This window comes from Ictalurus furcatus, chromosome 3, assembly GCF_023375685.1.
Source record: "Ictalurus furcatus strain D&B chromosome 3, Billie_1.0, whole genome shotgun sequence".
NCBI classification, from domain to species: domain Eukaryota; kingdom Metazoa; phylum Chordata; class Actinopteri; order Siluriformes; family Ictaluridae; genus Ictalurus; species Ictalurus furcatus.
The window spans coordinates 17,393,924-17,508,664 of record NC_071257.1 but is presented as its reverse complement, the minus strand read 5'-3'; the positions used below and the strand labels follow the sequence as shown (position 1 = coordinate 17,508,664).

Below are 114,741 nucleotides of genomic sequence, written 5' to 3'. Positions count from 1 at the left end.
TGACTGGAATGAAGCCAGAGTGTGCAGCCTCTGTACCCATGAACCCATGCTATGTAATGAACTACTTCTTCAAAACCTTAACAAAATATTTTCCCTGATTTCATTCATCTTCAATAAGTGTTTTATCCTGGTCAGGGTTGAGGTGGATCCAAGGTCTATCCCAGAAACTGGATGTGAAGCAGGTTTACAACCTGGATGGGGCACCAGTCCATTACAGGGCATCATGCACACATACAGTACATTCATTCACACTTAGGGGGTTTATCAGAGGTCAGAGGAAACCATAGAACTAAGAGGAAACCCACAGTGACAAAAGGATACGTGCACAGCAACTCCACACACAGTAACCTGAGTCCAGGATTGAACCACAGACCCTCAGTCTTTTACACTACCCACTGAGTGTAGTGTAATTTTTATATATATATATATATATATATAATTTTATTTTATTTATTTTTTTACACTATATGGCCAAAAGTATGTGGACACTGGACTATCACACCCATATGTGCCCATTCTAAAACCATGGACATTAACACGGAGTTGGTCCCTTTGTTGTTATTACAGCCTCCACTCTTCAGGGAAGGCTTAACACTCGATTTTGGAAAATGGGTGTGGAGGTTTTATGCTCATTTAGCCAGTATTAGTATTCAAGTCGAAGTCGTTTATTGTCATGTACCGTGTACAAAGTATAATGAAAAACTTTCTTGAATGATGCTCCACAGACTTATTAGTTAGTATTAGTGAGGTCAGGTACTGATGTCAAGCGAGAAGGCCTGGTGAGCAGTCAGCGTTACAATTCATCCCAAAAGTTCAATACTGTTGAGGTCAAAGGTCGGGTGACTCAAATTCTACCACCTCTATCAACCCTGGCAAACCATGTCTTTATAGACCTCACTTTGTGCACAAGGGCATTGTCAGGATGAAACATGTGTGGTCCCTTTAGTTCCAGTGAAGGGAAATCTTAATGCTACAGCATACAAAGACACTCTAGACAGTTGTGTTCTTACAACTTTGTGGCAACAGTTTGGGGAAGGCCCACATATGGGTCTGATGGTCAGGTGTCCACATACTTTTGACCATATAGTGTATACTCTTAGGTTTGAGCATGTGGACTGCCTTCTTAAATTCAGACCACAAAATATTGATTTTGATAGTGGGAACCTGCATGCTTGTAGTCAGTTTTCTGCTAAAGTACCCGTCTATGGCTGATCAATCAATCCTAACTTTCTGACAGAGGCAATCAGGTTTGGGGATAAAATATCCTGGTAGTGAGCGAAAAGCTGCCTAGCACATGACCTCCTTGAATACTGGCAATAACAGTCCCCAAACAACAATATTGTAGCGTAGTCATCATAGTTTTTGGTGAGTGTCAGGTGATTTTTCAGCAAAAACGTCAGTTTTTTTTACATTCTGCCAGGAACATCACTAGGCCTATTTACATGCATGTTAAAAGTTCATCGCTAGCACGTTTACATGCACGTTAAAAGTCTGATTTCAATCGAGCTAAAAATTCATCTTTTTAAAATGTCATATAAACACTTTAATCAACTGAAATCGTACTGAAATCAAACTGCCAAAATGGGACTTGTAGCTTGACTTCGTCCAGCATGTATACACTTTAATCAAGCTGTTCTGTTGGTTAGTGAAGGATCCACACACAACACAGTTTACTGTTTTTTGGCTACATAGCACAGCCATTTTTGCCTTTTGTTGGTGTTGGATGGATGGGGACAAAGTGGACTTTAATTTTTTATTTTGATATAATTTAAGTAAGTCATATTAGATCAGTCTCTAACACAAATTATAAGACAGGTATACCTTGACCAAAAATAACCTTATTTCTATACATTTTACACCTAATGTTATTCTAAAATATACATGACTAGAAAGATGTTTTGGTGGCTTTAAAAAAAAAATTCATAAATCTCCAGTGACGCCCTTGCTTTCTGCATAGCCAAGAAGGCTTTTCTGAATTTAACTGACCACAACACACAGTTCAAATTGTAATTTATTAATCTTTTAGTAAAGTATTTTTGCAGGCCAAACCAAACTAAAAAAAAATGAATGCCAGAGTTACAAATGTTTTGGTAATGCTGATTTTCTTAATACTCATGTGCATGTGCTGATGAATGTCAATCACATCTATATTACGAAGAAAATTCAAGGCACAGATTATTTATATTTAGCCAACAAATCTCCATAAAAGGCAACACTTAGAGAGAACTGAAAATTACTAAATGACTTCTCAGCAGTGAAAGAGCACGTCCTAAGTGTGGAGGGCACTTAATGCATTAATGCAGCCAAGCCATTGCAGTGCATCCATAGATGCTACCATAGTTACAGCCTAACTCTTCCTCCTTTTATAGGTGCATTTGTGGGGTTGTTTTGCTTTGCTTTCTATCAAATGATTTATAGAAAATGACAGAGTTTCACAAAATGTGCATTAAATGTATTAAGTGTGTGTAAATTAAATAACCTATTTAAATTTGACACAGTCTGTATATATTTGCAGCATATATGCTTAGGAACACATGCTTGCAGGTATGCATTCAGTCAGTCATGCATCAGCAGATTCAGGTCAAGAGATTCAATTAAGGTTCACATCAAACATCAGATTTGGGGAAAATGTGATCTCAGTGACTTTGACCCTGGCATGGTTGCTGGTGGCAGACAGACTGGTTTGAGTATTTCAGAACCTGCTGATCTCCTGGGATTTTCACACACAACCATGTATAGTGTTTACACAGAATGGTGAGAAAAACAAAAAACATGTAGTGAGCAGCAGTTCTGTGGGTAGAAATGCTTTGTTGATAAGAGAGGTTAGACGAAAATTGCCAGACTGATTTGAGCTGACAGGAAGGATATAGTAACTCAAATAACCACTCTTTACAACCATGGTGAGCAGAAAAGAATCTCAGAAAACACAACGCATCAAATCTTGATCCAGATGGGCTACAACAGCAGAAGACCACATCAGGTTCCACTCCTTTCAGCCAAGATGAGAAATCTGAGGTTATGGTGGACACTGGTGCAATGAGTCTGGACAGCTGAAGATAAGAAAAAGACCAGGCGATGTTTTTCCATTCAGCAGGTATAAAGATGTCCCTAATAATGTGGACATTGGGTGTATATAATTGCAGTAACTAACCTGAATAATATGATTTAAAGCCTATCAATCAAGGGTCACATTAAGGAGTTCCCTTACAAGGAAATTTACACAGACTCAAAAACAGTCATAGGATAAAAACTTTTTTTTTTTTTTTCAAAACTAGCTAGATTGTCATAAATACCACATTTCTTGTGTAAATGCTCCTGCGAACAATTTATGAGAAAAAATTGCTAGTATCCAGCTTGATAACTGATGAAGTTCAGCCTACATTTTATTAGGGAACATATCTTATTTGCAGTAGGACTTATCTCTTGAATTTACCGTATTTAAACTAGAAGAAATTCAAATCTGAGATGTTCAATATGTCAAAGGTAAGTATTCCTCAACAATATTTTTTTTTTAAAAAAAGGCCTAATGTGAACCAATTTGGGAAAAGCACATTTTTGCAAACAGGACAACCTGTAGTTCCATTTTGAAGATACGGATGCAAGGAATTACCTCACATGGTCTGTTTCAGTGCTTTAAAATTGAAAACATTAGTCCTAATGAACACTGTTCTGTGAAATATAAGGCCTCTCACAAATTATTAGTGAGACTATCATGCACTGTTTGGGGGAAAAAAATACATACAATTCTCAAAATGGCTTCCACGTTAGAATAAAATGGAAATGAGGATTTGCATGGAAGACTCACATGAAGGCCATGCCCTTAATAATCCCTGCGATAATTACTGAGCACCATTCACTGCACAGTATGTGTGAGAACTGTCTTTTATAACAGAAGCATAGTCCTGGAGGCTTTCCTGGTCTGAAGATTACTACTTGTTCCTGCATGTTCAGACTACACATAGAGTCTTACATTCTACATAGACTATTTTTACAAATGGGCCTTTTATATAGTCTCAAGTAATTCATTACATTATAGTGAAAGGACACACAAGCTGTACTCAAGAAGGCTTTGAAAATCAAAGGTTTTCAATTGTTGGGCCTTCAAAAAACGAACAAGATTGTGTGTAAAACGCCTTGTATGTCCTATGAGCGCTCCTATTGTGTGGGCTACCTCAGAGTTCTGGCTAAAAACTAGGACTTCTGGAGAGGAGAATCATCTGAATTACTAAGTAACCCTTTGCAAAAGAGTGTGACGGGTGGCTGAATGTGTGGAGTGTGCATGTTTTATTTCTTAATAGGGATCAAATAACTTCAAAATGATAGGAATATGTGACAGTTTTGACCCTGTTGGTACATTTGGTTGGAAAATTGCTGGGTTTTTTATTTTTATTTTAATTTTATTTATTTTTTATTTTTTTTTACTTTTTTCTTTTCTTTGACAAACACTGCAGGTTTTGTTTTGAAAAAAAGAGATAAAAGATTTCTTCTGAGTTACTAAAATTAGGGTTAAGGGTAAGTATAGGCATAGCATAAATTTAGCTACTGTAACACACAAGCGAGTGGAAATACCCTACAAAGAAATTACAAACGTCTTTGTGTATGTGTGTGTGTGTGTGTGTGTGTGAGAGAGAGAGAGAGAGAGAGAGAGAGAGAGAGAGGTCTCTGTGGTCTCTGTGAGAGAGAGAGGTCTGTGTGTGTGTGTGTGTGAGAGAGAGAGAGAGAGAGAGAGGGGCAGTCCTTTCTGCCGCGGACCTGTCGCACAAGGTTTAGCATAAAGTCAGTTCCTCTCTGCGTGTGGGGATCGAGCCTTCACTTTTTCCGGCACACTTCATGACAGACACATGTCAGATAAGGAAACGTGAGCTTTCTCATCTTTTGTGCAGTCCAGGGAACTTTCTACATGACGGTTGATCGGTACATCATTTCAGGACAGCAGCTCAGCCACAGCAAAGTTGTATTTTTCGGGGATTACTTCAACCAAAGAGGTATTTAACGTAAGTCAAAGCTACATTCTCCATAAAAGTGTGCAGGGGTAGACAGTGAAAGCTTTTAAACCCGCAGTGAGGAGCGCTGTTCTGTATGATCAAACCTTGAAATCTAGCCTGCGTGTGATGTGGAGCTTCGCTTGTATGACTGGAAACCGGGAGCTAAACAGCATGCCTTCGTCATCACAGTGAAGCAGGAATGATCATCTCTAGGGCCTGATGAAATGCACAAATTCTGGAGTGATACATGCTCGCTACAGTAAATTTAATTTCAGCCTAACTTTAATGAGCACAAATTGTAGAGCGCTTAAACCAAGACTCCGGCTATATCCAAACTTGTTCAGATGTTATAACATCCTATAGGATGCTACTGAATTTATCATCAAAAAGAATTTCATTTAAATGCGTCAAGATAACAGTCGGGGTGACTTGAATTTGCATCACAAACTTTAAAACACTAATAAATACATATTTGTGTATAGACCATCTTTTACAGTTTGTGCGGGCTCAATCATGAGTACTAGCCTATACTTTGAACATTTATTCTGGGATTTCCCCGGTAATTATAGTTATGGGCCTAGCTAGACAACACATGAGGGATGGACTAGTCTACCGGCCCAGGTTCCACTTTAATCTGGCTCACATAGTACTGTATGGTCACTGTATCCGGATCTTCCTGTCAGGATACAGCCATAACCTCCCTTTGAAGAAACCGTGTCTTAGGCATGATATGGACCCAAACTTAATACGAGCCACTTTCGGCCCAGAGTTAAAATGCACACATCATTAAACTGGTTGCATTTGGACCATTTTTATTTATTTATTTATGTATTTTTTGCACAAGCTTCAGTAACACGAAGACCTTAAATTGTGACTGCTACAGGTCGTCATACTGACATTTTCATAATTTACCCTTATACGCCTAAATTCAACCATGTTCGTGCCTGAATCGTGTGCTCTTTGGGTCATTTGAAATGACTAATCAGCTTCGATTAGAGACCTATTATCTTGTCTAGTCAGGCTGTATTTTATCTTGGGGTTTTTTCCCCCTCCGTGTATGTATATCATACTTTCAACTCTTAAAGATAGATTTATAGGCTACAATAATCTGATATCAAACTTATGCTATAGGTCTTATTTCCGTGTAGACTACCTAAAATATTAGAGCAACATATAGGCCATAACAATAGATCTGTTTTTTTTTACGTAGGCTACATTATATTTATATTATACAACAGAGTTGTATAATAGATTTTTGCGGATTAGTCTATAGCTGTACACACAAAGACCCAATAATACTTCAACACATCTGTTTTATTGTTTCTATTATTTATATTATTTCTGTTGTATAGGTATTTATAGGTATTTTTTCTTCCTTCCTTCATTTCTTTCTTTCTTTCTTTCTTTCCTTCTTTGATGTTACTCATCCTACTTGTGCTGTTGTGTCGATCTGAAATTCCCTGTCGATCTGAAAACATCTTATCTTATCTTATCACATGGGAAAAAATATATAGACTACAATAGAATTACATTAGTGTGTATATATATATATATATATATATATATATATATATATATATATATATAAATATATATATATATATATATATATATATATATATATATACACACACACACACACACACACACACACACACACACACACAACAGCTTATTTAAAATGCCATTTAGTATTTTGTTGTACTTAAATAAATGATGTTAATTGGGCCAAATCCACTGATATTTAGAACCTCCTGTTTTATGAAACAGGATATTAGAAATAAAAATAATAATAATTTCATTTGTAAATTATTTGATACTTTATATACCGAGGACTCTATCAATTGAATGAATCTGTTGAGTTTGTTTTAGGCAAGGATTAATCTTGTAACGAAGAGCAATCTTTATTGTCTATTTAGCGAATTTGCAGAGTCTCATTAATATTATAAAATACTCTAATACTCCTATTTGATGGCCGCAAACTAAGCAAATGATGCATAAAATGCGCAGTGATCTAGATTGTGAAAGCGATTAATTTTTCTAAATGAACCTTTAGTAGAAGTCACATCTGGCTGAGTTTAAATGGAGAGTTGGGGTAGGCTGGACATAGTACAGGTCGGGCCTGTTTAAGCTTTCACGCGAGGGTTAAGCGTCCTCATGGACGTTATCATGTGTGACGTAATGAATAAATCCCTGTCAGCTCGAGCTCAGCTGTGGCCCATCAGTTTCCCTGGACTGCGGATGGGCTTCTCACTGGGCTACAGCACGCTTAGCATTGTCAACTCTCAAATTTAGATTACACTATGTATGAATAAATTCACAGCTATAGCACATTCACAACTAGGCTATCATGGCCTTTTCACCAAGATAGTTAGAAGCAATGCACAGTTTATAACATAAACTTATAAGCCTAAATTAGGCTAGAAAACTTCAAGTAAACTGGACTGAGTTATGAGTTCAGATTCAACAGAAAGCTCAGATAGGATGCAATAAAGCAAGAGTTTAGTGTAGATTATATTTCACTAGCACTCAATCATTTTCCCATTAAAAAAAACGAATCCGCATTTGCAATGTTTTGATATGTTTTGTTTTTTTGGGATGTGGTGTTTAACGTCCCTACAGCAAAAACATCTGTATCCCAGCACCAAGATTAAAACTGCCTGAATAAACATTGGCAGTGTTATATTGCTAGCTGTGCATCTCCCAGTTCACAGATATGTAGAGCTGCAGCTTTAACACACACAGGCAAATGCAAATGGATGTTAGGAGGGTGGAAATTAACATCTACAAACATTGGGTAGAAATTCCATCTGCCGCCGGCTCGAGTGGGCCCGTAATAAGTTCTCAGACAGCAAAGTGACACACATCTTAATCAACTCTTAATCCAGGGAATTAATTCTGGACGCGTTTATGAATAATTCCCAGCCTAATAACGCTGCCAATGGAAATGTGCTTAGTCTGCCTTGGTCGAACCAACAGATGGACTCAACAATCTCCAGAAAAATTAGAGGATTTCCCAATCTATTATATTCTCAGCTCTTATATATATATATATTTTAACGAGATCGCAATATAGATTTCGCCTATGTAAACTTCTCAATTAATACGTGGCACCACTATCCCGCGCTGAGATGCATGTTTTAAACTATATTAAGAGCCCGACGGCTGGACGATCTTGGGCTAAGCTACTTGTATAGTTTCCATTTCTGTATACACATGCTGCTTTTTAACCTATGCGAGTAAATCGGTGCTTTGCTTATGCAAATTATTGTCAAAATACGCGCTGAAAAATCTGGAGAGAAAAGCACGAGTGCCTCATGTGAAGTCTTAGAATATTTGTCCCTCTTTCGGAACCCTTGATTATAAACCTATAGGAAGTGTAGTTACTGCCTGTATTACTGGCAAGTTGTAAAATCAAGTGTGAAACGTGCTCAAGGCCAGCTCAGTGGAAACTATTACAATTATCCTAATAAAAGTGGCCGGCTACTGAATACCAAATGGCGATGCTGACCGTAATACCGCCTATAAAATGCTTGGAGGTCGGAGTGTCCTAACATCTTAATCAGGATATTTGCTCCGTATGAATGTTAGAGACACGGTGTAATGATTTAAGTTATAAAACTGGATTTAACAGAGAAAGCGTAAGGCTTTATTTTTTAATTCTCTTATTATTATTATTATTATTATTATTATTATTATTATTATTATTATTATTATCATTATGGTACACATATTCTTCCCAAATGGTCATATTAACTTGATAGTTTATTTAACAGTTAAAATAAATAAATAAATAAATAAATAAAATAAACTAGTCTATAACATGTTCAGTGTGTGGAGTTGAATGTGAATGTTATGTCTTCACCCGAGGAAGTCCGTGACATCTTGTTCCGTCAAAATAACTAAAGTAATCAAAAAATAATAACTGACATGACATCCAGTAACCCTAGCTCAGCGTTTGAACAAATTCCTATTCATTCTGGCCAGTCATCGAAATGCATGTTTTGTATTTGTATGTCGTGTTGAAATTAAGCATTTTTAATATTTTACCGACAAAAAAACAGTCCTTTATCTTTTGTCTTTTATGTTGTCTTCACAGTGGGTTTTTAATAAAGTCTCAAAACCGTAGTGACTGATTGTGCTAGGGTCGTTCCTGTTAGAGGTTTAGAGGCTTAGAGGTTTCACTGTTAGAGGTAATAGTTGGTACTTGTTTCAATAGATTTTTTCTCGGTTTACACACACATCAGTCAGGACATATTCTATTATAATGGCAGCACAGAATGAGATCAGAACACACTATCCGTACACACCTTTTAAATAAATAGTAGATTTATGACTACAGTTGAACACATGGTATATACAATAACGGAGCGATTACCAGCATCTGTGTGTTGTGTATTCCAGGACTGGTCTTAGCACCACAAATCTCCTAAATCAATAGTAAAAAAAAAAAGGGAAAAGAAAAGAAAATTGTCAGCATATATTTTTCACTGTTGTATTGAACATCAGACATCAGATGGGCATCAGACATGAACTGCATATTTAAGAATGAAAAAAAAATAAAGAAAGAATTATATAATTAAATAAATACTAACGATTGGATAATTATATGTTAATTAACTTTATTTGTTGAATTTGCAAATTAATCCCAAGCTTGGAAAATGCGCTATGCTCTATAATAATAATAATAATAATAATAATAATAATAATAATAATAATAATCGTATATAGTTTTCTTGTCTATCACGTGTCATCACTGGTTGTTTCTGTCCCGCTGATCCACCGTTCTCATTAAAATAATCGTGATCATAGTAATACAATCGATATGATTTTATGGGGAAATTCACGTAATTTAGTTTACATTTTGCATTTGCTGATGCTTGTCTGACGAGAAGGTATTTAATGGGGAGGGGGTATGTTAAATATGTTTGTTATAATAGGTATAATATGTTTCGTTTTGTATTGCTATTTGTACACAAGGATACTGACTTTCTCTTCAGAAGAACACACGTGTAAGGGATCATATTTTATATGCATCATGATCATTATATTCTTTATATATATATTTTTTATGTGCATCTTATCTTGAAGTCTACTTCATTGGAACCAATGTTTTCATTTATGAAAGATATTAATTTGAATATTACAATTTTTTCCAGATGAATAGCTATTTTGTACAGCTCCACAATTAAAAGACAAATCAGAATAATCTTGATTCTGGCATATAAATCCTTGGGCACTCTCCTGCTCTTTTCCAGGCAGATGGAAGGACTGCACTTATAGATGAATATTGTCTTCCAGTCTCGCTTTTTGGCAGCCTATAGGCGACACTGAAATATTATAGCACTTCAGAGGTTATGGCAGTCCACGCGTTAAGGGAGTGACTCTCTGATATGTAAGGTGTTAACTGCTGTTGTATAAATAAACGAGCTGTTATTTTATTCCATTCTATTACGATGTGATGGATTTGCGCTTCGCCTTACAGATGTGTTTTTTTTGACACAGCAAGTAGACAATCCTTTCTCTTATAAATATAAAGATTAATTGTGTTTATAGTTTTGTTGGTGTTGCTTGATCATGGCTGGGTTTCCTTAAAAGGATTGCAGCTTGTTAAATGGTAGAGTGAGCATCACATTTAACTCTCTCTCTCTCTCTCTCTCTCTCTCTCTCTCTCTCTATCTATCTATCTATATCTATATCTATCTATCTATCTATCTATATATATATACATATATATATATATATATATATATATATATATATATATATATATATATATATATATATATATAGTGAGAGAGAGAGAGACAGAGAGAGAGTTTTTTGGGAAACGGGCCTCGTTTGTAGATGTCTCTGAGGGTGTTTTGTTATTGTTGTTGTTGTTGTTGTTGTTGTTGTTGTTGTTTTACAAAAGTATATTCTCTAGGCATATTAACTGATTAAATTTTCCACTTTTTGATATTGTCGATTTGTCTTTAATCATGATAAACATATTTCGCACAGGCTGTTCACACTGATATTATCAAATCCACAGTCGAGAGTAAACTTCCTAACATTTCTGCACACTGTTTTGCGGCTTGCTTTTAACCTACATATTTTACAGGCATAATCACAGCCAAGGCTATATGATATTAAAAATGCACACGATTTTCATTTTACAATATTAGCGAAAGGAAAATCTGCATTTGGGGAGCACAGGCTGAATATATATATATATATATATATATATATATATATATATATATATATATATATAATTTTTTTTAAAGGAAGGAGAAATAGGCTACTTGGAACTTCAGGGCTTTTTTCAGATTGAAATTCTGACACGCTTATTAGTAGGACATCGAATAAAAATAACACTCGCTCGTTTAATAATAGGCCTACTTCTTATTATTAATATGATTAGGATTATTATTATGGTGATGATTATTATTATTAGCAGGTTATTTAATGCCGTGAATTCATTGCGCATATTGCGTTGGGGAATAGTTTATTGATGTCCTTTCATATTCTTTAAAAAAAATTGCATGCTATTTTGTTTTATTTACTGTAAAGTCCTGATAGTCATTGAAAGTCCGTGTGTTTTGTGGTGTTTTGCAGAGCCTGTGGGTCGGGGGGATGGAGTTTAATCTGCTGGCGGACGCCGAGGCCCGCAGCCCCGCATTGTCTCTTTCCGACTCCGGCACACCGCAACACGACGCGGCGTGTAAAGGCCAGGACAACAGCGGTCAGTCTACTCAAGATAAACTATCCACACAAACACTGGATCTAAAGGCAAAGTTATGCTTCGAAAGTCAAATGCATTAATCCAGGATGTTTACCGGCTGTGCGAGCAAAACATATACTAAAGTACCGCAATAAATAGAATAACAAATTAATGAAGAATATTTCACACACACACACACACACACACACACACACACACACACACACACACACACACACTGTTGTTAAATCAGGATTCTTTATACTCTACATCCCCAATTCCCCAATAAAATCACAGAAATAGTCTTAGCTAAATAAATCAGGCCGCTAAATGGCATGATGTTAATGCACGACAGGTGTAAATAACCTAAAGTTTCGGATGGTTTCTTCTAAATGAATACCACAATCTATAGGATTTTGTTTAAGATAGCCTAAGCTGTTGTTTTTTCTCTCTAGGAGGCTCGGACAACAACAGGGATATATATTGTACATTTATGCAAATTAACTTTCTGACTTTTATTTACTTTTTTGTTATGTTTATTACAACAGATTACCTTTCTAAACCATGTGCAGCAAATATAATCGGAAGCCTCTGATCAGACTGAACACGTCAACTTAAAATATAGCCTGTTCATTTTCACTAGCAGTTTTAAGTCAGTTGTTGAGTGGGGATTTGTGTCCCATGCGGTAATGTTCTGAGGTTGGGTCTAAATGGTGTACTGTAAATCCCTAAAGTAGCCATTTTCCACATCATCTGTGAAATTTAGTGGTTTATATCTGAAAGCCCGTGACTGCAGGATAGCAAAACAAAACTGGCAGCATTTTAGCGCAGAGAGCTTAATTTTATTTTTATTTTAGATCTCTGAATTTTACCCCCCAAAAAAAGGTTTTTAAAAATTGTTGCTTATAACTTTGCATCAATACATATGATTTAATAACGACTAAACAGCATGTTATCGTTTATTATTTCCACTCATTTCCAAAAAGAGATGGAAGAAGCATAGGCCTACATACAGTATTTTCTGAAGTCTCTACATCACCGACAGACCAAATGGGTTGAAAATGTTATTAAGCAAAAGCATTGCAGGTTAATGTCTAAAGGGAAACATAAAATAGGCTACATGAGAGTTAATGTAGTTAACTGTCAGTTAAAAGTAAACAGTAAATAGTAAAGAGACAGTTAATGGTAAAAATACTCACAGTTAATGTGATTAATGTTTTCAAGCAAAAGTATAAAGCTCAAGCAGGTGAACTGATATGAAGTTGAAAAGTGGAAGTCGGGTGTATTCGAGTTTATGGAACAAGCAAGCAAAGGAAGCTTTGGAATTCAATGTTGAAATTGCACTTTACCAGTGGACACATTTTTCACATTTATTAAAAAAACAAACAAATAAAAAATACAAAATATTGTAATTTAACTAATCTCATCTTGTTGTTCTGTATTTATTTTATTTATTTATTTATTTATTTACCAGAGATAACCATATTTGTTGTATTATTTGTAAGAATATGTGTGAAAGTTCAAAAGATATTACACTTCATGAATAAATAATCACTGTAAATACACCTGGAAATATTTTGATTATCCCCTCTACTCATTCTCAAGACTTTTTCATTGACTTGCTTTAAAACAGGTCATACATACAGTACATTTGCATCCCACAGTGCACATACAAAGCCACTTAGGATGTTTTTGAGGGTTGTGTTTCTTGTTTTGTCATTATATAGGTCAACTGAGAGTTTCAAACCTGCCCTTATGAGACTTATATTCACTTATGCTGTAATCTGAAGGACAGCCAAGTGGCTGCAGATAAATGTATATTTAATTGGAGCCAAATGTGACAAGGGATGAGGCAGACACATAAATCAATTTATAACAAGGCTTCAGGCCCCAGAGTAAGCCAACAGCCTTCCAATGAAGTGGTCGGTGGTTTTTCCTCCTGACAAAGTGAAATCAGTGTGGAAGAACATGTCATAATCTTAGCAATGTACTGTAAGAGCTGATTGTTATCAGAAGCCAAAATTTGAATGTGTGTGTGTGTGTGTGTGTGTGTGTGTGTGTGTGTGTGTAGGACCTTACATATGTTAAAACAATTATTAAAATTGCTGTAACAGTTTTTTTTTCTAAATATATAAATAAAATTATATATATATAAAAATATATTTCTATTTACAGTAATGTACATTAATGGGCTGAAAAAAATCCTACTGATGTATGGAGAATTGTGATGTGTTGGAAAGCTGGCTGGTTTAGAAATGCTCCTGCAGTTAAGCCCATGCCAAACAGCTCCAAACCTGCCCTGTCACTAATGCCTGATCCAGGGATTATGTGGCCAACTAATTTAGCTCCTTCTGTGAGGTCTTCAATTTGCAGAACTGCTCTGGTGAGGGAGGATTTTCCCCAGACATAACAAATGCTGTTTGGTCTTACTGTTTACTTTGTTTTGTGGCACTCTTTATTTCTTGGTGTTCATGAAAAGGCAATTTTCCCCTGCATCTTTTTTTCTTGAAAAAATGAATTTGTCTCTGAGCATTTATAAAAAATAATTTGTAATATGCAAATGGTGCACAAGTAATCTGAATTTCAATTAAATATTTCTTCTTTTTTTTTCTTTTTTTTTTTTTACTGCAGACACAGAGAAGTCCCATCAGAATCAGACAGATGAATCAAACCCTGAGGATGGGTCTCTGAAGAAGAAGCAGCGCAGGCAGAGGACACATTTCACTAGCCAGCAACTACAAGAACTGGAGGCCACCTTCCAGAGAAACCGCTACCCAGACATGAGCACGCGAGAGGAAATCGCCGTATGGACAAATCTCACAGAAGCACGAGTGAGGGTATGTGTCTAGTAGACACTCTGAGCTGCAGAAACTGAGCATCACTCAACAACAATTACAGCTGTTTAATGATGTCATTTTAAAGAGATAATTTTTTGTGCTTTGTGATCAGAAATGTAGTGAAAATCTACTACATATATCAGCAACTACTTTATCACTGTGAGAAGATTTGGAGGATTTTACTCAAAACGCTTACTCTCAATTTGTCTTATAGAGACACTGATATGGTAACCCTACTGTTTCACAATTTAGAATTTGTTAATCATCACTTTCGAAATTTTGCAACATTAAATTTTAAGTCATATACATTTACACATAATTATAAAATGATAAAATACTAAAGTGATCAAATATCAGTTCAGACACCATTTCAGCTGATCAGAAATCACTTTAGTATAACACAAAATGTGATCTAATACAAATGCCATACAGCATACGGCAGACACGTTTATTAGACACGTATTACTCATATGCAAATTCAGTGCTATTCCTCTCAAATCTCAGCCAGGACATTTAGTTATCACAGCGTAGTAGAGAATAAAGCAGGTGGGCTGCTAGCCTGATGGATGACAGCACATTTACTGGCTTCATGCCTGCCCGACATCTAAAGGATCAAATTCATGCTGGACAGAGGAAAGGTCACATAGCATGCAGTCTTGGCTATTTTGAAAGAACAACAGGGCTGGCGCTGTCCCTGTCCTAATGTCTATCAGTGGCCTCCTGAACCCTGTATGTATCCCACTAATCCTAGCAGAACATTCGCTCCTGCAACATATTCTGAATGCTTCTTCTGTCATGTTGATTTATGCAATTGAATGACTATGTGTTCCTAATACACTCTCCAAGCCTAAATCATGACCCTGACCTGAAGCCAAGCTGACCTGGGCTACATTTAAAGCCACGCTGGACAAAGATGGAATTTTTTTTTTTCAGGAAAATCTTTGTCATGTCACTATTACTGTTCACTGGCTATTTTATGGAAGGCTTCATCATCATATATTAAAAATAGCTGAATTGTACTGTATAAAGTTTTTTTTTCACAATCTTGCAGTTTTTATGCTATGTTTTAGGCTCCTGGGAATAAGAATATAGACATTTATTGTTATTACAAGTAACTTTATGCAAATATAGTGTTGATTCAGTGAATCATGAAACAGCTGAGAACCTAAATTAAGACCAGAGAAACCCTGGCAATCCAGATAGCATTCAGTTACAGATAGATATTCAGTTATTTCTGTGAAGCCTTAAACACCATTGATATCATTGCAAACATGTTTCAAAGAGTGGGGGATTCCACATCCCTTAAAATAAACTAGTGGCATAATGCCACTGTGTGGTATATTACACTATTTGCTGTCCAAATGAGCTTCTCATTACTATAGCAAGACTTAATGTCACTCAGACAAGTATTAAAGGATGACAGATTTCAATCATAGGCAACAGTTAACTTTTCTACTTGCTCCTTTTAGTATCTGAAAGATCAAAGATCAACCTGTAATGTCATCAAGAGGCAATCTATTAGTGAGAATTAGAAGGATTTCCAAATATTCACTGTTTTATTATGAATAACAAATGGGGTTTTACCCATTAAATTTCCTCTGCAATTCAGCTCAATGTATGCTTAAGAAAACAGATTTTGAGGAGCTAGATTCAATATTATCCTTTAAAATTAGCAATTAAAACGTTAATCCACCTACAACCTCTAAAAATAGGACTTTAAATTTGACTAATGTGCAGAGAGATCTCTCTCAACATTTCTGCCAGACGTAGCTCATAGTAGGGGGATAATTTAGTTTAATTAATCAGGCCTAATGTAATGCCTACAGAACTTGTCTTTCATTTACTTTTGTAATTTTCTCATGAAATATTAAAAAAAAGAAAATATTTTATCTTTGATATACTTGCCAAATCTACAGTTTTACTGTGGAATTGGGAGATTTCTGTCTTTATTTTTTGTGTCCATGGTATAGGAGTAGGACATTTTACATACATTAATTATATTAATGTAGTTAAAAGTGAAATAAACAAGGTGGGGGTGTTTTAATGCAATGCATAAATACTTGGGCTGTTACACTTGTGTGTGTATGTATGACTATAGTACAGTGAATTAACAGATGAAAATGTATATCACTATACTTTGATAAATTACAACCATGGTCATATGAAAGTAAAACAGGAGGCTGCTTTTTTAGTGAGTGTGCTTGTTGTGTGAAGGAGAATTGGTTTAGTCACTCTGGTGTTCTTTATTCTTTCACTCTGGTGTTCACATATTGACATATGTGACAATATAAGATCATTTTAGGGCCTTCATTAAAAAAAAAAAAAACAGGATGTAATACTGTTTCATTGAAAAAAAGAAGTTAAACAAAAGTAACATATTATGTTACATATAAGATGTAAATGCATTATATTTGTCAGTGGTAATAATGATTATAATACAGGATCAGGGCTGGTTTGGGGGCTGGTTTTTGGTTTTGTTACATATACTTTGTAAGAAAAAAATACATGTTACATAAAAATCTAATTACTGATTTTGTGTATAACTGATATTGTGAAACTAAAAACATACTGTATGTAGCCTGTAGTTTTGACATTTTTTTCCTTTCTTTGTCTCTTGATCCAGGTATGGTTTAAAAACCGTCGTGCCAAGTGGAGAAAGAGAGAAAGGAACCAGCAGGCTGAGCTGTGTAAGAATGGCTTTGGTGCCCAGTTTAACGGACTCATGCAGCCATATGATGATATGTACTCTGGCTATTCATACAACAACTGGGCCACCAAGAGCTTGGCTAGCAGCCCCCTATCAGCCAAAAGCTTCCCTTTCTTTAACTCTATGAATGTTAGCCCCCTGTCGTCGCAGCCCATGTTCTCCCCACCTAACTCCATCCCCTCCATGAACATGGCTTCCTCCATGGTGCCCTCAGCAGTGACAGGGGTGCCGGGATCAGGCCTGAATAACCTGGGCAACTTGAACAATCTGAACAGCCCTACGCTCAACACAGTGGCAGTGTCAGCGGCCACCTGCCCCTACGCCACTTCGGCCAGCCCCTACATGTACAGAGACACTTGTAACTCCAGCCTGGCTAGTCTACGGCTGAAAGCCAAACAACACACCAACTTTGCATACCCGGCTGTGCAAAACCCTGTATCTAACTTAAGCCCCTGCCAGTATGCAGTAGATCGGCCTGTATGAATCTCTTCTGCTCATGTGAGAAAATCCCCATCCTGTCCTTAAACCCACTACTGATCTAATCTGCCATTTCATTCTAAGGCATCAACCAGCAATATGGACTGGCTGCAAACATGCAACTTTTGAAAATGACTGAAACCATAGGAATAAGATTCATGAGGAAATAAAAGAAAAATTAACTCAAAATGGACCATGACTCAAAAGGACTTGATCATGACACTTGGCTTTTGAACTGACCAAGTGGATTTCTAAACTTTTCTCTCCAGCATGACTAGAGTGAATTACGAAGACGAGGATTGAATGCTTTTTACTGCATTGGTAGCAAAGCCTTGCAAGGAAAAGTGTCCAAAATATATTCGCTACGAGCCCACAATGAGGCACATGTGTCTGCAATACAGGCAAAAGTATGTACATAATGGCTTTCTGTTTTGTATGTGACAAAAATATCTATGAAATGTAGTATTTTAAAGAATGATTTAAGCATGTTCCTCAAGAGCAGAACCTGGATAAATATGGATTTTAAAGGAATTTTAATCTTTGTTGTGAATTCCATTCACCTAGGGTAAGAGGTCATGTCAAAGGTTGCTGTCAGACGAAGAATTAGCATTGAGTAGTTTGAGAGAAAGACAAATAAGTTCAAGCGTAAAAATAAGTTCCAGCTCTGCTGAAACATAGAACATTCAAGGTTAAAAAAAAAAAGTAACTAAAAAGCCATTGAATATAGTTTTGTGTGGTGTTCTAAAAAGGGAGTCTATGACTGTAAAATAATGTATGTAAGAGTGCAGTTGTTGAAAAAAACTTTTCTGGTGTAGCCTGATTTGTCTCATTAAAATGAAAATAAAGAATTATTTGTTTTAATGAGTAACACCCTGAACAAATATAGAGTTCAGTGAACCTATTAGCCCTCTAAATGATTATTGTCACATCAGGACAAAATCTGAGAGAGTGTTCTCTCCTTGTACTTGTCAGTCAATAGCAATGTTCCTTAAGTTCCATTACAACATCATACAGAGGGAACAAGGGTGAACTAGAGTGGGAGATGGAAAGATATAGATGTTCCTGGTGACTCGTCACTGATCTGTTTGACCTACACGCTTGTAGAGTCCTCCCCTAGCTGCAAGCGGCACTTTATCGTGAATACCCTGTAATGAGAGGGTGGAGGGGATTCTTGGTGCTGCGCCTTGTCTATTAGCGGGAACGTGGCCAACATTACGTAAGCACATAAAAGGCATCACTCCAGAGTGCCACAGTGACCAATCATCCAGTCACAGCCTAAACTAAACCTGAGAACCTTCAGCTGTCCACAAAAACAGTCTACCATTTCAGACCTTTCAATTCAGTTTCTCCACTTGTTTACAGAGAAAAGTTTCACAGAGAATACTTATACAGCGTACACATTTTGGGGGGAAAATTTTAGCTATATTATTTTATTGAACTGGAATATTGTTAATCATCAAACAAGATCTGTAATTATGCTCTGTGGATATATTTACTACAACTACAACAATTACTCCTTACAAAGCACTACAAACTTACTCTGGATCGGATAGAGTGGATGTCAATTTATGTGTTTCTTTTAGCCATTTGATGTGTTATTTCTCACAAAAGGTGTCTTACATTTAAAACAAAAATACACACCACACAACAATATTAGCACAGTATTAGCTCATCTTTAAACTTTTCTGCATGTTGATTCATACTAAAGTCACCATTCCCACAAAATAATACTTTTACCAGCATCAGAACGGAATAACACAGAAGACAGGGTCAGAAGACAATGGAGCTCAATGTAATTAACAGTGTATAGAGAGTGCAGTTGATAACACACTGACTAGTGGAAATAAAATGACGAAATTAAGCTCTTTGTAGTACCAAGAAGTCAAACTCATTTGTAGAAAATAAATAGTTGCAGTGGTTACAGATAGTGTGTGTGTGTGTGTGTGTGTGTGTGTGTGTGTGTGTGACACTGATGATCCTCTCTCAGCACTCTGAATCAATATCTCACTGAAGTATAATTAAGCTCTTTGTAGTATTGGTAGATCAAGAAGTTAAACTCATTTGTAGAAAATAAATAGTTGCAGTGGTTACAGATAGTGTGTGCATGCATGTGTGTGTGTGTGTGTGTGTGTGTGTGTGTGTGTATGTGTGTGTGTGATCTGTATTCTCAGACAAGGCTTGGTCACACTGATGATCCTCTCTCAGCACTCTGAATCAATATCTCAGTGAAGTGTAAATATCCTCTCATCTTCGATGTTTACTTCACACAGCAGACTGTGAACTAGAAAGAAAATGCATTTACAGTAGTTTTGACCCCTGGCCCAAAAAACCTAAGAAGAGTAACGATCACCTCAGAGATTTGAGTCACCTGTACAGCTATTTTTATTTTCAAATTTGAGCCAATAAGTAGTACTTGTTTGGTAAGTTAACCTTGGTAATTAACAGACTCATATTGTATAGAGATAGTATATAATTTAAAAGTTATCTTAGGAATTATTCTAATTATTTTATAAACAAAATTGCAAAAGAATATATATAATTATACAACATTATATCCAATCAGGCCCTCCACTAATGTTTATTGTTTATCCTCTATCCTTGTTTCACATGGTTATCTTTATTTGGTTAGCTTGTTTGTCTGAAAGAAGCAGATTAGGAGGGATACCATTAAAACTAACCCAAGGCCAATTTACTTTAATTATAATAACACAAGCTTTTTTCTCTCTCTTTTTTTCTTTTTAAATATATTGTCCTTTTACTGCCCATTAAGAGACAAAAAGTAGACAAACTATAACATTAAATAAGGCTAAATCCTGTTTTAAATAATAGTATTTCCATTTTATATATATATGTATATAGCGGCTGTGGCTCAGGTGGTAGAGCGGGTTGTCCACTAATCGTAGGGTTGGCGGTTCGATTCCCGGCCCACATGACTCCACATGCCGAAGTGTCCTTGGGCAAGACACTGAACCCCAAGTTGCTCCCGATGGCAAGTTAGCGCCTTGCATGGCAGCTCTGCTACCATTGGTGTGTAAGTGTGTGTGTGTGTGAATGGGTGAATGAGACACAATGTAAAGCGCTATATAAGTGTGCCATTTACCATATATATATATGCACACACACACACACACATAATCATATAATAAGTGTTAGTAAGCAATATTATATATGAATAATATAGAAATTATTCTTCAGTATACGCAAAGTGTAGTGTCAAGCAATAACACAGAAACGAACGTTTTTCTGTGATTACAAACTTGACATTTCTAACTTTAGCTGTTAGTAATAATATTTATCTGACATATAACTAGCTCCAAAAGACTACAAGAAGAGAATATTATGAAACTTGTCAGATGAAGGCTTGCAATCATGGAATAATGAAAGCCTTTTATCAAAAAACTCATAATCAAAAGTCATATCTTACATAACACACTCAAAAAGATATGGGTGCTTCATATGAAGAGCTAGTGCCCTAATTCACTAATTGCATACATAGTTGAAGGTCTCAGCCTAATTACATTTTTTTAATCAATGCTACAGTGAAATCATGTCATGGGCCAGGCACTAAGACAAAATTAATATGAAAATTTAGATAAAAGTTATTGAAGCCTGAACAGAGTGTCTTAATCATGATAATTAGTACTGAAAATAAAAAAGAAACACTGTGGAGAAATGTAATTTCTTTTCATACTAAGTTCTAAATGAGGATTAAAGAAATGAAAGTCTGTCAGGATGGTTCTCCAGAATTATTAACAAGACAAATTGATCAGAAACAGATGAAACTTCACATTCGGTTCCATCTGTCTTTGATCAGTCACATTTGTGCAAACAGTTCATAAAACACCTATTATACTGATACATTGCTGTGTGTTTCCATCGATTTTTTATCAGTTTGTCTTGTTAATAATTCTAGAGAGACACTTTGGCTGACTTTAATTATATATAAACCTCATTTAGAACATTATATTTCTTGCACAGTGTTTTACCATTTTTATTTTTTGCAATAAGTAACATAATTAAGACACCATATGTCACAATGAATATAATTCAAATGTCATGTCTGGATTGTGCACATAGTCTAGAATTTCTTCTATGTAAATCTGTCTTGCTCGCATTACCTCTAGTCATCTTCAAGTTAGCTCATTCTCCTCTCGTGGCCTTGGTCAGATCTCCTGGGACCATCTTCTGATTGTAATGCACTGGCAGGATTAAAATTCCAGAGGCAAAATCCCGAGACAGAACGGATCCGTTTGAGCCCACACCCTGCTCTGTAATTTTATTTTATATTATTATTGGCTACACTGCTGAATAAATAACCAAAGGCAGGCCTACAGTGGCATTCATAATATACAGTATAAATATAATACAAATTTATAAAACATACTTGTGTTTGCCTTGCTTGTTAATCTTTAACACTTATAGACTATAGTTCAAATTAAAGATGCAAGATAAATAAAAGATAAAGATTGATATAAACTCCCAGTGTTAAATAAGACACATAGGTTAAATGTTACAGCACATACCATAAGCATAAATAAGAGTAAATAAACCAGTCAAGAGAGTGCAAAACAGACCAACCATATTAAATATTATAAATTATACTGCTTTCTGTGTATTTAAACCTCTTGATGGTGTGCATCATTCCGTTCACAGTTTCATAACTAGTGATACTCATCACTGTGTTTTATATAGAAAGGTGAGGTGGCTTTTTCCCAGTGTAAGAAGAGATGTCCATGGGTACCTGTTTATTTATAAAGCCATTCTGCATAAATTGCCTCCATACAGTATATCACCTCAGTGTTACAGTGAAAGGTCAGTAATGCCTATAATACCCCATACAAGACCTAATGCTCAGTGTAGCTTGATGAAGTTTATCCTGACCTGGGGAGAGGTCTGTTCCCAAAGTGGAGCCTGAGGACCCCCAGGGGTCTGTGAAGCATAATCAGGGATTTTTTTTTTAGTTTAGTTACAGAGGTGGAAATCACAAATGACAATAATAACAATAATAATAATAATAATAATTATATATATATATATATATATATATATATATATATATATATATATATATATATATATGTAATAATATATAGCTATTATACTTATTGAGTTTTTATAGTTACAAGCCCATTTGACTGGTCCCTTGAATTGAATACCTTAATAACTCAAAAACAAGTAAGCCTATAAATAATGTTCATTTGTAAAACATCCAACTGAACACTGTAATTCCATATTTGGATAAAATCTATTCACACATATCAACTGTACACCTGTACCAACATGACAGATCAGGGTTCTTCAAATCTGTCCCTCAAGGTCCTAGGCTCATCATAAGTAGAGATATTGAGGTTTCCGTAAACAGCTGTATAGCCAAATTTTGTTATGTGCCATGACACAAAAAAGGACATTATAATTAAGTTAAAAAAAAAAAAATACATAGAGGTAATCACTCAAAATTTTTTATTAGGTCAAGCAACCTATATTGGAGGTTGAGATGGAATGACCCATAAATCTGTGGATAGGGGGTCTGTGGAATATATATTTTACTGTTAAAGGTGTACCTAGGTACAAGTTTAATATTTAATTACAAACTTACAGTAGTGTGCATGTACCTCATTCTAAATGAAAGCACTCTCCACGTGTTTCCATAGATTTAAATCTGTACAGGCATTTCCACACTCATGCTATTTTCAACCAGGATTAGCCTGAACTTTAAATGTCCCCACTGACCGGGCTCAGCCTTCCATGGCAGCGTATGTAAAATGCAACTAAATAGAAGTTTATTTATATTTATTTCCATGTTTTAATCATATTAATGATTAACTCAATGTTATGATAGACAGCCTCATAAGAAATGGCTACCCGGTTCAAAACGCCCGTGTGCACTGATCTAAAACTCTTTGCTGCCATCTTCTGGAGATAAAGTGTACTGCGGTTAAAACAATGCTGGGTGTGTTGGTCCTTTCCTGCAAGTCTGTCTGTCGGTATATCTATCTAGCTAGATATCTAACAGACTTGCAGGAACCACACAAAATTAGATAGCTAGCTATCTAATTTTGTGTGGTGAGAATATGATCACCTGTAGTTTCACAGCACAAACGTATGACATACCTTGTTACTGTCAATATGTTAAGGAATAGCCTACTGTGTACTTTAAGATCCAGCTAAAGTCGACACTCTAAAAAAATCTGGGTTATGGGAATATGTCAAACTAGCGATCAGAGACTTCAGATTTCTTTCCTAGGATTATAGGAATATTTTAGGATTCTCAAAATTTGAGAATCGTGGCCAAAATCATACAGCGTGAACCGGAAGATGTTCAGTTTTAATTCTTACATTTAATTATTACGTCAAATATTTAAATGATTTTAATAAATGTCACCTTGAATTGCAGTTGTCTGTTTATTTTGTGAGCATTTTATCAGGCAAACAAATAGCATTTTAGGATAATTGTAGGGAAAAAAGTATAAACAACACGTCTGTGTTATTTTTGTGTTATTATTTAACCCACATTTGGGTGGAAATATTTAACACATAGCATGTGTTAAATGTACTAACACACTGATTGTGTTAAAAGCAATACAAAATGTGTTGTCCTTAACTAGACACACAAGTGTGTTAAAAATGAACACGTGATTGAGTGAAGGTTCGAATCAATATATTTATCCCCAAACCCATTACTGTACAATAGAAAAAGCAAAAATGTGCGATAACAGTCCAGTTTACGTGACATTAAATGCACCGCTGTCTTCGTTCACGTTGGCTTACTTGTTTGTAATGCTCACTGGATTGTAAGTTGGTTACACGTGGGTTTTTTTTTAGGATGTTTTAAACGTCTCCTTTGATCAAAATCTGACGTTTTCACCCTAAATATGACTTATTTGAGTCATTTACTTCAAAGTCTATATATAAACACCATTTTAGCAGCTCTAGCAATACATTTCTGAACCCCTTCTTGTGTATAAATAAAGGAGATACCATGGTGACATATTTGTTTATAATGTGATATATTAAATGTGATATATTATATTTGGTATTTTCAAAGGGTAAAATTAACCCTGAAAATATTAAAACATTTATGAAATAAAATTAACCCAGCATTTTTGTAAAAATGAAACCATCCATTGGGTTAAAAAAAACCCAACCCATTTACAACCCATCTTGATGGGTTAGTTTAACCCAAAATGCGTTCTGTCCTATATTTACCCAGCCGTTGGGTTAAGAATAACCCAATTTGGGTTGTTTTTAACCCAGTGTTTTTTTTTAAGAGTGTATCTAGAGCACGAGCCTCTTTTATGGCATGCCAGTTTCCGAACAGCTCGAGGACAATCAAACAAGCCTGCTGTAAATCATTAGCCCATCAGGTGATTACTGCTTAGGTGATGTGAAAACATAACACATGGTTCCATAAGCAAAAGAAAAGGCAATACCCTTTCTGATAAGATATCAGTGGGCACCAACATTAGTAAAAACATTACATTTTTACTTGATCTTTATATAGATCTTTATACATAAATAATAATAATAAAACTTCATCTTTTTCTTCTTCTGCTTCTTCTTCTTCTTCTTCTTCTTATTATTATTATCCTATTACCCTATTATTTTAATATAATAAGAGCAAACAACATTTGCAGATTATTATAAGTCATAATATTTACACCATAAACTATTTAAAGAATCCCTGACTATTATGTATATTATCTCCATGTGAATGATCTTAAACTATTTTAAAATGACATTTAGCGGACAGAACAAGCAATTGCTTGCCTACTTCTACATTTGCAACCAAATGTGATTATGAAATGTGAAATGTGAGTTTACAAAAAAAAGTGTATTCATTTTATTCAATAGCACTAAATCAGCCTCATAACCTGAGATAAATGTTAGTCATTGCATTAAATCATGAGCTTCATCTTTGCCTCTTTGCTCGCCTGTTCGTCCTTCCACTAATTAATTCTTTGGCTAAATTTCCCATGTTTTCATTAGGGTACTCAATCAAGTTTTCTTTACAGAGGGTGTAAGCACTCTTCTCTGATCGGATGATGGTGTGACGGTGCAGCAGCATTGCAGACAATCTGATTACAAACTGAGTTGTTCAGGCTTATGTTTCATTTCATTATTGCACTTTGATCAAAGTCTAAAATTCACAGCTTGAGGAAACCACAATAAATTAGCTAGCTTTTACTACACTATTATTACCCAACATTATCTCTGCAGGCAGACAGCTTAAGAAATTTTTGAGAAATATATAGGTTGTGATATTGATTTAGGGGTGGATGCAAATGCAGAATACAACTTTAATAAGGTGCAAATAAAACACAAAACAAGACTTACATGAAACCAGGACTAAAATACTGATGGACATACCAAACAACGCAAGACAACCCATGCAGTGCAGAATATGCAATTTATACACAAGTGCTAATGAGCCAAATGTGAATAAATGTGAATAAGGTGAAACAGACATGTGTCTAGGTACAGTCACTGATGGGAATTGTAGTCTTAGTCTTTCTCTGCTATTTACATGACAGACGCCCCCCACCCCACCCCCCCAACACGAGTCTTCCGAAGCACTTAATCAGTTCGGGAGGGGGTCCAGGACCCCCAGACCAGATGTCCCTAAGCACTTCGAAGTTCCACTGTCTCTCATCCCTTGTGGGGCTGGACAGAGGATGCTTGACATGTTCTCTGAGGTTCAGGTGTGGGGTGGTCACTTCCACACCGCAGACAGATGATGTGATATCCCTGGCCTGGCTTGAGTGCAGCGACAGCTACTGAGCAGCCAGCGGGAGGAACAAAGCTCAAGGCAGAGCCCAAGGGGGGAGTGAAGTTCTCCACGAGGCCAGAGGGGGTAGCGAAGTTTTCCGCAAGGCCAGGGGGGGGAAGCGAAGTTCTCCACGAGGCCAGAGGGGGTAGTGATACTCTTCACGAGGCATGAGGGGGGGAGTGATGTCCTTTGTGGAGCAGGAAGAGGGAGCAACATAAGGCGCGAAGAGAAAATGAGCAACGTCTTCAGCTGAGCAGGGAGGCAGAACCACATCGTCAGTCAAGCAGGGAGGCTATTCTCCGTTGACTTGGCAGGCTGAAAGACATCCACAGTAGGGGAGGAAGGGTGGGAGATGACTTCAGCCTGGTTGGAAGGCTCCTTCTTGATATGAGCCCTGATGAAGTACATCACATCAAGCCATTCTCAATTGGCTTTGATTAGGGAGAATCTCTCTTCCTTCTCCCAGCTTGGTTTTTCCCTTTCATAAAGGGCCTCTTGGACTCTGAAAAATTCTGCTGCATCCATTGTTTTCGGTTTTTTGTTCTGTCACAATATTGATTTAGAGGCGGATGCAAATGCAGAATACAATTGAAATGTTTTATTAAGGTGCAAACAGAACAAGATTTACATGAAACCAGGACTAGAATAACATGATACAGATGGACATACCAAACAATGCAAGACAACTCCTGCAGTGCAGAACGTGACTATTTATACACAAGTGCTAAAGAGCCATACGTGAATCAAGTGAAACAGACATGTGACTAGGTGCAGCGGCTGATGGGAATCATAGTCTTAGTCTTTCTCTGCTATTTACATGACAATATATGTATATAATTTCATAAAGTAGAGAGTTCAACATTTAGACAGAAAAACCCAGGTTTGCCATACAAAACAAATGAATATTATTTCAAGAATCTTTCAGACAGTCAGTACCTCAAAACCGGACTTTGATCACATTCAGAGTCCATCTGGTGACCCTAAGTGACCCTACAAATTCAGCTAGAATGTTATGTAAAATCTTTTCTCTTGAGCATTCTGTAAATTGCTCTGTACATAATAAAGATCACAACGGAAAGCTCAGAGGAGGTGTTTATTTATGCAGCAACTTGTGCCAGTTCTTCACCTGTACTTTTCCCACTTTCACATCTGATAACACAGACACATAGGGTATATAGGGAGCTGGGGAATATATCTCAGTTTGCTGTCACCATTAAAGTATGTATTTGTATAGTTTAGATGCTTAACAGATAGGGTTTGATTTGTATTCTGCTGAAGTATGTTTTGTTTTATGATTTCAGATGTGGATTTTATGGATTGGAGGACTTTTAAACTGCCTTGTTGGGGCGGTATATGGTAAGAACCAAACCAATTTAACTGACTTTCAGTAAAGAATTGACACATTGTTACAAAATAAAAAAACAGTATATGCCTATAAATATTTCACAAAAGAGACACTAACTTTATGAACCATAAAAACAGGTATTAATCTTCGGCACACTGAAGCAACATCTTTAGTTTTCATTTGTATGAATTGACTGGCAGGTGCGGAGGTATGCTTTGACAAGCTGGGATGCTTTTCTGATGAGATTCCATGGAGTGGCACTACTGAAAGACCCATCGCACGCCTACCATGGAGTCCTGAGAAGAACAATGCCCACTTTCTTCTTTTCACACGACAGAACACTGATTCCTACCAGGTAAGTCTAGACTTCTAGGCAAATACGCATTGTGCCCTTCTGTATTCTACTCAAAGTCTAAACAGGGCTTAAAAGGTGCAAAATCATATTTGGTGCATAAGCACAAATTTGTTGGGATGTCTAGAGCACAGTAACAGTCCGTTCTGAGTTGAAGTGGGTGTGTTAAAGCAGGGAAAACACTAGCATGTGTAGGATATTGGATAGTCCAGGACGAGGACTGGGAACCTGTGGTGTAGAATATGAACTTGTTAATACATCATCACATCACTGATAAATATCCTTTATGTTTGAATACTAAAGTGAAGTGATTTAAATTAATTATCTCCCAATGCTTATATGAGACCAACAGGGTATGAAAAATGAGTTTCTTAATGTGACATAGCCTCCCTAAAGTATTATTTAAGGAGTAACATCAAAATGATATCTCTTTTGAGATAATATAAACATTTTGTTAATTGTTTTTTTCTTCTTCAGGAAATCAGTACAAATGCAAATGTCATTGCAGGGTCTACATATCGACCAAGCAGAAAGACCCGTTTTATAACCCATGGATTTATTGACAAAGGGGATGAAAATTGGCTTCTTGACATGTGTAAGGTAAAACCAAAGCAGTATTTAGTGTACTAAAGTTTGATGCTTATTATTTTTATCTCAGTATATTCTTAAAGGTACTTTAGCAATGCTTTGTTTCTTTTATTTAAAGTCTATGCTTTCATCATCTCTATGTATAATATCTGTCTCTTAGCTTATGCTGAGCCTGGAGGATATAAACTGTATTTGTGTAGACTGGAAATCTGGTTCAAGGACACTGTACACACAGGCAGCGAATAACATTCGAGTGATCGGAGCTCAGATAGCTTATATGATTTCCATCTTTAAGGTAAGTTGGATAGAAATAACTCATAGATGCCTTATGTATGTCTGTGGTGTTAATAGTTTATTTATTTTTTTCAAAACATATAAAAAATAATTATTCATTATATAACAACTTTATAATGCCCTAAACCCTGTGCTGTATGTAACTGGTTCGGCTTCTAACTGAACACCTGCACTCACAGCCATTTAAAACAGGAATCATCACACGTCAGGAGCACGAACAACAAAAACATAAGTTTCACACATAAATTTAATTGTTCCATGAGAAATAAGAAATTAAATGGATTGCCTTTAAAACATGTTTTTACAGTACTCTAATTCTTTTGAGTGGCACATACTATTATTATTATTATTATTATTATTATTATTATTATTATTACTGTTATATTTGTCATTTTATAGGTTTAATAAAATGTTTATAAAATGTTTGCCATATTTGTTGACTTTTTTCTTGAGTATTGTGTCCTGTGTTTTAATTATGCATTTATGGCTATTTGGTCAACCTCAGCTGGTTTATATATATATATATATATATATATATATATATATATATATATATATATATATATATATATATATATCCATCCCATCTAAATATACTGACATGACTGCAGGAAAGTTTCCAGCAGAATCCTGAAAATGTGCACATTATTGGGCACAGCCTGGGTGCACACATGGCTGCAGAGGCTGGTCGAAGGACACCGGGGCTGGGAAGAATTACAGGTATTACCATTGGGCTGCACTGAATGCAGAAATGATAAGAAATTACTTAATTGTGAACAGTGTGTATCATATCTACACATTTTGTAAATACAGCCAAGAGTAACTGTGAAGATACAAAAAAGTTGTGTAATGTGTCTTTCCAGAAATCTTTTCAAATACTTTTGTTTCATTTTAAGGTTTGGACCCGGCTGAACCTTATTTCCAGGGCTGTCCTCCTCTGGTAAGACTGGACCCCAGCGATGCCCTGTTTGTTGATGTCATTCACTCAGATGCGCTTCCTGTGATCCCCTACCTGGGTGAGATTTTGGACAGGATTCTGTTTACTTACTGCTTGTAACAGATTTGTTGACAAGTCTGGTGTTTAAGTGCTTTAGCTCACAGTAATAAAAAGTGACCAAATTAATATAAAGTATATACATATAATGCAGTCTGCACTCATATTGTTAAATATTCCATTTCCTTTTAGGATTTGGAATGTCTCAAGCTGTTGGACACCTTGACTTTTACCCAAACGGAGGAGAAAGCATGCCTGGTTGTGAAAAGAATATAATCTCACAAATTGTTGACATTGATGGCATTTGGGAAGGTGAGGCACCATATTAATAATATTCCAGGCTTCTAATATGCATAATCAACCTGATCTCATTGATAATTGTGATTATTGATGTAATTATTATTAGTGAGTTTCTTTTCTGCTCCTTTGTTAGGTACCCGTGACTTTGTTGCCTGCAATCATCTGAGAGCCTACAAGTACTACAGTGATAGCATCCTAAACCCCAAAGGCTTTCTAGGATACCCCTGTTCTAACCAGAACATGTTTGAGTCTGTAAGTACGCAGTCTGAGTAAGATGAACAATTGCAAGAATAAGTAGAATTAGACATATTTATCATTCCTGATTTAATAAAATAAGTGGTCAAGGAGTTAATGTCTGTACTTGTGACTGAAGGGCTGTACATGTAAATCCCAGGGCTGCCAATGTTGGGCTTTTGAGCAAGGACCTTAAACTGCTTAGCTACTGTATATCTTTGATGTTATTGTGCCTCAATTTTATGTCACTTAAAAGTGCTAATCTAGAGAACACCTGTAAATATTCCTGGTTTTAGACTGGCTTTAGACTTTTTAAAGTGGTAGTAAAAGGTGCAGAACCTGTCACCACACATGCCATTGATATGGTTTTGAACTGTTTCTATTTAGAAGTCGATTTGGGCAGAGCTTCAATTGATGAACTTGTTTTTATGAACTTTCTTTCTGCAGCGGTCCTTGCTAATAACATTTTCTCTAAGGTTGGGTTAAGCAAAACAGTCTAGCAGACGTAGGACAGGATCTCATATGATTGTATCTCCTGAGGGACTGCTGGTTGTTGTTCACCTGACTTCTTCTGTTTTTGTGTATATCTCATACTAAATAGTTTTAGCCCGTCAAACGAAATACAACATAAAACAAAGGCAACCTGAGTAAACACACAATATATATTTATTATTTTTTTATTGAAGCAAAAAAGAGTTATCTAATATCTATCACCCATGTGAAAAACTAACTGCCCCCTTAAACTTAAAATCTGGTTGTTCCACCTTTAGCAGCAATAACTGCAACCAAATGCTTCTGATAACTGGAGATCAGTCTTTCACTTACTTCTAGGACTAGGACTTACTCCTGTGATTTGGATCATTGTCTCGCTGCATAATCCAGTTGTGCTTGAGTGTCAACTTACGGACTGAAGACCGGATATTCTCCTGTAGGATTTTCTTGTAGAGAGCAGAATTCATATTTCTTTCAATTATTGCAAGTTTCTTAGGTCCTGAAGCAGCAAAGCACCCCGACACCCTCGTACTTCCAGCACCATGCTTGACCGTAGGCATGATGTTCTTTTTGTGGAAATCTGTGTTTGGTTTACGCCAAATGTAACGGGACCCGTTTTCCAAACGGTTCTACTTTTGACTCATCAATCCACAGAACATTCTCCCAAAAGGTTTGAGGATCATCAAGGTGTGTTTTGGCAAAATTCAGACGAGCCTTAATGTTCTTCTGGGTTAGCAGTGGTTTTCGCCTCGCCACTCTTCCATGGATGCCATTTTTGCCCAGTGTCTTTCTGATAGTGGAGTCATGAACAGTGACCTTTATTGATGCAAGACAGGCCTGTAGCTCTTTTGATATTGTCCTTGGCTCTTTTGTGACTTGCTGGATGAGTCATTGCTGTGCTCTGGGAAGAATTTTGGAAGGTTGGCCACTTCTGGGAAGGTTTACTACTGTGCCGAGTTTTTCCATTTGGAGACAATGGCTCTCACTGTGGTTCTTTGGAGTCCCAGAGCCTTTGAAATAGCTGGGTAACCCTTCCCAGACTGATGTATTTCAATCACCTTCTTCCTCATCATTTCTGGAATTTCTTTCCATTTTGGCATAGTGTGTTACTGGGTAAGACTGGGTAAGTTTCATAGATTTGGGGAATTAGTAACTATGGGGGCCAATACATTTTCACACAGACCCAGTTGGTATTGAATAACAATTTAGTATGAGATATACACAAAAACAGAAGAAATCAGAGCACTGTATGTAAAAAGAAACAAAAAATAAAACCTTGAACATTTTTTTTCAATAGAACAGAGAAAAGATTCCTGCTAAGGAGTGAAATCAGAAATTAGTTCTATATAAAATATAAAGAGCAGGTACTTCTTGAAGATAAATGGTTTTTGCTAAATTTCTCTTTTAGGGGCATTGCTTCCCATGTGCTTCCGACAGTTCATGTCCTTTCATGGGACACCATGCTGACCAATTTAAAGTGCCAAATGGAGTGGATAAGATGAAGTTCCAACTGAACACAGGCGATGCTCGGCCCTTCTCACGTACATATTTGCATTTCCCACCCTCACTATACAGCTGCTTACATGTGAAACTAAATGCATGTCTCATAGCTAACCATTTTTACAGACTACCAACTGTAGATTTTTGGGAGTTTTTAGCCCAGTGACAGGTCAATATTTGCATTAGGTCTATGTTGTCTGTTTATTTTGAAATATGAAACCTACCTAACTTCATGTGCCTTTGTGCTAACAAACTAGGCACTTATTTATTGCAATGTAATTCAAAAATATGAGCTTATGAAACAGATTTGGCCTGCTAGCCAGTTTTCACAAAAGCAAATGAATCCGTGTTCTCAATTTGCTATTTCCCACCTTGGATGCTGCTCTGTATATTTTGTCAATTTCATTATTCTTACTGTTAGATGGAAGACAAGGTGAACTAGTGTCAACACTACTTTTAAACCATCATGTAAAATGCATCCAACTAATATTATTATTTACTTTACTATAAATGCACTCTATAATGGATGTAACCAGTTATTCCTGTAGGACTGCATATGAAGAACAATACTTGACAGATGTCTGTTGATGATAAAATCCTTTTCCCTTTTAGGTTATCGCTATAAGGTGACCGTCACTATTGATGGCTCTCGAACTAATGTAGGATACTTCAAAGTGGCTTTATATGGTGTTGATGGAAATACTCGCCAGTATCAGATTCACAAGTATGCATCATACACTCTGTAACATGCTCCATTATATTTTATATTGTGTGTAAAACAAATTATAACATTTACAGAACTAACATTGCCATATAAACCACCATTTTGAATCTTTGAGATAATTTTTAAGAAATAACAGTTAAAGACAGCTCTGACTTATTTCTTTCAGTGGCATGCTGTCACCTGGTAGTACCTATGAGCTCCTCATCGATGTTGAAAAGGACGTTGATGAATTGACTCGTGTAAAGTTTATATGGAACAACGATGTATTAAACCCTTTGCTGCCTAAGTTTGGTGCCACTCAAATCATAGTGCAGAGAGGCCGGGACCGGAAAACGTGAGTCCTTTTCTATCTTTTGATCTGGTTAGCCAACACAGGACAGGGGTTTCCAGTAAAGCAATGGCAAGAATAAATAGTAATTGATGATATCTGATGGGCATGATGTATGGTTAAAAATGAGCAGAGAGGACCAAGCTCAATAAATGCCCAGCAAATTAATAGTACTAAAGGAAATTCTTACAGCACTCAAACCCTGTCAAATACAGCAGAACTGGGTAATTGATTTCTGAGAACAATCAAAGGCAACACCGAACTCTCATATCTTTGTTTCTCTGTGACAGGTTCAAGTTCTGTGGAAGTGAGCAGGTGCGAGAGAATGTCCTTCAGACCCTGTCTCCCTGCCAGTGATGTAAATTCAGATAATCGCAAATTTAAGGTTTGAATATAACATCTCAATAAAGCATCTACCATATTATGGCCTTGTATTCATTTTTTTAAGTTCATTTTAATAAAGTAGGACTTTATACACAATTAAAGTGGGTGGCATGGTGGTGGTGCATTGCTACCTCGAAGTCCCAGGGTTCACAGTTAAATCCTGAGCTCAGGTTACTGTCTGTAACCTAGGTTCACTCCAGGTTCCCCAATTTCCTCCAACCGCTAGGTATGTGCAGGTAGGTGGATCGGTGACTCTAAATTGCCTATTGGTGTATTGGAGTGTATGAATGTCTGTGCATGGTGCCTTGTGATGGTCTGGTGTCTCATTGCACTATTTTCTTAGTTAACAAAATCAAAATTTCACTCTTTCTCCACCAGTGACAAAGTTTTGGTACCCACAATGTCCCCACCTCCTCCTTACTATTCAACAACTCCTATCCAAGAGCAGACTCCAGCACAATTTCTCAGCATTCTGAGTGTCCCCAGCTTTTTAAAAATGAGTTCCACAATTACTCTTCATGTCATTTAGTTGAGGATGTGGTCTGCACTCACACATACAATAGTGTACATTAAATAGTGTTCAAATTCAGCCCCAGTATAGCAATTAATGATATTATTTAATAAATGTTGCGTCAATCGGTTGGCAATATACAGTATATCAGTGTGGATATGGTTGAAGGCATATTTAAAACTGATTTTGCAATTCTTGTGGCAGAATGTTTCTAAGAGCAAAGAAGTCACTAACACATTTTGACATCTATTAATTCTCTCAGCTAACAAACTCCATTTACAAAATTCCATCAAAACATGACTAGCTCCTAGTTTAATTAGATGTTTATTGTGGTTATATTTAGATTGCATTTCAAATTCTTATGTTTAATGTTAGAAATTAAGTATACTTTGTTAGATTTTCTGATACAAATTTATTTATTTCTTTGTTTTGTTTTCAATACAAGTGTAAAAATAATTCTAAATAAAGCCGAAATGATTATTGGAAATCCAGTGGTTTTCTTAACTTGGAATTAGCAGCTATGCCTATTTAAGTAAGGAATTCAAAGAATAAAAATTTGGTTCAGTGGGTAGCATTGCTGCCTCACAGCTCCAGGGTCCCTGGTTCCATCCTGAGCCCAAAGGTTTAGAATTTTACATGTTTTCCCTGTATCCATGTGGGTTTGCTCCAGGTTTCTTCACTCCTCCCAAAAACATGCACATGGGTGGGTTGGCTAAGCTAAATTAACTACAGGTGTGAATGATGTGTTAACTATAGATGTGCTTGATGCCCTCTGATTGACCGTTCATGTTGTTTTACCACTCTGTGCCCATTGTTCCTAGGATAGGCTCCAGCTCCATCACAATACTGTCCAGGATAAAGTGTTTCTTGAAGATGAATAAATGATTGATTGACTGACTGACTGAATGGATAAATGAATGTGTGTGATATTTAACCTTGACTTAAGTCTTCATTACAGATATTTATTTTGATTGCTTTTTCTTTGTTACCAGCCATTTATATTGTATCTGTTGAACTTTTTAGTTTATTTAAAAATTAAATTAAAAAAAACCCCAAATCTTTACATTTTGTTTACTGCACTAATAATATATATATATATATATATATATATATATATATATATATATATATATATATATATATATAGTCAGCCTAGTGCATACTATACATGCATCTTGCACCTTAAGTCTGAGAGAAATGTTATTTCACGTCACTGTGTACTGGATAATATGACTGTGATGACAATAAAGTAGGCTTGCCTGGTATACTGGTACTATGATAGTATTGCAATATCAAAGCTTCAAAATACCGCAGTGCCACTGTATTTTTCAAACAGTAGTATCATCAATATAGTAGTACTGTAAGTAATGTTGTATGTGCAGCAGTTAATACTATTTTTCGATAAAACAAAACATCTCACTGCTTTTGCAGAATACACAAAGGTTAATGACATTCATTTAACCTAAATTCTTTACCTTAAGCTTTAAAGATTTCCTGTTTACTAGTAAGCAAGCTTACACTAAGCTAACCATTTACTGTGTAAATACTAAAATTAGCCATGTTTGATAATAAGCAAGCTAACGTTATGCTAACTGCTGAGTGTATATAATAAAATTAGCCATATTTGCTAGTGAGCTAACATTGTGCTAACTGCTGTGTGTAAATACTAAAATTAGTTGTGTTTGTGAGTAAGCAAGCTAACGTTATGCAAACTTCTGTGCGTAAGTAATAAAATTAGCCGTGTTTGATAGTAAGCAAGCTAATGTTCCCAATTTTATGATTTTGTAATCAATCATCATCACTTTTATGATGAGATCATTTCCAAATTCAGTTATTTATTCCTAATGATGTGTCAATCTTAGTACTCTGAAGACAATTTAAATTTGCATAATTTCATAGTTCTAAGGAATAATAGATGAAATATGTGGCACATTGAATTAGCTGCTTGCCAATTGTACATATGGTTATTCTTTAGTTTTTCCAAAATTCTCAAAATTATATTTCATTCTCAATAATAAAGTATTCAGAGGAAAATTCAGTTAGTCTGTTTTCATTCGTATCTATGTATTTCTGGAGGTTTGGTTCATTTTGTAGATTTGAATTATGAATGAACACAATATTGCATGGTATCATGATATTACTTGGTACAATGATACTTCAGCTTGGTATAATATCAAAGATATGTTTATGGTATTGTGAAAACCCTACATTAAATATCTACTTGATTTGACTTTAACAATGGAGAAAGAAAGAAGTGAATGTGCAGTATAGCAGACTTAAAAAAGGACATTCCTCTGGACTACATTGTGCAACACTTACAAAAGCTTTTATTTAAGGATTTTTAAAATGATATGATGGGTTAGAATTTTTGCTTTTCAATTAAGCACTGTTGCACAAGCAAGTGTGATGTTGTATTGAATACCACCAAGGCTGTTTTCATGGCTGACTGTGAATGTGATATTGATTTTATACAACAGTGCTATAAACAAGAAATTACTATGGAGTAACTGAAATTTCAGACACAACATGGCTAATATTTTGGTTATTTTTGCTCCATCAACGAAAATCCTTCTTAAAGAAGCCACAGCTTTCAATGTAATGGACTACTGTTAGAATAGGACCGTTGTGTAAAAAAAATCAAAATTAAGTCTGACATCCTGACATCCTCTTCCAGAACCGCAAACTGTATGTGTTGCCACTCAATATTTTTTAAAAGTTTTTACGTGTATTGAAAAAGGCGGTCACTAATAAGTTGCTAAATGTGACTACAGAGGTTGTCGGGGAAGTTAAACATCATCACGCCAAACAGGAAAAAAACTTTAGAGATAAACTGGTTCAGGAATGCTGTGCAGAGTTTCCAAAAAATGTGGATTAAGATTCATCCACAGAGTAAATCTGAATTATGGAAAATGTTTTAAAATAAAGTTTGGAAAAGTTGTCGGAAGCTTGGTGATCGTGACATTGAAGTCGAGCGACCGTGGTGTAGTTCTCTTATAGAGTACTGTTAGATTTTTATTTCTGGCGATTGTATTTAGGCTTCAAACTTCATAAAAGTTGTTAACTTTGTTAAAGTGTGTTAATTTGTGAAAATTATCTTAATAGACAAAACGTGTTAGTATTGTAAACTTTTGTTGGTCACAGAGCTTATTTTTTGTGATAATCCAAAAGCCAATGGGAAAATCCTACTGGGTATTTTGTCGAGGGAACCATTGTGATGCCTATTTCCGGGTTCCTGGACAAAATGACGTCATCCCTGCATCACCCTATTGGCAGACTGTTCAATATGGTATGGAATACAGGAAAGATTCCACTAACATGGAAACAGGCAGTTATAGTTCCAATACTCAAACCTGGAAAAGACCCATCAGATCCAGCAACCTATAGACCCATAGCATTAAAGTCACAGTTAGGCAAAACTATGGAGAGGATGGTAACAGATAGATTAGATCACTATATAGAAGGTAAAGGGCTCCTTTCACCTTATCGGTCAGGATTTAGGTAGGCAGTGGAAAATGGTACCCCACAAGGCAGTGTATGTAGCCCAATACTGTTTAATATTATGATTAATGACATATTTGATCAGGTTGGAGAAAATATAGGAAAGTCGCTTTATGCGGATGATGGGGCACTCTGGGTTAGGATCGAAATATAGAATATTTAAGAAAGAAAATGTAACATGCAATAGGGAAAGTAGAACAGTGGGTAAATGAATGGGGATTTAAACGATCAATTTCAAAATCACAAGGTATATGTTTCTCTAAACATCATAAAATAGTACCACTTAAATTATATGGGCTAGATCTTGAACAGGTCAAGGCTTATTAGGAATGCTTTTTGATGAGAAGCTGACCTGGGGTCCGCATATTGATAAAATTAAAAACAAATGTAAACAGATTAATAATGGCCTGAGATGTCTGTCAGGGCGAGACTGGGGAGCAAGTAGGGCATCGCTCATAAATATATATCAGGCTCTTATGAGGGCCGCCTTTGATTATGGCTGCCTAGCATATATGTCGGCATCACAATCAAATCTTAAAAAGCTTGATGTGGAACAGGCACAAGCACTCCGGATATGTTCTAGTGCATTTAAATCATCACCAGTGACTGCATTACAGGTTGAGACAGGAGAGATGCCGTTGTATATCAGGAGGGTTAAGATCATGCTGGCATATTTGGTAAATCTAAAAGGGCATAGCAGTGTGCACCCCACGAAAGCCATCTTACAAGAATGCTCAGAGTTTTATAGGACTAACTTTAATAGCTTGGGATGGTTAGGAAATGCAAAGGCACAAAATGCAGGTCTCAGTCAGCTATAAGTAAGCCCCATTGTGGTGATATCAATTTTACCACCATTGAGATTCATAAAACCATCTGTAGATACATGATTACAACAAATATTAAAAGAGAATTCTAAAATAGCACCACAAGGGATAATAACTCAAAACTATATGGACCAATATCAGGATAAGTTACTCATATATACAGATGGGTCAAAACAGCCTGAGACAGGCCGCACTGGTGCGGCTTTTTTCATTCCCCGGTATGAAGTAGCAGTCAAAAAAAGGGAGACTGATCATTTATCAGTGTACACTGTAGAATTATTAGGAGTCCTTTGGCACTTGCAGTGGTTGAAAAAAAATCATGAGAGCCAAGATGTTGCTATAGCTTCTGACAGTCTATCAGCACTATCAAGCATACAGTCTGGGAAAACATCATGCAGACAAGACATTGTTTACCAAATACTTTATCTGCTTCTCATACTTCATGCTAAGGGGCTGAGTGTTTCCTTCTTCTGGGTTCCTGCACATGTAGGGATAGAAGGGAATGACATTGTGGATGTACTGGCAAAAAGATCGATAAAACATGAAACAGTTGTTATACAAGTACCATTAAGTAGAGCAGAGATCAAAACCATTATAAAGGGACACGCGCATAAAATATGGCAGGAATACTGGGACACAGCTGACACCGGACGACACCTATATACTATACAAAAACAAGTAGGCATGAGTGTGAGGCAGGGCAGAAACCCAAAGGAAGAGATGATAATTATGCGTCTTAGAATAGGTCATGCTGGCTTAAATCTAGCATTAAACAGAATAGGAAAACACCCCAGTGGTCTCTGCACACACTGTAGTACACAAGAGATGGTAAAACACATTCTGTTAGACTGCAAAAGGTATGAGGAGGAAAGAACTGAGCTAGAGATGCAGATTGGAAAACAAAACATGACACTAGTGAACTTGCTGGGGAAAACATCTGGGAAAATGCACCAACCCCTGATAGACTATCTAAAAAATACTGGGATAAGTGAGAGACTTTAGTAATCTGGTAGGAATATCTAGTATATCGTTATTTATCTCTTTATTTTCTTTTATTTATGTATTATTATTATTAGTTATTTTTATTTTATTTTTTTTTTCCTGCCAATCTACCGCCCACACTCCAGTCCAGTAGGTGGCGGTAATGCACCTTTAGTGGTTTGCCATTAAAACAAAAAGTAGAAGATCGCCCTATTGGCTGTTTGCTGCAAACGATATGGCTTTTGTGTGCACGCTGAGTAAACCTTGATCCAATGTTAAATCCGGGTTGACTAAGAAAGTTGATAACCAACGTTATGAAATCTGTTAACCCGGGTTGGATTTGTTTGGTTTTGTTAACTCAAAACTTACTCTGCAACTCTGAGTTTGTTCAGCTCGCTTGGTGAAACAGGTCTGCGGTCAGCTGTGTTTGCTTTATCCCGCTAGGCTTTCCGTACTTCTACGGTCACGTGGTGCAAACAACACATTCTGCCGCGAAAACTGGCTCTTCTCGTGCGCTCGCTGTACGTGTACTAATACGAGGTTTTATAACAAGAAAACATAACAGCACATCAGAGAACATATTTATTTGCTTGTTTTTTAGTGGATAAATTCGGCAAAGAGCTGCTTAATAATGTTTTGCGAAAAGGCAGTTGAACTTGTAAGGGAACTTCACCGGATGAGTGATGGCCAGTTACCTGCTTTTAACGTATGTACCTCGCTGTTATTATTTAACCTTTAGCTTCCTAACATCACCGCTGGCTTAGCAGGCATGACTGAGCACATGTTAACTAAATACGGACTTATCAACTACTAATGCAGCTACAACGTTTGTTTGTTTTTCAAGTTTTGCCCTAGCACATTACATTTCACCATGTAATTTCAAAAAGTGTGCAGCTCTAGTTTAAGGACTCATCGCAACCAAAAACTTCTAACCATTTCTCACTGGTAGCTAACAGTCCGCACAAGCCTTAGAGTTGCTGATGGCACCAAGTGTGTAACTCGCAGTGTGTCCCAAATTACATGCTATATACTTATAATATACATTCTACCGCAGTGTATGAGTTTTAAAAGGGTTGTGTTGTACTAACCGGAAGTATATACCGTTTCCCGGCCGAGGACAAATTTCGTGAAACACACGTAATGCGATGGCGCCAGCATGAGAGAAATTAACAAGCAGATTAAAAAAAAAAAAATGAACTGGTACATTTTACTGTTTACGATGATGTTTCCTTTTATGCACTCATCCACCGTCAGACGGAGGCGGATTTTGCTTTGCACATTTTAAAATCAACATTGTGGTTGTAGCTATGGATATAGCCCCTCCCCATCCTCTACATAAGGGAAGCTGCGACCGTTGAGCTCGGGAAGTGTCCATCATTCCACGCTTCGTTTTTTCGGTTGAATGAGTGCATCATCCGGGAACTTAAAGTGCACTTTGTTTTTCAGTGTGAACACACTAATCACACTATTCATACTACAAAATGGCGTAGAATAGTACAGTGGTTTTCAAAGTGGGGGCCGCCAGGGGGCGCCCGGGGGCCTCAACAATTTGGTGTGGAAAAAATATATATTTCATATATATATTTATATATTTCATATATATATATATATATATATATATATATATATATATATATATATATATATGAAAATTCTTCGCCGAAGCCCGAAACCGAATATAATGAAAAACTTGGCCGAAGACCGAACACGTTTTTTTCCCGCATTTTTTCCATTTATTTTGCCCTTTTTTTTCACCATTGCATAAAATAAATAGTCAAAATGTGCTTTTTACTATTTTGTCTTGCTTTTCAAAGAAAAAGTCAATTACAAAAACTACAGTTTCAAAATATTTATTTAACACCAACATTTTTTTTTTTCATTCCAGCAGGCGTAGGCTACCATCAATGCACAATATAACTTTAAATAAATAAATTAGTAAAATAAAAATATTTTGATGTGGTCATCTTTGAACCCCCCCTTGAATAGCCTATGTTAGGCCTATAACTGACTGCTGAAAGAATGTAACACTCTGTAGCCTACAACTAAAAAAGTGCATTAAAAAGTGCATTGAAGAGTGCAAAAAATGGTTCTAATCGGTTGTATACGGCTGATTATATTGGGGATATATACCGCTCGCGTCCCTGTACACCTCGCGGAGTATTATAGTAGATATAGTATAGTTAGATACGTTGTTAATGTTATGTTCCTTGATAGATTTAGTTAGTTTAAACTATAGATTAGTTAATTTAGTCCCTGCTGGTTTTTCCGCTCCCAGTCCATAGTACTAGTTCATGTTTCTTGTTTTGTGTTTCGACCCTGTTTTCTGTGACCGCGACTTTGATTCCTGCTTTGCCCTGTTTATGCCTGTTTGCCGATCGCCCGACCCTTTGCCTGTCTTGACTACGTTTTTTGGATTACAATTTGGATTTGTCTGCCTGCCCTTAAATAAATACGTCTTTACCTGCTTCCGTACTCTATTCCCTTACATTTCGCGACGTCACAGAATACTCCGGAACAGAAACAAACGCACGTGTCCAGAGAAAACAATGTCAAGGTTGTCAACATCCGAAGAGCATGCGCTCGCTGAGCACTCATGCACGCGCGTGCCCGCACCCTCTCATCTCTCGGTGCGCGCTGCCGGAAGTGGAGGTCGTGACATTCGCGCGTCTCACTCTGGTTGCTAGGCTATTTGGTCGCGTCATCAAACATGTCATTGTTCGGTCAAATTTATTCGGCCTTTTCGCTTATTTGGCCGAACACCGAAAGGGCTTTTTTGCTAATTTCGGCCGCCGAACATTCGGTGCATCCCTAATAAATAAATAAATAAATAAATAAATAAATATATAAATTCCCAATGTAATGTAAAGATGTAAGTGTAATTATTAATACAAAAAGGCGGATATATTCAGAAGTCTGTATTTTTAATGTGTTTTAAAGACATCTTGCAAGAAGGGGGCCTTGGTCTAATGTTAATGCCATTTGGGGGCATTTCAGTGGAAAGTAGCTACTGCATTCAATCTGCCTGAAGCCACACACTAATTTACATATTTATTGAATCATCATGATTGTCACTTTATGAAACTCGGTATGGAGTTTCTTTGTGATTGATGCTGTTAAAAAAAATCTTGATTTTGCTGCAGCTTTTCCCCCCTACAATTTGCCATACAATTTGCTGAGTCTTTTTGTAGAAAACTACTTGAATTAGCAAAATTGCAGTGATTGTTGGTAAATGACAGCTGTATTCATGTTCGACACAAATCAAAGAAGGCTTTGGCTGAATGTGAGTGATGACATTACATGATGTGTCTTTTTGTATGAATAATTGCCAGCTCCTCTGAATATTAAGGCATTTGCTTGATTTTGCGTTCATTTCTGTGATCGCAAAATCCTGGAGGGACTGACTACCCAGTCATGGGTATCTATAAGCTCAAAATTTTGTGACAAACGTTTCTTGACTCAAACAACTGTGGGACAAACAGTGTTAATCAGTGACTATGTTTACATGGACAGCAATAATCTAATTATTGACCTTATTCTGAAGAAGACAATATTGTGATTAAGGTGTTTACATGAGTCGCTTTTAGAATATTCCTTTCATGCTCCTGTTTTACATGTTATAGAACATAGATCAATTAACGGCACACGTCATTACGTCCCCACGCCACGCCGTCCAACGTTACCTCCAGAATTTCACGTATCGACATACAGTTCGTCTTCGTTATGGTACCATATATAGTTTTGGGTGTTTTTATTTTTAATTTCAGAAAAGCTTCAAGTGCAGTTAATTATTTCTCATGCTATACGTGAAAATAGACGACTGCTTGTAGCCGTGGGCTGCGTCCGAAACCACATACTTACCTACTTTATATTGTTTATAAAGACATGTATTTAACCTAATTATATAGTAGGTAAGTACATGGTTTCGGACGCAGCCGTGTTCTCTTGTTTGTCGTCAAACGGTTGAGCACTGCCGTGTGTGTATGTGTCCTGTCGCAAAATGCGGTAAAAAATCCCACACAACGTTAATAGTGTGATTGTTAAATTTCCAAGTATCTCAGGAATCTCACATTATGTCTTCAGATCTCCGTCAGCCCTTTCAGCCTGTTTTACAATTACTTCTATTAACTTTTAGTTTTGTGCTTAGAAAGCGTGGTTTTCCTCAGAGCGTTTCAGATCGATCTGGGGAGTATAAGATGAACACACACTGACACATGCATGCTCACAGAGACATTCCATTTTATTCATGTAAAACAGAAGTATTTATACACGTTGATAACAACAGTGCATGGACGGTTTCTACTGGTGCAGGTGCCAGACAGTTAGACAAAACACACAGCACACAGGGTCCTACTACAAAATAAGTCTACTACAATAAAGATGGCAGGTGTTCAGCTTATTCAAAGAGGTAATTAAATGTGTACATTCATCATAGTTTTTTGATAGCACAGAGACACACAAACAGAAACTATAACCCAGTATTCCCCGTATCCAAGGTGTCTTAGTTGCAGTTTATAATATAAGAGTACATTATATAAGAGAATTTCCTTTCAGTGATTAAGGTGTGTACATGTCTGTAATGCACAATGATAACGCGACTAAAACAGAAATACTCCACATGTCTTAATTCGATTTGGGTTTACTTTGAGTATGACTTTAGTCGAATTAAGGTCATCAAAATTGCTGTTTACATGGTAGTTTCTTAAACAGAGTATTGTCTTAATCGGGTTAATATTGGATTATTGTTGTCCATGTAAACGCACTGAGTGATTGGACGTTGGGAACAATGGGTCTTGAAGTGCAACTCAGTTAGTTGAGGAAACCTGCTCTCTTAACTCATGTAACCAGCTCTGATGTGCAGCTGTGCTGTGAGCTGGAGAGCCCTATCCAGTTCAGGACAGTGATGAATTCACAAAGTTAAAGTGGTAACACTGAATGCGATTAAGTCTTTAGGACTGACCCAAATTAGCGCACCTTGTGGAATAAATTGTGGTTTAAGCTTGTCTCAATGCACACTTAATCAACTCAAGAGTCATGTCTCAACAGGAGGATGGAATTCGACAAGTGCTTGAAGAAATGAAAGCTTTATACGAGCAAAACCAAAGTGATGTGTAAGAATTTAACCATATTCTCATATTATAGCAACTATTCATAGCTCTCCAACAAACAGTTTCTCATGATCTAAAATAGCACCACAGTCTTGCGTTTGACGTTGCTTCTCTTCTTAATTTTTATTGAAAGGAATGAAGCCAAGACTGAGGGCAAAACTGAACTAATACCAACCATCAAGTTTCGTCACTGCTGCTTGTTGAGGAACCAGCGCTGTACTGCAGCCTACCTGTAAGTCATTTACCTTAACATCCTGTATATCCAAACTCATGATTTCCTCTTACCCACCTCTCCTGTTTCTGCAGTTATGACCGGCTCCTGCGAATCCGTGCTCTCAGATGGGAGTATGGAAGTGTGTTGCCCACAACAATTCGGTTCCACATGTGTGCAGAGGAGGTGTGATACATTTTTAATACTAGTAGTATCAGGGTTGTATCCCAGTACTTTAGTCAATGTCTCCTACATCTGTTAACTCACGTTCCCAACCCTGGTCCTGGTGTACCCCCTGTCCTACTCATATTAGTGTTTTCTCTGCTCCCAACACACCTGATCCAATTAATCAGGTGATGACCTTGATGAGTTAGTATGGATGACTTGGAGCAAGGAAAACATAAACATGCTGGACAGGGAATAGTCCAGGACCAGGGTTGGGAACCTGTGTGTTAACTCATTAGCTGAAAATTGATCTAATGCATCAATTCTTCAAATGTGATCAGAGGAATAAAAATAAAGGTAGGCTGGTTGGTGGGAGGTAAAGAGTACTGTACTGGGGGATGGAGAAGTATTGTACTGGAAAAAAAGAATACTAAGTGTATAATATGAAATTAAAAAACAAGGGCTATAAACGAAAACTCTTGGCTCTCAGATGTGCTTGTATATTAATAAAATATGCTCAGGTGTGTAGAGTGGTGTAAATGCTAGAACATCAACTTAAACATTGATTTAGTCATAGGATGTACAAGTACATTAATGTTCTGATTGAAGTTAATTTGGTCATCACACTGTGTATATTCAGATCCATTATGGCCAGTGACTGGCAATACAGTTGTGAAACAAGTCATCAATAATCGACATCACTTTAAAGTAGGGATGTCTCATTTGGCAAATATGTTTACTGCTGAATCTTCTCATCACCCCATTATTGCATTCCTCACATCCTAAGTGAAAACATAAGGTAGAGATGCAAGGAGGACGAAGAGGCACAATTAAAGAAATCAGGAACACCCCGGGTTTGTTCCTGATTTTCCTGTTTTGAACTTTGGATAATTGCTTTTTTCAATCACCTGCTAGTTGGAGTGGTTTAATCAGTACAAGAAGTCACTGGCCACATATATGAGGTCACTTGGAGGAGAGGAGGGTCTGGACATAACACAAGACATGAAACCCCCTAAGAGCCTGTATATTGAGGTGAGTTATGTAAGGGATCATCCACAGCTAAAAGTGTACATTACACGATGCTGGAGGCAACCAGCTGATGCAAAGCGGAGCGTTAAAATAGTGTAACGCACACCTAGCCTTGGATGATCCCGCTTATACCAGATAAATCTGTCATTGATGTTTACAGTGCAAAATTTGACTGATAGGATAAAATTATTAGTTTCTTTATATATGGGTCATTAAATCTAGAATTCTGCCTGCTCTAAATCATACACAGAGACAAAGTAGTATGATAAGATTAGATTTATTTGAATGAATTATAATAAATAGTTATTAGAGAGAGAGAGAGAGAGAGCGATTGTGTGTGTGTGTGAATTGACCCGTGTTTGTACCGCATCTCTATTAATGAAGAGCTGTGAGTTGAACTACTGTATGCAACTGTAACTGCATGTTACTATGGTTACAATTGTTTATAGGCAGCACATTAACTTAGAGAGGTGATTAAACTGACTGGAACTATCTGTGCATTCAGTGGTTTTAACACACACCTTCCAGCCAATCAGGATGGAGTATTTAGATAGAACATGGTAGAAGTATCAAATAAATGTGAGTCATGGCTGTAATAAACATGTTTCAGATCATGCCTTCATAATTACTACACACTGCTGGTGTTGATCCACCTTTCTCCTCTTCCCTGTCTCTTTTCAGGTGCGCTGCTTGAAAGATCACGGGGAGTTTGAAATCGATGATGGAACAGTTATTCTCTTAAAGAAGAATAGCCAGGTATTAAGACTGATCTTACATTTGTTAATTCATATATCTTTAAAAAGTCAGATTACGTGTTTCCCGTTGCATTTACACACCACTCTTGTCTTCACAGCATTTTCTGCCCCGATGGAAGTGTGAGCAGCTGATTCGGCAGGGAGTACTGGAGCACGTCATTTCTTAACATGACCTTTTTGTGGGTTTTGATAGTTAATAACTATAAATTAACATTTGTGTCTGTCAATTACATGAATTTCAATAATTCAAAGAATTTATCAAAGCAGTGTCCAGGTGTTTTGCTGCATGAAATTTTACTGTCAAACTGTACAGTGATTTCATGTGTACATCATCTATATCACACTGCTGCTATGGCTTAAGCAGGTCCATTTTTCTTTTTTGAATAAATGCTGTGAAGGTGATGATACAGTTGAGAATAATCAATAAAATTACAGCTTTTGCAAAACTGTCAGCACAATTTATGAACATCACAGTGGATTGAACAGTAGTGCAGCATGATTGTGCAAATTTAAGGACAGCCTGTGTATCAAAAAATGTACATGTGAAGAATACTGTGCTTTGAATTGATACTTCTAAATAGTCAAACACCTTTCAAATGTTTTTTTCTATTTAGAATGAATATTTACCATATACAGTCCATAATGTTTAGACATTAGTCCATAATTTGGACATTTTCACTTAGGGGTGTACTCACTTTTGTTGCTAGCGGTTTAGACATTAATGGCTGTGTGTTGAGTTATTTTGAGGGGACAGCAAATTTACACTGTTACACAAGCTGTACACTCACTACTTTACATTGTAGCAAAGTGTCATTTCTTCAGTCTTGTCACATAAAAAGATATAATCAAATATGTGAGGGGTGTACTCACTTTTGTGCGATACTGTGTATTATTATGGGCTACACTGGTGAATAAATAACCAAAGGCAGGCCTACAGTGGCATTCATAATATACAGTATAAATATTATACAAATTTATAAAACATACTTGTGTTTGCCTTGCTTGTTAATGTTTAATACTTATAGACTATAGCTCAAATTAAAGATGCAAGATAAATAAAGGATAAAGATTGATATAAACTCCCAGTGTTAAATAAGACACATAGGTTAAATGTTACAGCACATACCATAAGCATAAATAAGAGTAAATAAACCAGTCAAGAGAGTGCAAAACAGACCAACCATATTAAATATTATAAATTATACTGCTTTCTGTGTATTTAAAACTCTTGATGGTGTGCATCATTCCGTTCACAGTTTCATAACTAGTGATACTCATCACTGTGTTTTATATAGAAAGGTGAGGTGGCTTTTTCCCAGTGTAAGAAGAGATGTCCATGGGTACCTGTTTATTTATAAAGCCATTCTGCATAAATTGCCTCCATACAGTATATCACCTCAGTGTTACAGTGAAAGGTCAGTAATGCCTATTATACCCCATACAAGACCTAATGCTCAGTGTAGCTTGATGAAGTTTATCCTGACCTGGGGAGAGGTCTGTTGTCAGCAGTGGTTCCCAAAGTGGAGCCTGAGGATCCCCAGGGGTCTGTGAAGCATAATCAGGGATTTTTTTTTTTAGTTTAGTTTAGTTTAGTTACAGAGGTGGAAATCACAAATCACTATAATAATAATAATAATAATAATAATAATAATAATAATATATGTAGTAATGTATAGCTATTATATTTATTATTGAGTTTTTATAGTTACAAGCCCATTTGGCTGGTCCCTTGAATTGAATACCTCAGTTACTCAAAAACAAGTAGGCCTATAAATAATGTTCATTTGTAAAACATCCAATTGAACATTGTAATTCCATATTTGGATAAAATCTATTCACACATATCAGCTGTACACCTGTACCAACATGACAGATCAGCGTTCTTCAAATCTGTCCCTCAAGGTCCTAGGCTCATCATAAGTAGAGATATTGAGGTTTCCGTAAACAGCTGTATAGCCAAATTTTGTTATGTGCCATGACACAAAGAAGGCCATTATAATTAAGTTAAAAAAATACATAGAGGTAATCACTCAAAAAATTTAATTAGGTCAAGCAACCTGTATTGGACAACTTGAGATGGAATGACCCATAAATCTGTGGATAGGAGGTCTGTGGAATATATATTTTTTCTGTTAAATGTGTACCTAGGTACAAGTTTAATATTTAATTACAAACTTACAGTGGTGTGCATGTACCTCATTCTAAATGAAAGCACTCTCCACATGTTTCCATAGATTTAAATCTGTACAGGCATTTCCACACTCATGCTATTTTCAACCAGGATTAGCCTGAACTTTAAATGTCCCCACTGACCGGGATCAGCATTCCATGGCAGTGTATGTAAAATGCAACTAAATAGAAGTTTATTTATATTTAATAAATGTCACCTTGAATTGCAGTTGTTTGTTTATTTTGTGAGCATTTTAGTAGCATTTTAGCAGGCAAACAAATAGCATTTTAGGATAATTGTAGGGAAAAAAGTATAAACAAGACATCTGTGTTATTTTTGTGTTATTATTTAACCCACATTTGGGTGGAAATATTTAACACATAGCATGTGTTAAATGTACTAACACACTGATTGTGTTAAAAGCAATACAAAATGTGTTGTCCTTAACTAGACACACAGGTGTGTTAAAAATGAACACATGATTGAGTGAAGGTTCGTATCAATATATTTATCCCCAAACCCATTACTGTACAATAGAAAAAGCAAAAATGTGCGATAACAGTCCAGGTTACGTGACATTAAATGCACCGCTGTCTTCGTTCACATTGGCTTAATTGTGTGTAATGCTCACTGGATTGTAAGTTGGTTACACGTGTTTTTTTTTTTAGGATGTTTTAAACGTCTCCTTTGATCAAAATCTGACGTTCTCACCTTAAATATGACTTATTTGAGTCATTTACTTAAAAGTCTATATATAAACACCACTTTAGCAGCTCTAGCAATACATTTCTGAGCCCCTTCTTGTGTATAAATAAAGGAGATACTGAAAGGAAATTCTCTTATATCATGTACTCTCTTATATTATGAACTTACTATCAAATACCTATGATGATTGTATTCATTTAATTACCTCTTTGAATAAGCTGATCAACTGCTATCCTTAATTATATTATTATGTATTTCCGTGTCAACATGACACAGGACTTATTTTGTATTATGACTATGTACTATTGTGGGAAACACTGCTGTCTCATATTTTTTTTATGGAGATTTTGTGTGTGTGTGTGTGTGTGTGTGTGTGTGTGTGTTTGGGGGATTGTGAGAGTAAACAAAACATGCCAATGCTTTGAAGGATGTGAACTGGAACGGAGTAATGTTAGTCAATTGCGAATCTGTTTTTAGAGGATTTAAACCTAACATGGTGAACAAATTATATTATAGAATTCAGGCAATTTTACTGGGGTTATCTCATACAGTGTGGCAAGTGATAATCTGGAAAGACCTTTGTATCACAGTCTAAATGATATTTTATATCACAGTCTAAAACTGGATTTAAAGAGAAGCAAATCAGTAAATGAATCACATGTAAATGAATCACAAGAATATAAATAACATGAAAATGAATCACACGTAAATGAATCACACGTAAATGAATCACATGTAAATGAATCATATGAAAATGAATAAATAAATTAAAAGTAGAAACCATCCACGCACTGCTTCTCATCAATGTGTATAAATACTCTTGTTTTGCATGAAATAAACGGGAAGTCTCAGTGAACATTCATTTGTGTCAGTGTGTGTGTGTTCATTCAGACTCTCCAGGCCGCCTGACTCTCTGTGGTAAACCACACTTTCTAAGCACAGAACTAAAAGTTAATATTTAATAATTGTAGAATAGGCTGAAAGGGCATTTAATCTGAAGATATAAATATGAGATTCCTGAGATACTTGGAAATCTAACAGATACCATGGTGACATATTTGTTTATAATGTGATATATTAAATGTGATATATTATATTTGGTATTTTCAAAGGGTAAAATTAACCCTGAAAATATTAATCCATTTATGAAATAAAATTAACCCAGCATTTTTGTAAAAATGAAACCATCCATTGGGTTAAAAAAAAACAACCCATTTACAACCCATCTTGATGGGTTAGTTTAACTCAAAATGTGTTCTGTCCTATATTTACCCAGCCGTTGGGTTAAGAACAACCCAATTTGGGTTGTTTTTAACCCAGTGTTTTTTTTAAGAGTGTATCTAGAGCACGAGCCTCTTTTATGGCATGCCAGTTTCCGAACAGCTCGAGGACAATCAAACAAGCCTGCTGTAAATCATTAGCCCATCAGGTGATTACTGCTTAGGTGATGTGGGAACATAACACATGGTTCCATAAGCAAAAGAAAGGGCAATACCCTTTCTGATAAGATATCAGTGGGCACCAAAATTAGTAAAAACATTACATTTTTACTTGATCTTTATATAGATCTTTATACATAAATAATAAGTATTATCCTATTATTTTAATATAATAAGAGCAAACAACATTTGCAGATTATTATAAGTCATAATAGTTACACCATAAACCATTTAAAGAATCCCTGACTATTATGTATATTATCTCTATGTGAATGATCTTAAACTATTTTAAAATGACCTTTAGCGGACAGAACAAGCAATTGCTTGCCTACCTCTACATTTGTAACCAAATGTGATTATGGCAAAGCACACATTAGTGACACTTTATCAAAGAATTGGGAGTTTACAAAAAAAAGTGTATTAATTTTATTCAATAGCATTAAATAAGCCTCATAACCTGAGATAAAAGTTAATTATTGCATTAAATCATGAGCTTCATCGTTGTCTCTTCACTCGCCTGTTCATCCTTCCACTAATTAATTCTTTGGCTAAATTTCCCATGTTTTCATTAGGGTACCCAATCAAGTTTTCTTTACATAGGGTGTAAGCACTCTTCTCTGATTGGATGATGGTGTGACGGTGCAGGAGCATTGCAGACAATTTGATTACAAACTGAGTTGATCAGGCTTATGTTTCATTTCATTATTGCACTTTGATCAAAGTTTAAAATTCACATCTTGACGAAACCACAATAAACTAGCTAGCTTTTACTACACTATTATTACCCAACATTATCTCTGCAGGCAGACAGCCTAGGTGTTACGAAACAGGACTCAAACAGGAAGTAAGCGCAGGAGAAAAAGTCTTTATTTACACTTAAACATGAAACACTCGTTTAACTAGAGCTTAGAGCTTGGAACTAGGAACAGGAAACTAGACAGAGCATGGATACATTACACATTACACATTACATCTATTATTCTCTTCTCTATTACTACCCAACATGCGCAGCAACGCGAGGAGTTTAAATAACCAGTCATAATTACCTTAATTGCTGAAAGCAGGCAACACTTCACAACACACCCTCGCACCTCCGCCAATAACTGAACCGGGCGGGGACAGAACAGTAACCAAAACAAGTGCACATGCCCATTGTAAACAAAGTCTTAGCGTCCATGTGCACTTCAAGCACGTGCATGCAATCTCCAGCAGACTGTGCACGTCATCGCCACAGCGCCATCTGCCGGCGAGATCGTGACACTAGGAAATTTTTGAGAAATATATAGGTCATGATATTGATTTCGGGCGGATGCAAATGCAGAATACAACTTTAATAAGGTGCAAATAAAACACAAAACAAAACTTACATGAAACCAGGACTAAAATACAGATGGACATACCAAACAACGCAAGACAACCCATGCTGTTCTTAACGTGCAATTTATACACAGTGCTAATGACCCAAATGTGAATAAATGTGAATAAGATGAAACAGACATGTGACTAGGTGCAGTCACTGATGGGAATTGTAGTCTTAGTCTTTCTCTGCTGACAGACCCCCCCCCCCCCCCCGTGAGTCTTCCGAGGCACGTAATCAGTTCAGGAGGGGATCCAGGATCCCCAGACCAGATGTCCCTAAGCACTTCAGAGTTCCATTGTCTCTCATCCCTTGCAGGGCTGGACAGAGGACGCTTGACATGTTCTCTGAGGTTCAGATGTGGGGTGGTCACTTCCACACCGCAGACAGATGATGTGATATCCCTGGCCTGGCTTGAGCACAGCGACGGCTACTGAGCAGCCAGTGGGAGGAACAAAGCTCAAGACAGAGCCTAAGGGGGGAGCGAAGTTCTCCGCGAGGCCAGAGGGGGTAGTGATGCTCTTCGCGAAGCATGATGGGGGAGAGATGTCCTTTGTGGAGCAGGAAGAGGAAGCAACATAAGGCGTGAAGCAGAGAAAATGAGCGACATCTTCAGCTGAGCAGGGAGGCAGAACAACGTCGTCAGTCAAGCAAGGAGGCTATTCTCCATTGACTTGGCGGGCTGAAAGAGATCCACAGTAGGGGAGGAAGGGTGGGAGATGACTTCAGCCTGGTTGGAAGGCTCCTTCTTGATATGAGCCCTGATGAAGTACATCACATCAAGCCATAAGGTGCATAAGGTGCAAACAGAACAAGATTTACATGAAACCAGGACTAGAATAACATGATACAGATGGACATACCAAACAATGCAAGACAACTCCTGCAGTGCAGAACGTGACTATTTATACACAAGTGCTAAAGAGCCATACGTGAATCAAGTGAAACAGACATGTGACTAGGTGCAGTGGCTGATGGGAATCATAGTCTTAGTCTTTCTCTGCTATTTACATGACAATATATGTATATAGTTTCATAAAGTAGAGAGTTCAACATTTAGACAGAAAAACCCAGTTTTGCCATTCAAAACGAATGAATATTATTTCAAGAATCTTTCAGACAGTCAGTACCTGAAAACCGGACTTTGATCACATTCAGAGTCCATCTGGTGACCCTAAGTGACCCTACAAATTCAGCTAGAATGTTATGTTATGTTAAATCTTTTGCTCTGTATATAATAAAGATCACAACGGAAAGCTCAGAGGAGGTGTTTATTTGTGCAGCAACTTGTGCCAGTTCTTCACCTGGACTTTTCCCTTTCACAGACACATAACACAGACACATAGGGTATATAGGGAGCTGGTGAATATATCTCAGGTTGCTTTCACCATTAAAGTATGTATTTGTTCCCTGACTACACAGCCAAGACAGCCCGGGCCCGGGCCGTGTTTAACGAGGTTCGGCGTCAACTTCGTGGTATTGAGGGTGCTCGCTATGGAATACTTCACCCAGCTTGGCTTCGCATTACATATAACGGTGTTCAGAAGGACTTTATTTCAGCGGAGGAAGCAGGAGACTATGTTAAACTCTTGATATCGGGGTGAACTGCCTCACCTACACAGCGGAGTCTTTTTTGCTCTTTTATTATTTTTATTTTTTGCACTCGGCCTTCCAGCTGTACAGAATTCTGATTTTTATTGAAGATATTGTCGTTGCATTACTTCACCTAGATTTTGTGGACTCACTCCTCTTAAATTTACTTCTGTATTAATGTGCTTGTCTGTTTTGATGCTCTGACTGGGTTAGAGTTTCTGTTTATTTAATTTTATTAGTGTTATCTCCTCGGCTTTACGTGCTACACTGTTATATTATTTGTTACAAGTCTTTAAAAGGTAAGGACATTATATTTATTATTGTGTGCAGACTGTTTATCAGTCTTGGTAATTTTGTTGGTTAGTCCAGTTTACTCTCCGAGTTGTTTTCACATTGTGGACAATGTTTGGTTTTTGTAGGATACATTGCTGTCTCATTTGTTTATGGAGACTTTGGGTGTGGGTGTTTGGAGGATTGTGAGAGTAAGCAGAACATGCCAATGCTTTGAAGGATGTAATGTTATTTAATTGCGAATCTGTTTTTAGAGGATTTAAACCTAACATGGTGAACAAATTATATTATAGAATTCAGGCAATTTTACTGGGGTTATCTCATACAGTGTAGCAAGTAATAATCTGGAAAAACCTTTGTAATATCACAGTCTAAAACTGGATTTAAAGAGAAGCAAATTAGTAAATGAATCATATGTAAATGAATCATACGTAAATGAATCACATGAAAATGTATCACTTGAATATGAATCACATGAAAATGAGTCATATGTAAAGGAATCATACGTAAATGAATCACATGAAAATGTATCACTTGAACATGAATCTCATGAAAATGAATCACATGTAAATGAATCATACGTAAATGAATCACATGTAAATGAACCATATGAAAATGAATAAATAAATTAAAGACAAAGTATGTATTTGTATAGTTTAGATGCTTAACAGATAGGGTTTGATTTGTATTCTGCTGAAGTATGTTTTGTTTTATGATTTCAGATGTGGATTTTATGGAATGGAGGACTTTTAAACTGCCTTGTTGGGGCGGTATATGGTAAGTACCAAACCAATTCAATTGACTTTCAGTAAAGAATTGCCACATTGTTGCTAAATAAAAAAACAGTATGTGCCTATAAATATTTCACAAAAGAGACACTAACCTTAGGAACCATTAAAACTGGTATTAATCTTCTGCACACTGAAGCAACATCTTTAGATTTCACTTGTATGAAATGACTGGCAGGTGCGGAGGTATGCTTTGACAAGCTGGGATGCTTTTCTGATGAGTTTCCATGGATTGGCAGTATTGAAAGACCCATCGCACGCCTACCATGGAGTCCTGAGAAGAACAATGCCCGCTTTCTTCTTTTCACACGACAGAACACTGATTGCTACGAGGTAAGTCTAGACTTCTATGCAAATACGCATTGTGCCCTTCTGTATTCTACTCAAAGTCTAAACAGGGCTTAAAAGGTGCAAAATCATATTTGGTGCATAAGCACAAATTTGTTGGGATGTCTAGAGCACAGTAACAGTCCGTTCTGAGTTGAAGTGGGTGTTAAAGCAGGGAAAACACTAGCATGTGCAGGATATTGGATAGTCTAGGACAAGGATTGGGAACCTGTGGTGTAGAATATGAACTTGTCAATACATCATCCCATCACTGATAAATATCCTTTATGTTTGAATGCTAAAGTGAAGTGACTTTAATTAATTATCTCCCAATGCTTATATGAGACCAACAGGGTATGAAAAATGAGTTTCTTAATGTGACATAGCCTCCTTAAAGTATTATTGTCACGTCTCGAGACGTAACGCAGATAGGTCGGATGCAAGTGCAGTTCAACAGTTTTATTAAAGAGAGACACAGGCATGTAAATCCAAATCGTAATCCATAAACGTAATCCAAAACATGCAAAAGGTCAGGCGATTGGCAAACAGGCACAAACGGGGCAAAGCAGGAATCAAGGTCGCGGTCACGGAAAACGGGGTCGAGAAACAAAACAAGAAACATGAACAATAGCGAGGGACTGGGAGCGGAGAAACCAGCCTGGACTAAATTCAATGTTTAACCTAAAGGAATCTTAACTATGGAAAGGACTGTAAACTAATCTACTTTACTATATCTATACTATATTTTATCTAATATTCCACGCGCGGTATATATACAAACACAATCAGCATCTTAATTGCTGATGGCTGACAGCACTTCAGACACACGTGAAATAACAGCCAATGACAGAACAGGGAGGAGACATAACAGAAACATAACTAAAGCACGTGTCCAAATGTCACGGTCGTCAACAAAGGAAAAGCAGGTGCTCGCGCACCTTGCTCGTGCACGCGCACCCACATGCTCCACAGCGCGCTGCATAAAGGGGAAACCGTGACAATTATTTCAGGAGTAGCATCAAAATTATATCTCTTTTGAGATAATATAAACATTTTGTTAATTGTTGTTGTTCCCCCCTCCCCCAGGTAATCAGTACAAATACAACTGTCATTGCAGACTCTACATATCGACCAAGCAGAAAGACCCATTTTATAACCCATGGATTTTTCAGCAAAGGGGATGAAAATTGACTTCTTCTTACATGTGTAAGGTAAAACCAGAGCAGTATCTAGTGTATTAAAGTTTGATGCTTATTATTTTTATCTCAGTATATTCTTAAAGGTACTTTAGCAATGCTTTGTTTCTTTTATTTCAAGTCTATGCTTTCATCATCTTTATGTATAATATCTGTCTTTTAGCTTATGCTGAGCCTGGAGGATATAAACTGTATTTGTGTAGACTGGAAATCTGGTTCAAAGACTGGTTCAGGTAAGTTGGATAAAAATAACTCATAGATGCCTTGTGTATGTCTGTGATGCTAATACTTTTTTTTTTTGTTTTCAAAACATATAAAAAATAATTATTCATTATATAACAACTTTATAATGACCTAAACCCTGTGCTGTATGTCACTGGTTCGGCTTCTAACTGAACACCTGCACTCACAGCCATTTAAAACAGGAATCATCACACGTCAGGAGCACGAACAACAAAAACATAAGTTTCACTCATATAAATTTAATTGTTCGGTGAGAAATAAAAGATTAAATGGATTGCCTTTAAAACATGTTTTTACAGTACTCTAATTCTTTTGAGTGCCACATACTACTACTATTATTATTATTATCATTACTACTGTTATATTTGTCATTTTCTAGTTTTTATAAAACGTTTGCCCTATTTGTTGACTTTTTTCTTGGGTATTGTGTCCTGTGTTTTATTTATGCATTTATGGCAATTTGGTCAACCTCTGCTGGTATATATATATATATATATATATATCCCATCTAAATATACTGACATGACTGCAGGAAAGTTTCCAGCAGAATCCTGAAAATGTGCACATTATTGGCACAGCCTGGGTGCACACATGGCTGCATAGGCTGGTCAAAGGACACCGGGGCTGGGAAGAATTACAGGTATTACCATTGGGCTGCACTGATACATAAATATTTAAGAGAAATGATAAGAAATTACTTAATTGTAAACAGTGTGTATCATATCTACACATTTTGTAAATACAGCCAAGAATAACTGTGAAGGGACAAAAAAGTTGTATAATGTGTCTTTCCAGAAATCTTTTCAAATACTTTTGTTTCATTTTAAGGTTTGGACCCGGCTGAACCTTATTTCCAGGGATGTCCTCCTCTGGTAAGACTGGACCCCAGCGATGCCCTGTTTGTTGACGTCATTCACACAGATGCGCTTCCTATGATCCCCTGCCTTGGTGAGATTTTGGACAGGATTCTGTTTACTTACTGTTTGTAACAGATTTGTTGGCAAGTCTGGTGTTTAAGTGCTTTAGCTCACAGTAAGAAAAAGTGACCAAATTAATATAAAGTATATACATATAATGCAGTCTGCACTCATATTGTTAAATATTCCATTTCCTTTTAGGATTGGAATGTCTCAAGCTATTGGACACCTTGACTTTTACCCAAATGGAGGAGAAAGCATGCCTGGTTGTGGAAAGAATAAAAACTCAGAAACTGTTGACATTGATGGCATTTGGGAAGGTGAGGCACCATATTAATAATATTCCAGGCTTCTAATATGCATAATCAACCTGATCTCATTGATAATTGTGATTATTGATGTAATTATTATTAGTGAGTTTCTTTTCTGCTCCTTTGTTAGGTACCCGTGACTTTGTTTCCTGCAATCATCTGAGAGCCTACAAGTACTACAGTGATAGCATCCTAAACCCCAAAGGCTTTCTAGGATACCCCTGTTCTAACAAGACCATGTTTGAGTCTGTAAGTAAGCAGTCTGAGTAAGATGAACAATTGCAAGAATAAGTAGAATTAGACATATTTATCATTCCTGATTTAATAAAATAAGTGGTCAAGGAGTTAATGTCTGTACTTGTGACTGAAGGGCTGTACATGTAAATCCCAGGGCTGCCAATGTTGGGCTTTTGAGCAAGGACCTTAAACTGCTTAGCTACTGTATATCTTTGATGTTATTGTGCCTCAATTTTATGTCACTTAAAAGTGCTAATCTAGAGAACACCTGTAAATATTCCTGGTTTTAGACTGGCTTTAGACTTTTTAAAGTGGTAGTGAAAAGGTGCAGAACCTGTCACCACACATGCCACTGATATGGTTGTGAACTGTTTCTATTTAGAAGTCGATTTGGGCAGAGCTTCAATTGATGAACTTGTTTTTATGAACTTTCTTTCTGCAGCAGTCCTTGCTAATAACATTTTCTCTAAGGTTGGGATAAGCAAAACAGTCCAGCAGACATAGGACAGGATCTCGTACGACTGTATCTCCTGAGGGACTGCTGGTTGTTCACTTACTTGTTGTTCACCTGACTTCTTCTGTTTTTGTGTATATCTCATACTAAATAGTTTTAGCCCGTCAAACGAAATACAACATAAAACAAAGGCAACCTGAGTAAACACACAATATATATTTATTATTTTTTTATTGAAGCAAAAAAGTTATCTAACATCTATCACCCATGTGAAAAACTAATTGCCCCCTTAAACTTAAAATCTGGTTGTTCCACCTTTAGCAGCAATAACTGCACCAAATGCTTCCGATAACTGGAGATCAGTCTTTCACTTACATCTAGGACTAGGACTTACTCCTGTGATTTGGATCATTGTCTCGCTGCATAATCCAGCTGTGCTTGAGTGTCAATTTACGGACTGAAGACCGGATATTCTCCTGTAGGATTTTCTGGTAGAGAGCAGAATTCGTATTACCTTCAATTATTGCAAGTTTCTTAGGCCCTGAAGCAGCAAAGCACCCCGACACCCTCACACTTCCACCACCATGCTTGACCGTAGGCATGATGTTCTTTTTGTGGAAATCTGTGTTTGGTTTACGCCAAATGGAACGGGACCCCTGTTTTCCAAACAGTTTAACTTTCGACTCATCAATCCACAGAACATTCTCCCAAAAGGTTTGAGGATCATCAAGGTGTGTTTTGGCAACATTCAGACGAGCCTTAATGTTCTTCTGGGTTAGCAGTGGTTTTCGCCTCGCCACTCTTCTATGGATGCCATTTTTGCCCAGTGTCTTTCTGATAGTGGAGTCATGAACAGTGACCTTTACTGATGCAAGAGAGGCCTGTAGCTCTTTTGATATTGTCCTTGGCTCTTTTGTGACTTGCTGGATGAGTCATTGCTGTGCTCTGGGAAGAATTTTGGAAGGTTGGCCACTTCTGGGAAGGTTTACTACTGTGCCGAGTTTTTCCATTTGGAGACAGTGGCTCTCACTGTGGTTCTTTGGAGTCCCAGAGCCTTTGAAATAGCTTTGTAACTCTTCCCAGACTGATGTATTTCAATCACCTTCTTCCTCATCATTTCTGGAATTTCTTTCAATTTTGGCATAGTGTGTTACTGGGTAAGACTGGGTAAGTTTCATAGATTTGGGGAATTAGTAACTATGGGGGCCAATACATTTTCACACAGATCCAATTGGTATTGAATAACAATTTAGTATGAGATATACATAAAAACAAAAGAAATCAGAGCACTGTATGTAAAAAAACAAACAAACAAAAAAAAAAAACCTTGAACATTTTTTTTCAATAGAACAGAGAAAAGATTCCTGCTAAGGAGTGAAATCAGAAATTAGTTCTATATAAAATATAAAGAGCAGGTACTTCTTGAAGATAAATGGTTTTTGCTAAATTTCTCTTTTAGGGGCATTGCTTCCCATGTGCTTCCAACAGTTCATGTCCTTTCATGGGACACCATGCTGACCAATTTAAAGTGCCCAATGGAGTGGATAAGATGAAGTTCCAACTGAACACAGGCGATGCTCGGCCCTTCTCACGTACATATTTGCATTTCCCACCCTCACTATACAGCTGCTTACATGTGAAACTAAATGCATGTCTCATAGCTAACCATTTTTACAGACTACCAACTGTAGATTTTTGGGAGTTTTTTAGCCCACTGACAGGTCAATATTTGCATTAGGTCTATGTTGTCTGTTTATTTTGAAATATGAAACCTAGCTAACTTCATGTGCCTTTGTGCTAACAAACTAGGCACTTAATTATTGCAATGTAATTCAAACACATGAGCTTATGAAACAGATTTGGCCTGCTAGCCAGTTTTCACAAAAGCAAATGAATCCGTGTTCACAATTTGATATTTCCCACCTTGCATGCTGCTCTGTATATTTTGTCAATTTCATTATTCTTACTGTTAGATGGAAGACAAGGTGAACTAGTGTCAACACTACTTTTAAACCATCATGTAAAATGCATCCAACTAATATTATTATTTACTTTACTATAAAGGCACTCTATAATGGATATAACCAGTTATTCCTGTAGGACTGCATATGAAGAACAATACTTGACAGATGTCTGTTGATGATAAAATCCTTTTCCCTTTAAGGTTATCGCTATAAGGTGACCGTCACTATTGATGGCTCTCGAACTAATGTAGGATACTTCAAAGTGGCTTTATATGGTGTGGATGGAAATACTCGCCAGTATCAGATTCACAAGTATGCATCATACACCCTGTAACATGCTCCATTATGTTTTATATTGTATGTAAAACAAATTATAACATTTACAGAACTAACATTGCCATATAAACCACCGTTTTGAATCTTTGAGATAATTTTTAAGAAATAACAGTTAAAGACAGCTCTGACTTATTTGTTTCAGTGGCATGCTGTCACCTGGTAGTACCTATGAGCTCCTCATCGCTGTTGAAAAGGACGTTGATGAATTGACTCATGTAAAGTTTACATGGAACAACGATGTATTAAACCCTTTGCTGCCTAAGTTTGGTGCCACTCAAATCATAGTGCAGAGAGGCCGGGACCGGAAAACGTGAGTCCTTTTCTATCTTCTGATCTGGTTAGCCAACACAGGACAGGGGTTTACAGTAAAGCAATGGCAAGAATAAATAGTAATTGATGATATCTGATGGGCATGATGTATGGTTAAAAATGAGCAGAGAGGACCAAGCTCAATAAATGCCCAGCACATTAATAGTAATAAAGGAAATTCTTACAGCACTCAAACTCTGTCAAATCCAGCAGAAGTGGGTAATTGAGCTCTGAGGACAGTCAAAGGCAACACCGAACTCTCATATCTTTGTTTCTCTGTGACAGGTTCAAGTTCTGTGGAAGTGAGCAGGTGCGAGAGAATGTCCTTCAGACCCTGTCTCCCTGCCAGTGATGTAAATTCAGAAAATCACAAATTTAAGGTTTGAATATAACATCTCAATAAAGCATCTACCATATTATGGCCTTGTATTCATTTTTTTAAGTTCATTTTAATAAAGTAGGACTTTATACACAGTTAAAGTGGGTGGCATGGTGGTGGTGCATTGCTACCTTGAAGTTCAGCTCGCTTGGTGAAACAGGTCTGCGGTCAGCTGTGTTTGCTTTATCCCTCTAGGCTTTCCGTACTTCTACGGTCACGTGGTGCAAACAACACATTCTGCCAGACAAACTGGCTCTTGTCGCGCGCTCGCTGTATGTGTACTAATACGAGGTTTTATAACAAGAAAACGTAACAGCACATCAGAGAACATATTTATTTGCTTGTTTTTTAGTGGATAAATTCGGTAAAGAGCTGCTTAATAATGTTTTGCGAAAAGGCAGTTGAACTTGTAAGAGAACTTCACCAGATGAGTGATGGCCAGTTACCTGCTTTTAACGTATGTACCTCACTGTTATTATTTAACCTTTAGCTTCCTAACATCACAGCTGGCTTAGCAGGCATGACTGAGCACATGTTAACTAAATACGGACTTATCAACTACTAATGCAGCTACAACGTTTGTTTGTTTTTTAAGTTTTGCCCTAGCACATTACATTTCACCATGTAATTTCAAAAATTGTGCAGCTCTAGTTTAAGGACTCATCGCAACCAAAAACTTCTAACCATTTCTCATTCGTAGCTAACAGTCCGCACAAGCCTTAGAGTTGATGATGGCACCGAGTGTGTAACTCGCAGTGTGTCCCAAATTACATGCTATATACTTATAATATACACTCTACCGTAGTGTATGAGTTTTAAAAGGGTTGTATTGTACTAACCGGAAGTATATACTGTTTCCCGGCCGAGGACAAATTACGTGAAACACACGTAATGCGATGGCGCTAGCATGAGAGAAATCGGCAAACATTAAAAAAATGAACTGGTACATTTTACTGTTTATGATGATGTTTCCTTTTATGCACACAGTCACCGTCAGACGGAGGCGAATTTTGCTTGTAAAATTTAAAATCAACATTGTGGTTGTAGCTATGGATATAGCCCCTCCCCATCCTCTATGTAAAGGAAGCTGCGTTGAGCTCAGGAAGTGTCCATCATTCCACGCTTTGTTTTTTCGGTTGAATGAGTGCATCATCCGGGAACTTAAAGTGCACTTTGTTTTTCAGTGTGAACACACTAATCACACTATTCATACTACAAAATGGCGTAGAATAGTACAGTGGTTTTCAAAGTGGGGGCTGCCAGGGGGCGCCCGGGGGCCTCAACAATTTGGTGAAAAATAAATAAATACATGATTTTATATATATATATATATATATATATATAAAACTTGGCCGAATACCGAACACGTTTTTTCGTGGTTTTTCCATTCATTTTGCCATTTTTTTTTACCACTGCATAAATTAAATAGTCAAAATGTGCTTTTTACTATTTTGTCTTGCTTTTCAAAGAAAAAATCAATTACAAAAACTACATTTTCAAAATATTTATTTAACACTGAACATTTTTTTTCATTCCAGCAGGCATAGGCTACCAACAAGGCACAATATAATTTTACATAAATAAATTAGTAAAATAAAAATATTTTGATGTGATCATCTTTGAGCCCCCCTTGAATAGCCTATGTTAGGTGTATAACTGACTGCTGAAAGAATGGAACACTCTGTAGCCTACAACTAAAATGTGCATTAAAAGTGCATTGACAAGAGTGCAAAAAATGGTTCTAATCGGTTATATACGGCTGATTATATTGGGGATATATACCGCTCGTGTCCCTGTACACCTCGCGGAGTATTATAGTAGATATAGTATAGTTAGATATGTTGTTATTGTTATGTTCTTTGATAGATTTAGTTAGATTAGTAATAGATTAGTTAATTTAGTCCCTGCTGGTTTTTCCGCTCCCAGTCCATAGTACTAGTTCATGTTTCTTGTTTTGTGTTTCAACCCTGTCTTCTGTGACCGCGACTTTTCCTGATTTGCCCCGTTTATGCCTGTTTGCCGATCGCCTGACCCTTTGCCTGTCTTGACTACGTTTTTTGGATTACAATTTGGATTTGTCTGCCTGCCCTTAAATAAATACGTCTTTACCTGCTTCCGTACTCTACTCCCTTACATCTCGCGACGTGACAGAGTACTCCGGAACAGAAACAAAACAAACGCACGTGTCCAGAGTAAACAATGTCAAGGTTGTCAACATCCAAAGAGCATGCGCTCGCTGAGCACTCATGCACGCGCGCGCCCTCTCATCTCCCAGCCGGAAGTGGAGGTCGTGACATTCGCACGTCTCACTCTGGTTGCTAGGCTATTTGGTTGCGTCTTCAAACACGTCATTGTTCGGTCAAATTTATTCTGCCTTTTCGCTTATAAGGCCAAACACCAAAAGGGCTTTTTTTTTTTGCTAATTTCAGCCGCCGAACATTCGGTGCATCCCTAATAAATAAATATATATATATATATATATATATATATATATATATATATATATATATGTGTGTGTGTGTGTGTGTGTATATATATATATATATATATATATACACACACACATATATCTGTGTGTATATATAATTCCCAATGTAATGTAAAGATGTAAGTGTAATTATTAATATAAAAAGGGGGAGATATTCAGAAGTCTGTATTTTTAATGTGTTTTAAAGACATCTTGCAAAAAGGGGGCCTTGGTCAAATGTTAATGCCATTTGGGGGCATTTCAGTGGAAAGATGCTACTGCATTCAATCCGCCTTGTTGCGACGGACCGACACTGAAAGGTATTAAAATCGCTCCTTCCCCGACTACTGCGCAGGCACGGAAGGGCGACCAGAAAACACTTGATGGTAGGGTGGAGCCGCCGACACACCTCCGGCCGGTGATTGGTGCGCTGATCGGAGAAAATCCACCATCCAGCTGACGAGGGAAGAGTATAAGAGGCCACTCTTCCGCTCGTCCAGAGAGAAGTATCTCGTGTGTTATGTGCGCGTCACTTCTCCCCAATACCCGTCATTTGTTTGACTTTTGGCATTTTCTAATCGCCCTGTCTCTCGCTCTCTCTCTCTCTCTTTCTCTCTCTGTGCGTGTGTTCTCTCTTACAGATGATTCGGACCCAAATGAGGCCGCTGCTTGCTGAACACGCACACGGCATTGCCTGACGGCACGAGAAAGCCCACATGCCCCCAGAAGAACTCTGCAACGCCAGCCGCACGCAAACCCACACACACACACATACACACACACACCTCCTCACCCCTAAAACAAAAAAACAAAGAAAATAAAGCAAAGCAAACTTCCCTTATCACCTGACATACGGCCTACTGTGTGTTTGTGCTCCACCCCTCATGGGCTATTTCCCTACACTGGTGGAGGATGCGGGCATGAGCACAGATCCGCCCACCTAAAAAAAAAAAAAGGGGGGAGACTTTTACTGGTTGTTTTTTCCCTTTTTTTCCCCCCTGTTCCTCCATTTTTCCGTTCCACTTATAGTCATTGGGGAAACATGGATCTCGCGCTACAACGCCTACTGGAGGTCAGCATCCAGCAACAGACTGTCACGCAGCAGCTCGCCCAAAGCTTACAAGCTGCAACCGAGGAGCTAGTGGCCCTGAGGACAGCGACTCCCGCCGCCGCCATGCCTCTCCCAGATCTGGGCCGCGAGATCCGCCACCTGCTTCCCCCTCTAACCCCCGAGGAAGATCTCGAGGCCTACTTCGAGACCTTTGAATGTATCGCCCGCCGCGAAGAATGGGACCATGAAGATTGGCCCCGCATCCTTGGCCCACTGCTTTCGGGGGAGGCACGTACGGCCTATTACGCCCTCACGCCGGAGGAAGCAGCTGATTACGGAGAAATGAAAAAGGGAGTCCTGGCGTGGTGTGGGCGAACTCCCCACCAGGCCACGGCGGAATTCCATTGATGGGCTTATCGGCTGGGGGCCAGACCACGCGGACAGCTGAACACCCTCATCCGCACAACCAAGAGGTGGCTCCAGCCGGACATACACACCGCCACTGAGATGGTGGAAAAGGTGGCCATAGACCGGTTCCTGAGGGCTTTACCACCCACGGAGCGCCAGGTTGAGGGTGTGCATGCGCCAGAGACGCCCCAGGAGCTCCTAACTACCCGCACCCCGCCCCTAGGGGTCTTGGCCCACCGGTCCGACCGCCAGCACTGTCCAGGCACCTGGAGGAACCTCCGGAGTTCACCTGTCCATGAGACACCCGTGGATGAACCCATGCCCACGGAGCCGGAACTAGAGCCCACCAAGAAGGTCCGAAAGCCGTGGTTGGCGGGGGTGCCCTCCATTCGCCGCACCGGCCAAAAGCCCCTACCCTGACGGTGTGGGTCGAGGGGAACCCGGTCACCGCCCTGCTGGACACCGGGAGCACCGTGACCCTCGACCCACCGACGATCTTGCCCAAAGAACTTGGCCGGAGCGGGGCCATCACCATAACCTGCATCCATGGGGATACCTGGGAAGTCCCTGCAGCCGAGGTCCAGATCCAGATTAAAACTGGGGTCTGGTCCCTCCAAGTTGGCGTTATTCCCAATCTCCCCGTGCCCCTGCTCCTTGGAAGAGACTGGCCAGGGTTCCCGACTGGCCCAGCGCTAGGATCCGGCAAGACACCTCAGCGCACGAGGGAGAGCCGAGCCCGACAGGCCTACTTGGCACAGGATGATAGGGACGCCACCGCGGAAGGTAAGCCGCACACACACACTAACCCAATGTCATCTGTATTTCACCAGGTGAACCGGCAGGGGAATTTTGGACAGGAGCAGAAGGAGGACGACCGCCTGAAACACTGCTGGGCCCAGGTGTGAGTGATAGAGGGAATCGACCAGGACCCTAACCTGAGGCTTCCCTCCTCCTACTTCCTCGTCCGGGGTGGCCTCCTCTACCAACGGGCCTGCCGCCGAGGGGAGCAGGTGGATCTCCTCGTAGTGCCCAAATCAAAGACCCAAACACTGATGCACCTGGCCCACACCCACCCACTCGGCGGCCACTTGGGGGTGCGAAACACCCTGGAAAAACTGAGGGATCGTTTTGTTTGGCCAGGAATGGACGCGGAGGTCCGGGGCTTCTGTCAGCAATGCCCTCAGTGCCAGTGTACCGCCCCACGAAGGCCCCCGCTGGCCCAGGTGTGATTCATTTTTAATGCTAGTAGTGTCAGGGTTGTATCCCACTACTTTAATCAATACCTCCTACATCTGTTAACTCACGTTCCCAACCCTGGTCCTGGTGTACCCCCTGCCGTACTCATATTAGTGTTTTCTCTGCTCCCAACACACCTGATCCAATTAATCAGGTGATGACCTTGATGAGTTAGTATGGATGACTTGGAGCAAGGAAAACATAAACATGCTGGACAGGGAATAGTCCAGGACCAGGGTTGGGAACCTGTGCATTAACTCATTAGCTGAAAATTGATCTAAGGATGTATCAATTCTTCAAATGTTATCAGAGGAATAAAAATAAAGGTAGGCTGGTGGGTGGGAGGTAAAGAGTACTGTACTGGGGGCTGGGGAAGTATTGTACTGGAAAAAAAAGAATACTAAGTGTATAATATGAAATTAAAAAACAAGGGCTATAAATGAAAACTCTTGGCTCTCAGATGTGCTTGTATATTAATAAAATATGCTCAGGTGTGTAGAGTGGTGTAAATGCTAGAACATCAACTTAAACATTGATTTAGTCATAGGATGTACAAGTACAATAATGTTCTGATTGAAGTTAATTTAAACACCCCGGGTTTGTTGCTGATTTTCCTGTTTTGAACTTTGGATAATTGCTTTTTTCAGTCACCTGCTAGTTGGAGTGGTTTAATCAGTACAAGAAGTCACTGGCCACATATATGAGGTCACTTGGAGGAGAGGAGGGTTTGGACATAACACCAGGCATGAAACCCCATAAGAGCCTGTATACTGAGGTGAGTTATGTAAGGGATCATCCACGGCTAAAAGTGTACATTACACGATGCTGGAGGCAAAGAACCACCTGATGCGAAGTGGAGCGTTAAAATAGTGTAACACACACCTAGCCTTGGATGATCCCACTTATACCAGTTAAATCTGTCATTGATGTTTACAGTGCAAAATTTGACTGATAGGATAAAATTATTAGTTACTTTATATATGGGTCATTAGATCTAGAATTCTGCCTTCTCTAAATCATACACAGAGATAAAGTAGTATGATAAGGTTAGATTTATTTGAATTAATTATAATAAATAGTTATTAGAGAGAGAGCGATTGTGTGTGTGTGAATTGACCCGTGTTTGTACCGTATCTCTAGTAATGAAGAGCTGTGAGTTGAATTACTGTATGCAACTGTAACTGCATGTTACTATGGTTACAATTGTTTATAGGCAGCGCATTAACTTAGAACGGTGATTAAACTGACTGGAACTACCTGTGCATTCATAACACACACCTTCCAGCCAATCAGGATCAAGTATTTAGATAGAACATGGTAGAAGAATCAAATAAATGTGAGTCATGGCTTTAATAAACATGTTTCAGATAATGCCTTAATAATTACTACACACTGCTGGTGTCGATCCACCTTTCTCCTCTTCCCTGTCTCTTTTCAGGTGCGCTGCTTGAAAGATCACAGGGAGTTTGAAATCGATGATGGAACAGTTATTCTCTTAAAGAAGAATAGCCAGGTATTAAGACTGATCTTACATTTGTTCATTCATATATCTTTAAAAAAGTCAGATTACGTGTTGCCCATTGCATTTACACACCACTCTTTTGTCTACACAGCATTTTCTGCCCCGATGGAAGTGTGAGCAGCTGATTCGGCAGGGAGTACTGGAGCACGTCATTTCTTAACATGACCTTTTTAGCTGGTTTTGATAGTTAATAACTATAAATTAACATTTGTGTCTGTCAATTACATGAATTTCACTAATTCAAAGAATTTATCAAAGCAGTGTCCAGGTGTTTTGCTGCATGAAATTTTACTGTCAAACTGTACAGTGATTCATGTGTACATCATCTATATCACACTGCTGCTATGGCTTAAGCAGGTCCATTTTTCTTTTTTGAATAAATGCTGTGAAGGTGATGATATAGTTGAGAATAATCAATAAAATTACAGCTTTTGCAAGACTGTCAACACTATTTATGAACATCACAGTGGATTGAACAGTAGTGCAGCATGATTGTGCAAATTTAAGGACAGCCTGTTTATCAAAAAATGTACATGTGAAGAATACTGTGCTTTGAGTTGAAACTTCTAAACTGTCAACTTTTTTTTTGTATTTAGAATGCATATTTACCATATACAGTCCATAATGTTTAAATTACTAATGAATAGGCCAACTAAAAGGAATCCCATTTGCATGATGCCATTATATTTGACCTTTTACATTTCAAACTTCCCCTTAATATTTTACTCACTCAGACACGATTGTCTCAGAAGAGACATAATAAAATTTCTATGGCCTTTTACAAAACTGTCACATTTACGTAGTCATACAAACTTGTATATCACAATTAATAGCAAAATACCCCGTCAGTATTATGCCTGTGCTGTTAGTTTTAAGTCTAGGCTTGAATCACCAATGATTGTTCTTTAAAGTGTCACACCAGGAGTTTTCACTCTCTTACTGTGAACCTGGTCCCCTTTATAGATCATACATTACATCTGTAACGAAAAACTTAAGTAGATCACATTTCATTACTGTTAAAGGACATTTGTGGCTGACGCATTCTAAGCAGGAAGGGAGGCAGGAACAATTTTATGCAGGAGTTTGTTGAGAGCGGTCACCTTCTCCTCCAAGAGAAATGACTTCTTCTCTGCACTTTTCTGATGCTGCTCAGTTATCTGTAGAGCCTTCATGAGCTCCGCGTTCTCTATGTAGAGGTCCTTTAGCAGCAGATCTGACTTAACATTCTTAGACAGTTAATAAGTAGAAATATTGAACAGAGCGTCAGACAATTTCACCCCCACAGCCAAGTAGTAAGAATCTCACATAGTATACAGTACTTGGTGTTAATATTATGGACCCACCTGCTCCTTCAGCTGGTTAACCTTCTCCTGCAGCATCAGACGTACCGCCTTTAGCTTCACTTCCACGTCGTCCATCCGCTCCTGCATGTTCTCCATCACTTTCTCATACTGCTCCTCTTATATAATATATGTATTAAAAAAGTGAAGTGATAATCGCTAATGATGATCATGTCTCACAGCTCAAGAATCATCTTTTCTAGGCAGAACCTATGAGAACATGTTACCAGTCATTTATTTACTTGGCAAAGGAATAGTACATTTACAACAGTATGACTAAACATATGCAGATTCATTTTTATTCTATACTGTATTCATGTTACTTCAGTGTACCCTTTTAGATTAACTACTGTGGTACATACACACAGTATTCTACGGAGTTACACCACCATAATCATCCCAAACGTCTGAACTTTAATAGCCAGTTTTAAAAGCAATAATACGGAAAATGACACATTTTGTAATTCCATAATAGCAATATAACATGATCTGATTTAGAAGGGTGCCGTCATCATAACCAGTGATACAAGTTACAATATCATAAGACTCTTCATCAGACTTCAAACTCTAAAAATATGGTTCAGCAAAAATCCTTTCATACTAAAGCTTATCAAAATCGTCACTGCTGTATTAAACCTTTGTTTTTGATGCCACTGCATCTATTTGTGGATCTTCTGAGTATAAAGAGTTAAGATGTATTTCGATGATATAAAAATGGGAAAGATAGTAGTAGCGTTGAGTAATCCACTAATGGCAGAGTGAAATATGGCCTTGAGGAATTCCAAACTGCCAACACAATGAGCAGGAATAAGTCTGAGACAGCAGACTAGAGAGGTGTCTCTTGTCTTTATCATGCGGTCCCTGCAGCCTAATTTATAGTTTCGTTCCTGACTGTGGATTCAGTGGAATTGGTGGATTCAGGTGCAAATAATGTAGGCCTTTCTATTAACATGTAGAACATTTCAAAAAGGGAGATTAGGACAGATGCAAGTGCAGTTAACAGTTTTATTAAAGGAGACAAAAGCAGATAAATCCAAATCGTAATCCAAAACATAGTCAAGACAGGCAAAGGGTCAGGCGATCGGCAAACAGGCATAAACGGGGCAAAGCAAGAATCAAAGTTGCGGACACAGAAAACAGGGTCGAGACACAAAACAAGAAACATGAACTATGACGTGAACTGGGAGCGGAAAAACCAGTGTGGACTAAATGTACTAATCTGAAACAAACTATATAACTATATCTAACAAGGACCATGACCTGAACAATGACTAATTCTATCTAATACTCTGCGCCGTGTACTGGGAGGCGAGCAGTATATAAGCAAACATAATCAATATTAATTGCTGACGGCTGACACCAATCTAGTCACCTGCTCGAACAACAGCCAATGACAGAACAGAAACATAACAAATGCACGTGTCCATGGTAAATAATGTCACAGTTGTCAACATTCGAAGAGCGGGCGCTCGCGCACCTTGCTCGTGCATGCGTGCGCCCTCATGCTCTCCAGCGTGCTGCCTAAAGGGGAAACCGTGACACTTTGCTGCTCTTTTGGGAAGGCTTTCCACTAGATTTTGGAGTGTGGCTGTGGGGACATCACTTATCTGAGAAATATATTACCAACAAAAATATTACAGTCACAAACAAGGCAAACTAATATATATTACACAGGAAAAATGTACAGTGCTTTTCAAAAGTATTTGCAGTGGTTTTCGCCTCGCCACTCTTCCATGAATGCCATTTTGCCCCATGTCTTTCTGATCGTGGAGTCATGAACAGTGACCTTTATTGATGCAAGAGAGGCCTGTAGGTCCTTTGATGTTGTCCTTGGCTCTTTTGTGACTTGCTGGATGAGTAGTTTGCTGTGCTCTTAGAGGAATTTTGGAAGGTCAGCTACTTCTGGGAAGGTTCACTACTGTGCCGAGTTTTTCCATTTGGAGATAATGGCTCTCACTGTGGTCCTTTGGAGTCCCAGAGCCTTTGAAATAGCTTTGTAACCCTTCCCAGACTGATGTATTTCAATCACCTTCTTCCTCATCATTTCTGGAGTTTCTTTCATTTTTGGCATAGTGTGTTACTGGGTAAGACCTTTTAACCAACTTCATGCTGTTGAAAAAGTTCTATTTAAGTGTTGATCTGATTGAACAGGGTTTGCAGTAATCAGGCCTGGTTGTGTCTAGTCCAGCTGAACCCCATTATGAATGCTGTTTCATAGATTTGGGGAATTAGTAACTATGGGAGCAAATACATTTTCACACAGGCCCAGTTGGTACTGGATAACTTTTTTCTTCAATCAATAAAATTATCATTTAAAAACTGTATTTTGTGTTTACTCAGGTTGCCTTTGTTTTATCTTAGATTTAGTTTTAATCTCTGAAACAATTTAGTATGAGATATACACAAAAACAGAAGAAATCACAACATTATATCTATCTATCTATCTGTCTGTCTCTGTGTATCCAGATATGTGAGGAACTAAATTGTCTTTTGATCTTGGTGGTCCTATACACTGTACTCTGTTTAGGTACAAGCGCTTTGAATTAAACAAGAATTTGATACTTTGCATGTTTGCATGTTCTCCCCGTGCTGCGGGGGTTTCCTCCGGGTACTCCGGTTTCCTCCCCCAGTCCAAAGACATGTATGGTAAGATGATTGGCATGTCTAAAGTGTCCGTAGTGTATGAATGGTGTGTGAGTATGTATGTGATTGTGCCCTGTGATGGACTGTAACCCTGTCCAGGGTGTACCCCGCCTTGTGCCCGATGCTCCCTGGGATAGGCTCCAGGTTCCCCGTGACCCTGAAAAGGAGTAAGCGGTAGAAGATGGATGGATGGATGGATGGATGCCGTTACTTTCCATACAACCCCCTCTGTTTTGTCCCACCGCATCACCGCATGGATTAAAGAACTAAAGTGACAAACTCCCCATTTAATCCACAGGAAAACGGAGCAGGAGTGTGTTTGAGGTACCGGTACAGACACACACACACACACACTGTACCGATGCACTCTCACCGTTAGTTAGTTATTGCTCATTCACTGATGCTGTGCGTGTGTGTGTGTAAAGCGCACAGAAAATACACACGCCGCTCAGCAGCCCCTGCCGGCCAGGCGGATGATAACGTGGACTGCCTGTAATCACTGACTACATGGAGCAATGCTTATCTTTTCTTAACAGAGGCCAAAAAAGGCCTGTTTTCAGCATTGAATTTTTGTCACTCTCCATAGTAGTTAATGGCAAATGGCTCATATGACCCCTGCTGAAAAAACAAACAAACAAACAATAGAAACCCTCACAGAACTTGTAATGGTTTTAATGGTTATAATAGAAATTATTGGTTTTAATGGAAACTGTAAGTCTCTACTGGTAATTTGTTGCCTTCTATTGGTGGCATGTTATGTTTAGTGGATACAATTATGGACCAATAATGGTATTGGTAATGGTTTTAATGGTTAGCTGATGGTTTGTAATGGTATTTGTAGTGGAAACCATTTTTTTCCAGCTGGGAAAGTAGACACTCTTGGCTTTAAGAATTTGTAAGCATTTTTAAAATAGTTTTTTTACCTAGCCTATTAGGTTTAAATTGTATAATTTTTGTTGCAGTAGTTGTATACTATCTGTTTTACTATCAAAAAAGCTTTAGTTGCGCTGTCTGTTTTATCTTTGTACCACTGTTATTGTGGAAAGGTGTGAATTGTTTGCCCAGCAGAGGGCTCACACCCCTCCCCTTTGCCATGGCACTGCTCACCAGCAGCTAAACCCAGAGTCACAATACTCTACACACAGAAACCCAACAGTGTCCTGACTCATCTTATAACAGACTTGTGGTGATAAAATAATTAATTTGTTTATACTGATTGAAGATGTTCGATAAGTCGATTTCCAGTCTGCTGGTGGAAAGGAAGGGCAGTGTACTGCTAGAAAGGGTTAAAAATGTATGAATGTGCAAGCAGTTTTATACACCAGGACTGATACTCTGGCACTAATGCATCAAAATAGATACAATGAAATATCATTCATGTACTTTCATACATTTACAAGCATTACTGACTATGACATCATGTCAGGCTGCTAATATTGCTCTATATCACTTGCACTATATTACTCTGATAACATATCTCATGAATCTTATTCGTCTATAAAACAAAACTGTCCACAAAGTGGTGGGAATGATAAATTACACCCCATTTCACAGTTTATCATGTTATTTTAATGATGCTTTCTTATTGAAAACATGACATACAAGTTACATCAATTGAGCCTGAGCCAACAGTTTTATTAACTAGCCTAAATGTTTGGATCCCTTCTGACATGGTCTAGATAATTTACCTGAATGACTTATTAAGGTGTCTAAAGATTAAAACAGTGAACACATACTATTTAAGGAATATAAGGCTATTTAAGAAATGTAAGGCTAGGTTTGCTGTGAGCAGTCAGAAAAAGAGTTAAGATTATTAATAACTGTGTCATGAATGGTGTTACAACACTGCTGAATTCTCAAATCTGATTGATTAGAAGGTATAAGAACCATATAAAATTTGGTTTGGCTTAATTGATTTGGTGGATGGAAGGTTCATATTAGAAGATTTAATGGCTTCGGTAACTAAAAACGATAGCTTGTATGGGTTGTATTACTTAAAAATCATAAGAAATCATTGTAATTTTTCACTAGAATAGTCCTTGGCTGCTAAAAGTTAGAGAATCCTAACTTTTACATGTACTTTTTACATGTAACAATTGCATGTAAGCTTAACTTCCAGGGCAGGAAATATTTCACTGAGAGATAGACTGTCTCTCCTATCTGGTTCTCTGATTTTTATTGCTGTTGTTTTTTTTATGATGATGATGGTGATGATGATTATTGTTGTTGTTGTTGTTGTTGTTGTTGTTGTTATTATCCCCCCATTTTCCTTTCCTTATTACTTCTTATTTCTCCCTTATCTTACTGTTGTAATGACTGGATAGAGAAGGTGGCAGGCAGGGGTATGTGCTCACGGACTCAGTAATGCCGCAACTTAACAGTCTATACTTACTTGCAATGTAAAATAAAATTATAAATAAGGTAGGTGTGATGACCCTGAAAGGGGGAGGCAACACTGAGGAAGACTGAGATCTCCACAGACTGAGGAAGTTCAGATTGCCCTCTCACTTCGTTAAATTTTTCTACAGGAGAACCATTGAAAGCATCCTGACAAGCAATGTCAGTTTGGTCTAGACCACAAAGCCAAGAAAAGGTTGGTGTGATCAGCCTAGCATACCACTGAGGAACATCTGCCAGACCTGCAGGACAACTACATCTGGTGATACAGAGAGAAGGCTAGGACAATCATTGACTACAGTCACCAAAATGCAGACAAATGCTACTGCAGCATGAGAACACAGAGCGTTTCAGGAGGAGCTACTTTCCACAAGTGCTTCGGGCTCTGCATGGGACCTCCAATCTGGCATTCCAATTCTGGATCTCCATTTCATTGACACACACTCACACACCAAGCTGCACCTACAAAGACCAAGTGTGCAGTCTTATCCGCAAAGGGCCGGTGTGGGTGCAGGTTTTCATTCCAATCAAGCAGGAGCCACACCTGATTCCAGCTGTTTAATCAATTGATCTTGTCTTTCATTAGACTCGGATGTGGGTTCTGCTCGGTTGGAATGAAAACCTGAATCCACACCGGCCCTTTCAGATAAGATTGGACACCCCTGACCTAGACTGTTCTAACATATCATTCAATCCAACAGCACATACATCACACACGTAATTGCATTGTGTGTCCTGCACTGTTGCACACTTTAGTATGTCTTATGTGTCATATGTGCCTTATGTGTCTTTGCCCTTTGTAATGTAATGTTTGCACAGTCTGGGAACTTGCAGTTAAGAAACTCACTACAAGAATAGTACACTGTAAAACTGTACATGACACATAAAGTACTTGAATTTCAAGTGAAGTTGTTCTGGGACATAAAAAACAACCAGACTGGGGGGCAAAATGACACTCCTGGACTTCCACAATGCGATGTTGTGTTTGTGTCATTCAAAACAAACTTTTAACTGTTGTTGAAGAGCCAGTTAGAGCACATTGTAGGGAAACCCGTAAATCCCGCCGTCCGGGGATACGTGACACACGACGCACTCTCTCGCGGAGAAATGCGGAAGACCTCAGCTGATTTTGATCCCCAACCCGCATACCTCCCCCAGCGTCTTTCAACAGCAATCCAACGTGCATGTGCAATGCAATCATCGCATTTCAAAATAAACACAATTTTAAAGCTTTTCAAATTAATGTAACTGACTGATCATCTCTCTCTCTTTCTCTCTCTCTCTCTCTCTCTCTCTCTGTAAGCTGAAGGTGTCTGTGTTTAGGAAAGAAGTGGTGTTTTTATCCCTTTTTTAAACCAGTGGTTGCAGCTAAAGCTAAGGATACGCATGTAAACTAGTTTCTTATCAGATATTTATATAGTAGAACACATTGTAAGAAGCCACCTTCAATGAGACAATGGATATATATTAATATACTAGTCTTCATTTATTTCTAGTAGGCTACAGGGTTTGGATGAGAAAGAGAAACAAATTCGCCAAACCACTATTTTTTATGGATGTGCAACAGCTAGGCGATGAATTGTGACTTTCAATATATTATGACACGAACAGCATCAGTAACCCTTTAAATAGAGCCCTTTAAATGTATTATGACAGGAACAGCATCAGTAACCCCAGCAAATCATATTTTAATAACAGGAGTATTTATTTGTTTAACAATTCAAATGAAAACAAAGCATTTTTCATGGAAATTGGATAGCTTAATTAGGAATTTTATTTAATAGGTGATTATATAACAAAAAGATAGGCGACGTAACGTGACGTTATTGCGCATGCGCGGAGCATTGACTTGCGCCATAAACCGTGATGCATGCGTGGTAAAGATCGGGCGAGGGACGTGGGGACTGATTGAACGATTTTAAAAACACAATTTTAGTCGAAAAAAATCGACATGGTAAAATCTACAGGGCTTTAGCTATAATGACAATGGCCGAGGAAAAGCAGTTGTGTTTATTACTGGCATAAAGTTGCCTTGACATTGGACGTTCGATATTCACAGATCTGCGCAAATTAAGGGACCGTTTCTAAAGTTACATACGACATTGGTATACACATTTCTAACTTCAATAGCAGTTGAATGTATAGATCATATGAACTGTCTTCAATCTAACTTTAAAATTTTAGGTTTTTGGCCCAAAAAGGTTTTGGGCCACTGAAACATTAGTGTGTGAATGTAAATTGCTATACATCTGTCAAGTGAATGTCACTGTAAACCTAGAATTAGGCTTCCATTAAAGCAAATTACCTTTCAATACGAATCACTACCTTTCAATATGAATGTCTCAGTAAAAGATCAAATGTTGTATTTTATTTGGGGCATTAATTGATGTTCATGCATTTGTTCAGTTGTCCTTTGAGGAGAAGGTCCATGTGGTGATTGTTGGTGGTGGGTTTGGTGGTATTGCAGCTGCCCAGCATCTCAAAAGTCACTGGGTACCCTTATGCTGATTAACCCATTAGACTCCTTTCAGCACAATGTTGCATCACTGCATGCTTTAGGTCAAAGTGGTATGTTAAACAGCATAACAACTAAATGTAATATATTGTATTCTTACTAAAATTATTTAAAGATATGTACCATTTTTTTATGGTAGATATATTTACATTATTTTAATGTCTAACCATCAATGGTTTATGTTAAAACCTTTATTCCATACAAAACAACATTTGGACTCAATTTCCTTCAGGGGCGTGTGATACGAATAGACACTACAGAAAAATTTGTTGTGCTTGACAAGGGAAAGGTGTTAATATTTCTTTCTTTCTTTTTTTTTTTTTTTTTTAAAAAAAGGTGTTATCTTGCAACGATGGTATTGGAAACTTAACGGTATTTAACTTTTTACAGGAAGTAAGTTATTCACACCTCATCCTCTACACTGGGTCAGATGGACCTTTTCCTGGTTAATGCAATATTATGGATTCCTACCAGAAAGCAATTGTGAAGTATGAAGATATTGTTAAAGAGGTAGACCTTTCAACTGTCATACTAATTTTGTCGTTGTTCAGAAATTTACTGTAACTCTGTTACAAATATATCTTATGATGTTATCTACTAAACAGGATTTGTCTAAACAGGAAGACAATTCAGTATAATCTCCTTTCTCAGGTCCAGGCAACTGACTCGGTGCTTGTGATTGGTGGGGGAGCCACTGGGGTGGAAATGGCTGCTGAAATCAGGACAGAATATCCAAACAAGAAGGTAATTATCCTTGTTCCAGAAAGACCTTAATCAAACCACTATATAAAGCATTTAATAATAATTTATGTAGACAATATATAAAATGACATTCTTGTGTTAATGCCCCTTTTCTGTTTCAATTCTCTGCAAAACGTGAAGAAATGTGTGTATGGTTAATGCAAGTGGGGGGAAAACATCATTATTACGGACTAAAATCTATCAACATCAAGCTATGGTAAATAATAAAACTATAAACACAAATTAAGGAATTTTCCAAACACGGGTAATTCTTATTCTCTCACGTGATGCCCTAGCTGATTCACAGCTGCTCCCCAGTGTAAGAGAAGAGGCCAGACAGGTACTGCTAGAGAAGGGAGTGGAATTATTTCTAGGTAAATCTTTATGATAGCTCTGATTTAGCATACAGGCAAAGTACATGATGAGGAATATTCAGATCTTATATATATATATATATATATAAATATATATGTGTGTGCGTGTGTGTGTGTGCGTGTGTGTGTGTGTGTATTTTTCATAATCAATTAGTTGGCTGATTTAATTATTCCATTAATCAGACTTGGGGGCAAAGTTTCAGTACCATCTTTTTGGTTATTTAAAATAAAATCCACAAACTGAGTGTTACAAATATAAACTTCAGACTAAAACTTTACACAACTGTTTGTTCAATTATATAAGACTGAAAAGAACCCAATACACTCAGACACACACCAGAATATATATTATTAATTTAGGATTGTAGTTTAATTCATTGCTTAATAGTATTCATGCATTATTTTTATGGATGCACAAAAAGCACTGAGTTAAACTACAGTCCTAAATTAATAATAAAAACTCACTTTCATGGCACCTTGTGGTTTCTGCTACTCACTGCCTTTAGTTATATTGTTTTACTTGTGTTTAATTTTGATCATATTGTTTTAATTAGATATTACAGATCTTATTTGTGCTACACTGTGTATTACCGTGTCTACACCGCGAGTGAGGAGCAACGGGGCCTCATTACTAATAGATCATTTCTGTTATAATAAACGACAGAAGTTACACCGCAAACGCGCGAATGCAACATGTAATGACAATAAACTGGAATTAAACTAAACTTTTAAAGCAACTTTCACTAGTTTCCCCAAGCCCTTGCACACAGTGGAGCATTTTGGATATAAACGTTTGTGCTTGTGCATCACTGTCGTGCTTCCGTGCTACACAAACTCCGCTTTGAAAAGTTTACATGTTACAGTTTTCTTCACAGTATTAATTATAAAATGCTTCCCTGCCTTAGAGGACTGGGGTCGCACACTTTCTTCCTGACTGAGCTCATGTTGGGAATAAATGGTAACGCTGACATAAACAGTAAACTGAAGAAAATCATTGTCGGTGACTCGGGTGTCTGCTAAAGCTAGCGGAGTCACATTACATGCGTATGACGTCGTGTACCACTGACTGGGAAATGTCTTATACTTCCGGTTAGTAAAAAAAACCTGCTAGTGTTCCATTTGAGACGATATTACCTTTCTAAAAATCATACTCTAGACGGTAGAGTACACAGTACATAGTGTAAGTGTATAGTGCGTCATTTGGGACACAACTTTAGTATTTAGTCTCCAATGCGTGTTTTCAGAAGAGAAGTAACTCTCTCTCTCTCTCTCTCTCTATATATATATATTTATGTATGTGTGTGTATATATATATATATATATATATATATATATATATATATATATATAAAAATAAGTACACCCTATGGTGTGGTGTATGGTAACAGTTTTTTGCTGTTGACATATTTGGACAAGCAAACATTTGATCCTCTTTGAAACAGTGTCTATTAATAAAGTTGATAAAGTATCAAATGACACATAAAACTGACATTTTGTAGTAATTTTCACAATTTAAATGAACAAAAAATAGATCAGTCACATGGTAAAAGTAAGTACAGCCCTACCTTTATCACAAAGTATACCCCTCTCATATCTAATGTCTGGTGTTCCTTTTGTTATTGAGGTGTTTGGTGTCCTCATGCCAAGATCTAAAGACTTCAGAAAAAGGTTTTGGTTGCCTACGAGTCTGGCAAGGGATTTAAAAAGATCTCCAAATTACTTGAAATGCATCATTCCACTGTAAGGAAAATCATCTACAAGTAGCGCGGCTTAGAATGCCAGTTAAAAGAATGCCAGTTAGCCCAGGATTGGCCATCTCAGCAAATTCAGCCCAAGAGCAGACTGTCTGATGAAGAAAAAGAAGTCTCTAAAAACCTCAAAATTTCATCACTGCTAGTAAGTCTTGCAACTGTTTGTGCTTAAGTGCATGCTTCTACAATCAGAAAGAGATTGCATAAATTTGAGCTGTGTGGGAAATGTGCCAGGAAAAGGCTTTCCTGTCTAATAAGAACATTAGAGTAAGACTACAATTTGCCAATGAGCATATAGGCAAAGACCAGCCTTTTGGAATAATGTGCTCTGGACAGATGAATCAAAGATAGAGTTGTTTGGCCACAGTAACAGCAGACATGTTTGGTGGTGACCAAAGGCAGCTGTTCAGGAAAAGCACCTCATACCAACTGTGAAGCACGGTGGCGGTAATGTTATGGTTTGGGGTTACTTTGCTGCCTCAGGGACTGAACAACTTGCCATTGATTCAACTATGAATTCTGCATCATATCAAAGAATGCTTGAAGATAATTTGAGGCCATCTGGCCAAACGTTGAAGTTGATTCAAAAGTGGACATTTCAACCGGATAATGATCCTAAGCACACTAGCAAATCCACCAAGTAATGGCTCAAAACGAAGAAATGGAGGATTATAGAATGGCTAGTCAAAGCCCGGATTTGAATCCTATTGAAATGTTGTGGGGGGATTTGAAATGGACAGTACATGCAAGAAAACCCTTAAACATCTTGCAACTGAAAGAATATTGCATGGTAGAGTGGTCAAAAATCCCAGCAAGCCTGTTGGACAATTATGCAAAACGCCTACAAGAAGTTATTTCTGCTAAAGGGGGCAATACTAGCTTCTGAGGCCAAGGTTGTACTTACTTTTTCCACAGAAGAATATCACATCTATTGATATTTCTGTTGAATAAATGATTGAAAAAGCTATTGTTCCTTGTGGTTCTGTTCAAGTATATCAACTTTATTAACAGGCACTGTTTCAAAGAGGATCAAATGTTTGCTTGTCCAAATATGTTAAAAAAGACAACAATTTCCATTTGGGTGTATTTTTTCTTTTTTTGTTTATAGCATATTTGATTAGTCCAAAATTAATTTTCCAATTCTTTTAAACTTTTTTTCTCCTTCCAAATATAGGACAGAAAGTTTTAAACCTGAATCATGCTGCCATTCAGTTTCAGCTGAATGGCAGCAATCAAGACAGATAAGAATGAGCAGTTCACCGTTGACCTTGTTATTTGCTGTACAGGGATCAAGATCAATTCAGATGCATACAGGTCCAGTTTAGGTCAGCTGATTTTTCTATGTGGATATGTGAATGAACGAGATTGAATTTTGTATAAATGTGGCATTTATATTAATTAGAATATTTAAATGTCAGATTGTGCAGAGTACAAGTACAGAGCCCATGAAATGCACTTAGCATGTAACCAAAAATGCAAATAGCACTCTCTCTCTCTCTCTCTCTCTCTCTCTCTCTCTCTCTCTATATATATATATATATACAGTATCTCACAAAAGTGAGTATACCCCTCACATTTTCGTAAATATTTCATTATATCTTTTAATGTGACAACACTGAAGAAATGACACTTTGCTACAATGTAAAGTAGTGAGTGTACAGCTTGTGTAACAGTGTAAATTTGCTGTCCCCTCAAAATAACTCAACGCACAGCCATTAATGTCTAAACCGCTGGCAACAAAAGTGAGTATATCCCTAAGTGAAAATGTCCAAATTGGGCCCAAAGTGTCAATATTTTGTGTGTGCACCATTATTTTCCAGCACTGCCTTAACCCTCTTGGGCATGGAGTTCACCAGAGTTTCACAGGTTACCACTGGAATCCTCTTCCACTTCTCCATGACGACATCACGGAGCTGGTGGATGTTAGAGACCTTGTGCTCCTCCACCTTCCGTTTGAGGATGCCCCACAGATGCTCAATAGGGTTTAGGTCTGGAGACATGCTTGGCCAGTCCATCACCTTCACCCTCAGCTTCTTTAGCAAGGCAGTGGTCGTCTTGGAGGTGTGTTTGGGGTCGTTATCATGCTGGAATACTGCATACTGATCATGCTCTGCTTCACTATGTCACAGTACATGTTGGCATTCATGGTTCCCTCACTGAACTGTAGCTCCCCAGTGCCGGCAGCACTCATGCAGCACCAGACCATGACACTCCAACCACCATTCTTGACTGTAGGCAAGACACACTTGTCTTTGTACTCCTCACCTGGTTGCCACCACACACGCTTGACACCATCTGAACCATATAAGTTTATCTTGGTCTCATCAGACCACAGGACATGGTTCCAGTAATCCATGTCCTTAGTCTGCTTGTCTTCAGCAAACTGTTTGCGGGCTTTTTTGTGCATCATCTTTAGAAGAGGCTTCCTTCTGGGACAACAGTCATGCAGACCAATTTGATGCAGTGTGCGGCGTATGGTCTGAGCACTGACAGACTGACCCCCCACCCCTTCAACCTCTGCAGCAATGCTGGCAGCACTCATACGTCTATTTCCCAAAGACAACCTCTGGATATGACGCTGAGCACGTGCACTCAACTTCTTTGGTCGACCATGGCGAGGCCTGTTCCGAGTGGAACCTGTCCTGTTAAACCGCTGTATGGTCTTGGCCACCGTGCTGCAGCTCTGTGTCAGGGTCTTGGCAATCTTCTTATAGCCTAGGCCATCTTTATGTAGAGCAACAATTCTTTTTTCAGATCCTCAGAGAGTTCTTTGCCATGAGGTGCCATGTTGAACTTCCAGTGACCAGTATGATGGAGTGTGAGAGCGATGACGCCAAATTTAACACACCTGCTCCCCATTCTCACCAGAGACCTTGTAACACTAACAAGTCACATGACACCGGGGAGGGTAAATGGCTAATTGGGCCCAATTTGGACATTTTCACTTAGGGGTGTACTCACTTTTGTTGCCAGCGGTTTAGACATTAATGGCTGTGTGTTGAGTTATTTTGAGGGGACAGCAAATTTACACTGTTACACAAGCTGTACACCCACTACTTTACATTGTAGCAAAGTGTCATTTCTTCAGTGTTGTCACATTAAAAGATATAATCAAATATTTACAAAAATGTGAGGGTTGTACTCACTTTTGTGAGATACTGTATGTTATTATGGGCTACACTGCTGAATAAATAACCTAAATATAAAGGCATTCCTATAGTAGCATTCATAATATACAGTATAAATATTATACAAATTTATAAAACATACTTGTGTTTGCCTTGCTTGTTAATGTTTAACACTTATAGACTATAGCTCAAATTAAAGATGCAAGATAAATAAAGGATAAAGATTGATATAAACTCCCAGTGTTAAATAAGACACATAATGTAAATTAAATGTTACAGCACATACCATAAGCATAAATAAGAGTAAATAAACCAGTCAAGAGAGTGCAAAACAGACCAACCATATTAAATATTATAAATTATACTGCTTTCTGTGTATTTAAACCTCTTGATGGTGTACATCATTCTGTTCACAGTTACTAGTGATGAGTAACTAGTGATACTCATCACTGTGTTTCATATAGAAAGGTGAGGTGGCTTTTTCCCAGTGTAAGAAGAGATGTCCATGGGTACCTGTTTATTTATAAAGCCATTCTGCATACATTGCCTCCATACAGTATATCACCTCAGTGTTACAGTGAAAGGTCAGTAATGCCTATAATACCCCATACAAGACCTAATGCTCAGTGTAGCTCGATGAAGTTTATCCTGACCTGGGGAGAGGTCTGTTGTCAGCAGTGGTTCCCAAAGTGGAACGTGAGGACCCCCAGGGGTCTATGAAGCATAAACAGGGATTTTTTTTTTTTTTTTTAGTTTAGTTACAGAGGTGGAAATCACAACTCACTATAATAATAATAATAATAATAATAATAATAATAATAATAATAATAATAATAATATATGTAATAATATATAGCTATTATATTATTACTGAGTTTTTATAGTTACAAGCCCATTTGACTGGTCCCTTGAATTGAATACCTCAATAACTCAAAAACAAGTAGGCCTATAAATAATGTTCATTTGTAAAACATCCAACTGAACACTGTAATTCCATATTTGGATAAAATCTATTCACACATATCAACTGTACACCTGTACCAACATGACAAATCAGCGTTCTTCGAATCTGTCCCTCACGGTCCTAGGCTCATCATAAGTAGAGATATTGACGTTTCCGTAAACAGCTGTATAGCCAAATTTTGTTATGTGCCATGACACAAAGAAGGCCATTATAATTAAGTTAAAAAAAAAATACATAGAGGTAATCACTCAAAAATTTTATTAGGTCAAGCAACCTGTATTGGACCACTTGAGATGGAATGGCCCATAAATCTGTGGATAGGTGGTCTGTGGAACTTATATTTTACTGTTAAAGGTGTACCTAGGTACAAGTTTAATATTTAATTACAAACTTACAGTAGTGTGCATGTACCTCATTCTAAATGAAAGCACTCTCCACGTGTTTCCATAGATTTAAATCTGTACAGGCATTTCCACACTCATGCTATTTTCAACCAGGATTAGCCTGAACTTTAAATGTCCCCACTGACCGGGCTCAGCCTTCCATGGCAGTGTATGTAAAATGCAACTACATAGAAGTTTATTTATATTTATTTCCATGTTTTAATCATATCAATGATTAACTCATTGTTATGAGAAACAGCTTCATAAGAAATGGCTACCCGGCTCAAAGCGCCCGTGTGCACTGATCTAAAACTCTTTGCTGCCATCTTCTGGAGATAAAGTGTACTGCGGTTAAAACAATCCGTGAAGTGTTGGTCCTTTCCCGCAAGTCTGTCTGTCTGTCTGTCTGTCTATCTATCTATCTATCTAGATATCTAACAGACTTGCAGGAACCACACAAAATTAGATAGCTAGCTATCCAATTTTGTGTAGTGAGAATGTGATTAGGAGGAAAAATATATTGGTCTTTCTCTTGTAGCTAGCTAACTATCTAATTTTGTGTGGTGAGGATATGATCACCAGTAGTTTCACAGCATCAGATCCTCTCCGGAAATTGGACGTATGACAGACCTTGTTATTGTCAATATCTTAAGGAATAGCCTACTGTGTACTTTAACATTCAGCTAAAGTCGACACTCTAAAAAAAAGCTGGGTTATGGGAATATGTCAAACTAGCGATCAGAGACTTCAGATTTCTTTCCTAGGATTATAGGAATATTTTAGGATTCTCAAAATTTGAGAATCGTGGCCAAAATCATACAGCGTGAACCGGAAGATGTTCAGTTTTAATTCTTGCATCTGTCAAATGTTTAAATGATTTTAATAAATGTCACCTTGAATTGCAGTTGTCTGTTTATTTTGTGAGCATTTTAGTAGCATTTTAGCAGGCAAACAAATAGCATTTTAGGATAATTGTAGGGGAAAAAAGTATAAACAACACATCTGTGTTATTTTTGTTTTATTATTTAACCCATATTTGTGTGGAAATATTTAACACATAGCATGTGTTAAATGTACTAACACACTGATTGTGTTAAAAGCAATACAAAATGTGTTGTCCTTAACTAGACTCACAGGTGTGTTAAAAATGGACACATGATTGAGTGAAGGTTCGTATCAATAAATTTATCCCCAAACCCATTACTGTACAATAGAAAAAGCAAAAATGTGTGATAACAGTCCAGTTTACGTGACATTAAATGCACCACTATCTTCGTTCATGTTGGCTTACTTGTTTGTAATGCTCACTGGATTGTAAGTTGGTTACACATGGGTTTTTTTAAGGATGTTTTAAACGTCTCCTTTGATCAAAATCTGACGTTTTCACCTTAAATATGACTTATTTGAGTCATTTACTTCAAAGTCTATATATATAAACACCACTTTAGCAGCTCTAGCAATACATTTCTGAACACCTTCTTGTGTATAAATAAAGGAGATACCATGGTGACATATTTGTTTATATTGTGATATATTAAATGTGATATATTATATTTGGTATTTTCAAAGGGGAAAATTAACCCTGAAAATATTAACCCATTTATTAAATAAAATTAGCCCAGCATTTTTATAAAAATGAAACCATCCATTGGATTAAAAAAACAACCTATTTACAACCCAACTTGATGGGTTAGTTTAACCCAAAATGTGTTCTGTCCTATATTTACCCAGCCGTTGGTTTAAGAATAACCCAATTTGGGTTGTTTTTAACCCAGTGTTTTTTTTTAAGAGTGTATCTAGAGCACGAGCCTCTTTTATGGCATGCCAGTTTCCGAACAGCTCGAGGACAATCAAACAAGCCTGCTGTAAATCATTAGCCCATCAGGTGATTACTGCTTAGGTGATGTGGAAACATAACACATGGTTCCATAAGCAAAAGAAAGGGCAATACCCTTTCTGATACGATATCAGTGGGCACCAACATTAGTAAAAACATTACATTTTTACTTGATCTTTATATAGATCTTTACACATAAATAATAATAATAATAATAATAATAATAATAATAATTTGTATTCTTCTTATTATTATTATTATCCTATTATTTTAATATAATATACGCAAACAACATTTGCAGATTATTATAAGTCATAATATTTACACCATAAACTATTTAAAGAATCCCTGACTATTATGTATATTATCCCCATGTGAATGATCTTAAACTATTTTAAAATGACCTTTAGCGGACAGAACAAGCAATTGCTTGCCTACCTCTACATTTGTACCAAATGTGATTATGGCAAAGCACACATTAGTGACACTTTATCAAAGAATTGGGAGTTTACAAAAAAAAAAAAGTGTATTAATTTTATTCAATAGCATTAAATAAGCTTCATAACCTGAGATAAAAGTTAGTCATTGCATTAAATCATGAGCTTCATCGTTGTCTCTTCGTTTGCCTGTTCGTCCTTCCACTAATTAATTCTTTGGCTAAATTTCCCATGTTTTCATTAGGGTACCCAATCAAGTTTTCTTTACATAGGGTGTAAGCACTCTTCTCTGATTGGATGATGGTGTGACGGTGCAGGAGCATTGCAGACAATTTGATTACAAACTGAGTTGATCAGGCTTATGTTTCATTTCATTATTGCACTTTGATCAAAGTCTAAAATTCACAGCTTGAGGAAACCACAATAAACTAGCTAGCTTTTACTACACTATTATTACTCAGCATTATCTTTGCAGACAGACAGCCTAGGTGTTACGAAACAGGACTCAAACAGGAAGTAAGCGCAGGAGAAAAGTCTTTATTTACACTTAAGCATGAAACACTCGTTTAACTAAAGCAGGCAACACTCGTTTAACTAAGGCATGAACACTCATTTAACTATGGTGTGAACACTCATTTAACTATGCCCTGAACACTCATTTAACTATGGCGTGGACACTCATTTAACTATGGCCTGAACACTCATTTAACTATGGCCTGGACACTCATTTAACTATGGCCTGGACACTCATTTAACTATGGCCTAAACACTCATTTAACTATGGCGTGAACACTCATTTAACTGTGGCATGAACACTCATTTAACTATGGCCTGAACACTCATTTAACTATGGCCTGAACACTCATTTAACTAGAGCTTGGAACTAGGAATAGGAAACTAGACAGAGCATGGACACATTACCGCCTGGCACCATTATACATTCCGTCTTTCCTCTATTATTCTCTACTCTATTACTGCCCGACATGCACAGCAATGCGACGAGTTTAAATAACCAGTCACAATTACCTGAATTGCTGACAGCTGGCAACACTTCACAACACACCCTCGCACCTCCGCCAATAACTGAACCGGGCGGGGACAGAACAGGAACCAAAACAAGTGCACATGTCCATTGTAAACAAAGCCTTAGCGTCCATGCGCACTTCAAGCACGTGCACGTGCTCTCCAGCAGACTGGGTACGTCATCGCCGCAGCGCCATCTGCCAGCAAGATCGTGACACTAGGAAATTTTTGAGAAATATATAGGTCGTTATATTGATTTAGGGGCGGATGCAAATGCAGAATACAACTTTAATAATGTGCAAATAAAACACAAAACAAAACTTACCTGAAACCAGGACTAAAATATAGATGGACATACCAAACAACACAAGACAACCCATGCAGTGCTTAATGTGCAATTTATACACAAGTGCTAATGAGCCAAATGTGAATAAATGTGAATAAGGTGAAACAGACATGTGACTAGGTGCAGCTGCTGATGGGAATCGTAGTCTTAGTTTTTCTCTGCTATTTACATGACAGACCCCCCAAACGCGAGTCTTCCGAAGCATGTAATCAGTTCGGGAGTGGGTCCAGGACCCCCAGACCAGATGTCCCTAAGCACTTCAGAGTTCCACTGTCTCTCATCCCTTGCGGGGCTGGACAGAGGATGCTTGATGTGTTCTCTGAGGTTCAGGTGTGGGGTGGTCACTTCCACACCGCAGACAGATGATGTGATATCCCTGGCCTGGCTTAAGCGCAGCAACGGCTACTGAGCGGCCAGCGGGAGGAACAAAGCTCAAGTCAGAGACCAAGGGGGGAGCGAAGTTCTCCGCGAGGCCAGAGGGGGTAGTGAAGTTTTCCCCGAGGCCAGAGGGGGGAAGCGAAGTTCTCCACGAGGCCAGAGGGGTTAGTGATGTTCTTTGCGAAGCAGAGAAAATGAGCGACGTCTTCAGCTGAGCAGGGAGGCAGAACGACATCGTCAGTCAAGCAGGGAGGCTATTCTCCGTTGACTTGGCGGGCTGAAAGAGATCCACAGTAGGGGAGGAAGGGTGGGAGATGACTTCAGCCTGGTTGGAAGGCTCCTTCTTGATATGAGCCCTGATGACGTACATCACATCAAGCCATTCTCAATAGGGTTTGATTAGGGAGAATCTCCCTTCCTTTTCCCAGCTTGGTTTTTCCCTTTCATAAAGGGCCTCTTGGACTCTTCTTCTGCTGCATCCATTGTTTTCAGTTTTGTGTTCTGTCACAATATTGATTTAGAGGTGGATGCAAATGCAGAATACAATTGAAACGTTTTATTAAGGTGCAAACAGATCAAGATTTACATGAAACCGGACTAGAATAACATGATACAGATGGACATATCAAACAATGCAAGACAACTCCTGCAGTGCAGAACGTGACTATTTATACACAAGTGCTAAAGAGCCAAACGTGAATCAGGTGAAACAGACATGTGACTAGGTGCAGCGGCTGATGGGAATCATAGTCTTACGCTTTCTCTGCTATTTACATGACAATATATGTATATAGTTTCATAAAGTAGAGAGTTCAACATTTAGACAGAAAAACCCAGTTTTGCCATACAAAACGAATGAATATTATTTCAAGAATCTTTCAGACAGTCAGTACCTCAAAACCGGACTTTGATCAAATTCAGAGTCCATCTGGTGACCCTAAGTGACCCTACAAATTCAGCTAGTACGTTATGTTAAATCTTTTGCTGTGTAAATAATAAAGATCACAACGGAAAGCTCAGAGGAGGTGTTTATTTATGCAGCAACTTGTGCCAGTTCTTCACCTGGACTTTTCCCTTTCACAGACACATAACACAGACACATATATATATATATATATAGGTATATAGGGAGCTGGGGAATATATCTCAGGTTGCTGTCACCATTAAAGTATATATTTGTATAGTTTAGATGCTTAACAGATAGGGTTTGATTTGTATTCTGCTGAAGTATGTTTTGTTTTATGATTTCAGATGTGGATTTTATGGATTGGAGGACTTTTAAACTGGCTTTTTGGGGTGGTATATGGTAAGAACCAAACAAATTTAATTGACTTTCAATAAAGAATTGCCACATTGTTGCAAAATAAAAACAGTATGTGCCTATAAATATTTCACTAAAGAGACACTAACTTTATGAACCATAAAAACAGGTGTTAATCTTCTGCACACTGAAGCAACAGCTTTAGTTTTCATTTGTATGAATTGACTGACAGGTGCGGAGGTATGCTTTGACAAGCTGGGATGCTTTTCTGATGAGATTCCATGGAGTGGCACTACTGAAAGACCCATCGCACGCCTACCATGGAGTCCTGAGAGGAACAATGCCCGCTTTCTTCTTTTCACACAACAGAACACTGATTACTACGAGGTAAGTCTTCTATGCAAGTCTTCTATGCAAGACTTCTACGCAAATACGCATTGTGCCCTTCTGTATTCTACTCAAAGTCTAAACAGGGCTTAAAATGTACAAAACATATTCGGTGCATAAGCACAAATTTGTTGGGATGTCTAGAGCACAGTAACAGTCCGTTCTGAGTTGAAGTGGCTGTGTTAAAGCAGGGAAAACACTAGCATGTGCAGGAAATTGGATAGTCCAGGACAAGGATTGGGAACCTGTGGTGTAGAATATAAACTTGTCAAGACATCATCACATCACTGATAAATATCCTTTATGTTTGAATGCTAAAGTGAAGTGATTTTAATTAATTATCTCCCAATGCTTATATGAGACCAACAGGGTATGTGTTAGATTTCCAAATTGTTGGATTTCCATGTATCTCAGGAATCTCCAAATCTCAGATTATGTCTTCCAGACCTCCGTCAGCCCTTTCAGCCTGTTCTACCATTACTTCTATTAACTTTTATTTCTGTGCTGCTATGAGCTAGAAAGTGTGGTTTACTGCAGAGTTCAGGCCTGGGGGGTCTAAAATGAACACACTGACTTCATGCATGTTCACACAGACATCCCACTTTATTCATGCAGAGCAGAAGTATTTATACACATTGATAACGGCAGTGCGTGGACGGTTTCTACTGGTGCAGGTGCCAGCCAGATAGACAAAACAAAACACACAGCACACTATGAAAATAAGTCTTTTCAAGAGACAGAAAATACATGTGCCAGCTATAAGAAAGATGGCAGTTGATCATCTTATTTAAAGAGGTAATTAAATGTATACATTCATCATAGGTATTTAATAGCACAGAGACACACAAACAGAAACTACAACCCAGTATTCCCCGTATCCAAGGTGTCTTAATACAGTTCAAAATATGAGAGTACATGACATAAGAGAATTTCCTTTTCATTCAAAAATGAGTTTCTTAATGTGACATAGCCTCCCTAAAGTATTATTTAAGGAGTAGCATCAAAATGATATCGCTTTTGAGATAATATAAACATTTTGTTAACTGTTTAATTGTTTTTTTTTCTCCAGGAAATCAGTACAAATGCAAATGTCATTGCAGAGTCTACATATCGACCAAGCAGAAAGACTCGTTTTATAACCCATGGATTTCTCGACAAAGGGGATGAAAATTGGCTTCTTGACATGTGTAAGGTAAAACCAAAGCACTATCTAGTGTATTAAAGTTTGATGCTTATTATTTTTATCTCAGTATATTCTTAAAGGTACTTTAGCAATGCTTTGTTTCTTTTATTTCAAGTCTATGATTTCATCATCTTTATGTATAATATCTGTCTCTTAGCTTATGCTGAGCCTGGAGGATATAAACTGTATTTGTATAGACTGGAAATCTGGTTCAAGGACAGGATACGTACAGGCAGTGAATAACATTCGAGTGATCGGAGCTCAGATAGCTTATATGATTTCCATCTTTAAGGTAAGTTGGATAGAAATAACTCATAGATGCCTTATGTATGTCTGTGATGTTCATAGTTTTTTTTTTGTTTTCAAAACATATAAAAAATAATTATTCATTATATAACAACTTTATAATGACCTAAACCCTGTGCTGTATGTAACTGGTTCGGCTTCTAATTGAACACCTGCACTCACAGCTATTTAAAACAGGAATCATCACACGTCAGGAGCACGAACAACAAAAACATAAGTTTCACACATATAAATGTAATTGTTCAGTGAGAAATAAAAGATTAAATGGATTGCCTTTAAAACATGTTTTTACAGTACTCTAATTATTTTGAGTGGCACATACTACTATTATTATTAGTATTACTGTTATATTTGTCATTTTATAGTTTTTATAAAATGTTTATAAAATGTTTGCCATATTTGTTGACTTTTTTTCTTGGGTATTGTGTCCTGTTTTTTATTTATGCATTTATGGCAATTTGGTCAACCTCTGCTGGTGTATATATATATATATATATATATATATATATATATATATATATATATATATATATCTCCCATCTAAATATACTGACATGACTGCAGGAAAGTTTCCAGCAGAATCCTGAAAATGTGCACATTATTGGGCACAGCCTGGGTGCACACATGGCTGCAGAGGCTGGTCAAAGGACACCGGGGCTGGGAAGAATTACAGGTATTACCATTGGGCTGCACTGATACATAAATATTTAAGAGAAATGATAAGAAATTACTTAATTGTAAACAGTGTGTATCATATCTACACATTTTGTAAATACAGCCAAGAATAACTGTGAAGGGACAAAAAAGTTGTGTAATGTGTCTTTCCAGAAATCTTTTCAAATACTTTTGTTTCATTTTAAGGTTTGGACCCGGCTGAACCTTATTTCCAGGGATGTCCTCCTCTGGTAAGACTGGACCCCAGCGATGCCCTGTTTGTTGACGTCATTCACACAGATGCGCTTCCTATGATCCCCTGCCTTGGTGAGATTTTGGACAGGATTCTGTTTACTTACTGTTTGTAACAGATTTGTTGGCAAGTCTGGTGTTTAAGTGCTTTAGCTCACAGTAAGAAAAAGTGACCAAATTAATATAAAGTATATACATATAATGCAGTCTGCACTCATATTGTTAAATATTCCATTTCCTTTTAGGACTTGGAATGTCTCAAGCTATTGGACACCTTGACTTTTACCCAAATGGAGGAGAAAGCATGCCTGGTTGTGAAAAGAATATAAACTCAGAAACTGTTGACATTGATGGCATTTGGGAAGGTGAGGCACCATATTAATAATATTCCATATGCATAATCAACCTGATTTCATAGATAATTGTGATTATTGATGTAATTATTATTAGTGAGTTTCTTTTCTGCCCCTTTGTTAGGTATCCGTGACTTTTTTGCCTGCAATCATCTGAGAGCCTACAAGTACTACAGTGATAGCATCCTAAACCCCAAAGGCTTTCTAGGATACCCCTGTTCTAACAAGACCATGTTTGAGTCTGTAAGTAAGCAGTCTGAGTAAGATGAACAATTGCAAGAATAAGTAGAATTAGACATATTTATCATTCCTGATTTAATAAAATAAGTGGTCAAGGAGTTAATGTCTGTACTTGTGACTGAAGGGCTGTACATGTAAATCCCAGGGCTGCCAATGTTGGGCTTTTGAGCAAGGACCTTAAACTGCTTAGCTACTGTATATCTTTGATGTTATTGTGCCTCAATTTTATGTCACTTAAAAGTGCTAATCTAGAGAACACCTGTAAATATTCCTGGTTTTAGACTGGCTTTAGACTTTTTAAAGTGGTAGTGAAAAGGTGCAGAACCTGTCACCAAACATGCCACTGATATGGATGTGAACTGTTTCTATTTAGAACTTTTTTTTATGAACTTTCTTTCTGCAGCGGTCCTTGCTAATAACATTTCCTCTAAGGTTGGGATAAGCAAAACAGTCCAGCAGACATAGGACAGGATCTCGTATGACTGTATCTCCTGAGGGACTGCTGGTTGTTGTTCACCTGACTTCTTCTGTTTTTGTGTATATCTCATACTAAATTGTTTTAGCCTGTCAAACGAAATACAACATAAAACAAAGGCAACCTCAGTAAACACACAATATATATTTATTATTTTTTTATTGAAGCAAAAAAATTTATCTAACATCTATCACCCATGTGAAAAACTAATTGCCCCTTAAACTTAAAATCTGGTTGTTCCACCTTTAGCAGCAATAACTGCAACCAAATGCTTCCGATAACTGGAGATCAGTCTTTCACTTACTTCTAGGACTAGGACTTACTCCTGTGATTTGGATCATTGTCTCGCTGCATAATCCAGTTGTGCTTGAGTGTCAACTTACAGACAGAAGACCGGACATTCTCCTTTAGGATTTTCTGGTAGAGAGCAGAGTTCATGTTTCCTTCAATTATTGCAAGTTTCTTAGGCCCTGAAGCAGCAAAGCACCCCGACACCCTTGCATTTCCACCACCATGCTTGACCATAGGCATGATGTTCTTTTTGTGGAAATCTGTGTTTGGTTTACGCCAAATGGAACGGGACCCCTGTTTTCCAAACAGTTTAACTTTCGAGTCATCAATCCACAGAACATTCTCCCAAAAGGTTTGAGGATCATCAAGGTGTGTTTTGGCAAAATTCAGACGAGCCTTAATGTTCTTCCGGGTTAGCAGTGGTTTTCGCCTCGCCACTCTTCTATGGATGCCATTTTTGCCCAGTGACCTTTATTGATGCAAGAGAGGCCTGTAGCTCTTTTGATATTGTCCTTGGCTCTTTTGTGACTTGCTGGATGAGTCAGTGCTCTGGGAAGAATTTTGGAAGGTTGGCCACTTCTGGGAAGGTTTACTACTGTGCCGAGTTTTTCCATTTGGAGACAATGGCTCTCACTGTGGTTCTTTGGAGTCCCAGAGCCTTTGAAATAGCTTTGTAACCCTTCCCAGACTGATGTATTTCAATCACCTTCTTCCTCATCATTTCTGGAATTTCTTTCAATTTTGGCATAGTATGTTACTGGGTAAGACTGGGTAAGTTTCATAGGTTTGGGGAATTAGTAACTATGGGGCCAATACATTTTCACACAGATCCAGTTGGTATTGAATAACAATTTAGTATGAGATATACATAAAAACAGAAGAAATCAAAGTGCTGTATGTAAAAATAAATAAATAAATAAATAAATAAAACATTTTTTTTTCAGTAGAACAGAGAAAAGATTCCTGCTAAGGAGTGAAATCAGAAATTAGTTCTATATAAAATATAAAGAGCACGTACTTCTTGAAGATAAATGGTTTTTGCTAAATTTCTCTTTTAGGGGCATTGCTTCCCATGTGCGTCCAACAGTTCATGTCCTTTCATGGGACACCATGCTGACCAATTTAAAGTGCCCAATGGAGTTGATAAGATGAAGTTCCAACTGAACACAGGCGATGCTCGGCCCTTCTCACGTACGTATTTGCACTTCCCACCCTCACTATACAGCTGCTTACATGTGAAACTAAATGCATGTCTCATAGCTAACCATTTTTACAGACTACCAACTGTAGATTTTTGGGAGTTTTTTAGCCCACTGACAGGTCAATATTTGCATTAGGTCTATGTTGTCTGTTTATTTTGAAATATGAAACCTAGCTAACTTCATGTGCCTTTGTGCTAACAAACTAGGCACTTAATTATTGCAATGTAATTCAAAAACATGAGCTTATGAAACAGATTTGGCCTGCTAGCCAGTTTTCACAAAAGCAAATGAATCCGTGTTCACAATTTGATATTTCCCACCTTGCATGCTGCTCTGTATATTTTTCTCAATTTCATTATTCTTACAGTTAGATGGAAGACAAGGTGAACTAGTGTCAACACTACTTTTAAACTATCATGTAAAATACATCCAACTAATATTATTATTTACTTTACTATAAAGGCACTCTATAATGGATATAACCAGTTATTCCTGTAGGACTGCATATGAAGAACAATACTTGACAGATGTCTGTTGATGATAAAATCCTTTTCCCTTTAAGGTTATCGCTATAAGGTGACCGTCACTATTGATGGCTCTCAAACTAATGTAGGATACTTCAAAGTGGCTTTATATGGTGTGGATGGAAATACTCGCCAGTATCAGATTCACAAGTATGCATCATACACCCTGTAACATGCTCCATTATGTTTTATATTGTATGTAAAACAAATTATAACATTTACAGAATTAACATTGCCATATAAACCACCATTTTGAATCTTTGAGATAATTTTTAAGAAATAACAGTTAAAGACAGCTCTGACTTATTTGTTTCAGTGGCATGCTGTCACCTGGTAGTACCTATGAGCTCCTCATGGATGTTGAAAAGGACGTTGATGAATTGACTCATGTAAAGTTTATATGGAACAACGATGTATTAAACCCTTTGCTGCCTAAGTTTGGTGCCACTCAAATCATAGTGCAGAGAGGCCGGGACGGGAAAACGTGAGTCCTTTTCTATCTTCTGATCTGGTTAGCCAACACAGGACAGGTGTTTACAGTAAAACAATGACAAGAATAAATAGTAATTGATGATATCTGATGGACATGATGTATGGTTAAAAATGAGCAGAGAGGACCAAGCTCAATAAATGCCCAGCACATTAATAGTAATAAAGGAAATTCTTACAGCACTCAAACCCTGTCAAATACAGCAGAACTGGGTAATTGAGTTCTGAGGGCAATCAACGGCAACACCGAACTCTCATATCTTTGTTTCTCTGTGACAGGTTCAAGTTCTGTGGAAGTGAGCAGGTGCGAGAGAATGTCCTTCAGACCCTGTCTCCCTGCCAGTGATGTAAATTCAGATAATCACAAATTTAAGGTTTGAATATAACATCTCAATAAAGCATCTACCATATTATGGCCTTGTATTCATTTTTTTAAGTTCATTTTAATAAAGTAGGACTTTATACACAGTTAAAGTGGGTGGCATGGTGGTGGTGCATTGCTACCTCAAAGTTCAGCTCGCTTGGTGACACAGGTCTGCGGTCAGCTGTGTTTGCTTTATCCCTCTAGGCTTTCAGTACTTCTATGGTCATGTGGTGCAAACAACACATTCTGCCAGAAAAACTGGCTCTTGTCGCGTGCTTGCTGTACGTGTACTAATATGAGGTTTTATAACAAGAAAACATAACAGCACATCAGAGAACATATTTATTTGCTTGTTTTTTAGTAGATAAATTCGGTAAAGAGCTGCTTAATAATGTTTTGCGAAAAGGCATTTGAACTTGTAAGAGAACTTCACCGGATGAGTGATGGCCAGTTACCTGCTTTTAATGTATGTACCTTGCTGTTATTATTTAACCTTTAGCTTCCTAACATCACTGATGGCTTAGCAGGCATGACTGAGCACATGTTAACTAAATACTGACTTATCAACTACTAATGCATCTACAACGTTTGTTTGTTTTTAAGTTTTGCCCTAGCACATTACATTTCACCATGTAATTTCAAAAATTGTGCAGCTCTAGTTTAAGGACTCATCGCAACCAAAAACTTCTAAAAATTTCTCACTCGTAGCTAACAGTCCGCACAAGCCTTAGAGTTGCTGAAGGCACCGAGTTTGTAACTCGCAGTGTGTCCCAAATTACATACTATATACTTATACTATACACTCCACCGTAGTGTATGAGTTTGAAAGGGTTTGTATTGTACTAAACGGAAGTATATACTGTTTCCCGGCCGAGGACAAATTACGTGAAACACACGTAATGCGATGGCGCTAGCATGAGAGAAATCGGCAAACAGATTATAAAATGGTACATTTTACTGTTTATGATGATGTTTCCTTTTATGCACACAGTCACCGTCAGACGGAGGCGAATTTTGCTTGCAAAATTTTAAATCAACATTGTGGTTGTAGCTATGGATATAGCCCCTCCCCATCCTCTACGTAAGGGAAGCTGCGTTGAGCTTGGGAAGTGTCCATCATTCCACGCTTCGTTTTTTCGGTTGAATGAGTGTATCATCCGGGAACTTAAAGTGCACTTTGTTTTTCAGTGTGAACACACTAATCACACTATTCATACTACCAAATGGCGTAGAATAGTACAGTGGTTTTCAAAGTGGGGGCTGCCAGGGGCCACCCGGGGGGCCTCAACAATTTGGTGTGAAAAATAAATAAATACATGATTTTATATATATGTGTGTGTGTGTGTGTGTGTGTATATATATATATATATATATATATATATATATATATATATATATATAAAAGGGATGTACCGAAATGAAAATTCTTGGCCGAAACCGAATATAATGAAAAACTTGGCCGAATACGTGTTTTTTCCATTCATTTTGCCATTTTTTTTACCATTGCATAAATTAAATAGTCAAAATGTGCTTTTTACTATTTTGTCTTGCTTTTCAAAGAAAAAATCAATTACAAAAACTACATTTTCTAAATATTTATTTAACACTGAACATTTTTTTTTCATTCCAGCAGGCATAGGCTACCAACAAGGCACAATATAACTTTACATAAATAAATTAGTAAAATAAAAATATTTTGATGTGGTCATCTGTGAGCCCCCCTTGAATAGCCTATGTTAGGCGTATAACTAACTGCTGAAAGAATGGAACACTCTGTAGCCTACAACTAAAATGTGCATTAAAAAGTGCATTGACGAGTGCAAAAAATGGTTATAATCGGTTATATACAGCTGATTATATTGGGGATATATACCGCTCGCGTCCCTGTACACGTCACGGAGTATTATAGTAGATATAGTATAGTTAGATACGTTGTTAATGTTATGTTCTTTGATAGATTTAGTTAGGTTAGTTATAGATTAGTTAATTTAGTCCCTGCTGGTTTTTCCGCTCCCAGTCCATAGTACTAGTTCATGTTTCTTGTTTTGTGTTTCGACCCCGTTTTCTGTGACCGCGACTTTGATTCCTGCTTTTCCCCGTTTATGCCTGTTTGCCGATCGCCCGACCCTTTGCCTGTCTTGACTACGTTTTTTTGGATTACAATTTGGATTTGTCTGCCTGCCCTTAAATAAACACGTCTTTACCTGCTTCCGTACTCTACTCCCTTACATCTCGCGACGTGACAGAGTACTCCGGAACAGAAACAAAACAAACGCACGTGTCCAGAGTAAACAATGTCAAGGTTGTCAACATCCAAAGAGCATGCGCTCGCTGAGCACTCATGCACGCGCGCGCCCTCTCATCTCGCAGCCGGAAGTGGAGGTTGTGACATTCACACGTCGGGTCCCGGAGGCCCACCACCAGCCTATAGAGGAGGAAGTTTGCCGGACGCTGTGAGATAACATCATTGAACAGTCCAATAGCCCCTGGTCCAGCCCCATCATGGTCGTACCGAAGCCTGACGGAAGCATGCGGCTGTGCAATGGCTTCCGGAAGCTGAACCAGGTTTTGGAATTTGACAGCTATCCCCTTCCTCAAGTGGACGACCTAGTGGAGCGGTTGGGGAGGGCCCACTTCATATCCACCCTGGACCTGACCAAGGGATACTGGCAAGTCATGTTAGCCCCAGAGGCGAGACCAAAGACGGCCTTCAGCACGGCGGACGGCCACTGGCAATACCAGGTCCTCCCCTTTGGGCTGCATGGAGCACCCGCAACATTCCAGCGGCTAATGGACATTGTCCTGAGACCCCATCACGCCTTCGCAGCCGCCTACCTAGATGATGTGGTCATTCACTCCTCCACCTGGTTGGACCACCTGTTCCACCTGGACAAAGTCCTGAGGGAGCTCCGGAAGGCCGGGCTGACCGCCAACCCCAAAAAGTGTCACTTGGGGCTGACCGAGGCACAGTATCTTTAGTACCGTATTGGCTGAGGCTTGCTCAAGCCCCAGGCAAAGAAAATTGAAGCCATAAAGGGTGGTCCGCGGCCGACGTCAGAAAAACAGGTACGTGCCTTCTTGGGGTTGGCGGGGTACTACCATAGGTTTGTGCCTAACTTCTCCTCCATAGCCTCCCCCCTCTCAGATCTCACAAAGAAAGGCCAGGCAGACCGGGTAAAATGGTCTACAGACGCCGAGCGAGCATTCCAGGTGCTAAAAGAAGCCCTCACCAGCAGCCCCGTGCTACGTAACCCGGACTTTGCCCTCCCATTCACCGTGCACACAGATGGATCCGAGACCGGGCTGGGTGCGGTCCTCTGACAGACCTTCGACTGTACCCGGTCCTCTACATTAGCCGAAAGCTATCCCCAGCTGAGAGGAGATATGTGGATGGCCAAGGCCAAGGACACCAACGCCAGGGTAACCCAGTGGTTCTTGGCCTTGCAAGATTTCTCGTTCCATGTCCAGCACCGGGCGGGGGCCCACCACGGGAATGCAGATGGGCTCTCACGACTAGACGCACTCTGGGCCCGCCATGCAGCGGTAGTAGGCTTGGAGCTGAGGGGGGGGGGGTATTGTCGCGATGGACCGACAGCCGGCGCGCAAGGTATTAAAATCGCTCCTTCCCTGACTACCATGCAGGCATGGAAGGGACAGCCCCGCGTCAAAACCGACGATGACCAGAAAACACTTGACGGTAGGGTGGAGCCGCCGACACACCTCCAGCCGGTGATTGGTGCGCCAATTGGAGAAAATCCACCACCCAGCTGACGAGGGAAGAGTATAAGAGGCCACTCTTCCACTCGTCCAGAGAGAAGTATCTCGTGTGACATGTGTCGCTTCTCCCCAATACCCATCATTTGTTTGACTTTTGGCATTTTCTAATCGCCCTCTCTCTCTCTCTCTGCGTGTGTGTGTTCTCTCTTACAGACGACTCGGACCCAGACGAGGCCGCTGCTCGCTGAACACGCACACGGCATTGCCTGATGGCACGAGAAAGCCCTCACGCTTCCGGGAAGCTCCGACTAGGGCTATTTCCCTACAGCCTGAAGCCACACACTAATTTACATATTTATTGAATCGTCATGATCATCATTTTATGAAACTCTGTATGGAGTTTCTTTGTGATTGATGCTGTTAAAAAAATCTTGATTTTGCTGCAGCTTTTCCCCCCTATAATTTGCAATACAATTTGCTGTCTTTTTGTGGAAAACTACTTGAATTAGCAAAATTGCAGTGATTGTTGGTAAATGAGAGCTGTATTCATGTTCGACACAAATCAAAGAAGCCTTTGGCTGAATGTGAGCAATGACGTCACATGATGTGTCTTTTTGTATGAATAATTGCCAGCTCCTCTGAATATTCATAATCCTGGAGGGACTGACTACCCAGTCATGGATATCTATAAGCTCAAAATTTTGCGACAAACGTTTTTTGACTCAAACAATTGTGGGACAAATGGTGTTAATCAGTGATTATGTTTACATGGACAGCAATAATCTAATTATTGACCTTATTCTGAATAAGACAATATTGTGATTAAGGTGTTTATATGAGTCGCTTTTAGAATATTCCTTTCATGTTTCTGTTTTACATGTTATAGAACATAGATCGATTAACGGCACACATCATTACGTCCCCACGCCACGCCGTCCAACGTTACCTCCAGTATCAACATACAGTTCGTCTTTGTTATGGTACCATATATAGTTTTGGGTGTTTTTATTTTTTATTTCAGAAAAGCTTCAAGTGCAGTTAATTATTTGTCATGCTATACGTGAAAATAGGCAACTGCTTGAAGCCGTGGGCTGCGTCCGAAACCACATACTTAACTACTTTATATATTGTTTATAAAGACATGTATTTAACCTAATTATATAGTAGGTAAGTACATGGTTTCGGACGCAGCCATGTTCTCTTGTTTGCCGTCAAACGGTTGAACACTGCCGTGTGTGTATGTGTCCAGTCGCAAAATGCAGTGAAAAATCCCGCAAGGCATTAATAGTGTGATTGTTAGATTTCCAAGTATCTCAGGAATCTCATATTATGTCTTCAGATCTCCGTCAGCCCTTTCAGACTGTGTTACAATTACTTCTATTAACTTTCAGTTCTGTGCTTAGAAAGTGTGGTTTTCCTCAGAGCATTTCAGATCGATCTGGGGAGTCTAAGATGAACACACTGACATGCTCACAGAGACATCCCAGTTTATTCATGCAAAACAGAAGTATTTATACACATTGATAACAACAGTGCGTGGACGGTTTCTACTGGTGCAGGTGCCAGACAGATAGACAAAACACACAGCACACAGCACACAGGGTCATACTACAAAATAAGTCTACTACAATAAAGATGGCAGGTGATCAGCTTATTCAAAGAGGTAATTAAATGTATGCATTCATCATAGGTATTTGATAGCACAGAGACACACAAACAGAAACTATAACCCAGTATTCCCTGTATCCAAGGTGTCTTAATTGCAGTTCATAATATAAGAGTACATAATATAAGAGAATTTCTTTTCAGTGATTAAGGTGTGTACATGTCTGTAATGCACGATGATAACGCGACTAAAACAGAAATACTCCACATGTCTTAATTCGATTTGGGTTTACTTCAAGTATGACTTTAGTCAAATTAAGGTCATCAAAATTGCTGTTTACATGCTAGTTTCTTAATCAGAGTATTGTCTTAAGCGGGTTAATATTGGATTATTGTTGTCCATGTAAACGCACTGAGTGATTGGACGTTGGGAACAATGGTTCTTGCAAGTGCAACTCATTCAGTTGAGGAAGCCTGCTCTCTTAACTCATGTAACCAGCTCTGATGTGCAGCTGTACTGTGAGCTAGAGAGCTCTATCCAGTACCAGGACAGTGACGAATTCACAAAGTTAAAGTGGTTACACTGAATGTGATTAAGTCTTTAGGGCTGACCCAAATTAGCGCACCTTGTGGAATAAATTGTGGATTAAGCTTGTCTCAATGCACACTTAATCAACTCAAGAGTCGTGTCTCAACAGGAGGATGGCATTTGAGTGCTTGAAGAAATGCAAGTGCTTGAAGAAATGAAAGCTTCATACGAGCAAAACCAAAGTGATGTGTAAGAATTTAACCATATTTTCATATTATAGCAACTACCTGTAAGTCATTTACCTTAACATCCTGTATATCCAAACTCATGATTTCCTCTTACCCACCTCTCCTGTTTCCGCAGTTATGACCGGCTCCTGCGAATCCGTGCTCTCAGATCGGAGTATGGAAGTGTGTTGCCCACACCAATTTGGTTCCACATGTGTGCAGAGGAGGTGTGATTCATTTTTAATGCTAGTAGTGTCAGGGTTGTATCCCACTACTTTAATCAATGCCTCCTACATCTGTTAACTCATGTTCCCAACCCTGGTCCTGGTGTACCCCCTGCCCTACTCATATTAGTGTTTTCTCTGCTCCCAACACACCTGATCCAATTAATCAGGTGATGACCTTGATGAGTTAGTATGGATGACTTGGAGCAAGGAAAACATAAACATGCTGGACAGGGAATAGTCCAGGACCAGGATTGGGAACCTGTGCATTAATTCATTAGCTGAAAATTGGTCTAAGGATGTATCAATTCTTCAAATGTGATCAGAGGAATAAAAATAAAGGTAGGCTTGTGGGTGGGGGGTTTAGAGTACTGTACTGGGGGGTGGGGAAGTATTGTATTGGAAAAAAAAGAATACTAAGTGTATAATATGAAATTAAAAAACAAGGGCTATAAATGAAAACTCTTGGCTCTCAGATGTGCTTGTATATTAATAAAATATGCTCAGGTGTGTAGAGTGGTGTAAATGCTAGAACATCAACTTAAACATTGATTTAGTCATAGGATGTACAAGTACAATAATGTTCTGATTGAAGTTAATTTAAACACCCTGGGTTTGTTCCTGATTTTCCTGTTTTGAACTTTGGATAATTGCTTTTTTCAATCACCTGCTAGTTGGAGTGGTTTAATCAGTACAAGAAGTCACTGGCCACATATATGAGGTCACTTGGAGGAGAGGAGGGTTTGGACATAACACCAGACATGAAACCCCCTAAGAGCCTGTATATTGAGGTGAGTTATGTAAGGGATCATCCACAGCTAAAAGTGTACATTACACGATGCTGGAGGCAAAGAACCACCTGATGCGGAGCGTTAAAATAGTGTAACGCCCACCTAGCCTTGGATGATCCCACTTATACCAGTTAAATCTGTCATTGATGTTCACAGTGCAAAATTTGACTGATATGATAAAATTATTAGTTACTTTATATATGGGTCATTAGATCTAGAATTCTGCCTACTGTAAATCATACACAGAGATAAAGTAGTATGATAAGATTAGATTTATTTGAATGAATTATAATAAATAGTTATTAGAGAGAGAGAGCGATTGTGTGTGTGTGAATTGACCCGTGTTTGTACCGTATCTCTAGTAATGAAGCGCTGTGAGTTGAATTACTGTATGAAACTGTAACTGCATGTTACTATGGTTACAATTGTTTATAGGCAGCGCATTAACTTAGAACGGTGATTAAACTGACTGGAACTACCTGTGCATTCAGTGGTTTTAACACACACCTTCCAGCCAATCAGGGTCAAGTATTTAGATAGAACATGGTAGAAGAATCAAATAAATGAGAGTCATGGCTGTAATAAACATGTTTCAGATCATGCCTTAATAATTACTACACACTGCTGGTGTCGATCCACCTTTCTCCTCTTCCCTGTCTCTTTTCAGGTGCACTGCTTGAAAGATCACAGGGAGTTTGAAATCAATGATGGAACAGTTATTCTCTTAAAGAAGAATAGCCAGGTATTAAGACTGATCTTACATTTGTTCATTCATATATCTTTTAAAAAAGTCAGATTACGTGTTGCCTGTTGCATTTACACGCCACTCTTTTGTCTTCACAGCATTTTCTGCCCCGATGGAAGTGTGAGCAGCTGATTCGGCAGGGAGTACTGGAGCACGTCATTTCTTAACATGACCATTTTCGCTGGTTTTGATAGTTAATAACTATAAATTAACATTTGTGTCTGTCAATTACATGAATTTCACTAATTCAAAGAATTTATCAAAGCAGTGTCCAGGTGTTTTGCTGCATGAAATTTTACTGTCAAACTGTACAGTGATTTCATGTGTACATCATCTATATCACACTGCTGCTATGGCTTAAGCAGGCCCATTTTTCTTTTTTGAATAAATGCTGTGAAGGTGATGATATAGTTGAGAATAATCAATAAAATTACAGCTTTTGCAAGACTGTCAACACAATTTATGAACATCACAGTGGATTGAACAGTAGTGCAGCATGATTGTGCAAATTTAAGGACAGCCTGTTTATCAAAAAATGTACATGTGAAGAATACTGTGCTTTGAGTTGAAACTTCTAAATAGTCAACGTTTTTTTCTATTTAGAATGCATATTTACCATATACAGACCATAATGTTTAAATTACTAATGAATAAGCCAACTAAAAGGAATCCCATTTGCACGATGCCATTCTATTTGGCCTTTTACATTTCAAACTTCCCCTTAATATTTTACTCAGACACGATTGTCTCAGAAGAGACATAATAAAATTTCTATGGCCTTTTACAAAACTGTCACATTTACGTAGTCATACAAACTTGTATATCACAATTAATAGCAAAATACCCCGTCAGTATTATGCCTGTGCTGTTAGTTTTAAATCTAGGCTTGAATCACCAATGATTGTTCTTTAAAGTGTCACACCAGGAGTTTTCACTCTCTTACTGTGAACCTGGTCCCTTTTATAGATCATACATTACATCTGTAACGAAAAACTTAAGTAGATCACATTTCATTACTGTTAAAGGACATTTGTGGCTAACGCGTTCTAAGCAGAAAGAGAGGCAGGAACAATTTTATGCAGGAGTTTGTTGAGAGCGGTCACCTTCTCCTCCAAGAGAAATGACTTCTTCTCTGCACTTTTCTGACGCTGCTCAGTTATCTGTAGAGCCTTCATGAGCTCCGCATTCTCTATGTAGAGGTCCTTTAGCAGCAGATCTGACTTAACATTCTTAGACAGTTAATAAGTAGAAACATTGAACAGAGCGTCAGACAATTTCACCCCCACAGCCAAGTAGTAAGAATCTCACATAGTATACAGTACTTGGTGTTAACATTATGGACCCACCTGCTCCTTCAGCTGGTTAACCTTCTCCTGCAGCATCAGACGTACCGCCTTTAGCTTCACTTCCACGTCGTCCATCCGCTCCTGCATGTTCTCCATCACTTTCTCATACTGCTCCTCTTATATAATATATGTATTAAAAAAGTGAAGTGATAATCGCTAATGATTATCATGTCTCACAGCTCAAGAATCATCTTTTCTAGGCAGAACCTATTTGAACAGGTTACCAATCATTTACTTGGCAAACGAATAGTACATTTACAACAGTATGACTAAACATATGCAGATTCATTTTTATTCTATACTGTATTCATGTTACTTCAGTGTACCCTTTTAGTTTAACTACTGTCGTACATACACACAGTATTCTACGGAGTTACACCAGCATAATCATCCCAAACGTCTGAATTTTAATAGCCAGTTTTAAAAGCAATAATACGGAAAATGACACATTTTGTAATTCCATAATAGCAATATAACATGATCTGATTTAGATGGGTGCCGTCGTCATAACCAGTAATACAAGTTACAATATTTATCCACAGTAAATAAACCTAATTTTGCTTTAATAGGCTGTTTAGTAAGCAAATGTACAGCCAATTTGTACAGCCATTCAAAAGTGCTGGTACTGCAGCTGTATACTTAAGGAGTTAAGATTACAAATGCAAAGTAAAGAAGCTAGTTTTCAACGTCTGGTTATATATGAGCACTTCATCTAAAAGAAAAAATGTTCACCCACAGCAAATACATGTGACTGCAAAAAGGGACTTCAATGCCTGAAGACATTTGAAGAAACACGTCCACCACAAAGGTTCTGGTGTACGTGTGTACACGTGTGTGTGAGAAATGTACCTGTTGAAGATTCAGGTGAATCCTGGCCTGTTGGGCCTGAGAGTGGAGCTGCACCTCCAGCTGCTGTGTTTTACTCTGCTGCTCAGCCAGTTGCATGTGTACATTAGAAAGATGCTCCTGGGTATTCACACCAATCTGTTCCTATAACTCCTGCACCTCACGAACATGCTGTGCCTTGCTCTTACTAAATACTAAGAAACTCTGAAATTCATGTAAATATTTCAAAGATTCTACTTTTCACTTGTTGTTGTCAATAATATAATTTGTAATGAAAATTGTTGTATTCAATACGAAAAGAATGCAAAAAAGAAGCATTTTCGCTAGTACTCTCAGACTATTGGACCCCACTTCATACAGTGTTTTAGATTTCTAATTTGGTGTACAGATAAAACAAGACAATATACTGAGACTGTTGTACAAAACTACAGAGAGTAACCACAAACTTACCTTGTGCCTCAAAATGAAGTGAGTGTTGAATGGCATTTTGTTGTTCCCTGCTTGTTTCCTTGTTGCTCCCTGTGTCTTCATCAGACTTCAAACTCTAAAAATATGGATGTAACAGTTCAGCAAAAATCCTTTCATACTAAAGCTTATCAAAATTGTCACTGCTGTATTAAACCTTTGTTTTTGATGCCACTGCATCTATATGTGGCTCTTCTGAGTATACAGAGTTAAGATGTGTTTCTATGATATAAAAATGGGAAAGATAGCAGTAGCGTTGAGTAATCCAGTAATGGCAGAGTGAAATATGGCCTTGAGGAATTCCAAACTGCCAACACAATGAGCAGGAATAAGTCTGAGACAGCAGACTAGAGAGGAGTCTCTTGTCTTTATCATGCGGTCCCCGCAGCCTAATTTATAGTTTCGTTCCTGACTGTGGATTCAGTGGAATTGGTGAATTCAGGTGCAAATAATGTAGGCCTTTCTATTAACATGTAGAACATTTCAAAAAGGGAGATTAGGACGGATGCAAGTGCAGTTAACAGTTTTATTAAAGGAGACAAAAGCAGATAAATCCAAATCGTAATCCAAAACGTAGTCAAGACAGGCAAAGGGTCAGGCGATCGGCAAACAGGGATAAATGGGGCAAAGCAAGAATCAAGGTCACGGTCACAGAAAACAGGGTCGAGGCACAAAACAAGAAACATGAACTATGACAGTGAACTGGGAGCGGAAAAACCAGTGTGGACTAAATGCACTAATCTGAAACTAACTATATAACTATATCTAACAAGGACCATGACCTGAACAATGACTAATTCTATCTAATACTCAGCTCTGTGTACTGGGAGGCGAGCAGTATATAAGCAAACGTAATCAATATTAATTGCTGATGGCTGACACCAATCTAGTCACCTGCTCGAACGACAGCCAATGACAGAACAGAAACATAACAAATGCACGTGTCCATGGTAAACAATGTCACGGTTGTCAACATTCGGAGAGCGGGTGCTCACGCACCTTGCTCTCGCACCTTGCTCGCGCACCTTGCTCGCGCACCTTGCTCGTGCACGCGTGCGCCCTCATGCTCTCCAGCGCACTGCCTAAAGGGGAAACCGTGACACTTTGCTGCTCTTTTGGGAAGGCTTTCCACTAGATTTTGGAGTGTGGCTGTGGGGACATCACTTATATTACCAACAAAAATATTACAGTCACAAACAAGGCAAACTAATATATATTACACAGGGAAAATGTACAGTGCTTTTCAAAAGTATTTGCAGTGGTTTTCGTCTCGCCACTATTCCATGGACGCCATTTTGCCCCATGTCTTTCTGATCGTGGAGTCATGAACAGTGACCTTTATTGATGCAAGAGAGGCTTGTAGGTCCTTTGATGTTGTCCTTGGCTCTTTTGTGATTTGCTGGATGAGTAGTTTGCTGTGCTCTTAGAGGAATTTTGGAAGGTCAGCTACTTCTGGGAAGGTTCACTACTGTGCCGAGTTTTTCCATTTGGAGATAATGGCTCTCACTGTGGTCCTTTGGAGTCCCAGAGCCTTTGAAATAGCTTTGTAACCCTTCCCAGACTTATGTATTTCAATCACCTTCTTCCTCATCATTTCTGGAGTTTCTTTCATTTTTGGCATAGTGTGTTACTGGGTAAGACCTTTTAACCAACTTCATGCTGTTGAAAAAGTTCTATTTAAGTGTTGATCTGATTGAACAGGGTTTGCAGTAATCAGGCCTGGTTGTGTCTAGTCCAGCTGAACCCCATTATGAATGCTGTTTCATAGATTTGGGGAATTAGTAACTATGGGAGCAAATACATTTTCACACAGGCCCAGCTGGTACTGGATAACTTTTTTCTTCAATCAATAAAATTATCATTTAAAAACTGTATTTTGTGTTTACTCAGGTTGCCTTTGTTTTATCTTAGATTTAGTTTTAATCTCTGAAACAATTTAGTATGAGATATACACAAAAACAGAAGAAATCACAACATTGTATCTATCAATCTATCTGTCTGTCTCTGTGTATCCAGATATGTGAGGAACTAAATTGTCTTTTGATCTTGGTGGTCCTATACACTGTACTCTGTTTAGGTACAAGCGCTTTGAATTAAACAAAAATTTGTTATTTTGCATGTTTGCATGTTCTCCCCGTGCTGCGGGGGTTTCCTCCGGGTACTCCGGTTTCCTCCCCCAGTCCAAAGACATGCATGGTAGGATGATTGGCATGTCTAAAGTGTCCGTAGTGTATGAATGGTGTGTGAGTATGTATGTGATTGTGCCCTGTGATGGACTGTAACCCTGTCCAGGGTGTACCCCGCCTTGTGCCCAATGCTCCCTGGGATAACCTGGGCTCCAGGTTCCCCGTGACCCTGAAAAGGCATAAGCGGTAGAAGATGGATGGATGGATGGATGCCGTTACTTTCCATACAATCCTCTCTGTTTTGTCCCACCGCATCACCACATGGATTAAAGAACTAAAGTGACAAACTCCCCATTTAATCCACAGGAAAACGGAGCAGGAGTGTGTTTGAGGTACCGGTACAGACACACACACACACACTGTACCGATGCACTCTCGCCGTTAGTTAGTTATTGCTCATTCACTGATGCTGTGCGTGTGTGCGTGTGTGTGTGTAAAGCGCACAGAAAACACACACGCCGCTCAGCAGCCCCTGCCGGCCAGGCGGATGATAACGTGGACTGCCTGTAATCACTGACTACATGGAGCAATGCTTATCTTTTCTTAACAGAGGCCAAAAAAGGCCTGTTTTCAGCATTGAATTTTTGTCACTCTCCATAGTAGTTAATGGCAAATGGCTCATATGACCCCTGCTGAAAAAACAAACAAACAAACAATAGAAACCCTCACAGAACTTGTAATGGTTTTAATGGTTATAATAGAAATTATTGGTTTTAATGGAAACTGTAAGTCTCTACTGGTAATTTGTTGCCTTCTATTGGTGGCATGTTATGTTTAGTGGATACAATTATGGACCAATAATGGTATTGGTAATGGTTTTAATGGTTAGCTGATGGTTTGTAATGGTATTTGTAGTGGAAACCATTTTTTTCCAGCTGGGAAAGTAGACACTCTTGGCTTTAAGAATTTGTAAGCATTTTTAAAATAGTTTTTTTACCTAGCCTATTAGCTTTAAATTGTATAATTTTTGTTGCAGTAGTTGTATACTATCTGTTTTACTATCAAAAAAGCTTTAGTTGCGCTGTCTGTTTTATCTCTGTACCACTGTTATTGTGGAAAGGTGTGAATTGTTTGCCCAGCAGAGGGCTCACACCCCTCCCCTTTGCCATGGCACTGCTCACCAGCAGCTAAACCCAGAGTCACAATACTCTACACACAGAAACCCAACAGTGTCCTGACTCATCTTATAACAGACTTGTGGTGATAAAATAATTAATTTGTTTATACTGATTGAAGATGTTCGATAAGTCGATTTCCAATCTGCTGGTGGAAAGGAAAGGCAGTGTACTGCTAGAAAGGTTTAAAAATGTATGAATGTGCAAGCAGTTTTATACACTAGGACTGATACTCTGGCACTCATGCATCAAAATAGATACAATTAAATATCATTCATATACTTTCATACATTTACAAGCATTATTGACTATGACATCATGTCAGGCTGCTAATATTGCTCTATATCACTTGCACTATATTACTCTGATATAACATATCTCATGAATCTTATTCGTCTATAAAACAAAACTGTCCACAGGTGGTGGGAATGATAAATTACACTCCATTTCACAGTTTATCATGTTATTTTAATGATGCTTTCTTATTGAAAACATGACATACAAGTTACATCAATTGAGCCTGAGCCAACAGTTTTATTAACTAGCTTAAATGTTTGGATCCCTTCTGACATGGTCTAGTTAATTTACCTGAATGACTTATTAAGGTGCCTAAAGATTAAAACAGTGAACACATACTATTTAAGGAATATAAGGCTATTTAAGAAATGTAAGGCTAGGTTTGCTGTGAGCAGTCAGAAAAAGAGTTAAGATTATTAATAACTGTGTCATGAATGGTGTTTCAACACTGCTGAATTCTCCAATCTGATTGATTAGAAGGTATAAAAACCATATAAAATTTGGTTTGGCTTAATTAATTTGGTGGATGGAAGGTTCATATTAGAAGATTTAATGGCTTCGGTAACTAAAAACGATAGCTTGTATGGGTTGTATTACTTATAAATCATAAGAAATCATTGTAATTTTTCACTAGAATAGTCCTTGGCTGCTAAACGTTAGAGAATCCTAACTTTTACATGTACTTTTTACATGTAACAATTGCATGTAAGCTTAACTTCCAGGGCAGGAAATATTTCACTGAGAGATAGACTGTCTCTCCTATCTGGTTCTCTGATTTTTATTGCTGTTGTTTTTTTTATGATGATGATGATGATGCTGATTGTTGTTGTTGTTGTTGTTGTTGTTGTTGTTGTTGTTGTTATTATCCCCCATTTTCCTTTCCTTATTACTTCTTATTTCTCACTTATCTTACTGTTGTAATGATTGGATAGAGAAGGTGGCAGGCAGGGGTATGTGCTCACGGACTCAGTAATGCCGCAATTTAACAGTCTATACTTACTTGCAATGTAAAATAAAATTATAAATAAGGTAGGTGTGATGACCCTGAAAGGGGGAGGCAACACTGAGGAAGACTGAGATCTCCGCAGACTGAGGAAGTTCAGATTGCCCTCTCGCTTCGTTAAGTTTTTCTACAGGAGAACCATTGAAAGCATCCTGACAAGCAATGTCAGTTTGGTCTGGACCACAAAGCCAAGAAAAGGTTGGTATGATCAGCCTAGCATACCACTGAGGAACATCTGCCAGACCTGCAGGACAACTGCATCTGGTGATACAGAGATAAGGTTAGGACAATCATTGACTACAGTCACCAAAATGCAGACAAATGCCACTGCAGCATGAGAACACAAAGCGTTTCAGGAGGAGCTACTTTCCACAAGTGCTTCGGGCTCTGCATGGGACCTCCAATCTGGCATAATTACCTTTATCTCCATTTCATTGACAGACAATCACACACCAAGCTGCACCTACAAAGACCAAGTGTGCAGTCTTATCTGCAACGGGCCGGTGTGGGTGCAGGTTTTCATTCCAATCAAGCAGGAGCCACACCTGATTCTTTAATCAGTTTAATCAGTTGATCTTGTCTTTCATTAGACTCGGATGTGGGTTCTGCTCGGTTGGAATGAAAACCTGAATCCACACCCGCCCTTTCAGATAAGATTGGACACCCCTGACATAGACTGTTCTAACATATCATTCAATCCAACAGCACATACATCACACACGTAATTGCATTGTGTGTCCTGCACTGTTGCACACTTTAGTATGTCTTATGTGTCATATGTGCCTTATGTGTCTTTGCCCTTTGTAATGTAATGTTTGCACAGTCTTGGAACTTGCAGTTAAGAAACTCACTACAAGAATAGTACACTGTAAAACTGTACATGACACATAAAGTACTTGAATTTCAAGTGAAGTTGTTCTGGGACGTAAAAAACAAACAGACTGGGGGGCAAAATGACACTCCTGGACTTCCACAATGTGATGTTGTGTTTGTGTCATTCAAAACAAACTTTTAACTGTTGTTGAAGAGCCAGTTAGAGCACATTGTAGGGAAACCCGTAAATCCCACCATCCGGGGAGACGTGACACACGGCGCACTCTCTCGCAGAGAAATGCGGAAGACCTCAGCTGATTTTGATCCCCAACCCGCATACCTCCCCCAGCGCCTTTCAACGGCGCTGCCTTGCGCGATCCGCAACACACATGCGCAATGCTATCATCGCATTTCGAAATAAACACAATTTTAAAGCTTTTCAAATTAATGTAACTGCCACATCATCATCATCATCACCATCATCTCTGTCTCTCTCTCTCTCTCTCTGTAAGCTGAAGGTGTCTGTGTTTAGGAAAGAAGTGGTGTTTTTATCCCTTTTTTTAAACCAGTGTTTGCAGCAAAAGCTAAGGATACGCATGTAAACTAGTTTCTTATCAGATATTTATATAGTAGAACACATTGTAAGAAGCCACCTTCAATGAGACAATGAATATATATTAATATACTAGTCTTCATTTATTTCTAGTAGGCTACAGGGTTTGGATGAGAAAGAGAAACAAATTCGCCAAACCACTATTTTTTATGGATGTGCAACAGCTAGGCGATGAATTGTGACTTTCAATATATTATGACACGAACAGCATCAGTAACCCTTTAAATAGAGCCCTTTAAATGTATTATGACAGGAACAGCATCAGTAACCCCAGCAAATCATATTTTAATAACAGGAGTATTTATTTGTTTAACAATTCAAATGAAAACAAAGCATTTTTCATGGAAATTGGATAGCTTAATTAGGAATTTTATTTAATAGGTGATTATATAACAAAAAGATAGGCGACGTAACGTGACGTTATTGCGCATGCGCGGAGCATTGACTTGCGCGTAAACCGTGACGCATGCGTGGTAAAGATCGGGCGAGCGACGTGGGGACTGATTGAACGATTTTAAAAACACGATTCTAGTCGAAAAAAATCGACATGGTATTGTTGGCTCAAATTTAGCCTATTACCCAAAAACACTTAAAATTCAACATAGAAGCCAATACTCACATCTACCTCTGAGCCCAGTTGGAGATAGAAAAAAATACACCAGCCGTGAGTGAGAAGAAGCAAGGGTCCAGCTTTATTGTTCCATTCCACCACACGAGATCCACACCGATGAGAATTCTCAGAAGTGATCCCCATACCCTGAGCTTAAGCTCCAGTATTTATACTGTACTTACACAGTAAATAACCCATATGTTTCAAGAAGACTATGATCTCACTACCAATAGGGTTAAAAAAGAGCTCATCTACCTTACTCTTATGTTCCAGAAAAGGGCTATTCCACTTACACATAGAATCAAAACCAGGGGTTTCAATTTACACATAAAATCAGAACCCAGGGATTTAATAACCCAGAAAGTCAAAACCAGAGAGTTTCAGTTACCCAGAGAACAAAAACCAGAGATTTTCAGTTACCCAGAGAATCAAAACCAGAGAATTTCAGTTACCCAGAGAATCGAAACCAGTGAATCTGAATTACCCGTAAAATAGAAAGTGGACAAGACTAAACAATCTAGAGTGACCTTGGTCTTATTGTTATCTCGCGGGGGGGGGGGGGGGGGGGGGCAGCTTGA

General features: G+C 38.1%; 5 protein-coding genes and 1 pseudogene across 9 annotated transcripts in view; all 6 read left to right on the top strand.

The window, feature by feature from the left end:
- Positions 1–3,192: 3,192 nt before the first annotated feature.
- pitx3 (paired-like homeodomain 3) lies at positions 3,193–18,577 on the top strand. Of its 2 annotated transcripts, none has more exons than XM_053621184.1 (4): positions 3,193–4,985; positions 11,586–11,712; positions 14,323–14,528; positions 17,152–18,577. In XM_053621184.1, the coding sequence occupies exons 2-4, from the start codon at positions 11,604–11,606 to the stop codon at positions 17,716–17,718; spliced, it is 882 nt and encodes a 293-aa protein (XP_053477159.1). In that variant the 5' UTR covers positions 3,193–4,985; positions 11,586–11,603; the 3' UTR covers positions 17,719–18,577. The 2 variants fall into 2 exon arrangements, with proteins under 2 accessions (XP_053477159.1, XP_053477158.1); XM_053621183.1 differs by having other exon boundaries at positions 3,193–4,994.
- Positions 18,578–27,660: 9,083 nt separating this feature from the next.
- On the top strand, positions 27,661–34,049 carry LOC128605582 (pancreatic triacylglycerol lipase). Its single transcript, XM_053621182.1, has 13 exons — positions 27,661–27,697; positions 27,781–27,835; positions 28,025–28,179; positions 28,654–28,776; positions 28,925–29,059; positions 29,670–29,778; positions 29,955–30,074; positions 30,245–30,364; positions 30,486–30,604; positions 32,487–32,619; positions 33,191–33,302; positions 33,469–33,636; positions 33,921–34,049. The coding sequence occupies exons 2-13, from the start codon at positions 27,781–27,783 to the stop codon at positions 33,985–33,987; spliced, it is 1,416 nt and encodes a 471-aa protein (XP_053477157.1). The 5' UTR covers positions 27,661–27,697; the 3' UTR covers positions 33,988–34,049.
- Positions 34,050–39,217: 5,168 nt separating this feature from the next.
- On the top strand, positions 39,218–47,539 carry LOC128605580 (DNA replication complex GINS protein PSF1). Of its 2 annotated transcripts, none has more exons than XM_053621178.1 (7): positions 39,218–40,534; positions 44,872–44,936; positions 45,067–45,165; positions 45,240–45,330; positions 46,225–46,341; positions 47,020–47,094; positions 47,192–47,539. In XM_053621178.1, exons 1-7 carry the CDS (start codon positions 40,460–40,462, stop codon positions 47,258–47,260), a joined length of 591 nt encoding a protein of 196 aa, XP_053477153.1. In that variant the 5' UTR covers positions 39,218–40,459; the 3' UTR covers positions 47,261–47,539. The 2 variants fall into 2 exon arrangements, with proteins under 2 accessions (XP_053477153.1, XP_053477154.1); XM_053621179.1 differs by having other exon boundaries at positions 39,219–40,349.
- Positions 47,540–53,140: 5,601 nt separating this feature from the next.
- Positions 53,141–68,784, top strand: LOC128605062 (pancreatic triacylglycerol lipase-like; annotated as a pseudogene).
- A 9,133-nt stretch (positions 68,785–77,917) lies between these two features.
- LOC128605577 (pancreatic triacylglycerol lipase) lies at positions 77,918–97,081 on the top strand. Of its 3 annotated transcripts, XM_053621175.1 has the most exons (14): positions 77,918–78,198; positions 78,340–78,432; positions 90,302–90,356; positions 90,544–90,698; positions 91,768–91,890; positions 92,039–92,173; positions 92,752–92,860; positions 93,049–93,168; positions 93,339–93,458; positions 93,571–93,689; positions 95,511–95,643; positions 96,217–96,328; positions 96,495–96,662; positions 96,947–97,081. In XM_053621175.1, the coding sequence occupies exons 1-14, from the start codon at positions 78,148–78,150 to the stop codon at positions 97,011–97,013; spliced, it is 1,560 nt and encodes a 519-aa protein (XP_053477150.1). In that variant the 5' UTR covers positions 77,918–78,147; the 3' UTR covers positions 97,014–97,081. The 3 variants fall into 3 exon arrangements, with proteins under 3 accessions (XP_053477150.1, XP_053477151.1, XP_053477152.1); XM_053621176.1 differs by lacking the exons at positions 77,918–78,198; positions 78,340–78,432 and adding an exon at positions 90,109–90,200; XM_053621177.1 differs by lacking the exons at positions 77,918–78,198; positions 78,340–78,432 and adding an exon at positions 90,201–90,218.
- Positions 97,082–113,080: 15,999 nt separating this feature from the next.
- Positions 113,081–114,741, top strand: part of LOC128605061 (ferroptosis suppressor protein 1-like) — an 8,857-nt gene continuing 7,196 nt past the window's right edge. The window contains exon 1 of the mRNA XM_053620172.1: positions 113,081–113,104. Within this exon, the coding sequence (XP_053476147.1) occupies positions 113,081–113,104 (24 nt within the window). The remainder of the gene's footprint in view (positions 113,105–114,741) is intronic.

Bases quoted from the DNA above. Each gene is read 5' to 3' on its own strand.
- pitx3 (XM_053621184.1), top strand. From the start codon at position 11,604: ATGGAGTTTAATCTGCTGGCGGACGCCGAGGCCCGCAGCCCCGCATTG. The intron at 11,713-14,322 runs GTCAGTCTACTC...TTTTTACTGCAG, and splicing joins TAAAGGCCAGGACAACAGCG to ACACAGAGAAGTCCCATCAG. The intron at 14,529-17,151 runs GTATGTGTCTAG...CTCTTGATCCAG, and splicing joins TCACAGAAGCACGAGTGAGG to GTATGGTTTAAAAACCGTCG.
- LOC128605582 (XM_053621182.1), top strand. From the start codon at position 27,781: ATGTGGATTTTATGGATTGGAGGACTTTTAAACTGCCTTGTTGGGGCG. The intron at 30,075-30,244 runs GTGAGATTTTGG...ATTTCCTTTTAG, and splicing joins TCCTGTGATCCCCTACCTGG to GATTTGGAATGTCTCAAGCT. The intron at 33,303-33,468 runs GTATGCATCATA...TATTTCTTTCAG, and splicing joins CGCCAGTATCAGATTCACAA to TGGCATGCTGTCACCTGGTA.
- LOC128605580 (XM_053621178.1), top strand. From the start codon at position 40,460: ATGTTTTGCGAAAAGGCAGTTGAACTTGTAAGGGAACTTCACCGGATG. The intron at 40,535-44,871 runs GTATGTACCTCG...ATGTCTCAACAG, and splicing joins GCCAGTTACCTGCTTTTAAC to GAGGATGGAATTCGACAAGT. The intron at 44,937-45,066 runs GTAAGAATTTAA...TTTTATTGAAAG, and splicing joins GAGCAAAACCAAAGTGATGT to GAATGAAGCCAAGACTGAGG.
- LOC128605577 (XM_053621175.1), top strand. From the start codon at position 78,148: ATGGATTCCTACCAGAAAGCAATTGTGAAGTATGAAGATATTGTTAAA. The intron at 93,169-93,338 runs GTGAGATTTTGG...ATTTCCTTTTAG, and splicing joins TCCTATGATCCCCTGCCTTG to GACTTGGAATGTCTCAAGCT. The intron at 95,644-96,216 runs GTACGTATTTGC...TTTCCCTTTAAG, and splicing joins CGATGCTCGGCCCTTCTCAC to GTTATCGCTATAAGGTGACC.